This window comes from Sebastes fasciatus, chromosome 4 (genome assembly GCF_043250625.1).
Source record: "Sebastes fasciatus isolate fSebFas1 chromosome 4, fSebFas1.pri, whole genome shotgun sequence".
Classification (NCBI taxonomy): domain Eukaryota; kingdom Metazoa; phylum Chordata; class Actinopteri; order Perciformes; family Sebastidae; genus Sebastes; species Sebastes fasciatus.
The window spans coordinates 7,568,145-7,690,040 of NC_133798.1; the positions used below are offsets into that span (position 1 = coordinate 7,568,145).

Sequence of the window (121,896 nt, forward strand, 5' to 3'; positions counted from 1 at the left end):
AATGAGATGAACACATACCCTTCTTGTTCTTTAAAGAGTCCTCTGTCAAACTCAGGGAAGAAAACGTCACAGTCAAACTCCGCCATGACATCCGTCAGGTAAACCAAGTCACACCACGGGTGCTCCAGTGCATCCTGATCATAAACAAGAAGCAACAGAGAGTCTGGTCTCATTAACAGTATTAATAACTGGGCTTTTCTATGTGTCATTCAGCACAATATGGGACATAAATGAGCTTTTATTGTGGAAGAAAACATACTGACATATTAAAGGTACAGTGTGTAGCACAGACGCAGTTCGCGTCGGTTCAGGGGGCTTGCTGAACCTTCCTAGTGGCCGTAGCTAAAAATGCATGTAGGGATTTAAATATTATTTATATTTTTTGTAATAACACAGAACTAATAATGTATCGTAATGATGAATAATATTGACCTTGTTGTGTCTTCTTATTAACTTTTTGTTGTTTATTTTAAACAGACTACCGACAGAATACAGTAGAGCACAGAGGCCGTTTCCATGCTGCGAGGCTCGCGTCTGCCTGTCTATTCACACGAGGAGCGCAGAGACCCGCAGATCTCAGCGGGAGGTCAGTTGATAGGCGGTCCTTAATGTGGCCCAGGACACATTCGCATGCACACCACTAAAAGAATGGGGCCACATGTGGCCCAGACCACCTCCGAATGTAGTCGAATGTAGGATCTCAATGCGTCTCGAGTGCATTCACACCTGTACTTAGTGCTGTCCACTTGTGATCGGATCACCCAGGACGCATGTTAATGCCATGGCCTGAACAGGGCCTCTGTGGCTCACGTTACCGCAGTTTCACAATCGTGTCGGAGAACTACGGTGGCCTTCAGGTTACATAAAAACGCGAAAGGCTCTCTCTAAAGCCAGTGTTTGGTTTGTCCGTTCTGGGCTACTGTAGAAACATGGCGGACTCCGTGAAGAGGACCCACTCTCTATCTAGATATAAACGGTTCATTCTAAGCTAACGAAAACACGGTAATTCTTAGTTTCAGTAATTATACACTATGTATGAATATTACATTCCATTTCTGCTAATAGATCCCCTGAAATTGTTACACACTGGCCCTTTAAGAAGGAAAGCTGAACAAGACAACTTTGCATAATTGGGGCTTCACATGGCAATGAAAGTCTGAACAGTTTCCTGTTTATCAACCCTGCTTGTGTGAGATCAGGGTAAATCAAAACTTAATTACAGGTTGTCGCTCTGTCATTAGCTTGCATGCTATTTATAGTTTGTGCAGACAACGTGATCTCATAAACGCCATGAAAATAAAGTGTTTCATTATCCTGACTGAGTAGACCGGTTTGAAGTTGGATGGAGCTTGAAATGCTGGATGACTGGTTAAACGTGTGTGAGATGGGCCCACAGCTCATTTTCCCCCAACTGGTAAATCCAGCAGCGCTCTCTTCAATGAGATGCTCAGACTGGTTTACCTTGTAGACCTGCGTCCCACCAACAACCCAGATGGTCTCGATCAGGTCAGCGAGGGGGGGCTGTGCAGCCAGACGGGCAGCACTGTCTAAGTCTGGACACAAGAAGTGGGCGTGATCTGGAGCTGCGCTGTGAGAGGAGGAATGTCCATTAGATTGAGAAGGAGGAATGACAATGAAAAACCGAGGATTGATTTCTGGATAAGCCCAAATATCTGGCTCCCCCAGATACAAGTGATGATGCAGGTGTTTGTGTGAGAGAGCACTCACTCCATTGTGTTGCTCAGCACCGCATGCAGAGTATTGGCCACTGGGAAGTTTTTTTTGGGGTTGGAGAACCAGCACAGTTTGCCCCAGACCATCAAGTTCATCTTTCCTGAAATAGATGGAATAAAATGTTTGACACTCAACAACACATCTTGTTCCATTGCAGCCCATACCAGCGGGGGGAAACTATTGAGTAGCGGTGGGTACGGATAAAATCTGTCATGGTATATGTAATTTCATAAATTGATAATGATATCTATTGAGATATAGTGCATTTTGAATGATAAATTGTTTAACCCTCATCCCACCAACATATTTAACACACAAGGATGACCAACTGGGGTTCCCGCAGACCCCAGTTGGTAGCATGAAGGATAACCTAACATAACCAAATTGGAATGTCCCTTTATGGCTCTTAAATATTTAGCAAAGTAAGGATATGTACAAGTACCAAAACACAGGTGTGCTTTCAGCTCCAGCATTTAAAAGCCAGTCCTATATGAGGTGGTCATAATATGATGTAATATTGAAGTTGAGGAATACCTGGTCTCGACACCCTGGTGACGTGGTTCATAAAGTTCTGGAATTCACATCTGTAAGAGTCATATTTTCAAAATTAAATCAGGCAGAAAACAGTCATCTCATGAACCCTATGTACTGCTGCTTATAGTTTCCACAGAGAGCAAAGTGAATAAGATGTGTATATAGTCATGTATAACACATCAAAACACACAGCTCTTCTTTTCATTTTACTATATTGTAAAATATCCCCATGAAGCACCACTTTTATAACTACTGTCCTCTACTAGCAGTACCACTACTCTCCCCTCTACTAGTGCTGCTGTATTACAACTTAATATAACTTCACCATATAGCTGCTCTAGTAGGATACCTGATAACTTTTCAACTAGTGCTCCAGTTAATATTTTTTTTTTTTTAACAAAGCTGTGAAGCATGTACAATTTCTATTAATCTTTTAATATCAATAAGGTGTTTTTCTCATAATAAAGACTGAAATACATTTAAGTGTACTTAAGTGTACTATTTTGACACACTATTAAGATACACTTCAATATACTTAAGTACAACTTTTTTGAGTAATTGGTACCTTTTATATATACACTTCATTGTATTTCAATTACAGACGTAGGCAAAGTTGTTGGTAACGTTCCGTTAAAGAGAGAAAAACCCACAATGGTCACTGAAATAACTTGAAACTGACAAAAGTAATAATAAATAAAAATTCACTGAAAATTAACTAATGAAAATCAGATATTGTTTTTGAATTATGGTTCAGCAGAATCATTTAAAAAAACAAACTAATGAAACTGGCCTAGACAAAAATGATGGTAACATTAACTTAATATTTTGTTGCACAACCTTTTGAGGCAATCACTGCAATCAAGTGATTTCTGTAACTCTCAATGAGACTTCTGCACCTGTTGACAGGTATGTTGGCCCACTCCTCGTGCGCAAACTGCTCCAGCTGTCTCAGGTTTGAAGGGTGCCTTCTCCAGACTGCATGTTTCAGCTCCTTCCACAGATGTTCAATAGGATTTAGATCAGGGCTCATAGAAGGCCACTTCAGAATAGTCCAATGTTTTGTTCTTAGCCATTCTTGGGTGTTTTTAGATGTGTTTTGGGTCATTATCCTGTTTGAGGACCCATGACCTGCAACTGAGACCAAGCTTTCTGACACTGGGCAGCACATTTCGCTCCAGAATGCCTTGATAGTCTTGAGATTTCATTGCACCCTGCACAGATTCAAGACACCCTGTGCCAGATGCAACAAAGCAGCCCCATAACATAACCGAGCCTCCTCCATGTTTCACATTAGGTACAGTGTTCTTTTCTTTGGATGCTTCATTTTTGAGTCTGTGAACATAGAGCTGATGTGACTTGCCAAAAAGCTCCAGTTTTGTCTCATCTGTCCAAAGGACATTCTCCCAGAAGCTTTGTGGCTTGTCAATATGCATTTTGGAAAATTCCAGTCTCGCTTTTTTATGATTTGGTATCCTCCTGGGTCATCTTCCATTAAGTCCACTTTGGCTCAAACAGTGACGGATGGTGCGATCTGACACTGATGTACCTTGACCTTGGAGTTCACCTCTAATCTCTTTGGAAGTTGTTCTGGGCTCTTTGGTTACCATTCGTATTATCCGTCTCTTCAATATGTCATCAATTTCCCTCTTGCGGCCACGTCCAGGGAGGTTGGCTACAGTCCCATGGACCTTAAACTTCTGAATAATATGAGCAGCTGTAGTCACAGGAACATCAAGCTGCTTGGAGATGGTCTTATAGACTTTACCTTTAACATGAAGGTCTATAATGTTCTTTCTGATCTCCTGAGACAACTCTCTCCTTAGCTTTCTGTGGTCCATGTTCAGTGTGGTACACACCATGATACCAAACAGCACAGTGACTACTTTTCACCCTTTAAATAGGCAGACTGACTGATTACAAGTTTGAAGATACCTGTGATGCTAATTACAGGACACACCTTAGTTTAACATGTCCCTATGGTCACATTATTTTACATCTTTTCTAGGGGTACCATCATTTTTGTCCTGGCCAGTTTCATTAGTTTGTTTTTTAAAATGATTCTGTTGAACCACAATTCAAAAACAATATCTGATTTTCATTAGCTCATTTTCAGTGAATTTTTATTTATTATTACTTTTGTCAGTTTCAAGTTATTTCAGTGACCATTGTGGGTTTTTCTCTCTTTAACGGAACGTTACCAACAACTTTGCCTACGTCTGTATATTTTAAGTGAACTTGAAAGCCATTCCAAATTGTAATGAATTATATTTAAAATGTATTATCCGCATCTTGTAATTTAATTTAAATGTATTTTTTATATACTATAAGTAGTAGTAGTAGTAGTAATAGTAATACAGTTATCTTAGAGAACAGTTATCTGAAAGTGAATTAAAATATACTTTGAGTATGAAAATAATCCATTTATAAAAATACATTATTAGTAAAAAAAAAAAAAAAGATAAGTCCATCTTAATGGTGTGTCAAAATAGTACACTTAATTGTGTTTTAGTATGCACTAATGATTAGGGCTGTCTCGAATACAATTTTTTGGGCTTCGAAGCTTTGATGAGTAATATTCGAAGGTATTTGAAGCTGTCTGTCTGTCTCCATCTCCCCTGTTTCAGTGCCGCTGCCGCACTACTGTACACACATACACCTCTACACACAACAAACAGCAATATCTGTCTGAGAATAACTAATAATTTATGTTGAATATTAATTGTTGGATTATTCCTCAATCCATGGGCTATTTGGGGATTTATACATTATTATAACATACTTATATGTAAACAAACGAAGCATTCGAATACTGATTTGGAGGTCAGTAACCATGGCAACGGTCGAAGCTTCGAAGCATTCGGGTCAGCTAATGATATATATAATTAGTATACTAAGTATATTGATATTACTCTCGAAAATAGCACACTTTAGTACACTAATCACATGTGCACATGAAAGTATACTAAGTATACTTAAATTAAGTGAACTTCAGTGCACTTGATTTTTTTGACCTGGGGTCACAGACACAGTAGCGTATACCTGTAGCCGATAAGACATTGTTTACAGTCCCTAACTGAATGAAGCATTTAAGACACGTTATCACAAATAGTTTCTCTCTTACGGTAAATCCCAGGGCAATACCCCGTCCTTCCCGATGCCCATATCATTGCAGGCCGCTGCAATGAGGCAAATGGGCTTCTTCTGCACTTTGTCCCCGCTCGTTTCCATCGTGTAGTCCACTGGCTCCAGATCTGCAACACGGTATGACTGAGTCTGTGTGCGGGAACTATTTATTGAAGCTTGAACTCAACTATCACCGCCCACTGACCGGCAGCTGCTATTGGACACAGTGGAGCTTCAGTGCATCCTTAATGTGATTTCAAGCTTCCAACCTTCTTGTTGTCTATAGAAGCTTCCAACAGCACAAAGCCTGTCCCCACCCCGAGGCTAAACTGGCTGTGTGACCATACAGTAACGTGACTCCCTCACAAGGCAATCATACACATTGAAATTTGTTACACATCCTGCTTGCACAGAAAAATACATTTCTAGCACCACACACACACACACACACACACACACACACACACACAAGGAGTATTAAATCAGAGAAAGCCCTGCAAAAAGGGGGTCCCCCGTTTAATAAAACTTGATATGTCAATGACAAAGTCTTGATTATTAAAAGCTGGGTTTGTTAGGTAGGAAGTGCCTATTGGCGATTAAATAAATTAATAGAAAATAAGGTAAAGACAGATGGCTTTACTTAAGAGGATAACATTGAGCTATGAGGGGATGTAACAATTGGTATTTATATCTGCACCTTCTAGGAAAACTGGATAAAAGGTCAATAAGTATGGCAAAGGATGCAATATGCAGCACACTATCTCAAATTAACTGGCTCAAAGTTTACAGATAAGTGCCAATTAAGAGTAGTAGCACCTCCTGGACTTTCTCATGTTTTATTGTTTAACAGCTTTAATCACAGCGACTGATTTTATGCTTCTAGGATACTGGGCTACAGATAATGTCTGAGTGTAAACAAAGTTCTATAACTTGATAGCAAACTGAGCAAAAATATAAAAGGTAGTCTGCATGTGGATAGGTATGCATCACCGTCACACATCTTGGCAAGCTGCATGAGGGATTATAAGTACAAAGCTGTTTTCTAATTTTAAGCAAATTAATTAAAATACATAAGACGGATGATATGTTTACTGAATGTGTGTGTAAATTGGACAAAGGGTGCAGGTATTCATGACATTTAATGGAAACAAAAAGCATCACATGGCTAGTTGCCAACATATCTCATTCCCGCAGGCTTTACCGACTTTTTAAAATGCTACACACACACCTTCAGAAAGATGTGAAATAGAAATCTGTTGACATTATAGTGCAAATAAAAAAGATAAAAGTATACATAAATGTTTCTGTCATTTATTTCAATATATTTCAAATTTGGCCTTTTTTTATACAAAAATAATAGATTTACAATCACATGGGAGACGCACATGCATTATTCACAGTGGAACTTTTTAAGTTCCACGTTATTTACAAAAAGGAGTTGTGAAACCACAGAGGCAAATATACAAAAGTTTGAAAAAACAAATATTTACAAAATGTACAATGCAAGGCCTGTTTATTGTCAAACCTGACAATCTTGCTTCTAATATTCGTTACTACTATACATCAGGCCTTTGTGTCCTAAAACTTTGGGAAAAAAAACTATGTACATCCATGACATGAAGTGTGACTTAATATTCTTCATATGACATATTTGGGGGCTTGTTTTAGAGAAAAGATATACAACTGTGTGTTATCCAGAGGCCTGTACTACGAAGCGAGTTCAGCATACCGTAGGCGGTGCTTTTATACAAGTTGATCTCTTATCTCGAACATAACTTGCTCCGGAGCAGGTCAGTTGTTCAGCATCAATTACCACGGCGATCTACCCCGGTAAGAAGTGAACCACCGTCGTAGGACTGAAAACCCTGAAGGGTTAACCCTGAAGTTACCTCGCTAACCCCAAATCCTGCTTCGCAGTGCAGCTCTCAGATCATCTTATGTCAGAGTGGTTGAAGGATTTGTCTCAAGGTTGAGTTATAGGTTCCCATCACTCAGATGGAAATGAGATTTCAGATGTTGACCTTTTCACATAAAGATCAGCTCGCTATCTACGAGAACCGATGGCTAGATAAACAGAATTACACAGTTCCACTCAAATGACATCCTGGCCTGTGATCTCGGGTGTTGAAGGGGGGGGTGGTGATAACGATTAGTCCTTTCAACAGTTGTACAGAGACATACTGTAGTGGAAGACAATAGGCTGCGTCACAACACCCTGGCGTGAAGACTTCAGAGATCAATTGTCTCTGCCTTTTATACCCTGCTTTTCCAGGGTTTTCTCTCGTCAATGTTTTCATTGTCTCTGAATTCCTTCCTCGGTTCCTGAGATGTGCGATGTCTTATCTGGAGATCAAGACACATCATCTTATCTATGGTTTGTTAGTTCTGTGTGTCAGCTGAGAGCATATCAGGAGAGGATGCTATCCAGATGATCCAGACCGACTGAGGGACCCCATTGTCTTTTGCTTTTTGCAGTCTATTTGCTCGGCCTCCAGAATTTAGAGCTGCATTTGGGCGAAACTTCCTCGCGGCGCCGCTTCTGCGTGGAATGTCCTCTTTCTGCATAAAAACAATAACATACACAACATACGTCAAGAAGGGATCGTTTCAAACTCATTTGGTATCAACTTACGGTTTGTTTTATGAATTGGATATAAATACACTTGCGTCAATAAGTTAATTTTAAAGTTTAGCAACTTGGCTCAGGGAATTTGTATTGATTTTCAATATCTCTGGCTTGTTTTGGAAGAACAACAGTAGTTTAGTTATGTTCGGTAATTAGGCCCAATATTCAGCTACTAGTTCTCAGCGCCAGCAATCCTGCAAACCAGGGAAAGCAAATATTTGATATCACGCTGCCAGCTCGTGACTATTCATTTTAGTCACAAGTGTGATGACTTTGAGTAAATAACATGTTGCTATTTTAAAGAGGACCTATTATGCTTTTGTGCTTTTTCTCTTTCCTTTAATGTGTTATATAGTGTTTTTGTGCATGTAAAACATCTGCAAAGATATAAAGCCCAAAGTCCAGACCAAAAGGAGCTATTCTCCCCGACAGAAACACTGCTCCTGAACCGCCTGAAACATCTCGCTTGAAGTCCTGCCTTTTCTTCTGTAACGTGGTGATGTCACCAAGTAACACATTTGCATAATACCTGCCTAACGGCTAGTTCGGCACGCCCTCAAACTAAGCTAGTTAGAGTGGAGCTGGAGCGGAGTCCGAAGAGTTTGGTTCGGTTGACCAATCGCAACAGAGTGGGCCAGCTGACCAATTGGCTCTAACGGAGCGTTTCAGACAGCGGGTGAAATGAGGTGCTGCAGCACCGCCAGTATGAGAAAAGTAAAGCGTGTAAACATGTTCTAGTAGAAACCCAAAATATAAGTATGAACCTAAAACCTAACTAGCCTTAAAATAACCAATGACAATGTTAACCATTCAACCGACGTACCTGTTCGAGACATTCCCGCGTATGTGTTGAGGCCTTCAGAGGACCCTACTGGACCTTGACTGGTCCCTGTGTTGACTGCTACGACATTACTGCCATTTGCACCATTGTTGAGATTGGCAGGAACTGATGCCAGCATGCCTGAAAAGGAGAACAGAGCAATTTTAATTTACCAACAAGACAACACTTACTTGTGAAAAAACATAAAGAAACACTGGCTCTGGAAAGTGTTTCTGCATCATTGTGGTGTAGATCTGTGGCTTAGATCTCATAACACAGGTTTCATAAGAATGACTAAAGTCAGAAGTATAGAACCATTTCCTTTGAACATGCTTTATCTGTATAAATAAAGGTAGCATTCCAGAAATTAAAAAATACATTCAAATGATGGCATGAGAGTGCGGTGTGTTTGGGGTAATCAGTATTTGGGTCGTTTTCCTACCTAGTCCTCTGTAGCTGGAAAGCTGCTGGTAGATTTGCTTCATCCGCTCGATGTTGACGCGGCTGGCCTCAGCGTGGTTCACCATGGGCCTGGGGTAGTGGACTCCTATCATACACTTGGCTGTCCTCTGCACTTCCTCTGGGGCATTCCAAGGATCATAGATGTATTTGGCTGGAAAGCCTTTCAGTATGGGCAAATATCGCCTGTGAGCGGAGAAAGGAAAGAATGAAGACAGATGTGGAGGATGAATAAAGGCAAAGTACACTTATGTAGCACACTACAGAAATATCGGTTTTCTCTGAGACTGAGATGTTACAGATGTGCTATAGTAGATGTTCTGACTAACCGTATGTAGTCCCCGTTGGGGTCCGTGCGTCGCCCGAATCCCACGGGGCAGTAGCAGTGGAAAAACTGCTGGAAAAATGAACTGCAGGAAAGCCACATCCAGCTGCCAGCATTTACACTCCAGTCCGCGTCTATAAGCAGCTCTTCAAACACCTGAAAAACACAGACAGACAGTTGAGTTAATGCATGGTGGTAAATTTAATCAGAGAAAGAAACATTAATTTACTATAACTCTTCTTTTAATGACCTCAAACTATGGTGATAGATGGAAGGTTTGCACCTTATGCACCCTTTTTTCTCTGTTCTTACCTTCATGCCTTCCTCCCAGCTGACCCAGAGGTCTCCCCTGGTGAGGAAGCAGGCCACAGCATGCCTCGCCAAATGATGGATCCACCCCTCTTGCCTCAACTGAGTCATGATGGCGTCTATCCAGGGAAAGCCCGTCCGTCCCTCGGCCCACTTGGCCAGCGCCTCCGGGTTCCGATCCCAGGGGATCTGCACACAAACGGGGTTTCCCTCCATCTTGTCAAAGCAGGGGTTGTTGGTGGCCGTCGTATAGAAGAACTCCCTCCACAGCAGCTGGCCATACAAGGAGAGCGGCGGGGTGCTGTTCTTCTTGACCTGGTAAGATAGAGATGCAGAAAACTTAGACATTTAAAACCAATCTGAGTGAAAACAAAATGTGATAAAACATAAAATGGCTTATTCCAAAAATAAACCGTTTGTATTGTTTCTTGTCCTGTCTGTGGTCGTTCGTACCTTCATGTACAGGTCAGTGAGTTTGAAGTAGAAGAGTCGACAGGAGAGACATCCGAAGCGCAGGTAGGGGCTGAGGCCGGTGGGACTGGCCAGCAGGGAGTTGGCGTTCATACGTGGACGCTCAAAGTTTGCCACCCATGCCTGGAAAAAAGATGGTTAGTCAGCTTTTTAATAAAATAATCCCACTGTGATTGCTGAGAGAAAATCCCCTGAAACCCACGGTGTCATACTGTGGAGTAACAATGTCTTTTTACCTTTCTCTCCAGATGCCGCTCCAGCCTCATGAGGGCTTCTGTTTCTCCACCTGGCCATACTGCTGTGGTCAGGCCCTCTGTCTCAAAACCTGAAAAATATACAAGTATAGATTCAAAAACTGTTCAAAGTCTGTGTATATGCATACACCACCACCAGTGTATTCATGCGCACAACAAACTTAAAAAAAATAAAGAGAAAACTTACCAAGCTCTTCCAGGGAGGGCACCCCAAACTTGTCATCGTGGTCTTCGCTGATGGGTGTGGCACAGTTTTTGAGAACCTCGGATGTGATCGTCTCTGCGGGCAGCTCCACAGCATCCATACGGTTGATGAGGGCCTGGAAGCGCTTGTACGTGAGAGGAGACTGACCATCATTGAGTTCTATGATCCTTAAGGAGAGAAAAATGAAAAGGGTAATCAGCACAACTCTACACAAACACAGAGCAGGCAGTGACCACACAAGAGGTTCATTCCTATGGGACATTAGTTTCAACTAATACTGTATAGTCACTCACTTGTCCAGATCGTAGAGGGTGTGTGCAGTCCGCACCGTGACCTCTACCTTGGCCTCGCTGGCTAGTTTCTGGATGGCAGCATCACGTTCCTTGCCAAACGGCTCGGAGTCGTACTCATAAGATAGACGGTTAATCTGCCATTCCTGAGGAACAGTAATAGATATTGTTTTATTCTGTAAAGGAATACATGTAAAAGACGGACTGACAGAATGACAGAGATCACAATGTTTATGGTAAAAAAAAAAGTTAAATATCTTAGAAGTATTTCATTTCTAAGCATCGCAGGCCATTGCATAAGTTCACTACAGTATCAACATCTTTAAAAACTTTAAACTTAAACTTTACTACATTTTGTCATATACATACAGGTACATACACACAATTTGACCTCTGCATTTAAGCCATTCTAAGCATTTAGGAGCAGTTGCGGGGAGCAACTTGGGGTTTAGTGTCTACCATTATGTTAAAATTAATAAAAAGTTACAGTTTATTTCAGAACAAAGCTAAGTATAAGACTGCCTCTTCTACTCTGTTCCATCGCTCGTACCTTAAAAATCCGAGGGAAGACATCTGTAGGCTGGCCTCTGATGACAAACAAGCGGGAGTTGAGTTTGCGCAGGCTGGCATCCAAATCCTCTAAGCACTGCAACAGAAACCTGGAACCAAGCAGAGAGAGGGATCAATTTATTGATTATACACCAGAGACCACGGTTACACTAAATGCAATCATGAATCCACTGATCATAGGTGTAGCTGATCAGATGATCTTAAAAAGGACATCACCACTGCTGCACCAAGACGGTGTGTGTGTGTCACATGGGTAACATTTTAATGGAACAGCAATGGATGTGTGGACCCTCCTGACTGTACTGAAAGATTACGATGGTTGGAAACTAGGCAACTGTTACTTTAGTGAGAGTCGGCGCCTCAGTCTGTTGTTTAGCATGTGTGGCAGTTCAGATTCATTCAGCCATATATCTCTAAATATAGTGTTAGCGGTGCTGAGAAGCTATTACACTGTATTACACAAAGCAACAGAAATATAGTAAGCCCAACTCTCGAGAATAACCAAGTTTCCCATCACCAGCATTGCAGGATGCAACAATAGTTATTGTCACTATTATTTTGACAATGCACTATTTAGAGAAAGAATCACTTAGGCTATTCCTTTGAATCAAAACTTCAAATTAAACAACATAATCACAAGGTTTAACTGCTCCATCGTGTGGTATAAACAAAATACTACATATAGACTACAGAGCAAAAATCTCTCGTCAATGAAGGGAGTGCATGGAATCAAAGACTCATGTGTTTCAGTGTGAACAGGCAGCCCTCTTCTGGTGAAGTCTTTTTATGCAGTTGACCAAACACTGCACGTGCACAATGTTCCCAAGAGCAGTAGCAGAAGGACAACTACACAGCAGTGAAACCTGCAGTAGGCAGACTATTTTTGGCATCATTGGGCAAAAATTCCGTTCAAAATTCATATGAACGAGGGATTTGTTAAATAATCTGCCTTTTGACTTCATTTATTGGTTCCTAAACGCAAGTTTAGACTGAAAAACCAAAGGCCAGAACAACAACAATTGCTACTTTCCCCACAAAACTGTGAGGTTGATGTGCAGGCATCATGGATGACTTAATAATGTTGATAAATCTATAGAAATAGCTTGTAGAGTGGGGGGTCTGCGGAGTGTGTTTAAATGTAGGTCAGAATAGTGCATGATGTAACGACCATAACAACACTGACCCAATTTCGCAGCGCTTCATTCAAGGACTGAGCAGCAGAGTTAGTACGCGGGGAAAATGTGTCGTCGCCATGGTAAAGCACGCTCACTGCCTCATCTGAAGCCTTTAAACAACATCTTCTCTCAGGACATGAAGGTCAAAGTCATTTCTTTCCAAATGAAGAAGATTATGGACTGCAGTCCACTGAATTCATGAAGATACTTCAACGTACAGTGGTACAATATAAGGTCAATGGTATAATGCACCATCAGCAGAGGAGAGATTCAGGGAAAATGTCAAGACTACTTGTCAAAGTCACTCTCTCGCTCTTTAAATATTTATTTATATTAATTGTATTTGAGCAAAAGGAGTAGCTCCTTGTCTGCAGAAGGTTACTAAAGCTACTGAGTGGCTAACTGATACCATCATGCCAAAGGTTTGAATCCAGAGAGTCAGTAAAGGAGAGACAAATGAAGATGCCATGCTTATCAATCATGATCTCATGGATTCTCAACATGGAAACTAAACCTGCTGTGAACAACCAAATAGGATAATGGCAGGTGGGCGGTGCTTGGTATTTCCTCAAGAGGAATCTCACAATGTTCTAAAGCCTGAAAACAGAGCCATGAGGAGGTGCAGAAGTCTAGTTATCTCTCAGAACACTTGAATCACAATATGCTGAAAGGTTATGATGCAATTTTTAGCCCAATGATGCCAAAAACATTCTGCCTACTGCAGCTTTAATCAGGGTCCACTATAGAGTTGGTGTTCAGGTGCAGCAGGTATATGATACATAATCTATTAACCCCTCCACCCACCAATCACTCATCATCCTTACCTCCACCTGTTGATGCCCACATTGGAGGAGCCTGCGAACCAGGGGTCAAGGATGTAGACGCAGCGCAGCGTGTCCGCATCCCGGATAGAGTCCCTCAGAGACGGGTTGTCGTGCAGCCGCAGCCCCTTCCTGAACCAGTGGATGGTGTTGACCACCATGTCGACCGCCTTTCTTTATATATGTGTGGTTAGAAAGAGTGGAGGGGTTCCCAAAAAACACCAAAAAGACACCCTCTTACGTTGTTTTGGTAGCAAGATAGTCAAGATTCACATCCGTGGAGGAAATAGCTTTGAACCTGTTCAGTGGATCTGTAGAGTAGCTTTAAGGGTTTCTCCGACCTTAACCTTGCTCCATGAATAGTATAGATAGAGTATAAATAGAAACTATAACTTCACTAACACGTTAAACATTACAGTGGTGTCGTTGTAACGCTGGTAAATCCGTCTGACAAGCTAGACGTCCTCTGACATCTCCACGCATCTAGGACAACGCAGCGCGGATTGGTCAGACCCAGCTGTTATACAACTGTTCCTCTGTCACGTTTCACTAATGTGCTTTCCTTTTCCACTGCCCACCACGTCTTCTGCGGCTGTTTTTATATGTAAATCAACATATTTAGTAGTTTTCGCTCCATATTCTGTGTCAGGGTTCACTTTTGGAGAGCTTTAGTAAAGAAAAGCAGCTAAAAGTGTCTATAAAAGCACTTATTTTGAGGTTTTGTACTGTGTTATATGACTGACCCAGAAACCAGAAGTAAAGTACCCGGATGAGCACATGCCAGGTAAAATTACATAAAGGACAAAATTGTGTCAATAAAACAGTATGTACTATATGTAATCATATTGTTATTATTGTTTTAGTTATAATTACAGATAAAGAGGAAATCAACCCTAAATTATTATTGTTATTATGACTTTTTTTTCTTTTTTTTATTGTGTGATAAAGTGATTACAAAACAGGTGAAGACAAGTGCAGGGACATATAAAAAACAAACAAAAGATATTTTACAGAGAGACATTTATTATTATTATTATTATTATTATTATTATAAATTATATTGTGCTGTTGTAGCTGATCATTTTGAATAATGTCAACAAACAGAAAACAGTATCCCTGATAAAAATCAGCACCAACACCTTAAATTGATTATGTTACATAATACGTTTATTGTATTTGTCTATGGAAATGGGTAACTGACTTTGCATAATAATGTAATTGTTAGACATCATTTAAAAGAGTTTTATTTGAATATTGTGCTTATAGCTGTGAATGTCACATTGCATAAGACTAGTAGTACAATCAGGATAGGTGCTGCCATTGTGTCCCAGGGGTGTGTTGCTGTGTTATGATTTGTATCTAGACATCCTCATAAAAATATGTCTCTCTGCTTTTCAGCAGAGATTTGTGAAAATGAAGAAATGGGACAGTACACTATATGTGATTGATATTCTGCTTTGTTTGTTATAGCTGTTGCATAAGTTATTGCATTTTAGGTATAACTGAAATGGCTAAAAAGCAATGAATGTTTGATTTTGATTACACTCTGTGAAATTAATTCAAAATACCAATATTTTCTAAATACTTTTGTGAAAAATTAATTGTATAATTTTTGTTCCTTCTGTTTTATAACACAGAAATGACACTGTTAGAGGAAAGAGGAACGTGCTGTGCTGAAGTGAGAACATACTGTATCGCCCAGGAGCAGGATGCCAACAAGTATTAGGTTCACTGCAGACCCAGCAGGCCTGTGGAGCTATATATCTATTATAGTAAGTACCTGTAGAGGCTTTTAACTTACTCAGAGCATTGCACCTGACAATGTCTATTTATGTTCATCCGGAATAGACTAAAACAGATCGGCTTGGCTTGAAACAGTCTGTGCAGTGATTCAGAAACTGAGGTTTTACAGTAAAGCTTAATGTTAGGCAGTAAAGTCTGTACTGTAGCTTTCTAACCCAAACTAAGGTGTTATTTTCAGCTGTATCAGAAACTGCTTTAGTGGCCTATAGTATTACCGGACATTTCTGGGGTAAATTATAGTACATGTGTCTATAAACCTTTCTTGGAGCATATGGCTTTCCAGCATGGCAGTCAAAGTGTTTATCTCAGGTCATTATACTGTAGATTAAGATAGGAGGGGTGATGGATTGCAACACTGCAGCAGATGTACTGATTGTTTGTGGTGGATCTGCAAATTATTAGCAATATTGGCATTTTCCATTCCCTACTCTCTCCCAACTTCTCGACCTTTCCTGACCTCTTTACGAAAGCCAATTTAATCCATGGTTCTCACTCTCCTAATAGTTGAAGAGTTTTATTCATTTGTATTCATTCTGATAGCTCATGTCAGAGGACTTGGTCACACCCAGTTTCACCAGGAATAAGTACCTGAAATAGACAGTGTTAAGTTAGTTATGCAATTGCATGTAGCTTTGCAAGTGGACACTAGATGGCAGTCTTAACCAGGATTGGTTTAGGAAGGCTGTGGAATCCCCTTCATCACATTTTTAAATATTTCCCTTTTTTTTTCATTCATTTATTTTTTCCATTAATTTCTGTTTTCTCGTTTTCAAGAGCAATGTGATTTTAAAATTTGTTTGAAGGTTTTTATTTGCTTTGGTTAGAGCAGTCACAGCTTTTGCTATGACACAAAGAGTATGTGGCAGCTATAGCCTATACCAGGGGTCAGCAACCTGCGGCTCCGGAGCCACATGCGGCTCTTTAGCCCCTCTCCAGTGACTCCCTGTGGATTTTTAAAAAAATTAGTGGAAATGAATAACTGTTTTTTTGTTTACATTTTCAATTTTATTTATCATTGTTGTAGGTCTATGGTACGACGGTACGACGGAGTATTAGGACCACATTGAGGAAAAAAAATAAATCTGAGATTTCGAGAATAAAGTCATAATATTATGAGAATAAAGTCGTAATATTATAAAGTAGTAATTTTACGTGTTATTTTCTTTTTTTCTCGTAAACTTCTGACTTTTTTCTCGTAATATTATGACTTTATTCTCATATTACAACTTTTTTCTTGTAAACTTCTGACTTTTTTGGTGTAATAGTATGACTTCAATCCCATTATATTACAACTTTTTTTCTCGTAATATTATGACTTTATTCTTTAAATCTCATATCTTTTTTCCCTCAATGTGGCCCTAATACTCTGTAGTACATTTGTTCTTTGGCCCTCACTGCATTAGACTTATATACTATATACTTAGACTATAAGCTGTGTTACCTTCATCACAATGCTTAAATGTTTTGCGGCTCCAGATTATTATTATTTTTTTTTGTTGCCTAAAATGGCTCGTTTGATAGTAAAGGTTGCTGACCCCTGGTCTATACTGTTCAATATGTGTCCAGTCAATGTCCTAAGTTGATTGACGATAATTAGCACTATGATGTGTAAAATCATGTACATTTTAAGCTATTTAAATAGGAATTACTTAGCAGAATATGATGTAATGTGAAACAAGAGTCTACAGCCATACTAGCCGCTCAGTGCAGATCTACAGCGGCCTTTTGAGTTTATGTCAGCATGCTAACATGCTCAAGATGTTTAGCGGGTAGCCTATAGCCTAATGATTACCATCTTAGTTTAGGAATGTAGCTTGCTGACACAATTAGCACTAAACACAAAGTACAGCTGCGCCTGATGGGAAAGTCGTTAGTTTTGCAGGTATTTGGTCATAAAACCAAAATATTATGCAAATTGAAAATTTGCATGATGCTGGCGCTTGACTAGATGGTTAAGGGATCACCAGAGTGATTACAGTTCATTCAATGCTGTACCAAATTGTATGGCAATCCATCTAATAGTTTCGGAGATATTTCAGCCTGGACCAAAGTAGACAAACCAACATTACCATCCTGAGAGCCATGCTGACAGCGTGACTTAAAAGCAGGTCACTTGCTTTGTGCTTGGGATCCTGCGGGTTTTAACTAGAAAAAGGCTTTTGGTACAGAATCACCTTTTTTTTTCTTCTTTTTTTTTTAAATTACCTCATTCCGCTTTGTGCTCCCTCTGACATGCTGCTCTTTCTAAGTTAAGTTTGATTAAAGCAATTCCCTCGGCCAGAAAGGCTAATTTGCACCAAACGTATACATGAAACTGTGATATTAAATTATCCTCCAAGAATATAAAAGAGCTTCAAGGTGTTTTAGAACCCAATTTAGCTACTTTTCGTTTTACAATAATTGATTCTTTGGTGCCCAACATCATAGCCTTTTCTTTTCCTCAAAGGATAGAACTGTCATAGAGCAATCAATGAGGCTACGTAGATAAATCAACGTGATTATAACAAATCAATCCCTCCCTCCTCAACCTGGAGAAAGAGGGCAGTTAGGAAGCCCAGCCTCTCCCCTTTTCGCTGTTTTTCCCCCCCATTTAAATGATGAAACAAAAATATCCGAGTCCCCTTTCACCTCTATTGTCTGATGTATTTCTCACTTTCAATATTTTTATTTTCAACATAATAAAATGACACAATACAAAGGCCTAGAATTGATACAAGACATACCGAAAACCACAAAACAAAAACATACCCTATACACACACACAAAATAATAAAAATAATAATAAATAAAATGTGAGCATCAACAACTTGGTGAATTTAACAACTGCACATACTCATACTGTTATATTTGTTACCCCCATACTCATTACTCTTGACCATTCCTCTTCCAGGTATATTGCTAGTGGGAACCAGTTCCTTACAAACACATCAAGAGTACTTGTTAACACATGTGATAGACTCTCCAATGGCAAAAAAATACATATATTTTTCATACCATGCTACAATATCATGGGGGTAGCATACAACGCGACTCTAAGGATATACCTGTACCTACTGTACGTTCATAATTAGAGTCTAATCCTAGTACAAAATGATGTGGATTTAGAGGTATATCTATCCCAAATCTTAATCTTGCTTTGGACTGACAGACAAAAAGTTACAATTTTAGGGCACAACCACATAAGATGATTATATGTGCCACAGCTATTTTTAGGGTCATATTTAGATCGAATAGGTGTTGTTAAATGTAGTCTGTGAATAATCTTATATTGGGTCTCATAGGATTTATTAGAACATCTAATTTTCTTTGCATTCAATAAAATGTTTTGTCTGACGTATTTCTGACTTCTCTCATTCTGCTGCCTCCCGTGCTGTGCAGACCTTGCCATATTGCAGTAACATATGAGAACAGTATTCTGTTTACACCTTCCACATTCAGAGCAGAGAGACAACCTACTAAAACATTCAACATCTCCATAAGTTGGATTTGGAGAGACTTTTTCCTTTCTTCCACACATCCCACACTCTCTGCTTTATTGTCCTTTTCTTGCATGACCTTCAGAGTCTGAACAGCACGTCTCTTTATATGTAAACTTGGTAAAAAAAAGTTTGGAAATTTGTGTTTGGTGGCAAAAATTCCATAATAACCTTTCAGCATATTACAATTCAAGTGTTCTGAGAGAAAACTAGACTTCTGCACCTCCTCATGGCTCTGTTTTCAGGCTTTAAAAGATCTAGCCCGTGATAAGAGAGTTTGGCCAATCACAGGTCATTTCAGAGAGAGAGAGAGAGAGAGCGTTCCTATTGGCTGTTCATTCAATGGAGGCAGCTGTAAATCACTCGCGAACTCCAATGAAACGGTCAAACCAGGCAGCGCTGATGAAATATGAATCAATATTCTGTTACTGTAATGCCTATTTCTCGCCTCAAATGTTTTCAGAAACATCTTGTAGTGTACTGTTTAGCTGTAAAAATAGGCATTACAGTAACAAAATATTAATGAATGCATCGATCCGACTTTTTCAGTCCCGATAGCGATACCTGGGCTTTGGGTATCGGACGATACCGACTACCGATCTTATACCAGTGTTTAATTAATAAGCTGTATGCCTCACTGTGTGGAAGTGACTGACACCGGAGTTTTGGTCGGAGACGATAACGTTTCTCGCTGCGGAGCCCTGTCACTTCACAAGACACGGGAAACCTCTGTTGGTCTGGAGGAGCTGCAGCAGTTATTTCTGCACAAACGTCAGATATTCTGAGCTAAACTAACTCTTCTGCAGTGTGTATAGTGTGCGCGCATGCACGTAAGAGTGGAGCGAAAGAGCGAGAACGAGCGCGGTGTGTGAGTGAAGGCAGGCAGGCAGAGGAGCAGAGGAGCAGAGTACAGCAGAGACTCCGGCCCTGGAGACCAAAGCTATGGTCTCCCCCGCGTCCTCCGACCGCGGCCAACACTGTTCTGCAAGACGGACTTCACTAGATATAACTTTGCGGTGTTGGTGCTTCCGTGTAGTTTGTGTTGGAGTCTTGTCTGAACAGCGTAGTCACACGCGAGGGCGCATGGGACACCGACCCGGATTGATTTATACGTGTAAGAAGTTACAAACAGTCCCTTTAAACAGGAATTAAAATGACAGTGTATAATGTAAATTATATAGTATAAAATCATAGAACTGAATTGAATAGATCGGCCACATTGCCACCGATATCCGATCCAGCTATTTGAGTCAGTATCTGCCTGATATCCGATCCGGTATCGGTATCAGTGCATCCCCTTCAGAATATAGATCCATATTTGATCAGCGCTGCCTAGTTTGACTGTTTGATTGGAGTTTTCAAGTGATTGACAGCTGCTCAGAGAGGCAAGGCTCCAGCTCGACTCTGATTGGTTGTTTTCCTCTGGTCTGTGAAATCTTGCAGATGTCTTTAGGAGCACCGGAGGACACAGAGGCACATGATTTTTTTTTCAAATTACCTGTCTCACGCACTGCTGTCATGATTTAAAAAAAGTTATTTTTATAAAAATCCTATTTGCTCCAATTCTACCCACTGCAGCTTTACCTGTCAGAGACGTGAGCCTTTTTCCCTGACACATAAACTGAAGTTTGACTGCACAACACTAGGGTTCACTGTTGCTCCAGAGAGACATCCGACCTGCTGTCAAATGCAGAAGTCTCACTGCATCTCAGATGGAAAGCAGCCTCAGTGCCTCAGATCAATGAGCCATCTCAAATTCATGGTGTAAAATTACAATTATTTCCACCACCTAGACAATTTACTGTTCTACTGGTTCGGTCAGTATTACAGTACGACTGCAGTTATTTTCAGCAACTTAAACCAAAAACATTGCTGCTGTTTTTCTTTTAAATTGTACTTGCACATGTATCCATCGTGGCTTTCATTTAAGGTGGACTGGGGGTTCGTGCAGATTCAGAGCCCTTATATGAGTTTAGGGTGTAAAAAGCAAAATGGCCAGGTTAGACCCTGCCAGTGATCCCAGCGAATGACCTTGAGAGTAATTCAGATCTTTTCAATGAGTCCTTCTCCTCCAGGGGAACAGAGAAGGCTACATTATGCATGCAATCTATTATTAATGCTCTTGAGTCATGTTACGATCAGACATGGGCCCCTCAGAAAATATCTGAAACGCATGATCCTCTGGAGGACTTGCCACCCTAAACATTGAGATATTATATAAAAGCAGCTACTTCAACTGTATTTTATGTGATTTATTATTTATTGTAATTTGACTATACATTGTACTTTTACATGACAGGGTTTTTTCGCATTTATGCTATTCCAAAGTTTTGAGAAACTTCCCAAAAGTAAGTTATATGGACAATAAGCACAAGCATTGTGTTCACTGTTTTTTATCAATAGGCCTTATCATGGGCTGCATCAATGACTTTTTATTGATCCTCTAAAGCGATCCAATTAAAACTCTTTGCTGCTTCATCCCGAGAGTCCATTGGCTGACAGCCGGGTCTCCACGACCCCGCCTCCATCTGTCAGGCACTGCGCTGCTGAGTGTGTGTGTGTGTGTGTGTGTGACTGTGGATGCACTGTGGAGAGATACTACTCCTTAACTTTACACAGCAGCCTTGGATGGACTTTTCCTATAAGAAAAAATAATAACATCAGTCAGCAAGACGCAAGACAACATTTTCCCTCCACTTTCCCCCCAAGCCCCTCTCTTTTTACAGTATGAAGTGCAGTTATGGCACGGAGTAGCAAGTCAGCAGCGCGGACCCTGGAGGATTTGACGCTCGACTCGGGTTATGGTGGAGCCGCCGACTCCTTCAGGTCTTCCAGTGCGTCGCTGTGCTGCTCGGAGGCGCATGGGGGGACTCACTGGCATTTAACCGACTCGATGCACAGTCGACACAACAGCCTGGACACTGTCAACACGGTCCTGGTCGAAGAAGGAGACGCCGAGATCCTGGAGAGCACTGCCGGGCAGTGCGCTAAACTACCCGAGCTAGAGGATGTGCCGTGGAGCCTCGGGGAAGTGTTGAGCGCGCTGAGTAAGGACGAGGAGATGACTCTACCGAGCCCACCGCAGGACGTCCTGCACCGGCTCTCCGTGCTGCTCAGCCGGGTCCTGGTGAGGGTGGCCAAAGAGTCGCAGCGCCTGAGTTTGCGCTACGCCAAATGCACCAAATACGAGATCCAAAGTGCCATAAAGCTCGTCCTGTCGTGGAGCGTCTCCATGAGCTGCATGAAAGCGGCCCTGGGTGCCTTGTCGCTGTACAACATGTGCACGGAGGAGGACAAGTTCAGCCGCGGCAAGTCGGCGCGCTGCGGACTCCTCTTCAACGTGGGCAAGTTCTTCAGGTGGATGGTGGACGGCAGGGTGGCGGTAAGGATCCACGAGCATGCGGCGATCTACCTGGCCGCGTGCATGGAGAGCCTGTTCCGCGAGGTGTACGCGCGGGTGCTGCGCAGCGCGCTGCTGGAGAGGGATAACGGGATCCCCAAGTTCACCGTGGAGACCCTGGAGCAGGCCGTCAACACGGACGCGGAGATCTGGGGCTCTCTGCAGCTCTGGCAGCACCTGATCTGTGGGAAGAATGCAAGCGGTGAGTTGTGGATATACTGGAAGTCCATGCAACAGGGTCCTTCTCCACGTTTCTTCCTTATTGCCACACACTGATTTCAAATCCCCGTGCGTAATTTGTCACTTGTAGAGTTCCCCCTCTCATCTCACAGTATTTCCATCAAAAAGGCATCTTCATCCAAACATCCATATATTAATATAAGAAGGTGACACTGATCCAAACAAGTCTCACCTGCTGCACCACACCAGGATTTATACAAAGATATTGTTCAGATTTGAACAGGTCAAAGATAAGCACAGTTCATAGTATATTTGTGTAGGTATATAAAGCCTATTGAATACCCTTTTCCTGCCTTTTAGTAAGAGATGTCGTGAATGAAGAAATAGAGTGATTTAATATGACATTTGTGCTTTTCTCAATTAAGATCAAGCCAGATCTCTGGTATGAAAAGGTTATGCCACAATCTCTCAATCTCTGTCTTGTTGAGGAACTGTGAACTTTCACTCAAAGACATCTGTGAAAGAGCATTTCTGCAGCTGAAATAGTGCTTCCTATTCCGCAGAAGCTGCAGGCAGGTGCTGACTGACTGAGTAGATCAGGGTGGGATGGAGTGAGTGCGTCATTTGTCACTTGTAGAGTTTCCCCCTCTCATCTCACTTTAGATATTTACATCAAAAAGGCGTCTTCATCCAAAATATCCATATATAAATATAAGAAGGTATACAGGTGACACTGATCCAAACAAGTGTCACCTGCATCACACCAGGATTTATAGAAAGATATCGGTCAGATTCACTTGCTGCCAGATCTGATATGAAAAGGTTATATGCCACAATCTCTCAATCTCTGTCTTGTTGAGGAACTGTGAACTTTTACTCAAAGACATCAGTGAAAGAGCATTTCCGCAGCTGAAATAGTGCTTCCTATTCTGCAGAAGCTGCAGGCAGGTGCTTACTGACTGAGTAGATCAGGGTGGGATGGAGTGAGCGGTCCTCTTAAGGCCTCTTCTGTCTTCTGTGCTGTGTAACATTGCAGACGTTATTCTCTGATATCCTTCTTGTACTGTATGTGGCTGTTTTGTTGCACAAAAATGACGAAGCAGGGCCCGATATCCCCGGGGCTTAATGCCTCACTGTGAGAGCTTTTCAGTGAAAGGGGCTCTCCCTGTTAGTTTTTCCTACAATAATGCCCTGCAGAGGTGAGTTTTTATTCTTTTCACCCAGAGAGCAAGGAGGTCATTCATTCCTGCTGATTCCGGTTTACACAATACCTTGTTTCACATCAGCCTCGCAAGTGTTTAGAAATACTTATTGGCGTGTGCTTTGAAAGTAAGTGTAATTGTATTCAGACTTCACTGCCGCTCAAACAGCAATACATCACAAACCACTCTAACACATGGCTTGCCCCTGTTTTTGATGGATGTTGTAAAAGTGCTGCTCTGGCTCCTCTTGCAACAGGTTTACGTAATGAAAGGCCTTTGGGGACCTATGTGCTATCATGCATTATGCAGAGTGATGTGAATAAAACTGAGTTATAGAGTGAGGGAGAGAAAGAGAGACAGACAGGCACACAGAGAGAGAAACTTAGAGAGACTCTGTGACCGTATTGATGAATCACCAAACAGAAGCCTGGCATCGTGAGGAGAGCATTTTATTTCACTGTTTCTCTTTGTTTTAAAGGTACAGTGAAACATTTCTGTTAAAGCTTCAGTAGACAACAATTTTTTGGCATCATTGGGCAAAAATTCCATGATCACCTTCCAGCATATTGCAATTCAAGTGTTCTGAGAGCTAGACTTCTGCACCTCCTCGTGGCTCTGTTTTCAGGCTTTAAAAAAATTTAGTCTGTGACGGGAGACTTTGGCCAATCTTAGGTCATTTCAGGCAGGGCGTTTCTATTGGCTGTGCTCTGAATGGTGGGCGGTGCTTGGTATTTCTTCAACAGATCTCAACGTGGCTGCTGGGTCACAAACTTTCTCATTTTACAGCTAAACAGTACACTACAAGATGTTTCTGAAAACATTTTATGTGAGAAATAGGCATTACAGTAACAGAATATTGATTCATATTTGATCAGCGCTGCCTAGTTTGACCGTTTGGTCGGAGTTTGTGAGTGATTGACAGCTGCTCAGAGATGGCAAGGCTCCAGCTCAGCTCTGATTGGTTGTTTTCCTCCAGTCTGTGAAATCTTGCAGATGCTATTAGGAGCAGCGGAGGACACCAGAGGACATGGAGGCATATAGTGACCGTTTTATAAAAATAACTTTTTTTTAATAAAATTTGCTCCATTTCTACCCACTGCAGCTTTAAACATACATGTCAGCTTGTTTCCTCTTTCAAAATTGTAAGACTTCAGCTGCACAGTCTGAATCAGACTCACATAAATTTGCTTTCATCTGTAGTGGTGGCAACATAGTATCATCATATTAATGTGTAAACCTTGACACATAGTGCAGAAATGCCAGTCCAGTTCAAAGAGACTGCAATATAACGCCAGAGTTTACAGTATAGGCAGCACATACTGTACATTATTGAATGTCAATATTCTGTCACTCAGTGCACACTCAGGCCACTTGGCATGCAGCAAGGCTCCAGCCGTAGAAGAGGTGTGGTGAGTGTTCAGTGGTGCATTGGACCGGTGAATAGGATGAGATGCAAAAAAAAAAATTCTGGAGCATGTGGAATATTGATGTAATGCCCAAGGCTATAGAAAAGTGCTAGAGAGCATGAAGCCCATGGTGTTGTTCAGTATTGCGTAGTTCACAATGTAGTAATTACTAGCAATGAAATGAACTTGAAATCAGCTAAAATCGATATCTTTATCGTAAAGATACAAAATGACTATGATGTAATGTGAAGAGAGTTCTATAGAGCCATTTTACTCATTGTTTAGGTTTTCTGGCACACAACTTTATTACTTTGGTTCACTCTCACTGCTCTCTGACTATATACTATACTACTATATACTATACCCTACCTGCCCAACGTCAAACACTTAGTGACTAGCTGGTGAAGACATTATTTAGCAGCTAAACAGACAGAAATTTCCCTTAAAGGTCCAGTGTGTAGGATTTTGGGGGATCTATTGGCAGAAATGGAATATAATATTCACCATTATGTTTTCAATATAATCACCTGAAACTAAGAATCGTTGTGTTTTCGTTAGCTTAGAATGAGTCCTTCATATCTACATAGCGAGAGGGTCCTCTTCCACAGAGTCCGCCATGTTTCTACAGTAGCCCAGAACAGACATACTGCACACTGGCTCTAGAGAGAGCCTTTCGGGTTTTTACGTTACTTGAAGGCCACCGTAGTTCTCCGACATGCTTGTGAAACTGTGCAAAACAGTGGTTTTGATCGTCGCCGTCTGACTTCCGTTGCTCCTAAAGTAATGTTATTATGGTAAGGATGGCCTCTGAGCGAGGCGAATGGCGGTAACTATGGTTTGCACTTGTCGGCGGTTCACGTTACCGCAGTCTTGGAAAGGGAAGAGTGAGCGGAGGGGTACTCAGTCGGTTGCAATCTGCAACCACAACACAAGGTGCAACTAAATCCTACGCACTGGCCCTTTAAGGGGTTTGTGAAGACCAAAACAGAGCTGAATGGATGGAGAATATTGAACTTAATTCGTCAGGTGACCAGAAACACTCCAAGATGAATGCTTATATTGCTCCGTATCTGCTGGATGTGTAGGCAACTTTATGCTAATGCCTTAGCCATATCAACTTAAAAGGTAATATGTCCGAGTTGTGTTCACAGCTTGTTTCTACATATTTTAGTAACCCTCACCTATTCACTTCCCATGCTAAGGGATTATCAGATGTAACATTAAAGGGGTATGCAATGATAATCCTGTAACACAATTGGAATTGAGTGGGTGGGCTGGATTTACCATGCACGGCAGCTGGATTCTCGCCATATCACGAGATCACGTGAGAACCGTGGGATCACATATCATACGTAAATCCATCTTGTCAGGCTTCAAATAATGTCAGTGGAAGGACCAGTCAGTGTCCTGAGAGGAGCGCGTCACAGAGAGGCGACTGTTCGTTCAAAATATCAACGGCAGCTCCTAAAGAGGTTAGTGTAGATGCTGCAATAGCATTATTATATCAGGACTGGAAAATATTTTGTCATTGAAAGAAGGGCAAAGAACACAGAAGTTCTGTGTAACAAATCATCTTGCGCATCAGGTTATGGCTACAGATACACCGATCAGCCATAACATTATGACCACCTGCCTAATATTGAGTAGGTCCCCCTTTTGCCGCCAAAACAGCCCTGACCCGTCAAGGCATGGATTCCACTAGACCTCTGAAGCTATGCTGTGATATCTGGCACCAAGCCGTCCGCAGCAGATCCTTTAAGTCCTGTAAGTTGCGAGGTGGGGCCTCCGTGGATCGGTCCATTGTTTGTCCAGCACATCCCACAGATGCTCGATCAGATTGAGATCTGGAGAATTTGGAGGCCGAGTCAACACCTCGAACTCATTGCCATCCACATGATGTAAAAGAAAACGTGATTCATCAGACCAGGCCACCTTCTTCCATTGCTCCGTGGTCCTGTTCTGATGCTCATATGCCCATTGTAGGCGCTTTTGGCGGTGGACACAGGTCAGCATGGGCACCCTGACCGGTATAAGGCTACGCAACCCCGTACATAACAAACTGCGATGCACTGTGTGTTCTGACACCTTTCTATCGGAACCAACATTAACTTTTGCAGCAATTTGAGCTACAGTAGCTCTTCTATTAGATCGGACAACACGGGCCAGCCTTCGCTCCCCACGTGCATCAATAAGCCTTGGCCATGACCCTGTCGCCGTTTCACCGGCTTTCCTTCCTTGGACCACTTAACGTAGGTCCTAACCACTGCAGTGTGGGAACATCCCACAAGAGCTGCAGTTTTGGAGATGCTCTAACCCAGTCGTCTAGCCATCACAATATGTCCCTTGTCAAAGTCGCTCACATCCTTACGCTTGCCCATTTTTTCTGCAACCTCAAGGACAAACTTTTCCCTTGCTGCTCCATTGTAAGGAGATAATCAATGTTATTCAATTCACCTGTCAGTGGTCATAATGTTATGGCTGATCAGTGTATGTGTGCTGTCTGATATATTTCCCCCACCAACACTGTCCCCACTCCCCACTTAAGTTTGCCATATCAACTTAAAGGGTTAAATGTTATTGTGTCCACAGATTGTTTTTGCTGCAGTCCGGAGAGGCCAAAAAGTCAGTTATTGCAGGTTTAAGTCTGACAGATGGTGGACATGTGCGTCTGTTGGAGCATCAGAGGATGACTGGTTGAGTTAATATAGGAAGTCCCCTATAGTGGGAGATTTCCATCACATTTCTTATTGTGACACTGCAGGACCTCTAAATCTCAAGATACCCTCTATCTGCAGTGACAGATAAGGCCGAGGCACAGAGACATCATTCGTTGTCTTCCCAGTAAAACCAAACAGCCAGTCAATCCGAGGGTGGGTTGACCTTAACCGAGCCACTGCTTGCCAAATTGAACCTCCATATCGCTCCATCCATTCTCCCAGTCTCTTTCTGCCAAGTGGGAGCAATTGAGGTGATTTTTCCATATTATGCTAATGCTGGTGACCCAGCTTTGTCAGGAGGCCATTATGAATCTTTATTGCATCTCTTCTCTTCTACCAAAGCTGATTTCCTTTTTTGCGCTGTCACAAAGCCAATAATGTAGTTACTTTGTTAGGTGTATTCCTTTATGAACTTTTCAGCTTCCATCACGTACCTTAGTAATGAGCTGAATGATTTTGGGGCTTTCTCTCTTCTACAGAAGGTTAAAGCAATAATTTGACAATGGATAAGGCTTTCTTGCCACGGGTTAAATGAGAGATCGATACCACTTTCATATCTGTACATTAATTATAAAGCCACAACCAGCAGCCAGTTAGCTTAACTTAGGAAACAGGGGGAAACAACTAGCCTGGCTCTGTCCAAAAGTAACAAAATCCACCTACTCACAGAACAAAGTATAAAAACAACACTTTGTGGTGTTACAGAGGGTGATGTGCCTGATAATTTCTTGTAGAATCAGAGTACTGATTTCTGGCACAACCTGATCATTTCTTGGCCAGGAGCAGTAACTTACCCAGGTCTCCGCTTGCTGCCTGGCAACCGCACGGTGACGACAAGATTTCCGGAAGTTACTGCTTCTGGCCAAGAAATGGTCCGCTAATGCTAAGCTAAGCTAACGGGCTGCTGGCTGCAGCCATATATTTACCGTACAGACATGAGTGTGGTATCAATCTTCTCATCTAGCTGTCAGCAAGAACGCAAAAAAGTGTACTTCCCAAAATGTCACAAACTATTTCTTTAAACCCTCAAGAGTGATCAACAATAGAAAAGCAGTTCAGCACCAATAGTAGTAGTTTTAGGTACTGTAAGTACTGCATATACTATGTTATGTTAACATGCACGGATGTATTTTCTGGTAATTCATCAATTTATACGAACAAGAGGTAAAAAACTTGTTCTTGGTTGTTTCATGAAGTGATATATCAGGCCTTAACATAGTATCCATAGTTACCCTATGCTATATAATGTCCGTTATAAACCTACTGCTCCTCACATCTCATGCACATCTAGCATATGGCAGTCCTCACAAAGCCCAACACACACATACTCGCACACATACACATGCAGCAATGTGTCAGGGGCTCCTCTCACCATGTCTGAGTCAGTGTTATTTGCAGGTGGGTGTTGGGTTTCCCTTCTTCGGCTGTGGTATCCTGTCAGAACAGGAAACTGCACTATATGGTGGGATATTTCTTATGACTCCCACTAGACCCAGGAACACAGTGACTCTTTGATTTCCTTAACGACGTGTTCATGTCACAGAAAATGTCTGGTGGAACATGATAGCCAGTGTTCAAGGATATGTACCACCCTGAGGACAATTTTCTAATCACGCTTTAGGTGTGAGATGACTTTCAAGTCTGGGCAGAGCTGGTTTGGTTGAAATATTTAAGGAGATTTTCCCCCCCTACAGTCATTTAAAATAAGTGTAGGTAATGCACCTTGAGATTCCTGGCTCATTTTGTTTAATGGTGGTGGCTTTTATGCCTCCGCGCCGGTGACAGCCATGGCCGGAGGCATTATATTTTTAGGGTTGTCTGTCCGTCCGTCCGTCCATCGGTCCGTCCGACCGACCCATTCTCGTGAATGTGATATCTCAGGAAGGCATTGAGCGGATTTCTTCACATTTGGCACAAATGTCCGGTTGTATTTAAGGATGAACTGATTCGATTTTGGTAGTCAAAGATCAAGGTCAGTGTGACCTCCATAACTCAATAATTCATATGCTAAGATGGATCCACTGCCCTTTAGCTGCCAAATAAATGAATTAACCCAGGTTAAAAAAAAAAAAACACATGCAAAAACATGATTTTTACAATATACATTTTGTATTTACCTAATTTAAAATGTACTGCACTTCTACTGTATTATAGAATATTGTCTAGTAAGCTGGCAAAAGCTATAACTGATGTGGTACAACATATTTGATATTTTTTGACAGTATGCTTGCACCTGTCCCTTATCTAAACACCCAGTGACAGAGGCAAGGGTTTCTTTGTCGACTTACCATTTTGTATTGACATTCAACAATCATTCAGAGGGCAATTCGTCACAGAGCTGTCAGAGATACTTCTCTACCAATGGCAGCCACATTAGAAATTCAATGCAGCCACAACTTGCATCTTTGTGGAGCTGTTGCCAGTAGCATCTGAAATATGACCCTCTTGAGGGGTAATTTGAGGTAATTTGAACAACCGGGCATGCTGCTCTGTGGCATTGTTCTCACCTCACTTTCTTGCCTGAAAAGAAAACAATCCTTCCAGCACAAAGAACACACCTCTCTGAGTCTTGTCAAAAGACACTCTAATGTGGAAAATCCACAACTGAACACGCAAATTTGGGGATAGTGGGTATACGCAAACATAGTAATTTACAGCACTGTAGCACATCCTTTGGAAACCATTGGACCATTTATAGTGTGAAGTGTGTAAATGAGGTGGGATTTTCCTTTTAAAGCCGCATGTTCTAACAGCAGAATATGACCCTATCCTTAGCACACTCACTTTTGTAAGTTTCCCAGACACAAACAATGTGTGAAAACCAGAACGACTGAGGCACTTGTTGAGGGTATGATGTATGCTAAGAACATGACACTTAACTGTTCTACTGGTAAGCTTTGTGCTGTTTTAGTTCAGCGCTTCACGGGGGTGAGGGAGTGCAGGTCTCATTCCATTCACAGGTCTTTTGTTCCGTATCCAATAGTCGGCGTTGCAGTGCGAGGTCGGTGCCTGGTGCACACATGCTGCTGTGGGGAAGGCAGGCAGACAGGAATGACTGCGGTCTGCAGCGGTACCACTCTGTACCGGTGGAGACCAGTCCCCATTATGTCTGGGAGCGAGGTATAGGGAAACCCTTACACAGCAGCATACTCTCTCAGGCATACAAGGCAGCAACATACACAGACAGATTCATACACACACAGAGAGGGACACACAGTCACACAGGGCCCAGGAGCAGATCTGGTAGTAATTGAAAAGAGTTTTGGAAGGAAGTGAGGAATGCTGATGTGACATGGAGTCTGGTACAGCGAGGGAGAGCTCCAGCCAAGCTTACTTCAGTTGATTAAGAGGAGACAGGCGATAGAATACAGTTAATTCTGCGCCCAGCTGGCAGCGTCTGCGATAGATCGAGTGTCTTTTTTTTTCTCCTTCTTCTGTTAACATCCTTTTTTTTTTCTCATGCACAACTGAGGATGAATTGAAAGTTTCAGTTGCACAATGTCACTCATTGCTGTGTGTGTTGATACATGCAGCTGGTGGACCAAGTTCAGTATAAATCAGCCGCTGTTTGAATGTGACTGCAGCCGTTGTACACAATAAACAGACACACACACACACACACAAAAAAGAGTTAGTATCCTACCGTTCAGGATCCTTTTAGTGGTTATTGAATGCAGAGTGGGTGAAATTGTGCCATGTTTTTTTAACAGAACATTGCAATCTGTGCCAATGTAATCACTTTTTGTGGGTACCTCTTCAAGGTTAAATACCACAGCACCATTATGTGATGTCATTTTAGAAACTGCTGCAGCAGTCGCTGCAGCAAAGACTCATTTTGTAGACTTTTCTAATTTTCATGCTTGACCTTTTACACAGGAATGAGATTTACTTCGTTATAGCCCTGACAAACTGAAAGTGTGCTTTAAAATAACGCTTTAGATTCATATTTAATGAAAAAATATGTGAAAAAGTGTTTTTATACCGGGTTGACATTATCGAGGGAGCTTCAGTTGCTTTATTTCTGTCTTTGGGAGATGTTTGTTTCCGTCTGGACTAAATATTTTGGGATGACTGAGTTTTTCCAGTGCACAGGTAGCAAATTCTGTATTAGCTCTTACCAATGCTAGACCAAAATGATTTAATAATTACTCTGCACTGGGGAGCCAAATCCAATGAAGCCGTGGCTAAGAATGAATTGTTCATGATGTCGACTTTGGAAGAAAAGCAGAGGGAGAGAAGGAGGCACAGATGGCAAGGATCAAAACAGGAAAATCCATAAGAGAAGCTGTGGGTGACAGATGAGACCCAGACAAGCAATGCCTCCTTCTTATTATAGCAGGAAGAAGACTCTGGGCAAACAAGTACCAGCAAGTGGATTAGTTAGGTGAAGCATCAGTATCTACTGTACTGTTCTTTCGTAGTTCTGAATTCCTATTGTTGTGTAGAGGGAAATTATCCCGTTTAAATAACAGCCAGCCTGGCAGGAAATTATGAAGAAGATACGGGTAAACAAGCTTTTAACTTGTCTTCCCTCTTTGATGTGAGCTGTGCAAAATTCAAAGAAATTGTCTTGTCACCATCAGAAAAACTGATATGTCTGATAGAGGAAGCTGCATGTCAGGACGTGTGGTATTTACATAACACTAGGGATGCTCCTAACGACTAATTTCCCTGACGTTTAAATGGAAGTTTAAATTTGTACTAGTCGACTAGTCCAAAAGTAAGAAGACACTCAAAATTGATCACAATTTAATCTATAAGGTTAAACATTGTGTATAAGAGACATTTGAAATTGTTAATCACATCTTCTGTATAAGAGACATTTAAAATCCATTCAAGTTACATCGGATAAATGCGAACAGGTTTCCAGCATATGCACTGTACCGTCTCATGCCGGGGCCTGGACCATTCACAAGCAGCACAATGCTAATCCAGTTATGACTACATAATCTTACCTGTTGTTGTTTAATCACAGTAACACAAAGATGACAGTAAGAGGACCTGCCAGCAGCTACATCGCTGATAAGTTAATTCCTTCTGATAAAACCATCTGCAGTGACAGTTGGCCTCCTCTGGGTGTGTGTGTGTGATCGTCATCTGATAGTACTGTCATAGCCGGACATCATTTCCCCAAATTAACTAGCAGTCCAGCACCACACAGAGCCAAAGTCAGTCAGTCAGTGAATCAGTGTGGAGACAAGCTCTTATCTGCCCAGAGCACCAATTGAGACATATTTGAGAACAGCTTAGATGAGTTGTTTGAGATGGATAGAGACTTATTGAAGAGCTTCGTCTTTTAATTTTAGTTTAACTCGCTTCTGCTTCATCATCTCACACAATGTGGATCACTGTCAGAACTGAAAATAAGAAGTGGATTCAGTGGGAAAGAGTTAGATGAGAAGATTGATGCCCCTCTCCTTATATGAGAGTGGAATTGATCTTCTCATCTTACTCTCGACAAAAAAGAGAATACGCGTATTTCCCAAGATGACAAAACTATTCCTTTTAAAGATCCTCATATGTTGTCCCCGAGTTCTTGGCTTTCCTAAATCTTTGACAGAAGATTAGTCAAGGTGAAGAAAAGCCGCTCTGCTGTACAGTATATACCCTCTGAGCTGCCAATGTTCAACTCTCCTGCAGTCAAGCTAATCCACGGCTATAGTACAGTAAGCCGTGGGGCTGTGAACATGTCTGGGATTTCGGAGGTGATCGTGGGGAGCTGGGCTTCTATTATTTCAGTCATTCACGGACCACTTTATGCATGTTTCCTCTGCACTGACGAATACAGAGCCATCAGCTGTATAAACACTGAGCAGATAGTTCATGTGACAGAAATATACACACTCTGCTTCTGACATGCCAGCGTTCCCATGGAATAAAACGTATACTTTCACTGGAGGACATACAGCAATTATCCTTGGATATATACACTGGTTTGTGCTGATCGCTGCTGTCGTCTGTTGAGTCATTACTGAATCTTTTACTGCTAGACATTACATCAACCTGAATGTACCCACTTTCTCTCAGTATGCTTCATCTAGAGTATATGCAAATCAGTAATGGTTTTACCACATTTCCCAGAATGCCTTTCAGCAACCCCCTGGATGTGCCTGAACTAGTTATATTCATTTCTGGGTGGAGGGATCAGTAGTGAAGGTGATAATGACAGTTACCCCAAGTTTTTCTAGCTGAGACTCAAGAGTTGCACCCCTTTTCCAGGGCTGTAGTCAAGTCCAACTTAATCGAGTCCAAGTCAAGTCCAAGACCATGGCCAGTTGAGTCCGAGTCAAGTCCAAGACCATGGCCAGTTGAGTCCGAGTCGAGTCCAAGACCATGGCCAGTTGAGTCCGAGTCAAGTCCAAGACCATGGCCAGTCGAGACCGAGTCAAGAGCGAGTGCAGAGCAAATCGAGTCCTGTTCAAGTCCATAATAGGCAATAGTGTTTTTCCAATGCTAACATAGTGATAAATGAGTTAGGATGGACAGGAGTAATTGATCTATCCTCTAACATCAAACTAATCAATGCATAGAATTTAGGTTTGAGGACCATTACAGTGTTACGTTACATTCATAAACCTTTAAATATATTGGGTCTAAAAATACAGGAATCAGGCTATCAAATACTGAAGACATCACTTCAGGGTCCTTAATGCTAGCAACGTCCTTGACAATGGATTTCTTCATTTAGTTTTGAAATAACAACATAATATATACATAATAACATAAATATTATCTTCTACAAAGACTTATTTTTGAGACAACAAATGCAAAAATTGACAGTATATTCAGTCAGAAAGATTTGCTTGTGTTTTAGGTTGGACTTGTCATTGTAATTGTCTTTGAAGTAGTTTTGGCTCGGTTTGTCGGTTTGCTTGTGAATAATGAAACGACATGAAGGAAGTGCACGTACTGAGGCTTAGTAGCATTCTAGGAGGCATTAAACCTGCTGATGCATTACTGATTCTGTTCCAACGGACCGGTATCCCATTACCTCCCACGAGAGCTCCGAGCACTGACCTTCGGACTACGTGTGTGTTATTGCGTATATACTGTATGCATGTTGGAGAAAAGTGAATGGGCCATTCCGTTTTTCTATTTTCCACTGTGCCTCAATCAGAGCTCGTGACCTGAAGAATTAAGCCAGACGATTTTAATAAGACTATTTGTCTCTCCTCACTCCCTGCCTGTCTTTGCCCTTCTGACTCATTTCTGCTGCTCTTTCTCACTCTGTCTTGCTTCTTCGTTTTCCTTCCTAGCTGTGTCAACCCAGCTTTTTTATTCAGCGCAGATAAAATGAGCCCACATTCTGCCACAGCCTTGATGGAGAGTAAGTGCCGACTTGAGGTAACCTTGTCCCGTCCTACATGTCTGGCAGCGCTCTAATAGTTCTGTCAATCCAGACATGGAAGGCCCCGCCGGGGAGCCTCGGCCAAGCTCGCTCCGCAGACAGACACGTGTGTCAGTACCATGACAGATCTCCTCCAGATCGAACTACAATCTGTAACTGTAGTTTGTACTGCGAATGGGGCGGGGCGGTGTGTGGGCGATGTGAGAGAAAGTCGATGAGAAATGTACCAGACAACAAGACTTTGCTCGAGTATCAATCAAAGTGTTTACATTAGATCCACATATCCAGTGCCAAACAGCGTTTACTCAAACTCTGTAGCTGAACGTTTTCTCAACCCCTTCAATCCAACTGAGTGAGTTTGCTCAACCCCCAGCTGAACCAGCGGCATGTGGCACAGATTACCACAGGAGAAGGTATATGTCTATTTTGTCCATGACATTTTTTATTACTAACATATGTTGGTTCCTGCTTTACTCCCATTTCATTCTTAAAGTGGACCAGAGACTGGCAGAATAACAACCACACTGTGAAAAGACCAATGCAAGCAGCAACCGTAACATGTGCCCTGAAAAACATTTCACTGTATATTTTGTTATGGCAGCCATAGCAGGGTATGGTACCTTAAACCTAGAAGATAAATATTTCCTTGCAGTAATGTAATTTAGAGTAACGCATATGGTATTCATCACTCCTCTTACTATGCTATGGGGAAATTATCTTTATTTGGCACATATGCTCTGCTAAACTCACTTTGTCCCATTTTCAATATTAGGATTAAAGTCTTTATAGGGAGTTCAGTAACTAATGACACACATATGTAATGATTACAGATGAAGCAGATCTTTCCAAAATATTTCTGACAACGGAATTTAGAGAGAGGTTATAAGTAGAAAGAATGGTAAAAGTTAAAGACCCTTTTCAAAACCCTGTGGAATTTGTGACAAGTGGCACCACAGTTGCAGTTCAGGTTTATCTGTATAGGCTACCTCATTCTTATGAATTATTCAATATGATGTGTGGGTGTGGAGGATTGAGTTGTTTGAAATCAATCTATCTTATTTAGGGGTGTAACGATCCGTTTTTACAGCGATACCATACGTATCAATTTCCATGGTTCCGATACAATTCAAGGACGATATTTGGCTCATTTAGAGCGATACGATGCGATTCAATGACTTGAAATCAATACGGTAACTTTTTTTTGCCAAAAATTCAATCAGTGTGACTGTGAAATAAATATCTGATACCGGACGGTGCAGGTCAGGATTCCTCAAAGTCTTTCTTGTAAGGGAATCGGGGATAAATTAATTATGGATATAAACAAGTAAACAACGATTAATGGCAAATACATACACATTTTATTTTGAAAATTATAAAAAGTGCAACTTCAGGACCTGCTGTTTCAGTTCTCAAGATACGATAAGGCAGTGCAATATTTAACAAAAAATATAATAAGCCAACTTCTATTCAAGTTAAATGAACAGGGGTTTAACCTGCTGCTTCTGTTCTCATTTTCAAAGCAAAAGATAGAGCAATAATATTTAACAAAAAATGAAATGCTGCCAACTTCTCTTCAAGTCGAATGAACAGTGGTTTTAAGCACCTGCTTATGTTCTCACTTCCCATATAAATGGTAGAGCAATAATACAGTGATCAACCGCCTATATTGGTCAAAAAGCTTGGGACAGAATCATTCCTATACAAACGCTGTTCAATAATTTGCTTATAGTAATCAATTAGTCCGCTTACGGTGTTCATTTGGGGTCATTTTATACATGAAAACGTATGGAAAAATGTCTGTTTTGTTTTTTACTTTTTCCCGGGATAATTTGCCTAGCGGACTGTCTGCTTTCCGGCTGGATACGTGAGGCTGATGCTGCGTGCACATTGATAATGTAACGGGGAAAGGAAAGGAATTTTCTCTGAATGAAAAAAACGGAAGCGCACGGAGAAGGCGCCTGTGGGTGAAGCCGCCGTCGTCGTCAAGTGGATTGATAGCGCCTGGTCACGTAATGCCTCCAAAAATGAAACTCCGCCGACCGGCTCCCCTGCGCCGCAGCGTCAGCAGACCTCATGCAGACCGGTGCCCGTCTCCCTCCACGCTGCTACCGGGTCAAAGAGCAAGGAGTCCTGGCAAAGGGGCGCCGTTCGTCTGCATGCACGCTTGTGCTGCAGAGCCGGCCAAGCTGGCAAGCTGACGCATGTCGATAACAGAATCAACAGAATAATACTCCCAGGGGCTTTAAATATCTGTCGCAAATTTCATGGCAATCCATCATTTAAAGGGACTGTTTGTAACTTCTTACATGTATAAATCAATCCGGATCGGTGTCCCATGCACGCTTGCGTGTGGCTACACTGTTCAGACTCAGACTCCAACACAAACTACGCAGAAGCATCAAAACCGCAAAGTTCTATCTAGTGAAGCCCATCTTGCAAAACAGTGTTGGCCGCGGTCGGAAGACGCTGTCGGAAGACGCTGTCGGAAGACGCGGTCGGAAGACCGTAGCTGTGGTCTCCAGGGCCGGAGTCTCTGCGTGTTTGCGCGCTAGTAAATGTACAGTGGAGGTTGGTGCAGAAATAAATGCTGCAGCTCCTCCAGACCAACAGAGGTTTTACGTGTCTTGTGAAGTGACGGGCCTCCGCAGCGAGAAACGTTCTCGTCTCCGACCGGATGCCGGTATCTCCCCTGTTCCCTCCGGCCGCAGTCGGGAGGCTGAAGCAGGAAAAGCCAACACTAGGATCAGCAGTGATTCATGGAGAGACCTCCGTCTGGTCAGCTAACATTACTGCCAAGCAGGTGAAATATAGTGATATTGTGGTTTTAGCCGACGTGTGTCGCCTCACTGTTTTTAGCGATGCTCGTTCATGTCTATTTAGAGCGAGCACAAGCGCGACCCCCACGCTGACTTTCGTTGACTTAACGGCCACAGGTGTCGCTGTTAACTAGCATTTCTGATTCTTACAAACAGTCCCTTTAATTGTCAAGATATTTCACTCTGAACCTCAAATGACAACCTGTTGGTGGCGCAAGAGGAAAAGGCAGGGAATCACCAAATTCAGTAGGATTCATTGTTTGGGGACCAGGAATAATAGTAGTAGTAGTAGTAGTAGTAATTAATAGACCAATGTGATTGACCGAACCGACTGACAGACATTGCCATCCCTAGAGCCATGCTGCTAGCTTAGCTCTTTCAAAACATTAAGAAAGGCTTAAGAAAGACATTCAGCATGTTCTCAGGCAGAATGGATACACACAGTGCATTTTAGTGAGAAGCATTGAAAATTAAAAGGTATGTTTGTTTGCAGTGAATTCTCCACTTTAATAACCAAAGCTAATTTCTGGGAAAACACCCACACATCTGCCATAGTACAATAGTGATCAAAGGCCACTATAAATGACTCAGCCGTGTCATTATGCTCTGCCTTTTCTTTTTAATTCAGTCACTGTCTCTTTGGACAGACAGATGTTCAGAGCTCTCTGACTCACAGGGTGGAGAGGAGTCGAGTGGATGACACACTGCTGGTGGTGAGACAGGTGCGTCTGTCACTTTTATACTTGGCATGATGTTGCACCAGCTCGGTCACACGGCTCTGATCTACAAAGTCTCACTCACGGCTGGAAGCCTGTTGTGTAAAGGACAGAAGGAGCACTGGGAGGATGAGTTACAGGATGCTGAGAGGAAGGGCTGTTCACTTTCAGATAATCTCCAAAGCCACTGAAAAATACATGAAGCAAGGAATTCTCATGAATGAAATGCATGAATATTGTTTATTGAGGCACTGCTGTTTAGTTTCTCCCAAGAAAGAGAATAATACCTTTCTTGGTCTTGGTGATTTGGCACTGGTTTTCTCCTGGGAAAGATCCTGAGTCTAGATTAAAACATTTTTTACTAAATTCTCTCTCCCCCTGCTGGAGGAAGAAATGTATGATCTAAAAGACCAAATGCTCTGTGGTTAATATCTGACTCTGATTAAAAAGATCCGACCTGGATGCCTGGGGTGGAAAGAGATTCATACACCAGTTGCACCACTGGTTATTTCCTCTTTTCCCAATGTCCCAATATAATCATTAACCTTCCGTACCAAACACCACCAGAGAGCGGGGAAATGAAGCGCTACGACACACAATCTCACCTCTGAAAATGTCAAATTGAGGCTCATTCTTCAACCAGGATATAAATTATTGATCGTCTCGTGGGTGATGATGAGTGATTGCAAAACCGATTTCTGCTATTGTAACCTTTTGCACACCTGCAGAACTTACAATGTGAATGAAATGATAAATTCAACCTCTGCTGCACTCCCACAGAGACCTGCAGCGTATTTTGTATTCGAGCATGTGCGGTGTGCTGTGTGCAATCACATCATCATAGTTATTGAAAGAGAGAGAGACAGAGGTAGGGAGAGCAGAGAAGCAGATGTAGGCAGGATATGAAAACGAGGGGGGAAAAAAAAATATTGGACTGAGAGCTTGAAAACAAGAGACTGCACATGTTTCTGTGTAAGTGTGTGTGTGTGTGTGACAGATGTGAGAGTTGAGATCTGAAGTGGACTATTAGGGTTGCCTCTGCTGGCGAGGGACGCTGCATCCATCCAATTTGGTCTATTTGCTTTCCCGTCAGTGGCTCGAACCAAGTAGGCTAAGCGGCACCTACAAGCAGTGCTGCCACAGTGACTGTAGAGTCCAGCATTCTGAAAAGATGGATGACAGCAGCTCGGAAAGGGAGGCGGGAGACGCAGTAGTACACTGAACCACTGATGGGTGAGGTGTGTGTGTGTGTGTGGAGGGGGTGGGAAACAGGAGGGTTAGTCAAAAGAAGACTGCTGGAAATATCAGTCTGAGGTTTTTCTTAGCTCCTCGCTGTGATAAATGATACAGAGATGAGATTTTTAGCTTTGCAAACACATGTTAATGATGCAAAATCATGCATATGGTGCAAAGTACATTTACTCAAGTATTCTATTTAAGTACAATGTTGAGGTACTTGTACTTTACTGGAAAACTTCCATTTTATGCTACTTTATACTTCTACTACACAAAATACTACTGGAAAATATTGTACTTTTTATTGTATCCTTTTCCTCCACATTGATTTGGCAGCTATTACTAATTGATAGCGCTGTCAAAGTTAACGTGATAATAATAACGCATTTTATTTGAAAATAATAAAAAGGGCAACTGCAGGACCCGCTGATTCAGTTCTTAAGATACAAGGCAGTGCAATATTTAACAAAAACTATAATAAACCAACTTCTATTCAAGTTAAATGAACAGTGGATTAACCTGCTGCTTCTGTCCTTATTTTCAATATACTGTAAACGGTAGAGCAATAATACAGAGATCAACCGCTTATAGTGATCAAAATGCTTGGAACAGAATCATTCCTACGCTGTTAAATAGTCTGCTTATAGTTATCAAGTAGTCCATACAGTGTTCATTTGGGGTCATTTCATACATGAAAACATACGGGAAAACATTTTAAAACTATTTTAGACTAACATTAGTTGAATTTCTGTTTTGTTTTTTTACTTTACTCCTGTGATGATTTGCCTCGCGGACCGTCTGCTCTCCGGCTGGATACGTGGGGCTGATGCTGCGTGCACATTGATATGAAGGGGAAAGGAAAGTAATTTTCTCTGAATGAAAAACGACAGTGCACGGGGAAAACACCTGTGGGTGAAGTCGCCCTCGTCAAGTGGATTGATAGCACCTGAAGCTCTCCTCTACACCGCAGCGCCAGCAGCTCACGCAGACCGGTGTCCGCCTCCCTCCACGCCGCTACCGGTTGAGAGAGCGAGGAGTCCAGTGCGGCGTTCGTCTGCATGCACGCCATGGATGCCTGCTCGCACTGCAGAGGGCAGAGCTGGCGACCTGGCGCATGTCTGGAGAGTGAACCGGACATTTAACATTTCTTTCCTAATACAAGTGCTAAAAAACACTCTCATATAACGTTTGTCATCCTTAAATACAAGGTGCAAATCCTTAGTATCGATACAATCGATTTTTGCGTTTCAAATCGATTTTATAACTTACAACTTGCCGATGTAGTTGGATCGTAGGAATATAAACCGATACATCGATGTAGTAGATGAATCGTTACACCCCTATATTGTTACTTTTATTTCAGTGAAGGATCGGAGTACTTGTTCCTACACTGCCCCTTACACATGACCAGCAGTGTAGTGTGCACTGTGCTCCCCGCACCTTGGGGCGCAGAGCACAGTGCAGAGGAAAAATGTAGCGTTTACATCAGTTTACATCACAAACGAGCTCCAGGTAGAAGGAAAGAGCCAGGAACAAGCCTGAAAGATGTGAATTATGTATTTCAGTTCAATAATGTACAAAGGAAGGCGATGACATAAGAATGCAACGATGAAGACGGATTTGGTTTGTGTTTCAAACTTCATACAGTTCCAAATGTGACTTAATTTGTTGGTGATCTTTCAACGATAGCTGCTGGTGACATTACCTGAAGGCAACCTGTGATGGATGAAAATTCTCACCTTGATGTACCTGTAGTCAATCATAGTCTAATCAACCTACAGCACACTGCCTCTCTGCACTGTGCTCTTGGCAGCACAGCTCCTGCTGATCATATATTGAAGGATTTAGATCATCACTTAACAGAAATGAGAGAAACTTAATGGCCTTCGCAAAACTTTTCCTACTTTTCTTTGAGCACCAGTGTCGTCGTGCCTTTTCTACCCCGACTGTTGATGCCTTCTGACTGCAGCTCTCTGCCGGGGGATGTTTTAAGGCAGATTCTTCTGTAAAAAAAACGGGTTGGGGGCGTCGAGATAGAGACCCTGCCCTTTGCCCTCTCGAACCACTTCTGGCTGTTTGATAACAATAACAGAAGCAGCGAGAGAGGGCTCCTCCGGGCAGACGAGTGATGTTGACCCAAGTGTTACCCCCCGTGGGGGCAAAAAGATTATCACGTATAGACATCACAGTTTCAGCCGCTGCAGCTGAGGGGAGCTGAGGGGGGTGTTGAGTAACAGAGGGAGCCTCAGGAAATGACTAAATCCATACAGACAAAGATTCGACATTTCATCCAGAGCGTCGGAGGCAGTGCACTCTGCTCTTCCTCTCTGTCGCTCTTGTGCAGAGCAGACGATATAAAGCTAAAGCATTGATTTTCAGACTGATTTCAGCTTTAATGGATGAAATGATGAGGTCAGATTCAGCCTGATAAGAGGCTTGACTGCATTCCTTCTGTCACCTCTGGAAAGTTAAACAGAAGAGAAAGAAAGAGAGTAACACGGTATATTTACTTATGTAGACACTAGATATTTAAATCCTTTAAATACATGTCTTCTATCCTCTGTTGGGAGGTGGAATGTCTTCCTGTCTGTCATGTTGTTTGCTGCACCGAGGCTGGCTAATCCCTGCCTCACAATGAGTGATATGGGCGATAGCACGGCACGTTGTCCTCAAGAAACACATTCTCACTGCTGCTCTAAAGTCACAGTATATACTTAGACCCGCCAAGGAGATAGGGTGTTTGAAGATGCTGTGGGATTTGATTTCCTCCATGGACAAGGATTACTACTTGAGATTCAAAAAACAGATATATATAAGTCATTTGCATATTCATTCTGGCAGGATGAGAGCTGACCTGCCCCATCCAATCTATTTCCATCAAAAGGCGTATTGGATTTCTGATTTGAGGGATAACTAGAATTGCTTGTACCCAGATTTTTATTTAGGGCAGACATTGTGAAGGTTAAGACTGAATGTGTGGAGATTGATGCTTGACGGAGGGGGTCGCTTTATGTATAATCAAAGTTGGGGAACCATGAGCAGTGAAATTTGTGTGCGGAGATTTGAAACGTCGCCTCTTTGCGATGCAGTCGCGAGCAAATAAATCATGTCCGACTTATCGCACGTGGCACGCCTCTCAAGGCCTGATTGTCAGCAGGAGAAAAATGAGAACATAGCAAGGATGATTTTGATCTGCCCTGGGACCCGGGACGGATAAATCATTCAGTTATACCCTCAGCTGACAAAGTCACACTTTCAAGATTCTTTTTTTCTTCTTAGCAGAAATGTTGACATTTGAAAAGCAGCTCAAGTAAGTGGGATGTGATTAGCCTCATGATAAGTCCTCATATAGAGTAGCTGACGGTTTGAAATGTCTTAGGAACTTCAAAATATCTACTGTATGGAGTTAAAAGTCAATTAGTTCTGACTTTTTGATGAGGAAAACACCCATTTGCATATCTCAGCTTTTGCATTTATTAGAAGATGGGACCAGTTTACTGTAAGTTTTTGCATACGTTTACATTTACTGCACTGTAAACAAATCTAAAATGTTAATAGAATAAATAATATTCCTGAGTGAAGTTTATAAAGTCAGTATCAGTCCGTCCTCCTCTCCTCTGTCCTCCTCCCTCTGCTGATGTGATTCACTGCTGCAGGTAACGTTAGGGCTGGTAGAGAGAGAGGAGGGACTGCTTTGTCTCAGCCAGCTGATCAGTTTACAAGTAAGATACATGACAAACCAACCTAAACAGTTAGACTACACAGCCTACTGCCAGCTTTTGCTTTAGCTTGTGTAGTCGAGGGTTACGTTTAGGCCTGCACGATATGAGGAAAATCTGCGATGTGCGATAACATTGTTCAATATTGCGATGACGATATGACTTGCGATAAACAAATATCGAAGTGTGTTTATTAGCTATATATATGCATATATTTTAAATATAACTAGGTTAAATATTGTTTCTAGAGCAGCAACAGTAATGTTTACAGCAGCAAAGTTACCGTATAAACCCATTAATATCTCACTGGAAACAAATCTAAAATGTTAATAAAATAAATCATATTCCTGAGTGCAGCTTATAAAGACCAAAGAACACAGACATCAGTCAGTGTCAGTCCTTCCTCCTGTCCTCCTGTCCTCTGTCCTCTGCTGATGTGATTCACTGCTGCAGGTAACGTTAGGGCTGGTAGAGAGAGAGGAGGGGCTGCTTTGTCTCAGCCAGCTGATCAGTTTACAAGTAAGATATGTGATAAACTAACCTAAACAGTTGTTTTTTTTCCAACTTTTGTTTTAGCTTGTGTAGCCGAGGGTTACGCTGCTCCTATGCTTTATGAAGATAATAAATTAATAACACGGAGGCTCCGTAGTCTGCACCCTTGTCAGTAACAGCATCACCGCTTCATGCCTTCTGTTCCTCCCTTCACAATAAACTTCCCAGACACATACATTGCAACACTGCTTACTAGAGGGAACTTAAGTCATTCACAACTCAACAAAATAACTTACACTTACGCCGATTGAAACGTTGCTTTCCTACACGTTTAACCGTTTCTTCATGTTTATGCTTGTTGAACAGGTGTAACGATAACGTATCTTGGCTTTACACTTGCAAAGATTTATTGCCTTTACTTACAGTAACGAGCGTAGTTGTCGTCAACTCGACTTCACCTGGTTTCACTTCTCTGTCTCCACCGCGGCCTCTCTGATCAGCTGTTCACTGACTTCGCTGTGTGTGTTTATCTGTGTGGAGAGCTCCGACACAGAGCAGGGAGAGGCTGCAGCGTGATAATAAATACTACAGTCTTTATTCCCGTAGCCTGGTTAATAACGGGTTTCGGTAACCATCCCTAAATAAATGATTTTTCTTTATTCATCGCGTTTCAGACAGCCCTTTGCTATCTATTTTTATCGCGCATGTTCATATCGTGATGACGATGAAAATACGATTTATCGGTCAGCACAAGAATGAGACGGCTCTTTTCACCTCTTCTTGTCTCAGGAGAATAATCGCAGCTGTTTTGATATCTAGTAAGATGAATGTGAAGAGTGTCACCTTGTGTTTATTTGGCTTTCACTCCGTTTCAGAGAGAAAGCGGTGGACTCCTGCAAACTGTCAGCACAGAGTCAATTAATGAATCAAGTCATGGACGTTCGTCAGGCTCCACTGCCGTCTTTATATGTAATTTCATTCTCCCATGCACCGCGTGCATTAGAGGATGTGTATTTTTGCGTGCAATTCCTTGTATTTTCTCAGAGGCTGTATCATTTTTTGCGATTCAGAGTGACACTGCTTGTACAAATGAGAGGGATCACGTTGCAGTTTCTCTCAAATCACGTGATATTAATACATCATAAGCACAAATCTCTTCTAATGGAGGAATGACTCCAAATATATATTGAAGCTCTTTATTTTCTCTTGGATTCGCTCGGCACCACTGGCAGGGCCTCAGTGGAATGTAAGCATCATTAAGGAACCAGCAAGATACGCTTTACTTTGAAAATCCATCTCACTTTTTCCCCCTCTACACATGGAAAGTACATAATGTGGCTGGATCTCATGCTCGGCTTTGTTGAGCTTTCCTCATGCAACACCGGTGCATGTGCTGAGCTGGAGCTGCTCTGACAGAAATTATGAGGTGTCTTGTTCGAGTGTGGTCTAACACTTTGGTACACTGTATACCAAAACAGCTGGAGTTCTGTGGTGAAAATCAGTCAGTGCGTAAGGCAAATATTCAGCATTTAATATCTTGAAAATGGAGACTTTAAACAAAACAAACATGCACGAAGGCCACCTTTTAAACCCTGGCTGTGTGCTGGAAATGTTGGCTGCACTACGAGAGTTGCTTGTGGATTTACAAACTCATTGAATGTGTTTTTGATTTTGTAGTGGACGGCTTTACAGCCCATAATGATGGGTCTTTAACAGTGTATAACAGCTCATCTCTGGAGGCCCAAACCACCGTAGTGATATCACTGTGCATGCAGCTCAAGAGGAAAGGAGCTTCATGGCACCCTCGTTTTTACACAGGAGTGTCACATCAGATTATCTGCTCGGTGTTTATGAAATGAACTCCTCTTAATTAGTCATTTCTGTCCTTGCAAACGTAGCAACATGCACACTCAGCTGCTGCTCCTTCACAGTATCGGCGTTGGCTGCGGGGAACAGTGTTCATTTATAATCGTTAATTGCTCATCTCTGTCAGAACTTGCATGGATTTCGCATGTTCACATAGAGCTTTGATAATGAAAATTGCCCCATGACATCACACCACACAGCGTCTCGGCGGACCTATTTGGATGAGGCAGCGTACCGAACAGAGGGGACCCACATGCTTGGGTTGTGGTCGCGTTGGTTTTGGGGTTTTTAGGCCGATGGTGTAATGAAGGAAAGATGGCAGAGAGCCACATGAAGAAAGGCCAATTATGAGAACAACATTCCCAGATCCACGAGCAAGAAGCCCCCGAGCACACTTTGCTTGCGATGACAACATTCAATTTGCTGATGGCAGGCAAATGTAGTTTCAGACAAGGACTGAAAGAAGAATCAGCAAACTGTGGTCTTTTATTTCTTTGATTTTCGTGGGTCGCTGAGGCATGTAAACAATCTGGTACAAAACAAAAAAATATTGGAATGGTTTTCTTCTTTCTTCATTTAGCAAATCCATGTATTTACGTTTTTTTTTCCAAGAGTGAGCGTAGTCTCATGCCTGTGTATTAAAGTTGCTGGATAAAATTAAATAAATTATTCGTGACAGTTACTAATATACAGTATTTGACTTCAGAACATCTCTGACTACATACTGCTAAAAAGAAAACATTTTTACTTAATCAATTTAGATATTTTCCAAAGTAAATGTCCCTAGAAGTGCAACTTTGTCCTATGGTCTAGTGTTAAAAAAGTTAACAAAAATCGCAGTAAATCATAATATTGAATCGCAGTACTTCAAAACGGCACCCGAGTATCATGATAGTATTGAATCGGGAGATAGGTGTATCGTCCCAGCCCTACTACCAACACCTCTAAAGCTGTCTGATTTACACAATGTATCTTGCACATTTTATTTGTTCATAAACAAAGATTTAATCTTATTTTTTAATGTTGGAAAGATCTAGGCCAGCTACTTTCCCCCTGCTTCCAGTCTTTATGCTAAAATATGCTAACCCACGTCCTGAGTCCAGAACTATTCCTGTGAGTGATTAAACTGTTTGCATAGCTCGTACACTCTATGAAAATATAGGTAGACAATGAGAGAGGTTTTTAATCAGAGCTCAGGCACCAAACCCTGTGCTGACAACTGCAAACTGAATTTCCTCTCGTACCTGTTGTGTTCCGGTGGTGTCAGGTTCCCTGGGGGGAAGGAGATTAATATGTCATACTGTGTCTCTGATCCCTCACCCTGCGTGCACTCATTACACTCTCTGCTGTGCCGCCTTTGTCCACATCATCGGCCTGATCCAACTTTTCACTGAGCTCTGCTTGCACAAAATAGCACTGATGTAGGACTACAAAAAAAAGCTGCATCACTTTTTCCACTTGTATCATAAAATATGTGCTGTTAGCTGTTTCTTCAAACAAAAATTGTCATTCACACTGACGGTCTCCTCCTTGTTCGTGTCTCATGAGGGAGTAATTTGGCTGAAGCATCAGGGAGCAGTTTAGGATAAAAGAAGAAGCAGTGAAAAACACTTTGTTTGGTCGGAAATCCATTGTTAGACGAGGAGTTGGAGAAAAAAAGAGAGAGAGAGAGGATTTATGGGAGACGCATGCCTTTCCAGTACAGGAAGATCTATGCTTTCTGAGGCCGCTGCACACCATCCAGATGGCTAATGGCTCTCTGTGCCTCTCCTGCAATTGTGAACTGTCATCTCTTTAAACCAGTGATACAGCTGGAGGCCAGCCAAAACACTTCTGAATACATGAAAAAAGAAATCAATCCACGATCAATAGAGTCGAGCATCCAACCATTCAAATGGCTACAGAGCGGTGTTTGATCAGCATGCGTGACATCAATGAAGGAGTGTTCAGCTATGTGGGGATCTGCACAATGATGACAGCATGCGCCTCGCAAACATCTCAATAACATAAACACTGCACAATAAAATACTATCCAATATGACAACTAAGCAATCTATGACTGGCATAGGGCTGACTCAACACCTTGTTGACACAATTAGTCATCGCACATGATAACCTTCAAACAGGTGGTATTTATTGCAGGGCTATTTTATTGCATTGTCTTATATTGAAGAGGTTGTTTTTGTTTTTGGGTTGACTCTCTGTGGAGGCAACTCTGATTGCTTGTTGCAAGCGTCATCAAAGATATGAAATGTGGGAATAGAGAGGGCAAGAGAGATGAGGTATTCCTCATTCCTGTATTCAAATAATGTATTTCTGTCTGTTCTTAAATGTTTGAAAAATTACATAAATTGCAGGAATAGTTTGACATTTTGGGAAATACTTACTCACTTTCTTCCCCAGAGTTAGATGAGTAGATCAGTACTCATGCAGTGGTATCAATCTTCTCATCCGAGTCTCGGCGAAACAGCGAGTAGGCCTAAAATTGTTTCCCAAAATGGACTGAATTTCTTTACCATCCATTGAACTGAACTGTAATTACAATGTAAAACACATTTCCAAAAGAGATTCTCTAATTTGTTTTTTATATCTCCTTTCATGATTTTTTAAAAGAAACACATGAGTTGTGTCATGAGTCACAATAACGGAATTGCTTCACCAAATTTATGATTACATATCAAAATGTTAAATGATATTAGATATAAAGTGTATTGATTATTCACTGTAGAATACAATAATAATAGTGCCCAATCATATACCGTACATTAGGATTGCAGGCAAGTAGATGATGTTGTGCACTGTATGGCAAGGTGCTAGATTGCACTTGCATATATTAAAATAGAGTTAACTGTACATTGAATATACTGTGTATAGTCACTTGAGAGGTATAGGTATTAGGGCTGGGATGAAACATCTATCTCCCGATTCGATACTATCACGATACTCGGGAGCCGTTTCGACATGTATTGCGATTTTAAAGTATTGCGATTCTACAAGTATTGCGATTCGATATTATGATTTATTGTGATTTTTGCTAACTTATTTAACACTAGACCATGGGAAAAAGTTGAATCATACACGTTTGGGAACTTTTACTTTGGAAAATCTCTAAATTGATACAGTAAAAATGTTTGATTTGGTGTCTGTATGTAGTCAGAGATTTCCTGAAATCAAATATATCAGTCATTGTCAGGAATTATTTATTACATTTTTTTCAGCAACCCAAACATCAAATAATAAAGACTTTTCCCTCAGAAATGTGTGGTATGAGATGAGTGACGGCTGGGTTGACTGCACGTTACCGCGATACGATAATGTTTCCTGTCCGTGACAGAGTTAGCATGCAGCTTAAGCCGTGATGTCTAACTCTGCTTTTCCTGGCAATGCATGAAACCCAAAGTGTTTCCATACTTTACTGTATGTGTAGTGTTCACTTTGGATTTAAAATGTGTTCAAGTCGTATCCACGAGGAACCTCCGCTGTTTTTTCCTTTCTCGTTTCGGCTGGTGCGACCGGCTGCGGTTTGTTTTGGTTGACAGATACGGAACGGATATGACGTCATGTTACTCAGACTACAACAATAAAAGCGGTAACTTCCTTCTACCTCTGCTTAGACTTAAATGAAGCAAATATATTGATTCTGGCATTAAAAAATCAACTTCAAAATTGTAAAAAAATCGCAATAGATTATTTTCCCACCCCTTATATAGTAGTATCAAGCACAGAGAATATTTGTTTCCGATTGGGCAAATTTGTGCATTATCTTTAGATAACCAGGCGCTTTGACATAGCGGCCAGTAGCCGCCAACGTTGATACAGATTGTGACAACGATACATTTATCTGGCAGACGGTCATTTTATAATTGGGATTACCCATTTTCATATTATTGAATAACCACATGTTTTTGTGTATTTTCCCTCTCATTTTTAATTACTGCCAGCTCGGTTGGAACATAAACATTATATGATTATATTATATGAAAACTGCATGTATATATCAGTCATTTACAGTCACACCACATAGAATGCAAAAAAAGCTACTTCTTCACTTATTATGCAAATCACCCGTGATTATGATGATGAAGTATGACTTTTAACAGAGAAGGTGAAAGCTCCCACCTGTTTCCATCACTTGCTGCATCATCCTTCCCTGCATCATCCAGCCGAAGCCTGCAGGACATTTTCCCTTTTATGTTTGATTAAGGGCAAGGGCTGCTTTTTATGGCCTCAGATACCTGTAGGTCAGAAACCCTACACACCTACAAAGAGAGAGAGAGTCAGTGCACTACCCTTTGAACTAGTTAATTCTCCCCTCTGGTCGGTCGTTGCATTCCCCCTGCTCTGACAATGTTATTGCTTTTTGTGTTTACCGGTCTGTACACGGCGAATGCAGCCTGGCAGGTGTAATGGCCGGTATCAGATATCATTCTCCCTGCCGGGGGAGTTTAGACAAACCGCTCAATTAATTTGGCAGATGAAAAGTGGACGGTCAGAGAAAGGTCATCCCTATTCATTAGTCACAGTAGCTGTTAAATCTGCATTAGCATAATTCTGTTGTCTTTGGCATAACGGAGACGTTGACATTGTGGCTTCTGTAACGTTTGGATCAATTTCAAAATGATGCAAACTGAATTACTTTGTGTTCACCGTTTTCTTGCATAAAATGACAACTTTGTCCTCTGTTTTGGACGAGAGATGAGGACAGGAAGAAAAAGAGAAGGAGAGGGAGGGACAGTGAGAGGACTGCGCCCTGCAGTCCGCATGCTGTAGTCATTAGTTTGTGTGGTGGGGAGCTTTATTGCTTCCCACTCGTGTTAAGTCAATCCAACAATTTACTCTGCTGCCCTCGCTCCCTCTCCCCTCTTGACAGTTTCATGTACGACTGCTATGTCTATGGACGTTTTCTGGTCAATCAGTGCAATGTTCTGGATGGGTGAGCCAGCGGTCTGTCAACCCTCCGGCTGAGGCCGTACAGTTCCTCGAGGCAACATTAGGGTGGGTGGAGCTCTTCATCTTGGAGCCCTTAACTGGATGGCTGCAGGCCAGTGGCTAGGACAGCCTCCAGCTATTGATGTCATCGCGGCTTTTCTGGTATCAACACCCTCAGGATGTGTGCTCAGCCGTGGTTGTTTGTTTCTGTAGGACAACAGCAAGTCGCAATACCATCCGAGTACATTTCGAGGCTTCCTTTGTCCTTATTTTAGCCTCGTCTGGCCACCGGTCGCTAAACATAAGTGAAGCTAAATGGGAGACAAAAGCTAAATGAAGTGCAATGTGGCGGCGCTTTTTAAACACTGATTACAGGGGTCGACAACAAAGGCCTATTTTCGTGCTGTAAAAAGTTGCTGACCTGGAGCTGACGGGGGAACGATTGTGTTTCACATGCTCCTGCAGGCAGTTCTGTCCTGCTCTCGCAGCCTCGAGGCAGACACACTATCACATTTTCCACCAAAGGGCATCAGCTTCTGCGCTCCAACCTTCAGATTGTATTTTTGTCTCCTCTGCTTCTGGGCTCCCGCGTCACAAGGTCACCGCAAGAGACAGCAGAAGCCTTTTTGCAGCTGACTGATAGTCACATCTTGGCAGGTTTTATCTCCATAATATTTGATGACAGGGGAAGTGACTGTCAGTTGCCGGCCGTGTCATCTCCAGATCCTCTCGAGTCTATTGACCGTCCGTCACTGTCTCCCTGGTTTTATTGATTTTTCTCTTTTGAATTCCGCCCCCGACTCTTCCTTCATCCTCACTGTCTTTTTTTTTTTCATACTGTACTTCTGTCTCTTGGTCATCGTGGTCTCTCTTGTTTCCTCTGAAGGTAAATATGAGTCACTGTCAACAGTGAGCAGTTAATACGATGCCCTCGTTTCAAACACCTTTTGCCAAAAGGGACAAAAACAAAACTGTATTCTAAATTATTCTAATTATTCTGACCTGAATTTGTAAGTGCTGCACATTAACATTCAGCACATTGTCTGTTCACCAGTACACATACAGTAGACTAATGGGATGACTTTTGTTTTTATGTTTTTTATCCAAAGTAATAAGGGACTGCACGGAAATTATTGAGGTGGGGAAGGAAAGGAAAGACACAGACACGCTATTAATATTTTCATTGAAAAAATGAATATCTCAAAATAACATATTTATGGCAAACATAACAATACGTGGTGAATATTCCAGCCGTTCTATTTTTAGATAAAGAGATGCTAATTAAATGGTTATTATAGCAACAGAATGTGTGAAACAAGCATAGGCGGCAGCTCTGTGGCTTCTGATATATATAGGATATATAGGAATTAGATCAGATGATGATATTGCCAGATATGTATGATATCAGATGTCTGACTCTCCCTTAAAATCAATTATTATGCCAGAGTCTTGTTTCTTCCAGACAGCTGTTTCAAAGAGCACAATGTTAAATATCAAAATGTCTGCCTTGTCTCCTAAAAATTATGTTACCATACAACTAAACTGCATTTTCAATTATGTTGGAACGTATTTTGTCGCAGATTACGGTTGTCTTTGATGTATCACAAATATGTCTGTAAGTCCGCGGGCGGCCGCAGCAAGTGATGTAGTACAACCAGCGATGCACAGAGCAGGTGATGTACTATATCGAGCGACCGTTAATGAAAGTTACGTGGAATAATAATATATTAAAATGTATACCATCTTTTTATAAATGGAATCTGCTCTCCCCAGAAATTACCTCCTTACTACCTTCCCTTCAGCAAAATGAAAAAAAAAGCCTAACCCTCACCCGTCTCTGACCCCCTCTCCTCCTCTCTCCCTCTAATAATTTTGTCACAGTCCCTTACATTTTATGTATGTGAGGTAAACCCCTGACCCTGCCAAGACTATATGCCATGCTCGCCCAACCATAAAGAATATGACGGTATGTGGCTGTGAGTAAGCTGATACAAAAAGTGTAAACGCAGACAGTATGTAGCACAATATAATATCTAGCAGTGCTGGATATTTGAACCATAGAGTCACTTTCATCCAGTCAGAGTGAATTATTCACGACTGTAGTTTCACCAGGGCTACAGGAGAGAAAAACACACAGATCTGTTTTTTTTTTTTCTTTTGTTTGTGCACGTGCGCATGCTCACCACGCGCAACCCCTCACGGAGCGTGGCTGCCGTCTGGTGCAGAGGCGTCTTCTGCAGGGTCATATTACCTGTCATTCAGGAGGTTGCCATGTCTGATGAGATGATGAATGTACGCTTCAGTGGCAAACCTAAAACATAGTGTTATTTTTTGCTCATGGGGCCCAAGGTGTTTTCTTGCATGTGACAGATAAAGCAAAGAAAATCCCCTCATCTCCCTACCGTCTATGCTATGGTGACTCTATCAGTGATTTTCTTCTGTTTTGACCTATAGAGTAAATAAAGGGATCGCCAACACCACCCCCTCAGGGAGGATATGAATGGCTTGCCAGTCAGTCATTGGCAAAAAATAATTCTCTGGCAAATAAAAATTCCCCGCAGGGGCCGAGTGGCACCGGTGTGGCACAATCTGCTATTTTTCACTGACTTCCTTTCCTTTCTCAAGCTGACGGTAGCGCCCACATGAAGCTCGTCCTCATTCTCGATGCATTCAATAAACCGTCGGCCTGTAATTACTCCACTGACTTCTCCTTTATTCACAATACTCACTATATATATATATATATATATATATATAGGCCATTAAAACTACTGCTTTAAAGCTCAGACACTGGCACATTGTTCTCTTGTTAATTCAGGGTACAAATTACATTCTCATTTCATCTAAATTAACTTTATTGATCAATCGAGTCAGACAGCAGTCAGAAAGATGTAAGTCAGGCGTTCTTACACATCACCGCTGCCTTTGATTATGTTTTTGCCATTTCAGTCACACAGCTGGATGATTAACAGTGTAATTTTTCAGCAGTATTTTCTCATAATTTGTCTTGCAAAGATTTGTTTTCCTGTGTGTGAGTGTGTAGGTGTGTGTTTGTAGATAGTTTTCATCCTCATTTCACCAAAATCGAAAGTTAATTAAAAACAAAGTGGCTCAGAGTTTTAGGAGCTCAAGTTTTGCTTGTTTCTTCGCCTCGATTAGTTAAACAGAAAGCATTAATAGACCGTTTGTGAGACGCCATAAAGCATGTGTCCTAAACGGCTTTCGCGAATGATACGCAGTATAAACGAGTGGTATGAAACAGCGACTTCATTATGATCACTTTTACAGTTTCTTGATATTTCTACATGAATCATAATAGTTGGTTGATAGCATACATCCTCAATCAATCACCATTCATCATTACATACTGTATATAACTGCGGTTGTCTTGAAAGTGTACTGAAAATGTAGCCTTTTAATGTGCACGGAAATGCATTTTCACATGTTAAGTTTTAGCTTCAGAATTAAATATTGATGAGCAAGTATGACATTATTTAAATATGGCTCATGTTATCTATAATTTAAACAAACTTGAACATCATTTTTTGTCCCTGTCCAAGCATTTCTTGCAGGAAAAGGATTTGTCAAGTGAACATTTACAAAACATTTATTTGTTTTTTAATAGTCTCTTGTTTTTTGTAATCTTTTACACTTTATCAAGGAAAGAATATAAGGTGGCAGGGCAATTTCCACCAGCAATGCATTTTGTACAATCACCCTTAATTTTGGCGCTCCTTCTTGCCACTGTATGCTGTAAATCAATAGGTTTTCATTTGTTTTCTTTGTAATGGTGCCTGCCTGTTTGTCATCGCTACATGGCAGCATAATCAGTTTTTATTTTTTTTATAAGGAGTGGGTGGAGGGAAGAGGACGGAAAGAAAGAATCAATGAATGACTTAATTCTCACAAACAATAGCTCTTTATTTCAGCACCAAGGAGCTTCTTGTTTTGAATGAGCTGAGGTATTAATCACTGCACAAAAAGAAATTCATCCAGGCACTACATGATACTAATGGCTAGGTGATGATGTTGCTTTTACCAAAAGTGCAGGATGTAGTAACCCTTTCACTTGTGCCATAAATCATTGTTAGTGTTCATAAAATGCAGGGTTTGGATGTAAAAGAATAAAGGACTAATCCACGAAAGGACATTAGGATCCATCCAACAGGAAGCGCCATTTACCAGTTGCCTAGTTAACAAGTGGAGTCCTCCTGTTACAGATATTCAAGTATCCTTGAAAATGCGTCACTGAAGAGAAAATTGTTTTTAAAAAATTTACCATTATTGCTACATCCCACATTACCAGATAATCTCTAGAAAGGCTTTTATTTCAACACAAAAACCAATCAGTTTTCAGCATCAGATATTAGAGTGGAAAACATCCACTGAGATGTGATTAGACTCAGCAGCTGGAGGCCAGACCAATTAGGAAAATATGGCTTAGTTAAGTTTCCCTCATCACTTCAATCTTAAATGTATTTATAAACCAATTCCAGTAGATGGTGAAGTTTGATATTTACAGAACAGAGCTCATTCACATTTTAGGTTTCTCACTATAACAACCTGAAGAAAAAACCCCAAACTGCCCAGTAAGAGGCATCAGATTCAGGGAGGATTTGTGATTGATTTTTAGTGAGGAGGAGTGGGCTATGCCTTAATTTTGCTGTTGGTCAGGTTCTGATTTCTTCAAGTCTATCTTGATACAACAGTCACATGCCCATACATGATGTACAGTGAAAGAGTTACTGGTCACAGCAATCATTCCTTTCTTGTTTATCGGCTGAGAGATCCCCTCCTAGGAGGATTCCAATGTAGGAGAAGGGGGACAGGATGCTTGTCCTTGATGGAAATTTCACACTGAAAAAGACTAACTTTGTAACATACCGACTTGATTTGGCTAACTCGGACTGCTGAGGCCTCAGATTGACTTCAGTTGAACTTTAGAATACATTTTAGCACAGAACGAGGACCGTGGATTTTGACCTTCATTTAATACATTTGAGTTGCACTAGTCAGTGGTCTCTTCATGGCCAGTATCTAGAGGAGTAATTTATGTTTAAAGAAGCAGTTCAAATCTGGGAAAATACTCTTGTTTGTTGCATTTTCCAAAATAATACTGCTTTGATGTCAGCAGCCGGTTAGCTTAGCTTAACATACAGACTGGAAATGGGGAAACCGCTAGAGTGGTTCTGTCCACATGTAAGAAAATTCACCTAAAGTGAATGAGTAAACCTCTAAAGTTAATTAGCCTCTTGATTCGTACAAGAACTGCAGTGTTAAAAGTACATGTTGTGGGTGATGTGTCAAGACTATTTCTTGGCAGGACACAGTAACTTCCTGGAGTCTTATCGTCACCATGAGGTTGGCTGGCCAACAAAATAGTCCAGCACATAGCCCCCCCCCAAAAAAACACAACTTGTCGTTTTTACACTTCAAGAGATTAGAAGATTGATACTGTTAATGATAAAAAAAAATGTGTGATTAATTTGTGATGAATTGCGATTAACCATGGACAATCATGCAATTAATCGCATTTAAATATTTGAATCGATCGACAGCCCTATTTACTACATATTTTACTTGTAAACCGTACGTAAACCGGCATGCTCCTGTCAAACTAACACGTTTACTCTATAATCTCTTAAGTGAAGTTTCTCTAGTGGCGTTTCCCCCTCCAGCAACAACTGCTCAAAGGCTCCCGCTGCTGCCTCACACACCTCATCTGCTTTGACCTCCACTCAGGAGTTTTTAAGTCATCGACTAGTGCTGTTCAGGTTGACTTTGCAACAAACTGTTGCCATTCAGCATCCACTCTTGCTTTCAAGCCCTGCTGCTTCACCTCTGCTGCCAACTCGCTATACCTAAGCATTTTCCTTTCATACGCCTCATTTGCTGCGTCCTCCCATCACACTGAGCTCCTCAGAATACACAACCTGCTGTGCTGTCTGACCACAATACAGTCTGGTTTTAAGGTACGATTTTCTCCAGGACTAGCAGCTCTTTACACAGAGTCCCATTTCCCTGGGCATCTACCTGCCCTAAAAAATTCTCTGCCTCTTCTGCCGCTTTCATGACAAAAGTAATATCTTTCTTCCTGTGAGCTAACAAATTAATTTTTACCTATTTCCTCCCAGTTGTTGCTGCTCATGGTTATGCTGCCAGGTGCACTGGGACAGACAAAATATGTCTAAATGTAACTGCGCAAGAACGGGCAAAAACTTCGCCTACTATATCTTTTCACTGGGATTTTAGGGTCAGAGTGAGAGAGTAGCACATCATAGTTCAATTTGCCACTTAAATAGTTTAAGTATCTAATGTTATGTATGATGTGATAGATTCACAATATGGGCAAATGTGATTTTCAAATGAAAAACATTACATATGAACAATTTCACCTATAATTTCATGTGTGAAGCACATTTCATTTGATAAATGCTCATATTTTTCTCCTGAATAGGTGGAGAATTTAAAAAAAATAAAAAATATTTTGACTTTTGGGATACGCGTTGATACCTACCAACCATAACATGTTAATTAATGAGCTTTAGAGATACTGGTATGGCGGATTTTGTTCCCTTTAGACAGAGCCAGGCTAGCTGTTTTCCCTTTGTTTCCTTTGTGCTAAGCTAAGCTAACTGACTGGGTGTAGTTTCCAGTGGCCAATGTGAAGCCAATGCCATCTAATAGCCAGCAGGGGGCGACTCCTCTGGTTGCGAACGTAAGTCACTTCTCACTTGATTTATTACACGACTTTGTTGATCACCTGATTCTGATTGGTCAATCACGTCGTTCTATGGTCTGTTATTACTTTATAGCAGACCGTTGCTATGTATAACATACCGTTGCTATGTATAACATATCATTGCTATGGGTGCAATTCTGATGTCGGACTCTGGCGGACCATTTTTGTGTGAAATTCTTGATTTCTTAAAGGGACTATTTGTAACTTTTTAAGTGTATAAATGTAGCGGGTCGCCACACATGCGCGCTCGCATATGCGCGTTCGCGTGTGGCCGCTGCCTTTCCTCCTCTGCCTGCCTGCCTTCACTCAGAGAGCGCGCGCGTTCTCAGCTCGCTCCACCTCTAGACGTGAACGCGCGCTCACTCCTCACTGCAGAAGAGTTAGTTTAGCTCTGAGAATATCTAGTGAATGCACAGTGGACGTTTTTGCAGAAATAACTGTTGCAGCTCCTCCAGACCAACAGAGGTTTCCCGTGTCTTGTGAAGTGACGGAGCTCCTCGGTTAGTAACGTTATCGTCTCGTTACCGACCGGGTGCCGGTGTCTCCCTGCTCTCTCCGGCTGCGGGCGGAGAGAGCAGGGAGCAGCGTGTCGCTGCAGAGCCCCGCTGCCTCAGCCTGCGCTGAGGCAGTAAAAGCCAACACTAAGATCAGATCTAAATCATGTTCATGGAGAGACCTTCGTCTGGTCAGCTAACATTACTGCCAAGCAGCTGAAATATAGAGTGATATTGTGGTTTTAGCTGACGTGTGTCGCCTCACTGTTTTGAGCGATGCTCGTTCAGGTATATTTAGAGCAAGCAGGCGCGAGCTCGACGCTGACTTTCGTTGATTTCACGGCCACAGGTGTCGCTGTTAAGAAGCATTTCTGAAAGTTACAAATAGTCCCTTTAAGTAAGTAGCCGTGTAATAAGTGGTATAATGTGCAGCTTGCGGGTCATTGTTGTGAAATAAACCCCTTCAGGGCCCTGTCGGGATTTATTTCACAACAATGACCGGCTCGCTGTATTGATTATCTCAATCGCTAGTTTCAAGTCTTCTCCAATGATATTCATTTAGTAAATTAAGGTGCCGTTTAAGAGTAGAATAGACGACTACCTTGTGATTGACAGGTCGCTACCACGGCGTTTTCCGGTCTGGGAGTTGTCCGTGTTTTCGTCTTACAACTTTGACCCTTTCACATTGTGTTTTCAGTTCATGAAAGTTAGTTGTAACATTTTGGTCGCCTAAAAATAACTTATTTAGTGTTCGGTTGTGCTTAGCTCCACCATCTCGTGTCACTTCTGGTTGCAAGTAAACAACATGGCAACGGCCAAAATGAACTTGAGGATTCAAAACGGCAGTCCACAAACCAATCGGTGACGTCACGGTGACTACGTCCACTTCTTATATACAGTCTATGGTGGTTTAATATTTATGTTACTGAGAGTGGTATAGATCCTTTCATCCAACTCTCGGCAAGAAAGCAAATAAATGTATTTCTTAAATGTTTATACTATTCCTATAAAGAACCTGTATCAATGAGATACCTCCTTCACTTTTTGTGTGTTAATAGACAGGTTTGCTACCAGGACATGCAAACCAAATGGCTACCAAAAAGTTCTCCCATGATGCCCTCAAAGCAGGGACTCTAAACTTTTTGAGACTGCAGTGTGCTATTTGATTGCCAAGAGGCCCGTGTGCAGCACTCAATGTAATTTTTCTGTTTGTTTTCGAGGCAGCTCTATCACTGGATTTAGACACACTGCTGTTGAGGACACATTTTTCTCCCAGTCTTCTGTGTTTTGTTTCCACATCAATCACTTTGGGCTGGATGGGTCCCTGCTGAGGTTCAGGATGAGCCCCAAATAATGAAAAAAAAAAAAGAGAGAAAAAGAAGCTGTTGAAGAAATGTAGTGGCGCAGCAGTATGTAGGCAAACTCGTGAAGTCACGTTGGGTACAGTTACTAAAACCAAGATTGTTATCAGGTGTAATGGAGAGCTGACATGTATTCTGCCTCAAGCAGTACCTGTAACAGATGAAGAAATGGCCGAAACTAATGTAATTGTTACTCTACAGTCCTTACAGTTGGCCTAAATTTGTTACCCTGTTGTTTTAGTCTGGTTATTCACCTTCGAGGCCTGAATGCTAAGCAGAGACCTTTATAGCTCAGCCCTTCCTTTTATTTTATTATAGAAGACTCTACCTCGGAGAGTTTTATATCAGCTTCACTGTAGCCTTCAGATCACGCTGTCAGGTAATTTCAAGGCTTTGGTTCCAGTTCACTACTGTTGGTCGCTTTGTAGAAGTTGCCGTGACTCACGCTCAGAATGAAAGCCCTTTTTTAAATAGCTGATATGATTTGCTGCCATCCATCTATATGGTGGGAACATCTGGTTGATGGCCCCTGACGCATTCAAGGGCTGCATCACTGTCATTCATCCTTCACTTTGACATGGCTGGGGGAGTGAGAGGGCCTCAACGCACTGATAACATAAAGGTAGCTAATGTGACATGGCATGAAGTGATTCATATGGACTACCACCACACATTCAAATCATCTTACGTGAAAGGAGTCAAAGGACGATTAGCGACCTTGTGTGCAGACACGCAGGCTGATCTCTAGTAAGGCAGAAAACACATCCGTGCTTCTAGTGGCATGCTCACATGCTCCGAGGCACTTCATCTCTCTCCACGGCACGCTTTGCTGTCAAACATGCACACACAAGGGTCACTCATTGAGAGGGGTTATTGTTGGGGAAAATAAAAATAAAATATTGAAGACCACGAGAAGTGTAATGGCCGAGCAGAGGTTTAACTGTGATCTCGCCTCTGATTGGAACAGGCAGCTGAGTGGATTAGAAAACTCTACAAGGCAGATTTCAGTTTGAGGCGTAGGCCTTCTATTCATACTCAAACACATCAAGACCTTGGCTGTAATACCCCTGGCAGCCAAGTCAGCATTATATAATGCATATGAGAGTGGCTATTGTGAAAACAGAAGAGACTGCTCTTAATGGTTTAAGGGCACTAAGTGACGCAAACAGAGAAAATCAATTACAGAACTCATTACTTGCGAGCAAAGCAACAACAAGACGTAAATGAAGTATGGATAGCAGTTTGAGCAAAAATCACAAGCCTATTAATACTAGTGTGCAGACTTTTTTACTACAAGACTGTTGACAGCATGATATTAAACTATGACAGGCCTCTGGGTGTTGCTGCTCTCATTCTGCCAAACAAGACACAGGACTCATAAGCCTGGCACAAGACTTATAAGTCCATGAATTCTCATGTCATTTGCCCACTCTGTACAATTAATAGCCTAAAAGGAGTTTTAGTGCAATAGCAGTCAGCCAGTCATGCATTCAGTAATGTCGGCCATTGGCACCTTTGTGCTAATCTTTACTGAAACTCTCAGTATTTTACTTACTTAATGCCTCACTGACTTTGGATCCATAGAAGTTGGCTTCAAGTGGAGAAATGAGGCAATTAGAACATTTGGAAAACAAGTTTAACACTACACCCATTTTGGGATCATGGGTTGATGTCAGGGCTTCAAATTGACTTTTTCCTCAGTTGCTGTTTTTCAACTGTCCTGAATTCTACTGTTAACTGTCCCAGATTTAACAACCAATGTCCTAAATTGAAGATCTTTTTTCATTCTTCATAATAAATATAGTACTATTAGAAACTATTAGAAACTATTTGAGTTAACTCGCATCACTACATTGACTCCTTCTGGTCCACCATGGAAGTTCTGCTAGTTGTCAGTTTTCATTATTAATTTGGTCATTGGTTGAGTTACTGTTTTTTTGCTTATTTCTAACTGTTGGATCAATAAATACGTCACTGCAAACTGCAGTGCAAAAACCTGTTTCGCAGTGCGTGTAACTGGCATTGGATTCTATCCTTTATTATTTGTATGTCTGGATTGTAAAGCACATTGTAATGAGCACTTGTTTTGATAAGTGCTATATAGATAACCTTCATTATTATAATTATTATTCTTATCAACCACTCAAGATGTGTTTGTTAACAGATGAAACATTCAGAGCACAACATGAGATTAATATCCTACAATCTAGCGTTAAATATTACAATTACACAGAAAGTCTGGACTTTCTACAACACGTGGTGTTTGCTGTCAAAACTAAGAGCCAATCAGCTCTGTGATCAGGCGACAGCCAGGCGTTTCCCATAATGCCCTGGGTCTTGCAGTCAGTGGAGAGCAACTACGGCGCCTGGCTCTAAAAACTGCGGCCGACTCGATCTCGTGAGGTTATCGTTGCCCATGTGTGCATGACGTCAGAGCAAGTCGGGATCAAATCTAACCGGCATGCATTGCGCGGTGATCGATTCTGCGCAGGCCGGGCTCATCTCGAACAAGACTAATTACTCTTCAGCAGCTTTTACAACTTTCACACGACTCGTCTGTTTTCTCGTTTCACTAGCCCTTGGCTTCACTCTATAGGGTTTACATCCTGCTCCTCTACCTTACGCATAGGGCTGACCATGACGCAAAAACGTAATCATTTTATGTAATAAAGTTTCTACCGTCACAGAATTGTCCCAGACAGTGTGTCTTTGTGTCCCAAGTGCTATTTTTATTAACGTGACATCCTTAAATATGAGCGCCTGTTGATGTACTCCATGCATAGCCTTCATTCAGAGTTTCTCTAAAGTACCTTCAGAAGGATGAATGATACTGTTTAATAAGAGCACTTTCTGTTGATACTGTTTAGGTGTTAATGCATTTGGACACACTTCACAGAATCTCACGCTAACAGTCATGATTTTCAAATGTGCGGCCCTCTCAAAGACCGCTTCACTTCAAAGTCAGACGATCATTCTTCATGGAGAAACTCTCATATAGTACTGTAGAAAATTTGACTTCACTTTTTAAAAGGTCACTCTTTAAAAAAAACAAAAAACTAAGCTCTCTGGGGTTGGCTAATTTCCAGCTCTGCTTATGCAGCCAAGTGCATTAAGCTGCGCAGATGAAGTGCCACAGCCGACCAAGCAGAAAAAGAACTTGTGCCTGTCTGGACTGGGTGGGGTGCGGCCGGCCTGCGTTGGGTTTGGACTCCATTGTGCCCGGGGCGACCTGGGACTCGGCCACCATTAATTACCACTAATGAGTCGAGCATGAGTGACCTGATGTTGATGGACTGAACATCCCCTTCAGGGAGGGATATGGGATACAACGCCGTGATGGGACATGTGTGGGGAATGTTGGGTTTGTTGGTTAGAGGGGTGTAGCAGCACAGATTGCATTTTGATGAGGATGAATAATCACAGAGGGAAGAAGATGATAAACATGATGAAGAGAGAAGTGCCATTTTCCTGATTTATCGTGCTGGACGATTAAGTCGTTCAGAAGCATTTCCCATGAGATTTTTTTTCATTTTAACAAGCCATGAGTGTGAGGTCAGAAATCTCTGAAGCACTCCTTTTGAGTAGCGCACTATTTGTGTCTTTGAAAGACTTCAGTATGCGTGTTTTGCTGTTTTAAACTTTTAAGTGAACCCCACCTCAGGAACTGAGCAGAGTCGAACACTAAACTTGGCCGTTTCAACAATGACTCCCTTTTTGCATTTATATTCCTGGCGTCCAGTGACTCACAAATCTGCAGAGTGAAGCAGGAACAGAGGAAAAGAGGGATACTGTGAAGTGTTTGCATGTGCACACACCACAGATGTGTATGTCTGGGTGTGTGAGTGTGTGTGAGCGTGCGTGCACATTCCAGCTCCATGCCTGTGTGTTTGGATTTGGAGTAGCTGCTCCCTGCCAGCCAGCCGGCTTCCTCCGCCCTCCGTGCTTCTCACAGCAGAGCCAGTGTGCCTGGGCCAGAGGCTGGGAAAACATGTGTGGGAGAGCCCGGAGGAGCATGAGGGAGACCCGGCCTACCTGCTGCCTGCAGCCCACTGGAGCCAGTCGGTGCGGGGCAGGCACCCAAAATACGATACCTTCAATATTTGCTTTGGCTCGGTTTGTGTGCTCCGTTAAAAGGATGTACTGTTGGCATGGGCTGTGACATTTTGAACCTGCAATAACAATCCTGCTTTGGGAAACACATCCTTGTTTGTTGCATGCATCATGCACATTATTCTGCTAATTTCTGTTTGTGATGCATGAGGGGGCAGTCTTGTTTCTGTCTCATGCGGTTTATGGATTATAAATGTAAGAGGACTTAGGAATCGTGACTGATTTAGTGAGTGATATTGCAAATTGCTCAATTACAGCTTGGCCGATATTCACCCCTAATTATGAGAGCAATCGTTCATTCTCAAGATTCAACAAGGAGGACATTGTTTTTCTGTCAGACTTTCCGCTTTTTCCGTAATAAGCAATACAGCCGAGGCGACCGGGGCTCCTCCCCTGAGGTTTTGAGCATTGTTCAAAATTGAATGATCACATTTCCGATACAAGTGCTCTCACATTATCAAAGTGACAGGGATATTTGCTAACGTTCGCCCCGAACAGTGAGGGTCATCCCCCGGAGGAGGTGCTGGGGTAGGGGGAAGCAACAGGGAGCGGCACACAGCCCCAGGCCTCATCACTCTCTGCCAGCCATGGCCCACTTCCAGTCAGTGTCTGTGCTACAGGCGGCCACTTTGCAAAGTCAGAATGATAGATTGCGCTAGGTGAGTTAAACAATTACCGAGCAATTTGGAGCTCTATGCCTCATAAATTGCCGGTCTCCCATCCTGAAACATCTCGGGGAAGAGTAATGAATCAACATTCGGAAAGGAAAGTCAGACAAGCCGCTCAAGCTATTCTTTGATGTTAATAATAACAATGTTAGAGGAAAGAGTGTTGGTTTTTTTTACTGTCAAAGACTCACTTAAGTGCTGTTTTGCTTTGTCTACGGTTATGTTAAAAAAAAAATCATAAACATTTTATAAAATCATAAACCTGCACAGTTACGTACATGCATTCAACTGAAGTCACAAACACACACAACACCATGACATTGTTTTATTTTTTATCCTAATACGAACAGGAGCGCAGTAAGGAGAGCTTCATAGCTCCACACTGTGCAGGGTGTTATCATGCAGGTGACTGATAACTGACTCATCTGCCCACAAACCAGCATTTAGAAAGCAAATGAGGAACCAGAGAATAGGGCATGCGCTCGAAGTGACTCTATAGTGACGCACAAGACGCCGGGGGTCTGGCCTGTTTGCTGGGATGGCAGCAGTTATCAGATTATTTCCGCCGGTTTGCAGACATGAGACTCCTGGGAGGAGCAGGTGGAAAATGGAGGTACATTTTGTGTCTGGCAGTCAGGTGTTGATGCTGAATGGATAGTATGGAGACAGTAGCTTACATGTCCGAATGTGTGTGTGTACTATTTGAGATATAATAGAAAGGGTCATGGGAGGAAATAAAATAACGAATAGTTGAATGTAGTTGAGAAAGTGGCCTGTTTAAGTACTATTTTTAATGTAGGTCTGTGAGTGGTTACTGTGCACCACAGGAGCTCCTGGAATGAAACATAGATGGACCTAAAGCATGACCATATATTATTCTTACCATCAACAAAACCCCTAAAAAGACCAAAACCTCTTAATACTGGCTGTCTTCCCTACACTGTCTGTGGCTCTTAAGCCCATTTGGTCCAATTAAAGACGTAAATCTTAAAAAAGGGCAGGGCTCTAAACTAACTTTTTTTACCATCCTCCCGGAATACAACCTAAGCCGTCCCAAAATTAATACGGAACCGTCACGGATTTAAGATCTTTGTTTTTCTACATTATCATTAGTTAATCATTCAAAGTGACCTTTAACATAAATCGAACATCAAAAGTGGTTTATTTTTGTTCATAAATTTATAAATTATCCCAAACTTTTTTTTTATTTAAAGAAATCCTTTTTATTTTGAAATTTTTTAGAAATTTGCATGTTTGCTTTGATTTTGATGTGAACAATGCAGCTAAGTTAAATTTAAATATTTTTTATGTGTTAAAAGTAGCATTTGGTCAAAAAACAAGAATTTGCATAAGGCCCCCCAAAAAGCTAGAACCGGCCCTGCTGCTGCTCGTGCGTCCCAAAGTTGGATGAGCTGCTGGACAAGATGCACTTGTCATGGGGAGAGGAGCAGCATGTTGCCATGGACAACATGTGATAGAGAGACTTTGTGCCTGGCGCTGAAAAGTTACGAATATTTGAACTTTTATGCCCGTCTAAAAACCACTACAAAAGAGCGCATGGCAGGCAACGTGTTTCTAGAGATGCGTCGCTGTGTGATCGGGGCCTAACGAAGGAACATGTTACCCTGTGCAGCGATGTGGTTCACTGATGTGTTCTTAATACAACAATCGAGGTCTATGAGGTCTACAACACTTGTTAGAGGGATTATTTTATAGTTTGTTTTGGGCTTCTTGTGGGATTTCTTGAAAATAAGTTATCCTTTAACTGTGTCAGTATGAGAGCAAGACATTTTCAGCCTGTACTGTACATCCTCCTCCGAACAGGTCACGCTGTGGATTACAAATCCTGATGCCATCATTTGTCATCGCTCCTGCACATCCAGATGTTTTGCCCAGAATACTTTGATTCGTCCTCTCTTCCCCTCATTGCAAATAACTTGTTCACTGCATGCTTCCTCTTTTACTGTGAATCTTTTGCTTTTAAAAATGACATTTTCTCAAATGACACTTCGTCATTCAGTCAGGTATCAATGCGAAGACGAAGAGCGGGGAATGTAGCTGCTGCAGCAAGTTTTCTCACAACACGAGGCAATGCAGAATCTAAACAGAAATGCACAGTGCAGAGGCTTTCATTAAAACAGAAATTACTGTAAAAATTGTTGGTAAACACCATTAATAGTGCATGAGAGTTGTGGTTTGCATCTGTTTTGATACACACTACATACATACTGTACACTTCCTGGGGATACCTTAATCTCTCTCACACACACACACACACACACACACGTAAGAACAAACATTCAAACACACTGGACGCAGGCAGCGACTGTACCATTCCTGCCTTAAGGAATTTACAGTCTTATCTACTTTGCACTCTGCCTCATATTTACGGCGCTGAGTCTTCATGTCCGAGAGCGTCTTCTCTTAAAAGCTCCCAGTGTTTACAAGCAGCTCGATTCAATGTCACCCATTTAAAATGACCCAGAGGAAAATATCCCCCTGCAGGAAATCTCATTTAGTCATATCCTTTAATTACTCCAATGCCCTCAGTGATAAATGAGCAATTACTTCAGAACATTGTTGCATTTAGCAGGATTGCTGCGTCTTTGTCAAAAGTTCATAGGCTTTTCATATTTTTCACAGCGAATCCATCCTGGATTTTACTGTAATGCGACAAACCACACACTTTTTTCTCTCCCTCCGCATATCAGATTATAGGCGATAATTGCAAGGGAGAAAACACCGTAACGCTGCTTTTTAAGACTCTCCCAAAAGCTCACATAGAGAGGTAGTGCAGGGTGAGCAGAGAGATTACGGCTCAGTGACTTCAGATTTTTCCCTGCTGCTGTTGATTGCCAGTATTGTCTGGAAAGCATCCTGCGGGAAGCGTTCGACTCATGGATATTACACACAGACTTATTACCCTTGACAGAAGGAATGAGATGAAAAGAGAGAAATAATAGCGAAAGAGCTGCTACCTCGGGGTGGAATAACACACAGCCTGCAGGAAGGCTGCTTTCCCTCTGATTGGAGAAGATGGCGTAATTCTAGTCGTGCCCTTGTTGTGCGTCGGTCACCCGTCACAAGTCTGCCTTCTGTGTGTTTGAGTGTATGGTCTATTGTGTGTGTTGATGACTTGTATAGTATGTACTCGCATGTGTGTGTTTTTTGCTTGGCTTTTTTTTAGCTCTTAGTTCCTGCGTGTTGCTATTTCAAAGCTGCCTGCAATGATTCAGTGGCCACAGTCTCTACTCAGCTGACCTCTCATCTCTTTATTACCCATCACTCTATTATCTTTCCTTTCTTTAAGCACTAGCTAATTGATGCCGTCTAACGAGCTCTGCATCCGATTTTATTACTTGTGAGACAGAACGATCGTTATAATTAAAGGACCCAGCTGTGATTAAACTGTAAACAAATGCGCCTCCAATAATCAAACACAAGAATTGGATCCTGCTGGGACTCCCAAATTGAATGACAGATCTTTTTCATACAAACAGTATCTCTCATTGTAGCTTTAAAACTGAGCCTGCTACAACCTCCGAAAGATTGATTGCATTAATGCGTTAAATAAATTTCAATCAGGAGAGACTCGTATGAATTGAAAGGTGATTTATTACAAAGTGCATCAATTTATGAATAGTAACAGTCTTTGGCGATTCAGACCCAATGTGACATAATAAGAGGGAAGTGATGCCATAGTTGGATTTAAGATTATTGATACAGATCCGATGAATGAAGTGGAGCAGGATTGCTCTGATGTGATGAATCTGGAGGTGATGGGGTGGTGGAGGGTCTCATCAGATTGTGCTGATACTGACACTGAAAACGCTTAGGGGAGAACGGTTTTTAAACTTTTGACCGCAACAATGTGATTGGTTTAGGGAGATATGGCAAGATCTGATTGGTCACTGAAAAGAGAGACGCCCATAATCAGCTGACATATTAATAGCCCCAGAATGAATGAGAATGAATGAGATTGCACCCCTAGTCTTCCTGACTGAATTTACGCATAAGCTTCATTAGTGGCGTTAAAATTAATTTGCGTTAATGCGTTATCACGATAACTTTGACAGCCCTAGTGTGGACCAATGATGAGACTACAACGATCCTCAAATGAATAGCCTATATGAAACAAACATTAATGCCATATTTCCATGGTTTTTCCGCCATTTGAGGTTTGACTGGTGTTCTGTTAACTACATCATCTCGTTGCTCCCTCATATTTTGCAATCGTTCAGTAGCACAAAACTGCAGAATGAGAGCCACCAACTGTTTATCTGGAAGCACCCAACTACTATTATTTGCATAACCGTAGTGGTGGATGGAAGCGTGCATTCATTTGCATTTTCTTTTGCAGATTATCCGGAAATTTGATTAAAATTTGCACTAAATTTGGATGGACATATCTTAAACGGATTTTTGGACATGAACATATTTTTACCTATGGTGAAAGCGTCGGCAAACAGTTGCCTATTTGCACATCCAGCAGATACAGAGCAACATTAGGTGACACTTTTCGGGTCACCTGGTGAATTGAAGTCCAATATTTACTCTCCGTTTAGGTCTCCATCAACTCCTGAGGAAAATAACAGTCTCTGTAGCTGCTAAATGCTCCACTATGTCCTCCAGTTAGTCGCTAAGTGCGTCTGTTTGGTGATGAGCAAGTAGCATCTCGTTAATATAGAAATATTGATTAATGCAGCTTTAAGAATTAATGTCACAAATGAAATAGCCCGCTACTAAATTGTACTTCACTGGAAGAGAAGAGCTCTCTGATTAAAGTGCTGCCAACAGAGTCTCCTTATGAAAGGACTAAATCAGACTGTGAGCACATTTTGTCTGTTTGCTTCTTGATCTCTTGGTGTCTAATGGACACCTGCTTCAAGGAGTGTCAATGACGAGTCGTGACTTCAATCAAGAAAATCTAATCTAATACAAGATTGTACGCACCGTTACACATAACAACTGAAACAGCAACACAGCGGAGGGCAGCAGGGCGACAACATGATTAACTGGATTGTTTCAGCGTCCTCTGTCAGCAAGCAGAAGCCTTTAGTGAAGTGTCCTTGAACAAGATGTGGGACAGTGACTCCCCATCAGCTCCAAGACGCACTGTTGTGTATCTGACCTCTGACCTCTGCCTGGAGGAAGGGTGTCAATAAAGCACCAATACAGTATCACTTTCATTTTTTGCATGATTTAAAACAAGAACAGAAGAGGTTTTAAGCGCTTACAGTATGGCTGCACAGTTAATCAAAATTTTTATCGAAATCACAATATGGCCTACTACAATTTTAAAATCGCAGGATGAGGAGGAAATCGTAATGTTTATTAAAGGCGAAATGTGTGTCAAAATACCATTTTAAATTAAATATTGTTGTACTGCAGAGATGTCCTGGCCGGCACATCATATTCTACAGACTAAAGAAAACATCTTTTTTTTTTTACAGATTCTCACAAAACTCACACCTTAAATATTTTAATATGATTTCAATGAAAATGAGAATAATGATGTAAAAATGATCATACCCTCTTATATCGCAAATGATATTGAAATATCAGTCAAATTAATCGCTATTAGATATTTCCCCAAAATCGTGCAGCCCTAGCTTACAGCGGGCTCTTCTTACTGATGATCTGTACACAAAAAATAAACCCAACCCTACCGTCTGAATGTATTTCCTTTGGCGTATTACTCATACTTGTGTAAGAACACATCAGGAGGCTTGTGTGTTTCTTTCAGAGCGACACACGATGCAAGCTCGCAAGCTTTTTCAGCCCTCCATATTAGGGACAGCGAGATGATCTTCCACAGTCTGTATCCTAAATGTGGTTGCCCAGAAAAAAGGAAATATTCAGTTTGGATTCATGTGAACGCATTGTTCTCTCTCTGCAGAGCACATCCCAAATCAGCTACACATGCATTGCCTGGGATTAAGACTTTTTAATTACTAATAATTATCTGTGTGCTTTTGTGTGCACACACTTAGGTGTTGTATGCAGCACTGCACGCTATTAACTTGACTATGTAATAGCATTTGTTGTGTGTGCATGTGGTTCATGCAGTGTTCACCCTCTTCCAGTTTGCTAATTTAAACAGACATTTGCATGCATGTACATGCATTTTCTCACAGGACTCGTGGTTGTACAGTCCTCCTTTATATGGCTGGCACAAGGCTAACCCATTAAAGACTTGTGGCTACCTCAGACCATACTGTGGTCACCTGAGAGCCCAAACCGAGACCGTACCTCTGGAGGTTTACAGTCAATCCAGGCATAACAACGCTCCTTCAAAAAAAAATAGTTTCATATTCACACCTCTGTTTCTACGACTGCACACACGGTGAAGATTATACTGAATGAATAAAGCAGTCATTTTAGAGGAGAGGCATTCTAACACATCTTAACACACGTCACTACTCTGCTTCCCGCTTTCCATCTCGCTATGATCACTCGCTCGGTATACATATGGTAGCCATCTGTTCTGGCAGAACAGAGCCGGAGCCTAGAGTGGGGCAGCACTGTGATCCATGTACAGTAACAACATGATTAACCCTTCAGAGCCATAATGGTGCACTAAAATAGTCTTTGTATCATGCTTTATGGCATCTCTTTAACTGTGTTTGCATCATGCAGTCTGTATTTGTCTTCAAACACGACACAAGTCAGCAATTACATCTCATCCTTCCAAGTACTGCTTTAGTGTACCTGTTTGTACAGTACATTTGTGATTCGCCGGTATCTTATCTGTCTGTGAAGCCCAAAGCCAGTGTTCCTGCAGAGCTGCAGTGTGTTTAGGGAAGCGTACTTCTTCCGCGTGTCCCTCCAAAATAGATTTAAGTGCAGGGTAGGAGCCACATCGAGGTCAGCGTTCCTGTCCCACTGCTCTAGTCAACCCTGAGACGAGTCAGAGTGGATCATAACTACCGTAGTCTGCCCTCTGACAGACAGATCCAGAGACAAAAAATGAGTGAAAAAAAGAAAATACAGAATTTTGTAATGTTTTTTTATTCATGATTTCAGTGGTACAATAATATGCATGGAACAATCTTCAGACAAAGCAAAAAGGATAAAGTCAAAAACATGTTCCACTCACTGCCAGAAATTAGAGTAAAGCAATAGTTCCACATTTCGGGAAATGCACTGATTCGCGTTCCCAAAATGATTCCTTTAAATATCCAGCCAAAACACTTAATGTAGTAACCCAAATGCATTGTGACAGATTTGAAAGATTAAGTGCATCAACAAAAAATAACTAAGATGGAAGAAAGAAGTTTGTCTTTCTTGCATTTGTGGTAATATTTTGGCCAGAGTTTTGTTTTTTTCTGGCAGTGAATGTGGAATATGTGTTTGACCATGCACTGGATCTCTTCTGTGCGTCTGTCTATGACAGATAATGACTAACGCTGGGCATACACTGTACGATTTTCGCCCATTTCTGGACCGAATTTTGAGCCGCATGACTCATTTTAGAGTCGGAGCGAATTTCAGCTTCGTCGTTTGTCGTGCATTAAGTCCTCCCGACTGGCCGTCGGACAGTCGGATGAATTTCTTACATGCTGATTCCCAAATGTCAGTGCCTTATTTCTACTGTCTTTAAATAATCAGAGCGTAGCTATCAAGATTACAATGGGAAATAGATAGACCTATAGTAAAACGTAGCTAGCTTATCTCCAATTCTCTCTGCAAAATGGACAAGCCATACTGTCCACGTCTTCCTAGCCGCCCCTTTTACTTTTCAGCAGCAGGTTGGCACGGATGATCAAGGCAGCACGTTTCTGCATTGTTAGCATTGTGAACAAACTTTACCTGCCTTGGAGCTTTCAAACAAATCTTTATTGACAACTGTCAACAGCCAGAACGGTCCTCAGGAGCCGACGGGCCGTGTTTTTTTCTATTTTACATGTACAGTGTGAGCACATAAATCGTGAGTTTGGCTTTACGTTGCAAAGAATCTACTCGTACAGTAGGAGTAGGAAGTACACAACAACATTTCTGAAATCTTACGGTGTATGCCCAGCTTTAGTTGCATTCAGTGACATCTTAATGGGAAACTATGCACTCATTACTTCTTCTCCAGTGACAGTTTCATGCCTGGAGCATCAGTCAGCCTCCTCTTCCTCTCCTCAGCGACGCTGAATAGCTGCCATATGGCAAACAGCACTGGTCCATTTAAAGAGTGGCAGGTGCCTAATATAATCTCTCGCTACTATACATCCGAAAACAATAACCAACTGTTATATCATTATGATTATGGCCAGTTAACAACAGTCCTGTGCAGTTATACTGTAATTTGAAACATTATATTTCTAGGGAGATTTCTGGTGCAGTGACAATCACGAGGAAGATGGTGACAATCTTCACGCAGGCGCACACTAGGAGAGAGCAGCTACAGTCGGCGGCATGTAAGAGCTCCATCAGTTCCTCCCCGAGGGTAGACAGTGCCTTACATTAGGACGCAGAGAGCCAGTGAGTCACCTCGCCTCAGTCCATCCTGAGAGCATTCAGCACTTCACTGTCAGCTGGTACTGTAATTCCCCCGGACCAAGGTTAAGGAGCTGGACAGTTAAAGCTCAAGTGTAACAGTAAGGTGTTTTTATTCATGTCTTTCAGAGCAAGTATTCAGTCCTAGGTCTACTCATGCAGCCCTACAATACATGCTAGTTGTGATTGCTAGTGTGGCTGGAGCAACCTCCAACAGCCAATCAAATCAAGAGAAATATGATGACAGGGCCAGGATTGAAGTGAAAGACTGTTTTCATTCTCCTGAAAATGGTCGCGTCTGCAGAGCAATGTTCAGCCGAATCACACCTGGGGGCCTGTAGTTGCACATCAAAAGAGGTGGGTCATGAATCCTGCGGTCACGCTCTGAGTGGGCTATTTACTTTGGTATATAATTGTTTGAGAAGAAAGTGGGAGTGAGGAGAAGGTGCCAGGGTAGCCCTCCTGCTGCTTTAAATGGTTTTAAGATGGATTTCCTGGAGTTTGCACAACTGCTCGCCAAAGAGGGCACATTCTGAGCAATAAAAGCAATAAAAGGAGGTGTTTCAGAATAATCCCTGCAGAGGAGGTCCTGCAGAAGAGGAGAGAAAAAGTTCCTTTTCTTCATAATTGATCTTGTTGGCTTGTCTGGAGCTTTGGCTGAAAACGGTAGCTGTTTCGGACACCTGACACTGGTGCAGCAGATGGCGATGTCTCCTGCTCTTTGTTCCAGAGTCGTGCAGGTTGTCTGTGGCTCTCTGGCGTGACCTAAACAAAGATTGAGATGGGATGGTGCCAGCGCTGCAGCTGCTCTGTAGGTTTATTAGCTGAATAACTGTGACTTGTTACCAAGAAATCTGTTTCCAGATGTTTTTGCCACACAGTTTTTATTACTTGTGTAATGCAGGGTGAATAGTAAGGACAAACGTAGAGTATAATCAGAGGCATGCCTTTCAAAATCAGCACATTTGAAGAAATGTGGATTTAGTTACTAACTAACCACATTTTCTCTGTCTTGTACAAAAATTCTTGAAGTAGGGAGGGAGGCTAAAAATTATGTTTCACTTTTTAAAAAAGTCTCCAGCATTATTGTTATTTTCTTTGGACCCTTTCCTTGACTAAGAGAAAACAATGCAACACCCTGCCCATAATATCTCAAAGTAATATAGGCTAACACCATTCAATTGTTGGAATTACAAATGCTCCAATTTAAAAGCTGCTACTAACATAACACGCCCGAATCTCCTACAGAATTCAGGGCTCCAGAGTGCGACCATTTTGGTTGCATCTGTGACCAAAAATCTGTCAAGTGCGACTAAACATTATCATCGGCCGCACCGATGGGCCTGACATTTATCAGGCCTGTCGCTGTGTGTGTATGTGTGAAACCGCACTCTGTACTCCTCCCAGAGCGAAATCACAACCATAAAACATACGGGTAATTCCAAATGAAGAGTATATTGATTGTTTTTTCGTCAAGAAAAATGCTGCGGTGCCCGTTACACCTGTCTCTGGTCCTGAACGGCCCAGCCCAGAACGGCCGTCATCAGCGGGGGTAACCGCAAACCCAGCTGTCTCCCCAGTCCCCGCTAAAATGCGTAATCCTGATCAGAGGCACCGGATTAATTTCACCAGTGGGGAGGGCAAAATGTGTGACACTGTAGGCTACATTTAATAACACACAGGCAACTTTACAACTAATATTTTTCTCTACGCTACTCTTACTGTATACCAACATAATATGTATATAAACGTGGATTGCATTGCCTTTGCAATTTTTACACGGTAGTACTGTGAGCATCAAATCTTGGAGTGGCATTTTACACTTTTTTTCATCTACTCTCGTTCCTTGGACCCTCTACTTCCAGTGCCGTTCCGATCCAAGCTCTTTGGTGGAGAGGACCTCGTCTGACTCAAAAGACAGTTAATCATTTTTCATAATGTGTTAAGAAATTACCAAGGAGCATGGTAACTGACAACAAAGGTATCATTTCAAATGTCTTATTGTGGTGCCAACAGGTGCAGTGAAAGAAATTTGGGGTGCACCTAAATTTTGTTCTGGTGCAATCAATGTAAAAAGATAGTCTGGAGCCCCGGAATTATTGACAGTCGAGTTGTATTGTTGGTTATGTAGTCAGCAGGAAGAACAATGCGTGGAATGGAATAGCCACTATCTCTGGTTCTGCTGCATTGGTTTTTGTTTTTTTCCTGTCAATGGCGAGTCCTGCAATGTTTTAGTCGTACAATGGTAAATTGGCGGAGTACTCTTTTTAATATGTTAACGGAATATTCATGTTCACATGGCTACAAGAATAGCAAAATAGAAGTTGAATTATGTATTGTCAAAATTACAGCAAACATAACAAAATAATGCATCCTGTTTACTGAAAATGTTTTAACTAAGAGCTTATCACTCTCCCTTTATATGACACATTTTATCCATCTCCAACACTCATTTTCACAAAGTCCCTTGCGTGCTTTAACTACTGTCCCAATGAGGAAAAGTGAAATGAATTGCCCTAAAAGCAGCTGTCTGCTCCCACAAGATGAATGAGGAATGCCACCTTCGCCGCAGGCAGCATGTGCATTAAATTAGCAGCATATTATGAGAAAGGAGCCATTAAAGCCAAAGCTACTTTTTTTTTTCCACAGTGATTAAAGGGCTAAGTAGAGAGTCGCTGCTTTCAGCCATTTCATAAGTTGACACCCTGCAAACGATAAGAAGGGTGCAGCACGAAGCTGCAGAGGAATAAGAAACCGTCAGCGAAGCGAAATGGAGAGCAGTCTGCCTCGTCACCCTCAGAGTGAGGAAGACACGGAGGTGTGACTAATGAAAACGCATTTGGAATATTACACATTATTACCATTGGGAGAAGTCTCTGACAGGTGTAACTAGGAGGCATAATTACTACAGTGTTGTTTTCTCACTCTTCACACAAAAACACAATGATATGACAAATATATAAAGGGAAATAATGAGATATGAACATTTAAAGGGGTGAACTGTTTTTTTTTTTTATTCCCCTTTTGTCCTATAAAGAACAATCACAAGTGAGTTAACCTAATTGTGTTCATCGGTCAATGTCAATCAGTCCAATTGTCTCTTTTCAGAGTGTACTCTTCTGCTGTACCTTGACATTAATGTAATACCTCTCTCTCTCTCTCTCTCTCTCTCTCTCTCTCAGGTGTGCTCAGCCTACCTGAGGGTCTGACTCTTCTCAGGGACCAGCAGCAGCAGCAGCAGCAGCAGCGAGCAGGGAAGAGCGGAGAGGGAAACGCCTACAGTCAGTCTGAGCTGCGCTCCGTTGAACAGTGTTTACTGGCTACAAGAGTGGGCAGCATCTCTGAACTCAGTGAGTGTGTGTGGCAGAGCTCGAGCTTAAGGACGTCCCGTCGTCCCGGGGCCAAAACAAATATGATCTGGGAGGATGAAAATTAATTTTGGGACGAGAGTTGAAAGAAAAATACCTGTTATATTAGAATGATTTGTGAATGAGTTTTGTGTTGCGCACCATTATTATTAAACCTCATTGACAACTTAAACACAGACACGCACGCACACTGTCAGTGCCCGATCCATCCCGCCCGTACACACACACACACACACATACGTTGCAGCAGCAACGGAAAATGATTTCCAGGTTAATGAAGTAAACTTTCTAGTATTAATGTTACCTGTTAGCCAACGTTAGACTGTTTGATATTAACGGTGACCGTATAGTTGACGCTTGCTAGCGAGTCAGCAGCCAACGTTTGCATTTACAGTGAATGAGCTGACGATAATGTTACGCTAAATATACTATAAATATAATTTACTTGCTCCTCTTCATCCCCTTTAAGGGTAATAAGGTTGTAATGAGATCTCTCCATCACATGTTGTCCGTGGCAACATGCTGCTCCTCTCCCCATGACAGGAGAATCTTGTCCAGCAGCTCCTCCGGTTCTAGCTTTCGGGGGGCCCTATGCAAAATCTTGTTTTTTGACCAAATGCTATTTTTTGCAGGTAGAAAATATTTTAATTTAATATAGCTGCATTGTTAACATCAAAATCAAAACAAACATGCAAATTCTAAATAAAAAACCCCCATTAAATTACTTTTTAAAATATAAAAATCTTTTGGATAAATTATAAATTTATGGACAAAAATAAACCACTTTTGATGTTCGATTTATGTTAAAGCTGCAGTTGGTAGAAATGGAGCAAATATGATTAAAATAAGTTATTTTTATTCAACGGTCACTATATCCTGACAGCAGTACATGAGACAGGTAATCTGAAAAAAATCATGTTCCTCTTTGTCCTCCTGTGTCCTCCGGTACTCCTAACGGCATCTGCAAGATTTCACAGACCATTCATTTCGGGAAGGCTTAGTTTGTATTTCGGGATGGTTCCGGGAGGATGGTGAAAGAAGTTAGTTAAGAGCCCTGGTGTGTGGGTGTGATGGGAAAAGTCCATTATTATACACCATTATACACCATTATACCATTAACCCCTCCCCAAATACCCTCTGTAGTCAATGTGCCCTTGAGAAATGCAATTAACCGCTCGAGGGGAGCTGCTCTCTGGTCAGTGTCAGGTAATGATAATTTAGATACATGCTGTGCTTTTAGGAATACCCTTTCCTGTTTCAACATGACAATGCACTGTACCCAAACAGAGGTCCATAGAAAAACGGTTTTGAGTGTTTATTGTGGAGGATCTTGACTTGCCTGTACAAACTCATCCAGCACCTTTGGGATGAATTGGAGCACCAACTTCTAGCCAGGCCTTATCACCGAACACCAGTACCCGAACGCACTAATGGGCTTTTTCCCAGCAGACACTTGTCATAGTAAGAAAAAGCACAGGTGTTACTAATAACATTAACAATGGCTCTGTTATATTCAAATGTCCCAGTAAGTCATGACAGTGTGACAGTGAGTCAGCGTGCACAATGGCAGGACCCTAAAACTGAAACAGAAAATTGGAATTCAGCCATCATTAATTATTCACACCTGTGCTTTTCCTAATGTGGAATGTCAAAATGTATTGTGTGAAAAAGGTCTATACTGAATATTCTCCTGTGGCTGAATATGAACAAAAGCCCCACAGCCAGGTTCCGCAATCACGTGGAAAGCCTTCCCAGAAGACTGGAGGCTGTTATAGCAGCATATTAATGCCTATGGTTTGGAATTGAGATGTTCAAAAGACACATCAGGGCATGATGTTTGGGCCTCAAGCCAAGTCAGAAACTTCACTTATTCTGTCAAATATCCTATCCTCAACTTCGGCACAACATTTTGGAAGTTTTCATGGTTCCCAGATGATGCCTCCTACTACTTTGGTGATCCCCTGATATTTTCTCTAGCGCTAACATGAGGTTCAAATTTGTGGTTTTTTTTGTGAAATGCCTCAACAACTATTGGATGGATTTCCATGAAATTTGGTGCAGATATTTACGGTACCCAGACCAGAGGATAAATTCTAAGGATTTTAGTCATAACCCTAACCTTTACTTCAGGGCCACCAGCAGGCCAAAGTTTTTACTTATCCGGTAAAATATCTCAACATCTACTTGATGGATTAGGACAACATTGTGTACAGACATTCTTGGTTCCCATAGGATGAATCCTAATGACTTTGGCAATCTGATTTTTCCCTCTAGTGCCAACATGACATTTGTGGTTTTGAGTGAGATGTCTCAAAAACTATTGGATGGATTACCATGAAATTTGGAACACACATTCATGTCCCCCACAGGATGAATTTGAATAACGTTGGTGACTTCCCTGGCTCTTAATCTAGCCCCATCATCTGGTCTAAATTTCCATTTGTCCAATATTTTGGTTTATAATCAAATACATGCAAAACTAATAACAGTAACACATGTTAGCATGCGGACAATCAAAACCAGAGACCAGTTCAGAAAGGAGACGGTGCACAGAGAGTCAGTTTCCTGTATCTATGTCACATGGGTTTCACCAGTGCCCCGCCTCTTTAGGAGACTAGCAGCATACCCTCAGTCTATTAACTCCAATGGGAGAAATGAATGTGAACACAGATTATGACTGATTCTTTCGATTCTATTCACTAAAGTAAATATTGGACCCATTTTTAACAAGCTACATATCTTCCAAACATTCTTCTAACACTAAAATGGCATTTTTCAGACAGACAGATCCAGTGGAAATGAACTTTCTCTGTCTCAGCAACTCACTCTTGCGAGATCTGGCAACTAACATTCACTAATTCATTTTCGTAATGCTGATATTATTATATTATTTCGAAATATGTCTGTTAGCTGTGTAAATATCTAATGTTAGCAAAAGAAAATATAAATGCATTATGCAAATATAATTCAATCTGCTTTCATCCATCCACACAACGTTCACTTCCAAATGAGGTGGGTGTGTGTATACCATATCAAACCACTGGGGGGAGCTTGTAATGCGCCATCTTTGTTATAGAGTATTTGAGGCTTACCTAAGGAGGATAGCATGCTAACCTTTGCATTTAGCTCACAGTACCGCTGTGTACTGCCAGCACTGCTACAGTAGCATGGCTGTAGACTCTTTGTTTTTATAGGTCTTTAATGAATGGATGAATTAATTACGAGACATTTTGATTGCAGGTTTTATTGAAGGTTAGCAGCTCTGGTCTCCCTCACATTTGAGTCGGGTGACATTATTGGCTGATATGATAATGCGATGTCTAATAAGGCACAAATATTGTTCCGCTCTATCTGTAAATCACCGTATCAGAATCCTGCTGTGCGTGCATATGTGCATATTTAAATGAACGTGACTCAGTGCCCCTGTCAATGAGAGCAACTGTAATGAACCAGAGCTATTTATTTAGCTCGTAAGTTTGACAAGCTCTCCAAAAGTTAATTGAATGTCTGCCCACTCACAATGTACTCATTATTCAGAGAATAATGGGCATCTGAATGCTTTCTGAATACATTTATACAGTAGGAAGTCATTTACATACTGTAGGCTTTAGGAGTCAGTTTTATGTAATGATAATAGGTTTTCTGCATCATTTGAGAAATTACAGACGGATTATGTTTTACCCTCTTGTCCTCACGCACAAAAAAAGTTATAACACAACAATTTGACAAGTTCAGCACAAGGCCTTCATTAAAGTTTCCACCTCGTTTTCTGTTTTTGGAGGAAACTTTCTGACAAACTGTCATAAGGCCTCAACAAATCTGCAGTGGCAAGCTGCACTGCAAACCACTGAGAACACAACTTCATGTTTACTCTCTTGATATAATCATAGAATCAAGATGCTCATTAGAAGCGATGAACTGTTTTGTTTCATGGTTGCGTGCAACTCTGCAGCTCATTCCGGAAAACACATCCGAGTGCTGCAGTTTCCTCTGACAGCACAGATTATCTCCTGATGTGCGTGTGACAATTTTTTAGATATAAAAAAAAAAATCCTCAAGCCAAACAATGGGGAAAGGGTCGTCGAGTTTCTGTTGTCATGGCGTCGGGATGTCAAGTCAAGGCTGGAAAAATATTTTCTGTACATCTAGTGTAAACATTTATCATCAGAATAAACAGCGAGCCAATTCTCCTCACTGTATGCTTTCTCAGGAGCGAGGTGGGAGGAGCGGGGTGCGGCAAGCACTGAGGCAAATCGCCAGTCCTCTGTCCATGTTGTATTGATGAGGTCAAGCAAGGACTCGTTCTGTTATGTTGACACTGCAAACACACTCTCAGACAACAGAGCGGATAATAGCGGAGCTTAGCCAGTGGTAATGTTATCAGCTCTGGAGAGGAATTCTGTAAATAACTATAGGATTTGCAAACAGCTCAAGCCGAGAAAAAATTAATAATTGAGAAAAGTAGAAGAGCAATGATTGCGCTATCAGCCTGTCATATTGTGTATCTGAAAGAGAGCAAGATGGGAAAACAGAAAAAGAATAAAAGATGGGAAGGTTAGAGAGTTTGATTTTCTAAAATACATTTCATGGGATAAAATAGCGTCAGCTGCTCCGGCGCAGTCACATTTGCATCCTATGCAGGGACAGTCTTTTGCTCTGGCATTTAGACTCACTTTTAGAGGTTCGCCACTGATTTACCTCTTTGTATTTTCTCATTTTCTCTTCTGCCAAAATGCCAAATTAGCATATTTGAAATGACAGACCTGCAAATACTGCTATTATTGGGACTCTGTGTGTGTCATCATCACTTTGTCATGCCAGACACAAACTTGCTTCATATCTGTTCTACACAGCGTCGTTTCTGTAATCTACTGTTAGAGGCGCCGACGGGAAGAGCATACAAAATACAAAAAGACTTTCTCCATATGTAAATCTATACAGCTGGAAAATATCACAACCTCAACGTGATACAAGGTCAAATGGCGGTGACCTCTCTGCGTGTCCACCGGCAGCATCATGCACTAAACCTCCCTCCCTCCCGCTTGACATTTTGGGAAATATTCTCTTTCTTGCTGAGAGTTAGATGAGAAGATCAATATTAATCTCATGTCTGCATGCTAAATATAAAGCCACAGCCTGGAGATGGTTAGCTTAGCTTAGCATAAAGACAGGCAACAGAACAGCGAGCCTGGGTCTGTCCAAAGTTAACAAAATCTGTTACTTCATATACTCCGCACAGACATGAGAGTGGTATCAATCTTGTCATCTAATTCTTGGCAAGAAAGCAAATAAGCGCATTTAGGCAGAAGAAAACACTTCTTTTTCTTCCATAAAACAGTACGGAGGTCAGATTAAATCATTCTTAAATGTTTCAAGGTTGTCAAATCCCCCAAGATATTTTGGATCCATAACCTTTCAGAGGTTAGTATAAAACTCTCCCAACTTTTTTGCCGCAAGGTATTAATCTGAAATCATCTGCTGTGAATCTGGCAGCCTCACCAACCAGTGAACTGTGGGAGTTGTTAGATGATGCCAACAAATATTGCTCTGTATAGAAAACAAAAACGGAGTCCAATCACCAATGTGCTGTATTTCCATTACCATAGCTTCGCTCAACCGAGCAAAAACCTAGTGAGCCTTGGTAGACCGCGAGGAACAAAATGAAATTAGTTCTGGTTTTACTCTGTACAACTTTTAAAATGGCATTTCACATCAGTATGTTTGGTTTCACAGCTTTATCTCCACTAATGGACGCTTGCAGCCTTTTAACTTGATCACAAATTGTATTACCTGTAACTTTATTTGCCGGTATTAATAATTCATGTTTAGCCTTAACATTTTACGGTGGGTACTTTGTCATACAATATTAGTTATTAATGCTGATGAAAAAAACACTCTTGAACATCATTATTCATTATTACTGGACACAGAGCACATTTTTACCACAGCAAGGAAAAGGCTTTTGAAGCCGGTAAGAAATTGTGATCTTTCTATCTCTATTTGCCTCATCTGATACTTTTCATCTTTTGCTTTATTCTCAGCTCTAGTGTGATGGAATCGGGACCGTTTTCCTGCAAATGTTTCAGCCAAGAACTCATAGAAGATGCTCCTAATGACCATCAGTACTCTCAGTAATACCTTTCAAACATCATTTTCTTATGTGCTAGTAGTAAGAGCCCGGCCACATTTTTTATATACGTCTATATACGTCTCTACATTTGTCCGTACGTACCATTCTCGTGAATTTTGGTGGTCAAAGGTCAAAGTCACTTTAACCTGGTCTTGTATAGAAGGTAACCCCCAAGTTGCAAAAACGTGTGAAAACTCCTGCGAGACTCGCTGTCTGGCGAACTATCTAACCTTAGCCATTCAAGGTAAATCCCTAGCCTTAACTTTCTAGAGTTTTGCAACTTGGGGGTTACCTTCTAGACACGACCCTGTGACCTCAAGTGCATCCCATTCTTGTGAACGCGATTTCTGAGGAATGCCTGGAGGCAATTTATTCAAATTTGGCACAAGCGTCCGCTTGGACACTATGATGAACTGATTAGAATTTATTGGTCAAAGGTCAAGGTCAGTGTGACCTCATAAAACACATTTTTGGCCATAAGTCAAGAATTAATATGCTAATTATGACAATTTCACACAAATGTCTAACAGGATGAAATGATGAAGTGATGATATTTTGTACAGATATAGATGTAACTTGACTGCTTGGTGGAGTCATACAACCACGAGGCGGAAGAATTCTAGTTTATAGTATATTAGGGCTGTCAAAGTTAACACGATAACGTGTTAAAGCAAATTTGTTTTAACGCCACTAATTTCTTTATCTCATTAACGCAATCGATCTTTCGGCGGTTGAAGCGGGCGCAGTTTTAAAGCTAGAGTGAAGATATTGGTATCCTATGAAACCTAAGGAATCCATTTGTACCAACCATGTCATACTAGGTTGTCACAAAGGAGCTCCAAACTTGTGCTAAAGGTGAGGAAAAACTGGCATGGTCATTTTCAAAGGGGTCCCTTGACCTCTGACCTCAAGATATGTGAATGAAAATGGGTTCTATGGGTACCCACGAGTCTCCCCTTCACAGACATGCCCACTTTTTGATAATCACATGTAGTTTGGGGCAAGTCATAGTCAAGTCAGCACACTGACACACTGACAGCTGTTGTTGCCTGTTGGGCTGCAGTTTGCCATGTTATGATTTGAGCATATTTTTTATGCTAAATGCAGTACCTGTGAGGGTTTCTGGACAATATCTGTCATTGTTTTGTGTTGTTAATTTATTTCCAATAATAAATATATACATACATTTGCATAAAACAGCATATTTGTCCACTCCCATGTTGATAAGAGTATAAAATACTTGACAAATCTCCCTTTAAGGTACATTTTGAACAGATAAACAAATGTGCGATTAATTTGTGATTAATCGCGATTAGATATTTTAATCGATTGACAGCCCTGTATCTGTGCTGAAAATAGTGCTTACTTTGAATACCACATATTGGTATCTAATAAAAGCAGCAGAATCTTTCAAGAGATGGGACTTAATGCTTTTAGTGCTTCATGTTAAAATGTCTTTTGCTCTGTGATGGAGATTTTGATTTATAGGCTCAAAGGTGGGATCATGTCATTAAACCTTGAAGTTAATGAAATGAGCATAAAACATTGAAATTCAACAAAGTTACAAGGGTTTCACATGACAAAAGCAACATGCAATCAGTGAGGGGCAATACACAGAATAAATTAGCACAATTCTTCAGTGTCTAGATGAAGAATGAGGTGAAACCCACGTGAAACATAACAAGCATGTACATCACATCTCCCATCCTCCCTCTCCTGAGTATACATACCATACCTTACATACCATTCCTCCTCTAATAAAGACTCCAGAGACCTCTGACAGCAATAGAGCATCACGTGATGTTACTTTGTGAGCGCCGTCTTGTGCAAACTAACCTGCCCTGATTACTGCAGGGTCGCTGTGTTCTTCTTCCTATCACAGATTGTAATATACCACTCCTCTCTGTCCTTTATAATATGAAGTCATTCTGAAAGTTAAAGTAGAGACGGGTAATGATGAGGAAAGACCCTCTTAGTGAGAGTTACACTCATGGTACGACATTAAAAGGAACATTTTCTCAACAGTGTGTTATGTTCAAAGAGAGCAGTGGTTTTAGTTAATCTGTTGCCTCTCTCCCGTCATTCTCAGTGAGTCTTTTCTCCTTAACTGCACTAGATTCAGATGGAACAGCTCCATAAAGATAGTGTTTGTGCCCTCCTCATCATCTGATATGTAGTTGGCTAAAAGCTCTGGCTGCTTTTGAATGGACACAACTAATAGCGAAAAATGGCTTTGCATCTTGTTGATTCAGGATGGCCACAGGCGACCATTAAACGTAATCACGGCCGCATGGCAGCAAATAATTGAAACACAGAAACTGTGATGATGGCAGCAGTTGCACAACGCAGCCATTCGTCAACAACACCCAAAGGAAAAGCTGCTTACTGTGTATTTATTTACCTATAAAGGCTTGAATATAATTGCTCCGTCAGAAATGAGAGTTAATTTCGACATTTCCAAAGACTTTTTCTCTGTCACGATTAAACATTAAACAGCCTTCACAGTCTCTGGAGTAATGAGCAGTGTGGTTGTTATGTGGGTGCTGCAATGACGGTTACTGACCTTAAAGGTGCCAACTCTCATAAAATCCCTCATAAATCAAAGTGGTACCATTATCCGCTGGAGACTGGCACATTTGTGTGATTTTTTGCTTTTCTAAGGGGATTCTAAGGCTTTGAAAACAAAGAGAGAATAGCTCTGCTGCTTAAAGGTAATCACTGAGATACCTGAGGAGCAGGATCTGCTGTGTGTGTCCTCCACCTCTCCTCTTCTTGTTAGCATAAAGAATTAATTACCCAGCATGCAGTATTGATTAAGGGCTTGAATCTTATAATGAAAAAACTATTGACGTTTTAGCTTGCTGTACTTCTGTCCGTCCTCCCTCTTTTTTGGAACCAAAACAACGGATCCCCCACAGCTCCGTGCTGATACATGGTCCATGAAAACAACAAGGTAATCCCTTTTTCAGCAGATATTTCTGCGTGCACCTGCTGAAGGTAATCTCACTTTATGTGTTAAGCTGCTGCTACTTCGCTACTTTTGCACTCTCTCAGTGTTAGAAATAATCTTCCTCCTCAGCCCCGCCAGCCTCCTCTGAAATGTCACAGGCCAGCATAAATAAGACATGAGAACTGGCTGTCGCTGACCACCTCAGCTCCCTTTACCAAGCTTAAGAGGGAGCACTGTTACAAGTTTATCTGTATTCCCGTCGGCACAATTAAGAGAAAGACGCAGGAGGAGTAACAGATAGCGACAGACAGGAAGTTCGGGGCCTTAGCTTAAAGTTTGTACGAGAGTTAATCAATCCTGTTGATATTTTCTGCTCATTGCGTCAGTCCATGTCGTCTCTCTATCAGCACAGCTCCCACTGTTCCCACAGGACAGCTGAGAGATTGACTGTTTTATTGCATGAATGCTCTTCCCTCATTCAGGCGTCCTTTTCACACTCGCCTTGCACATTGTCAAGGCTAAATGGAATCTTGGCGGGTGCCAAATGGTGCAATTTTTATGCTAAACTAACCCCTTTGTCCACAGAAATGACTGTTTGTTTGTTCCCCGCTGCGTATTGTATAGACAACACACACTGTATAGTTCCTTTAGACCGGGAAACCAAGTGCCATTGTGCTCTATTACTTTTTCGCCTTGAATAGTATCAAATTGACCCGAACAATATGATACAGAGTGTTTTTTGTTTTTTTCAGATCGACCCCGCTTCAGAATTTCATTACATTTTCTCATAGTGCAGTGGGTCTAGACAGGAAGCAGAAAGTGAAATGGGATTTGAGTCCGTGCTGTAATAATACATGGTGGTCATACTCTGCCACTCAATAACTAAGGTGCCACAGTCGTGATGTTTTCTTGAAGTGGATGGTGGTCTTGACTGTCTGTCTGTCTGTCTGTCTGTCTGTCTGTCTGTCTGTCTGGCTGTGAGAGAAACATCAAATTCATCTCTCGATTTTTGATGAACTGAGCTTGCTGCACTTAAAGGCGGTCTGTTTTGTCCCTTAAGTATTAAAAAAAGGGGCTGAACATGCTTTTCCAAGAACTGTTTACTTTCTTTTAAACCTGCCTAGAGAATATTACAATTTTTATTAGCAGAGTCCTCTCAAGCTTTGATTTTTCAAGCCCAACTGGATGACCTTAAAGTACTGACAAATTATTCAGAGGAAATAGCTTGGAGTAGCTAATGTTTATCCATAAATATTCATTCTCCACACAGTGCAGTCCTGAGCATTGCTTATTCTCCTGCTCTCCCCCAGTGAGCAGCACAGAAAGGACTGGGATGAACCCTGTCTCTTTTTTTGACTGTGTTGCGGGGAAGCTCCCTATTTCCCCTGACAGAGTGAGCTCTAAAGGGGGCTGGAAGGAATGAAGATGATTCCCCGACGTCTTTATAAAGGCCGTGTGCTCAAAATATTCCTGTATTTTCACCCTCGTGCCTGCACATGAAGTCCTTTCTCATTACTCGTGTTCCTTTTGTGTTTCCCTGTATGGTATGTGTGCGTGTATAGGTGACCTGGTGTCCCGGGCCATGCACCACCTACAGCCGCTGTATATGAAGAACCACAACAATGGGACGCCCATCCACCAGAAGAGCAGTGTGATCCACTGGGCGCCTGAAGCGATCTACACGCTGTGTTACTTCATGCACTGCCCACAGATGGAGTGGGAGAACCCCAATGTTGAGCCCTCGAAGGTTACTTTACAAACAGAGAGGTGAGAAGCAAATATATAAATAAAATATAAAGAGGGGCTCCCAGTTCTTCAACACTGAACCTACCAAATGTGTTAATCCACGGCTGAAAATAGGGGTGTAAGAAAATATCGAAAATATTGAATATTGAATATTGAATATTGAATATTGCGATATTTTGTTTTGTGATACAGTATTGATTCTCAAAAACTATGTATTGATTTTTAATTAATAGTTTACATGCGAAAGATTAACTCAATACTTTATTTCATTTGCAAAAGATGCAACATCTCAGTGTATGAGCCCTCTTTAAGTTGTGCTATGATGCTGGATGTTACAGGGACTGTGATAAATGTAAATTGCATACAAACGTACATTTTTTTCCGTCAGATTTTATGCATATGGTGGTGTGTTTTTTATACTATGACAGTTTTCCTAAAATTTTATTTTTTTAAATCGCAATATATCACCTCGCTTACTGTAACGCTATATATCGCGATATATTGAATCGTAAACCCTGTATTGTGATGCGTAACGTATCGCCAGATTCTTGCCAATACACAGCCCTAGCTGAAAATAGTCCCCAACAAATGTACTACTTTCTGTTGTTTTTGGCAATGTTTTCTAAAAACCTGCAGTAGCCAGCTGTTTTAGGAAATTATGCAGAACATTTTTTGAGAATGAAACTATATTTGTGACCCTTTTTAAAATGTTGACTCCATTAAGAACAGATGAGCTTGGGGCTAAGAGCCATAGACAGGATAAGGAAGTGGAAAAGTGTTGAGCGTCTAATACATTGTTAGTTTTGGTAATTATAGAGTAATTATAGAATAACACCAGCCTTCACACACTTGGGTTTGACCCTTCGGACTCTGAGAATGAAGGAATGAAACCAACAATTAGACTGCACAAACAGAATGCTATCACAATAAATGGAGAAAAAATGCTCTTATCACATACAATTTCTACACATAGTGGCTTTAAAGCAGCTATACTCAATATTTGTATATTCAAAATAGATCACATGACTACTTGTATGTGAAAAGGCTTGTTTGTAATGATGAACCCACAAAGAATTATTTCCTGAATTTTCAGTTTTCCTCAGCTCTATTTTAGCATTGTTTTGGTTTCCTGGCCCTTTACTGTTTTAGTTCACTCTCACCGCTCTCATCAGCATTGTTTTCAGACAAAGCAGGCAGCTGTTTTTAACAAAAAAATCTTCAAAAAACACACTGTATACTAACTCCTGCTCAGCATTAAACAGACCGAGTTAGCGGCTAGCCGGCGAACACAGTAGAGCATTTAGCAACTAAAGAGCCAGATATTTTTCTCTGGAGCTGGTGGAGACCAAAAACAGAGCTAAAAGGAGAGTGAATATTGGACTTGCATTCATCAAATACTCCAAATGAATGTTAATGTTGCTCCGTATCTGCTGCCATACAGTATAAAAAGGTGATGAATATGTCAAACTTGTATTTGCAGCTTGACCACAAGTGGTAAAAAATATTTTATTGCAGCGTTAAGATTCAATTTAATTTGAAGATCTGGACTATAACAAACTTTATTAAAAAACTGGTGCCATTAAGAGCACTAATTATGGCTCCCGTCAACCTCCATCAGTAACTGAGAAGCTCAGAGCAGGTAACTGACAGAAATATATTTTCACAATAGAACAAGAAGTAAGCTAGAAAAAAAAATGTTACAGGAACACCTAATAAAGAGGCAATGTAGCTCAATGTACAGTATAGTTGTAGAAACTATTTTTTATTTGCTGTATTTGGTAGAGAAAGAAAGTTGTCAGTTGCAGTATCTAGATGTTTTCTTGCACTTCCCATCATATTTGAGCCGTGAAAAATGGCTTGTGTTCTTATACAGTGAGGTTTTTTTCTTTACACCAGAGCAAGGCAAAGTAATAGAATCATCTGGTATTGATTAAGCCGTCACACCCCTTCACCTCATTTTGTCCTGTGGGACAGATCCATTATTGCACCTTTTAATGTCCACTGCGGCAATGACAAAAGAACACCATGAGACCACGGTGAGAAAACCCCTTTTAGTTATCCACAATTTACACTCCTGCATCACCTCTATTGGTAATGCTCCTTCTGTAGAGAAATGCAGAGATCATTCTGCTGTAACTGTACACTTCTGCAGACTTTTAATATATTTCTAGCTCTCTGCACTCACTGCTGAAATGGCACACCAGATGTTTTCCTCTGGAAGGAAAGTACAGTTGAATTGTCAACTTATTGGCTACTTGAGTGAGTCCTCTGGGTGACCTGAGCAGCGGCAGGAAAGGGGCTGCTGAAGCCGGCGTGCTCAGTCAGTATTGATAATTACTGCCGCCACTGTTGGTGACTTATGCACGAATGACATAAGGCTTAGGCAATGTTTCCATGGTGTTAATTCCCCTGATCCTTCATCATGTAGTTTTTGGATACGTCATAGTTTCCCCACATGTCAGGTAAGCACAGAACAGTTCTCGCAATCTTTGCTGTTTCTACTCATGAAACGCTTTTTTCCGCTTATGAGTTTGAGCTTTTTTTTATTTTTTTACTCATCATATTCCATAAATGTCGAGCTGTTCAGTATTTCCTGCAGTTCGGTGGAAACCCCTGTCAGCATGCAGCAGAGGTGGGAAACAGTACTGACAGTTGAGCCTAGGCAGTGCTCCTCCGGGGCTCCGGCCTTTATCGCCTGCAGTGGAGCAACTTATCAGCTAATGTGAGTCCCAGGTGTCCCGCTCACGTCTGCTTTAGCTCCAATCACCATTTGTAACGGAAATCACATTAATGTATGTTTGTTTTTAGTCATATGTAAGCACATTGCCAGAGTCAAAGCCCTGAGATTGGAACCAGCAAGACCTTGAACTGCTTGTGAACTAATGTTTCCTCATGAGGGAATGCATTGCCATTATACGTTCCTTGCCTCTTGATTAGGTGTGGTGTGTGTGTGCTGCTTCTGCAAAGCCAATAACGTCACGTGTGCTGTAGGTCAGGCTCCTTTTGAAGTGAGTACAACAAAAGTGTTTGCATTTTGTAGCAGATCAAACGATTATTAAAAGATCATCGCATCAACTCGGAGTAGCATTGACGAGTGACTAATTAACGATGAGTGACAGATGTGGGCTGAGCATTTGTCAAGGACAGTCCAGGCATCAAGACATCCTTTGTAAAGTGACGTATTGGACAGTAAATCCCGGAGGATGAGACCGAGTTTCATCAAGTACAAACAGCATAGATATGTGACAGCTCATGCTAAACACATGAGCAGCTTATTTCTTGAGCAGCATTCAAACAAACTGTATCAAAGACGATTATGAAACCAAACTGATTGTTCTTTTTTATATGATTAAAACAATACGTACTATAAAAAAATAATGAAATTGTCAGATGAATCGTTTGGTTTAAACACGGATAACTAAGCGTTAAACTTTCTTTAATTATAAGTAGATATCAGCCTTCATAATGTGTTACACCAGCAGTCACAAGGCATCACTTGTCTCATCATAATGCTGAACATCATCATAATAACATGGTGCTTCCTGCAGACATAAAGTATAAAGAGTGTGGTTGTGTTTTGTATAATGTGTTTATGACAGCTCGTTGTTAATTGCTTAAAGCAGCAGTCGGTAGAAATGCAGCAAATATGATTTAAAAAAAAGTTATTTTTATAAAACGGTCACTATATCCTCCTGCAAGATTTCACAGACCGGAGGAAAACAACCAATCAGAGCCGAGCTGGAGCCTTGCCGTCTATGAACAGCTGTCAATCACTGGCAAACTCCGATCAAACGGTCAAACTAGGCAGCGCTGATCAAATATGAATCAATATTCTGTTACTGTTATGCCTATTTCTCTCCTCAAATGTTTTCAGAAAGATCTTGTAGTGTACTGTTTAGCTGTAAAATTAGAAAGTTTTCCGATACGGCAGCCATGTTGAGATCAGTTGAGGAAATTTCAAGCACCCACCAGCCGGAGCACACTTTCTCATTTTACAGCTAAACAGTACACTACAAGATGTTTCTGAAAACATTTGAGGTGAGAAATAGTCATTACAGTAACATAATATTGATTCATATTTGATCAGCGTTGCCGTTGAATGAACAGCCAATAGGAATACTCTCTCTCTCTGAAATGACCTGTGATAGGCCAAAGTGTAGAAAGTATGTATTTATATCCGTAACATGCTGTTAGTACAGTAAAATGTAACATCATGCATTCCATGTGGCTGCAGTAAACACGCTGACGCAGGATGAGTGGACGAGCGAGGCAGACAGAAAGAGGAGCTATTCCAAGAACGTGGGCTCTGTGGGTCCTGCAGGGTTCTTCTCACTTAAGAGATTTTCTCTCAATGAGACTGTGGTTGTGTTTTCTCTCTGCCACCACATTTCCACTTTTCTCTCTCAGGCTGTTCGCTGTTAGCTCTGGTGTCAGGATCAACTGTGTGATGGTCATTTCCTGCCTCTTGTCTGAGCTCTGCAGCGCAGGAGGTTTGCAAAATACCAATAAATCCTTAGTTTACTTTAAGCAGATAGCAAGCTGTCATAAATACTGTATGTTGGCATGCAATAGCCACACTCTCCACCCATTATGTTCACTGAGAGCACCCTGATGTTCATCATTATAATGTCGTGCAAAACAGATTAGAAGCAGAGCAATTACTTTCCCTGTAAAGTGTTATGATAATACATGTAATGCTTTATGATTGCTGTAACATCGCAATGCATTTAAAGGCATATAGAAATGCTAATACATCACGCATATGTTGCAATGCATGATATGGGTTTTTAATGCACATCATAGATATGGGCTACTTCAGTTTAACCAGCTGAGCCTTAACAGCATCGTCACAGTATTATATAATTTCTCCGTCAAGCTTAAGGTAGACAGTGAAGGGATTCAAGACATAGTTGATACAAATCTTCATAGTTGACACAAACTGTATAAAACAGAATTAGCATTTTTGATCTGGTCTGTAATCTATGATCACGCACAGTCTGGACTTTCTCACATCAAAGTGTCAGACTAGTTCTGGGTCTTTTGATTTCATCTTCTAGACAGAGTTCATCCTGTTCTCAAACTTTTCGCTTTAACTGGCAAGATCTCTAAAATAACATGCAAATTCTGTATTAGATGGATTTTCCTTTGCAAGTGCCTGGGCCACACTCAAGTATACCGAGTATGATTGAAGTTCAGCGTGGAGTCTCTGGTGGCCAGAACATGTGCCTCTATCTCCCCTTACAGGCCGTTCATGGTGCTGCCGCCTCTGATGGAGTGGGTGCGCGTGGCTGCGGTCCACACCGAACACAGACGCAGCTTCTCTGTGGACAGCGACGATGTTCGGCAGGCCGCCCGGCTGCTGCTGCCCGGAGTGGACTGCGAGCCCCGTCAGCTCCGGTACGGCTGTAAGCTGTGTGCTTTGCCCAGCAAAAAAAAAAAAAAAACAGCAGGCACATATCTGAACTCGCACACAAACTCACACATCAGTGATATGAGCATAGTGTTCAAAAATGAAACTCTTCAGGTGGAAAATATGGTGCCATTGCAAACAAGTCAAAACAGTAAGCTTGCGTTGTGAAGGACTTTTGTGTGCTTTGCCCTTCAGAACGGATGACTGCTTCTGCGCCTCGAGGAAACTGGATGCTGCCTCTACTGAAGCAAAGTTCCTGCAGGACCTGGGCTTCCGTATGCTCAGCTGTGGACGCACGGACCTGGTGAAGCAGGCTGTCAACCTGCTGGGGCCCGATGGTATCAACAGCATGAGTGAGCAGGTTAGAGACACAGTCAACATATTAAATAATGCATATGCAGGCACATTTACACTGACACACACACACAAACACACACACACGCTCATACACCGCCTGTGGAACAGAACATTTTGTTTGCGCGGCTCCTTCACCTTTAAGTGCAGACTTGTGAGCAGAGAGGCAGTCATGAATATTAAACCTTTTTCTGACATATTTTTTCCTGCAGCCTTCCTGCCAAGGTGCTCTGCATTATATCACGACTACCACCTCCAGTACAGTAAATCATCAGGGGAATACTGCAAGTGGAACTCGTGATTTTTTCCATGGGAGAATCAACATTTAGTTTTGGGCTGATCTAAGCAGAAACTTTCGAATACAGAGTTTGGTACTGTACTTTTTTTTGTCAGACAAGCTCTGCTGGCATCCCTGGTGGCCCAGAGGAGATGTTGATTCACACGGTATCCTTTAGAACGATCAATAGCAGAATATTACTCCCATCACGCTCAAGGTGCCAGGAGTGGAACCGTCAAGGATACAAGTTTATAGCAAAAGTTCAGCCTTGCTTTGAACTATTTGGGGGAAAAAAACAGGTTTAAAGAGGACCTATTATCTTCAAAAAACACTTTATTTTTCTCATACCAGCTGTGCTGCAGCACCGCTTTTCACCCTCTGATTGGTCAGCTGGCCCTCTCTGTGGTGATTGGTCAACCGAACCAAACTCTTCGGACTCCGCTCTGACTAGCTTTGTTTGAGGGCGTGCCAAACTAGCCGCTAGGCAGGTATTATACAAACGTGTTACTTGGTGACATCACCACGTTATGGAAGAAAAGGCAGGACTTCAATCATGGCGTTTCAGGTAGTTCAGGAGCAGTGTTTCTGTGGGGGAGAGTAACTCCCTTTGCAGACCTTTTACTTGCAAAAAACCTATATAACACACTAAAGGAAAGGGATAAAGCACAAAAGCATAATAGGTCCTCTTTAAGTTAAACTTATGTTGAAGTGGCACAATGTCACAATTTGGGATTTGATGATGCCATTTAGTGTTTTACCAAAATAAAGGACTGTATCTTTAACTTGTGAAACAATGTGATTGCTCTTGTTCTCTGTACCTATACTTGTGTAGGGGATGACCCCGCTGATGTACGCTTGTGTCCGTGGAGACGAGGCCATGGTGCAGATGCTGCTGGATGCCGGAGCTGATATTAACAGCGAGGTCAGTGCTGACGATGTTTTTACTGCTATTCTGGTTTCGACATTGGGTAGATATAAGTCAAATGAAAGAAGGATTATTGTTACCTAAAATTACACAGGGCAGAATGGAATACACATTGTATCAGATACATAGACATATTTTCAACTTTTTTAAAAATGAATCTACCTACTGTTTTTGAAATTTCATTTTTGTGGGAGATTAGTTTTGTATATATCAAGGAGAGACATAGCCTTACAACTTTTGTATTCTTCAATATGTCCAGTGTTATATATGTTAGTCCTAAGTGATTGTAAGTACTGTAAACTATGTGTGTGGTATTGAATTTGGAGAAAACCAATCATGTTGTCCCTCATCTCCCCTTCTTTGTCCTCTCCCATGTGTCATGGTGCTAAATGTATAAGAGCTGAAGATCATGAGGCATTGACTGCTCGGCCACATTAGAGGAAATGTAGCAGCATACAAACAGATTAAAAATAAAATATGCAATGAAACTCACTTGCACTTGTGTATTTAGAGCGTAAAACATGATGCAGGGAGTAATTTTTACTGCGTAAGGGAAAAAAGTGATAACGATCGGCTGACTTAAAGTGAACTGAATTACTCATAGAGTCTGCAGAGAACCAGGATGGCATCCTTTGACTCTGTGCAGACTTCAGAGAGGTGGTTCAGTTAAGGCCTCATGATCCTGGTCTTCGTTAGTCACCTCAGCGACAACATGTCCCATCAGCCATTGTGCCAGAGTTGATTTGCAGTCCACTGCGTTCATGACCCCTGGCCAAAGCACAAAGCACGCTGTTGACTGAAATAAAAAAAGACCTACTTTCAGATTATTTTTATGCATCTGGTTTTGAACCTGGTTAGAATTTGAGCAGTTAAAGACAAATGTTGTTTGGCTCTTTATTTCAACAGCTGGGCAACCTCCAAATGATTCATGTTCTTTAAATCCTTTCAACGTTAGAATCATTGACTACGTTTACATGCACATTAATATTCCTTTATTATTCCGAATATGACAATAGTCCGAATTTGATATGGGTCATGTAAACATATTCCATTTGGTTATTCTGAATTAGGCTTTATTCCGAATGGAGCATTTTCCGATTAAGACGTGGGATATGCCAATATTATTCAGGTTTGGGAGCATTCTTTGGACATGGATACAGCGCATTCGGAATATGCATCTCAATTGGAGTTTTTACAGCAGTTTGTGACACACGACACCACAACCTCTTGCATTTTTTACGTCCAGCTCTGTGCGTTATACACAAACCAACTAGCCAACAGTTTACAGAGATGCATGCCAAAAAGAAAAGCCCACATTTCTGGTCAGAAGGAGAAACACACCTACTTTTAAACATTATAAGAGACTTGGATATCAACAGGTTTTTGGATATGCTCAAATATCACAAAGCGGACCTTTCCAAGAAAGTGGTTGAAGGAATGAAAGAGGTGGGCTGTTTGCACACGGTTGAACAAGACCTCCACCGGTTACGTTTATAATTATAATAACAAAAGTATGCACGGCTGCATGTAAATGGGAATATTAGTGGAATATTAATTTTCATTAGCCATGTTGGTAGGAATATTGTCTTTTTCGGAATGAGGGCTAAAACCAGAACATTTTGTGCATTTAAACGTAGTCATTGGTAACCACCGTTACAGTAACAATGAATCAGGTACCAATAAAATACTTAACGGTTCCTAATGTTACTTAAATTTAGGTGGTACACAAGGCTATGAGAACAAGGGAGTAAACTGGGCATTTAGAGGAAAAGAGAAATAAATGATACTGTTTTTGTAAATACAGGGTATCTACAGGTTACAGTACTGAAAAACAAAACTTTTGTTTGGGAAAAATGGTGTTTGATATCCTGCAGAAACCTATAAAAGTAATTACGATATATTAGATTTCACAACAACAATATGCAACCAAAACAGTAGCAGTACCGTAAAGTAACAAAAGGGGCTTTTAATATCTCTCAAAGCTCAGATGGAGGGGTTATTGAAGAACATATAAGATCTGTGGGTTATGTTCCCAGAATGCAGACGGGGGTTCTCACCATTAACCTTGCACAGCAGCTGGGTTGTCGTGATGTCACGAGATCACCTGAGAATTGCTGGATCACGTATCACATGAAAATCCATCTCGTCAGGCTTCAAGTAATGCCTTTGTGTACAGGCAAGCCAGACCACGGACCAATCAGTGTCCTGTGAGAAGCTACTGTTCCTTCTTAACAACAATGGCGGCTCCTGAAGGGGTTAGCGCTGCAATAGCATTAGTTGTATCAGAACTGGAGAGTATTTCTTCATTGAAAGAAGAGCAAAGAATGGCACTGAAGGCTTTTCTCGATGGAAAAGAGGCTTTCACTCTTTACCCGACTGTTTTTTTTAAAGTGCCTGCCCTTTTCCAAACAGTTTCCAATGACAGCTTCTCAGATGGTTCTGTGTAACAAACCATCTGGCGGGTCAGGTTAACTCACCGTTGGGTACAGCAATGTAGTTTTAGGGTATCACGCTTGAAGGAGAGGGGTACATATCTTGGAATAATGAAGGACTTGTCAATCATTTATGGAGCACAACAACTTACTTATATGGGACTTGACAGGTTAAACGTTTGCCCAATGCATAAGCGATACCAGTATATATATTCTTAAAGAACCCAAAATACATGTTTTAGTTTCACTCATTAACAAACGTTACCGTGGAGTTCTGCAGAATATCAGTGTTGTTCAACCATTTTCCCCAAACTTGAGTTTTGTTTCCCAGTCATGTCATCTGCATGTCTCTCTCCTCAATATGTGCTTTTGTGCTTTGTCCATGTGTCTCATGTATGTACGCTTCCATTTGGCTCATGCTGTAGTTATTCATGACCAGAGAGAGGAGCCTTAGAGAGGTCGGGTCAGATCCCTGGCAGAGAAACCCAGTGGAAAGATCAGAGGGAAACCATTAGGACGAGGCCTAACTAGACGGATCAATCCATCGTGTTCATTAGAAGGCGAGCAAAGTGACAGGATGTCCTCTGCAGCCCCAGGGTTCCCAGTTAATTACTCTAGTTTCTCCTGTAGAGCTTCCTGCCCCGCCGCCCCCCTCCCCTCTCCTACCTGCAGCTGCTTGTCTTGTGGTCCGTAGGCCATGTAGTAGTTTTAATGGCTCCGTATCTCTCTCCCTCACCTTTCTCACTCCTACCTACCCAACCCACCTACCTGTGTCCCTTCCCCAGGTGCCAAACTCAGTGCACAAGCACCCCTCAGTCTTTCCCGAAACGCGGCAGGCGACGCCCCTCACTTTCGCCGTGTTACACGGACATGTGCCCGTGGTGCAGGTAGTGACGTCCTCTCTCTCTCACCTGTGATTCTCTCATCATGACCTCTCGTTGTGCTTCAGCTCATGGTTGGTCGTCATTGTCATTTTTGTCATCAAAGCTTCTTGGTGGTGATGATGATGATAATGGTTCTCCACTACGAGTTTTCTCCTGTCTCTCTTTTTTTCTTTTCTTTTTTTTCAATGCTGTTTGTGTGATGTACAAATTGATCTTTTTATCTTTAAAGAGGGCATTCATCCAGTCAATCTATAGGTCTGAACACTTTTGTTGAACATGGCCTTCCGTCAATTTCCACTTTTAAGCAAATGGATCTGACTGCATTTAGCGAGTGGAAAGTGGAAACACAGCAGTCTAATTGTTATCGAATTCATTTAACTAATTCAGTTTGTCCTCTAAATGATCCGTCCATTGGATTTTGAATCATTAAATTCTAATGGAAACTGTTTAAGCCATGTGACACCACAATTTTATCTCTGAGGACATCAGCTAAAAGAAAGAAAGAATGAAGTTAAGAAGATTCAATTCTGTGTGAAACCACAAAAGTTTATTGTTATTAAATATATAATCATTTCACACTCAATTTCCCAAGATATTAATGTCACATGGAAGTCATTTTTGATCGTATTAAAGTTATGAGATTCAGGAACTCTTTTAGATTATTCTCACCGTTACAAATATTGTTCCCCAGATAGATCTGCAGCATCATTTATCAATGATAAATGTCTTTTCAGTGTCTGAGCAGTGGTATATGTACTTCAAAGATGATGTATTAAATATAAAATAAGCAACAAATTGCTGTCAATATAACAAATCAATAAAACAGATTTATGAGAATATTTATAGATATTATCAAAAGTTGTTTCAGATATTACTGCTGCATTTGCATTTAAAAATATCAGCAAATATTAAAAGAATAATTTGACATTTTGGGAAATGGGCTTATTTATTTTCTTGTTGAGAGTTAGATGAAAAGATCAATGCCAATCTCATGTCTGTACGGTAAAAATGAAGCTAGAGCCAGGTGATGGTTAGCTTAGCTTACATGTAGCATAAATATCTATATCTTGTTTGTTCCAGTTGTAATCCAATTTCTTGCTCAGCTAACTAGCTGTGCTTTAAAAATAACGTGCAGATGTGAGAGTGGTATCGATCTAACTCTCAGCAAGAACGCATATAAGTGTATTTCCCAAAATTATTGAGCAATTTCTTTAAATGGAGGAAATATGAAAATGAAATAAATAACTGAGGAGCAACAGTTTAAAGGATTTGTGAAAGTGAAAGTTGGCTGCACAGTACAGGCAGTGTAAAAGTGAAATAATCACTATTCCCTATGCAGATTTGTTTTGCATGAAACAGTCACCAGATGAGAGAAGCTGAATTCTACCAGACTGACTTCAGATCATTCTCATTAGCAGAATGACTCTTCCTCTCCTCCTCACCCTCCCCTCTCTGTCTACCTCTCTCCTTCCCGTCGTGCCCCCCCCCCCCACCGTGTCCCCACCCGACCTCTGCAGCTGCTGCTGGATGCCAAAGCCAACGTGGAGGGGTCCCTGCAGGACGGGATGGAGAACTACACAGAGACCCCGCTGCAGCTGGCGGCTGCTGCAGGTACAGAGACACAGCGTGACTCCCATCCTCTGCCTCCTGTCCAACTCTATTGTAGCAAGCTGACAACACCAGCTGGCCATCTATAACCAGCTGATAACAACACCTGAGTGCCAGCGTGATCATAGGCTGAGTTATGACTTTAGAGGCATACTTATCCTGGGGGCTGGAAAAATAAAGACAAATGGAGGCATGCATGCAGAATGATGATTGAATGTTTACCTCGCTCTCATTTTTCTGCTTTAATCGTATTGTGTGTGTGTGTGTGTGTGTGTGTGTGTGTGTGTGTGTGTGTATATTTATAAGCTCTGCCAATTGTTTTTTTTCATGCACAGGTAACTTTGAGCTAGTGAGTTTGCTGCTGGAGCGGGGGGCCGACCCCATGGTGGGAACCATGTACCGCAATGGCATCTCCACTGCGCCACAGGGAGACATGAACTCTTACAGTCTGGCAGCAGCTCATGGACACAGGTGGGTAACACACACACACACACACACACACACACACACACACACACACACACACACACACACACACACACACATTCATGTTCAATCATGAGTAAACACAAGTAACACTCTGTTCATACTGTGTATTCAACATATAATCTTGTTTATGCTCAAACACGATCGCAACAGAGCATGTCCATGAAATTGACACCTCATCTGTTGAAATGGTTTGTGTCGTTAATGTTAAATACTGCATGACTAAACTCATTTTGTGTTTTCTTATGTTTCGTTGCTGTGCCTCTTCCATTTTTTTTTGTTAGAGATGGTACAATGTAGAGACTAACAACAGCAAAGACATCTTGAATGTATGAAAATAAAGACTTAATAAAACACAGTAGGGTCTCAATGTGCCACACATAACAGCGCTAAAACTACATTTCAACATTTACTTCCTCTATCTATAGTTTTTGGTAATGCTTTATTTGTTACAGGGCCTCAATTAAAGGAGCAGTGTGTAACATTTTGTGGGGATCTATTAGCAGAAATGGAATATAATCATAACGATGTTTTCATTATTGTGTTTTCGTTAACTTAGAATGAGCCCTTCATATTTAATTAGGGAGTGGGTCCTCTTCACGGAGTCCACCATGTTGCTCCGCCATGTTTTTACAGTAGCCCAGAACAGACAAAACAAACACGGGCTCTAGAGAGACACTTTTTGCGTTTTTACGTTACCTGAAGGCCACCGGCGTTCTCCGACACACTAGTGAAACTGTTACAACGGTTTTGCACTCGGCGGCTCACGTTACCGCAGTCTTGGAAAGGGAGGAGTGAGCGGAGAGGTACCAAGTTGGTTGCAATCTGCAACCACACCACTAGATGCCGCCAAATCCTACACACTGTACCTTTAATTTGTACAGATGTGGATATGAATGTTCAGCTGACCAGCTACTAAACGACTGTCTACATTATGCAAGCAATCAATTGTAATTAATTGAAAGTGTGTCAATTAATACGGTCAGTTTTCCCTATAATAAGTCACAAATTACACCTTGCAATGTATGAGGAATTTATCCTGAAATGCTGCTGACCTGTAAAACAGAGCGTTTCCTAATTTTTTGCTACATTTTATGAGATGCAAGCCAATAAATCAAATAATTGGAATGGCCTATCACAATGGCACTTACTCACTGACTCCCGTTTTCACAAAATGACACATACAGTATATTGAGGTGACAGGAGCATCAAGCTTTCCTAGTAAGATGTATCCAAAATGTGTCTCTGTAATTGCAACTTAGAAGTATAAGTTTAGCACAGATGATTCATGCCCCTATTATGTATAGGTGGGTTTAAATTGGAAGTTTTGGAGCAATGATAGCAATTCTTTGTAAGCTTTTCAAGGTAGATATGTCCCTATTTGCATAAAATGAGAAGCTTTTGCCCTAAGGATCTTTTGAGTTGTTTATATGCACTAAGCATTTGTTTATCTAGCCATACTTGTTAATTAAAACTGAGCTATATGCAGCAATAACACTCAAAGCTGTGAGACAGTTAATTACAGATTGCTGTGGCCTATCAGTAATGACCTCAGTGACAGACATATCACTTTTATTATAAGTGTGTGTATAATAATACAAATGCACCTTGTGGTGATATTGCCCTGGAGACTCGTACAATAAAAAGCAATTAAACAGAGTCCTATAATCTGTAAAGACGAATCAAATTACATTTCTCTTTTGTCTTTGTGCTTTTGTTTATCTAGAAATGTGTTTCGTAAGCTGCTGTCCCATACAGAGAAAGGGAAAGGGGACGTCTTATCCCTGGAAGAGATTCTGGCAGAGGGTACGGAACTGGAAGGTAGAAGTCCGTCTCAGATTGACCTGATCCGAACTGGGAAGGCCAAACTTAAAGCCCTGAGAGAAGCCATGTACCACAGCTCAGAACACGGGCACGTCGACATCACCATAGATATACGGAGCCTCGGTTAGTTTATATAAACACTCTCTAAAACATACACAAGCGTTTTCTACAGTGTCACATTCTGCATGCAACATTTATACCATCTTTGTGCACATTTGTGTGTGTGTTTGATATGTTTCATGTGTGTTTATCTCTACTTATTTCCCAGGGGTTCCATGGACTTTGCACACTTGGATGGAGTCTCTGCGCACATGTTTCCATCAGCACCGCCGACCTCTGATCCAGGGTCTTCTGAAAGAGTTCAGCTGCATCGAGGAAGAGGAGTACACCGAGGAGCTCATCACACACGGTCTGCCTCTCATGTTCCAGATCCTCAGAGCCAGCAAGGTACTGCACTGCACTTCATTCTGCTTCTATACTTTCAAATATCATCTCTGCTTTGTTTACTTATGATTGTCATTACGGAGTCAGGTCATCAGCCTCACAGAGACTGACAGAGCCCCAGAGGCCTACTCAATATCAGTTACCCAAAATGATAATGATTTATGACATGCCTCCTCGCTCCTCTCCTCTCTGTTGCTGTTCATTAGATCAGGGCCCCGTCTCATTACTTAGGCTCATGATCCCCTTGGTAGGCCATAAACAGCACATCATCCCGTCTGTCACCTCTGTTTGTTTTGTCTGCCCTGCCTTGGCGTAGCACTGCCCTGTCGGCGTGATGAGCTGTGCTGTCATCGCTGATGTGAGAGAAAAACACTGCAGTGTGCACTGTGCGCACACACATACACACACACACACACACACACACACACACTCTCTAACAAAACACACAATCAGACCTGCAGAGACTCGCATGCGTGTTGAATCCCATACCGACAGTATTTCTCTCTCTCTCTCTCTCTCACACACACACACACACACACACACACACACACACACACACACACACACACACACACACACACACACACACTCACTCACTCACTCACTCACACACTCATACACTCAGCCCATCCAATCCTTCAGTGGATTGCTGCAGTGTCGGTCCTTGTCTGATGTATGGTGGGGCCAGTGACCCTCATCTCTATGAGGTCCTCAGGGACCTCTGGCACGGTTTGCCGCAGCATGAGGTGCCTGAGACGTCGAGGTAGGGGCCGTTCATCTTTCATAGTTTACTGCCTAGGCCCACTGAAAGCTCCATTCAACAATTTAGTCAAATACAGTTGAGTATCCGTCTGTCTGGCTATCTATCTAGGCTACGTTCCAAATCAAATACTTTTTCTTTTTACTTTTAGTACATACTGCCCTTACAAAGTACGTGCTGGTGCATGCAGCGTGCATACAATCGGGACTAACGCTGCGTTCCATTTGAACTAGGAAGGGAGAATTTCTGCGTTCCCAGTCCGAAATTTACGACTGGACCCCTGAAGTTGGATTTCCGACTGGGAAAGTCGGACGACTCTGACCAACCCTGACCTAAAAATCCAAGATTGCTGCTCTACTGCTTCAACAGTTAAAAGTAGTAAATACTGTTTATTAGTTCTTCTGTCTTATTTGTGTCTCATTAAATCAGTTATACACACAGCACTGTCCAACTTCTATCTGTGGACATGTTGCTATACGGTGTTTATATGTGCAAAATACCAGCTTAATGTGTTGTTATCAACTGATGTTGCTAACAATGGCTAACCTGGCTGGAGCTAACCCCATTAAGTTTTCTGACTTGTTGTACTGCAACATGGTCAACTCGGGTGTGATGTCATTTCCAGCTCTGACCTCCAATTTCTGAGGTAAATGGAATGCAGCAATACTTGAACTTTGACCCTCTAACTCATATATCCGCAGCACAGAGGATTGTGGGTCAGAATAGCCAGAAAAGCACGCTGGCTTGCATACTACAAAATGCGACCGGATGAAGTAGGACATCCTGGTATTTTTGGCATACTGCATTTGACATACTATATAGTATGTATCGGGACATACTAAAACGTACAGCTAGTATACATCTATCTAGTATCTAGTGTATATCTAGTATCTATGTTTCTATCTAGTTCTATCTATCTAGTATCTATCTGGTATCCCTATATCAAGTATGTATCTAGTATCTATGTATCTATATATCTAGTTTTTATCTAATTCTATCTATCTATGTATCTATTTAGTATCTAGTATCTATCTCTTATCTATTTATCTAGTATCTATCTATCTAGTATATATCTAGTATCTAAATGTATATACAGTATCTAGTATATATCTAATTCTATCTATTTATTATCTATCTGTCTATCTGACTGTCTATCTAGTATCTATGTATCTATTTAGTATCTATATATCTATCTGTTTATCTAGTATCTATCTATCCGGTATATAACTAGTATCTATGTATCTATCTTTATCTATCTAATAACAATCTAGTATATGTCTAGTTCTATCTATCTAGTATCTTTCTATCTAGTATATACAGTATCTAGTTCTATATATCTAACCAACCTACCTATCTCTCTCTCTATCGCTTTGTCTCAATCTCATACTGTCACAAATTGTGTCTGGCGAGTGAATGTGGGGAAAAATGGCAGAAATTCCTATCTGTCCCTGGTGGAATAAGTGGCTGTTAATAGCTGTTTGTTGGCTTCATGCTTCAGTAAGAGCAACCAGCCTTATGGGGCTTGTAGTGTCGCGCCCTGCCGCCGCAGCTGAATGGCACTTATCCTCCCCCTTCCTCAGTTTTAGCACCTCACACAAGAGGAAAGTTAGGTGTAAGGGGAAGAAGATCTCACCCTCCTGTCTTTCTCTTTCACACGTCACACTCCTACAGTAGCTCAGCCTGTCGTGGTGTCCCCCCCATTACAGTAATCTCTGAGGAACTGAGAGTGTAAGAAACCAACCTGATATTCATCTGATCCCCTTTCAAAGGTGTGAGAGTAGCCACGAATATGTGGCTTTATTGGAACCACCGCTTGAATAAAGTGAACGGCGAGCGTGATATAAGGCTGCGGAAGTTAAACCTCTCTCACTGTGCTGATAATTGTGTTGGGGATGTTTTGTGTAGGACAGGTAGCACTAAAGTAAGTACTTGTGTTCTTGCGTAACATGAACTCCTGGATGTTTGGCTGAGCACTGCCCACCCAAGCAGCGCTCCTCACCCTCTGATGTTGTGTTACTCTGTCTGTGTTTTGTCAGAATGAGGTGATCAGCCAGCAGCTGTCAGCAATCTTCACCCAGTGCTACGGCCCTTACCCCATCCCCAAACTGGCCGAGATCAAGAGGAAGCAGTCGTCACGCCTGGGTGAGGGCCGGCCTTTTGAATTCTATTTTAGTCATTATGAAATTTATACTGTTTATGTAAAATACTGCATTAAGGCAGCACAAGAGCACTACATTGATGTATTTTTTCGTCGGCCGTTACCAGTAAATGCATAATGCGGGAAAATTGGAGGTGCACATACAGCCATCTAGTGTTCAGAGACTGGAATAGAAATTGTAACAAAGTCATGTTACTGTCAAAAGTAGCTGAAATGTGTCTAGAATGGCCAGTAAGGCTAAGTTGTACACCCCATGTGTTTTTTTGTTTTTTTATGATAATCAGAAAACCATCAAGTTTTTCTGGCCACGTGTCTTGCAGATCCTCACTTCCTGAACAATAAAGAGATGTCAGATGTGACCTTTTTGGTGGAGGGGAAGCCTTATTACGGCCACAAAGTCCTGCTCTTCACAGCTTCCAGCAGGTACACTCACTTCAACACCAACCTACAAATACCCAAGTACAATAAATATGTATGTACAGTCATTTTTCTGGCAGTATATGGTGACTATGAAGGCTCTGAATGTGTTACTGTACATTTTAATATGAAAAAGAAATGACTAAACAATTCACATGCTGTGTTGATATGCTGTTGTCAGCTGCACATTTCTTCCTACTGATCGATAAAGTCATTTTTTCCTGTCCCCGGGATCTTGACAGGAAGTCCATTTCAATCTCATGTCATGTTACATAGATGAGAACCCATCAGTCCTGTCATAAAGGGACTGAAGAGAAATGACACATCAATCAAATGTGTTGTTAACATTATGTCCTCAGAGAAAAACATAAAATAACTAATTAAAACTAACCATTGCTGTACAGTAGTTCCAGGGTTATTGTGCTCTCCTTTCATGCTATAAGCTACTTACATGTATTAAGATTTTTCCAAAGACTGTGTTACACTAGCTCTTATACTGTCGTTTCTCTTTTTCTTTCTCTCAAGGTTTAAATCTCTTTTAGCGAACAGACCTTGCGGTGAAAACACGTGCATTGAAATCAGCAATGTCAAATATCACATTTTTCAGGTAATGCAATTACTGTAAACGAGGGACACATCCGTACTCCTTCCTTCATAAATTCATACTGTGTTCATCCTGGTATGGAAGCTGTAATATGTGTTTTCTCTTGTCAGCTGGTGATGCAGTATCTCTACTGTGGAGGGGCAGATGCTCTGCACATCAGGAACACTGACATCATGGAGGTTAGGTCCTTACTACAGCTTTCACTGCAAACCTGCCAAATGTATTATGTTCTATAAAGCTCCCATTGAAAACTATGATGGCTTTTCAGGGCCATTGTAGGTTAAAAAAAATGAACGGAGCCGAGGGGAGGGGGGTAATATTCAGAGACAAAACTGTCATAAGTGTAATAAATTTACATGACAAAAACTTGGATATTCTCTGAGATTAAGTTGATAAATGTATGAGAAAAAACTCACAAATGTGCGAGATTATAAAGTCATACATAAAGGAGAAAAAGGTTGGAAAACTGAGTGAGGCAAAGGTCCTGAAAGATACATATACATGTTTTCTTTCATGTTCTTAATGTGTTCTTTTATGAACGTAAGTATTAATATTATAGAAGTTACAGGAAAGTAAAGACGAAGAAGTTCCATCTTTGAATACACAAAGGCATGTGTCTTTTATTTCAGCACAACAGTAAAAAGCAACCGTTTTGGTTAAAGAAGACGTCACTCTGAACACACTACACACTTTAACAGTTTTTTCTCATAAAGTTATCACTTCAATCTCAGAGAATATCCGCATTTTTTTATCGTAAATTTATGACTTTAATCTCGGAAATTCTGGATTTTCTCTCTGAATATGACCCCCCTCCCCCGGCTCCGTAATATTTATTTTTTTGTTGTAGAAAACTTTTATAAAACAATTTAGAATCTCAAGGTCACTTACGGATTTTTTTTTCAGCTTCTGTCTGCAGCCAAGTTCTTCCAGCTGGAGTCGCTGCAGAGGCACTGTGAGATCATCTGCACCAAGAACATTAACACTGAAACGTGTGTCGAGATCTACAATCACACCAAGGTGTAAAAATAGAACAGAATCAATACACCCACATTATTACTACTAATGGACAGCACAAAACAAGCTATGATACAAAGCATTTTAAAAAGAATAGTTTGGGTGTTTGGGTGTTTTGAAGTGGGGTTGCATGAGGTACTTATCCACAGTCAGTACAGTACAGTACCTTCAGTAGACCCAGCTTGGAAAAGCAGACAGGAGTTACTGCAGGGAACCAAATCAATGTACTGCTGTGGACGGGGCCGGCAGCAAAACATATTTTAGCCACCTAAAAGAAAGGCCCAGCTAAACAAAAATCAATATCGGTTTAAGTCTGCGCTATATTTACAATATTTTCACCGGTTTAACCTTGCTGTGAGGCAGCTATACACTTTATGTTTCTGATGGAGAACTGAAGCCGTTATCTATGCTCTCACCAAAGCCACCAGACTCCATTGAATAAAACACTAATTTTACCTCGTAGAACACAGAGCAGACAGCTACTGTGTGACTTTGATGAATCCGAACTAAGCAAAGTCACACAATAGCACAAACAAACTAACCGATCGAGGCAGCGGTATACCAGTAACCCCGGTGTGTTGCAAGGGAAAATTACAGTTTTTTTCAATGGAGTCTGGTGGCTTTGGCGAGAGCATAGTTGGATACAACGGCTTCAGTTCCCCGTTGCAAAGGGCTGTCTGACAGCAAAGTAAATATAGCGTACATTTAAACTGATATTGATTTTTTTAGTGGGCCTTTCTTTTAGGTATCTAAAATACGTTTTACTGCCGGCCCCGTCCACAGCACTACATCGCTTTGGTTATGTGCGTGAACTCTCTAAGCTGGGGGGCGTACCGACCGCCATCTGCTGTAGGTAATACACTGACTATGGATAAGTATCTCATACAACCCCACTTCAAATCACCTAAACTATCCCTTTAAGGGGTTTTGGATAGAAAATGTCCACTAAATGGAACTATTGTTTGCATACTAAATTTAGGCCAGAAATTTAATCTGTAATTTCTTGAAAATGTGTTGCAATTTTCAGTGCTAAACAATCATGTTTTTTTTCCCCACAGTTTCTTGGTGCTCCAGACTTGGCGTCGTATATAGAAGGCTACTTCCTAAAGAACATGTTAATCCTGATTGAGTTGGAGCCATACAAACAGCTGCTGTACGACACACCTCCAGATAGCCCCGGCGCTGACATCCTGCAGGACCTGGAGAAAACCCTGGCCATCCGCATCCAGTCCATCCACCTGTCCTCCTCCAAGGGATCCATTGTCTGATCTCCTGACCTCTCTGAACACAGGGACAGAGAATATATACCAGAGAGGTATCAGACATGACACTGTATTGAGACGAATGAGGAAAAATAAGACTCGTGGACTGTCCGGTTACGATCTTTGTCTCTGTGAAGCTCATCACTTGCTAATATGCTTCTTGTTATCTTACCACAGATGGTCTGTCTGCCTTGTTGATATGTCAACTATGAATTACAGTAACATACAGTGACTGTCATGAGATAGCTGTATTATGCCACAATTTGCCAGTAACACATCCCTGTAACAATGTCCCTCATTCAGCAAGACGTTCTCAGCTAAGTAGTACAGTCTGCGTGTTTCATGTTGAACTGAATGGATCAGGTTGGACTACGGAATCTCAGAGGAAGAGCTGCGACCAACTGCAACATTCAGAGCATCCGAATACACAAATGCGATGTGTTGAGACGATGAACAACCTCAGCGTAATGTGACAAGCCATCAGTGTATCCCTTCTGAGGAAGAACTGCTGCCTCGTGCTGTGATTATTTGCTTAAACATGTGGACCTGTACAGAGTAATTTCTATATTTGTCAGTCACTTTGCATTATCTGTGCTGATAACTCTTTAAAGCCAAACAAGACAAACAACTGACAAGTACCTGTAATGTGACTGATGCAAAAGAGGGACTTTCACCATGTGACTTTTGGGCAACTGGGTGGGAAAGAGGACTTTTCCTTCCTCCGCTATACGTGTAAATATTGTTCATAAAAAACAGAGCTATTGATAATGTAAGTTAATGTATATAGATATATATCCACGGATCTTTTTCTCATGTGTCTTACTGTTGGATATCGCTGTAAAAACAAGAAGCTCATCTTTTAAGTATCTGTGTTTAAATGTTGCATGTCAGAGGGATGGCTGTGTGTTTCATTTATTTTTCTGTTTGAACTGCTGGAAGATTGCGTTGAGGAGCTGCTTTCACACTTGTACGACTGAAAGTTGGGCGAGGATATTTTTGTCATCAGCATGGGTCACTAAATGTGTAACAGTCAAATGGTGTCGTCATTTTGTGTGCGAGAGGCTCCAGGCCTGTTTAGTCCTGAACTGGGAACATTAAGCTGTCAGCTGTCGTCACAGGGATTGTGAAACCACATGACTTGTATATGTGTGACTTGATATATCTTTCCTCTATAAAGATTAATATAAAGAATACTATGAATCCACTCATAGATTCTTCTGGTGCAGTCTCTGGCTCAAAAAACACCCGCAAGGGGACATCTATTATTCAGTTTGGTGTCAAATTTTGAAGGCTGTCCTGTCTTTTTTTTTTTGTTCTCCACAGCTAGACGGTTACAGCACCTCTTTTTACCCTCTGTCTGAAAGAAGACGTAACAAAGCTGCATCAGCCAGTGCACATATAGGCATATAATGTTAATCACTGCATGGTGCATTTTTTATGAGGAAAGTTAGCTTCAGGTAGGTAGCTGAAAAGGCTGGTGCTCAGTATTTTTAACTACTGTACCAGTGTTTTCAGGCAAGCTAGCTAGAAATGATGCATCCAGAAATTAAATGGGTGCTAAGACCAAAAAGGAAAATGAACAAAATTAAAAATGAAGAGCTTTTGAAAGGTAAATACAAGATAAAAACAAGCTTTATATTTCTTTTTACTCCATTTTAATTAAATCGCAAACAATATTTAATTATTGATATTAATTTGTGTTTATTGATATTTATTAACGTACTCTGGTGTATATTGTTGGCTTGTTAGAAAACGTGTTAATACATTTAAAGCTGCAGTTGTTAACTTTGAGTAAATATGATAATGTTATTTTTTATAAAATAGTCACTATATCCTGACAGTGATGCATGAGACAGGTAATCTATGAAAAAAATCATGTTCCTCTGCCTCCTCCTAGTGTTTTTTGTGTGGCATTTGAAGGATTTCAACGTGTCCGAAGAAAAACAACCAATCGGAGCAGAGGAGTCTCTACAGCAGCTGTCAATCACTGCTCATGAACATGACTGACAGCTGCCCACAGACTGCTCAGCTCTGATTGGTTGTTTTCCTGCGGGTATGTTGAATTCTTGCAAATGCCATTAGGACCACTAGGGGGACACAGAGGAACCTGATTTTTTTTTCACAATTATCTGTCTCATGTACTACTGTCAGGATATAGTGAACATTTTATAAAAATAACTTTTTATTATATTTGCTCAAAGTTACCAACTGCAGCTTTAATCCATTTGCTCAGAATGATGAAGTGCCCTTTACAGCCAATATGCCGTAGCCTATATTTAATTTGGATTGAAGCAGTTTGCAGATGTGCCGGAAAGTTCAAAGAAGTGGAGGTGCAGAGGGGATGTCACGATCAGAGAGAGAGAGAGAGAGAGAGAGAGACAGACAGACAGGTGTAAAGCAACTCAGAGGAGAAAAGACACCTATAAAGAGAAGAAGAAAGAGAATCAAAGCTGTGCAGAGAGAACAGACGTGGCCTTGTTCTCTAGCTGGTGCACTCTGCAAAAGAGAGTAAAAGCAAAGTGTCCCTCTGTACTGCTGTTGTCAATAAGATGCTGCACTTCTCATGCAGACATGCACTGAGTATCGATTTAAAATTACAGAGATTCATAGTGCTGTTAGATGATATTCATTTTTACAATAATTACTAATTTGTGCCCTGGGCTTTGTGCCAGCCTGCTACAGTGGAACCAAAGTGCCAAACATGAAACTGATAATCATTTTTGTTTATGTGACGTAAATGTCAGATGCAGCAGGATACTCAGGGATTGTTTGGCTCTATGATTATTATTTTTTTTTTATGAAATGATAAACTCTCCCAATCAAATTACTGGGAGTAAACAATCCTGTCCAGACAGGCTTTTTGTATTTTTTTGTTTTACATTCCCAGATATTGATTTGTGTTTCATCTAATCAGTGTGTTCCCCTTTAATGTCTCCAGGGAACTGTTGCAATATACTCTTCTCTCTTTGAGTGTGTATGGTATTTGCAGAGTGTGTGTGTGCTGGGCGGAGACATTAGCATGGCGAGGGACGGGGGTGACAGCAGTTGTTAAGGAGTCGCCATGGTTACCGCCGCCCAGGAACAATGTTGAGCTGAGAATGCTCCGCTGTGTTAAAGACTGAATGGAATCCTGAGGTGCACATACATGTACGAGTTTATACACACACACACAAACACAGTGTGTCGTCATCCAATGGGATTTACTCCTGAATGAGTCGTTAGGAGATTAAAGCAGAAATTATCCATCATCAGATTAGCTGTGTCAGACAGGAGGCCGTGTGATTAAGCTGTGGAAATGTCTCTGTTGCCTCTTTTTCTAAAGCACTGCTGGGCATCTTAATTTACTGGGCTGTGAACTGCAAGTAGAGCGCTAAGTAACAACAAGGGACCTCCACAGGGGGACACATTCAACTATACAAGCAAAAACCAACTTGTTTGACACTTTTACATGTGAATTTGTCTCTGTGGCCGCTTCGTTTTTCTTGCTATGAACTGGAATTTGCAAACATGCCTTTGTATGGCTGCCCTGCGCTCATTTGTGAGTGTCTATTGTTCAGTGTTGTGAGTGGGTTGATGTGCATGTGCAAAATGGGAGTGTAAGAAGGGTGTTTGCCCCACTAGCTCTGCCCCCAGCGCGAGCCCCTTCAGCCTCCCCTTGTTGTCATGCACAGGCGCTCTCCCTTTGGCACAGAGCAGGCTGGCAGCACAAGAGCCATGTGTTTTAGCTCCACGCTTTGAAGGGCTCAAAAAACTTTTTTTCAGAACTGTTTCTGAGAAAGGGGGGGAGAGAGAGAGAGAGAGAGAGAGAGAGAGAGAGACAGAGAGAGAGAAAAGAGGAGGAGAGTTGGGGTGAAAGTGAGTGTAAGTGTGAGCGAGAGAGATGGGGAGCAGAAGGAGCAGCAGACAAAAACAAGCTGTCCTCCATGTGCTGATCTGATCTCAGTCGTTGAAGGATACTTCATGTTGGACAATATTTCTGCAGGAGATTCGACAACAGGTGAGTGTTGAGGGAGCAGCATGTGAAAAAAGAGGAAGATGGAATAAGTGGTGTCTTCTTTGCTCAAAAGAGGGGTTGTTTTGGGGGATACTGCATGATTCCTAATGGCTAAATTTCTTTTAGTTTAATGCACTTTTTCCTGAATTCCCATGTTGGAGATCTGATTTCCATCTTCAGTTTGAAAATTAACTTATTGCCTCCTGTTGATGGGAGCAGCTGTGAAAAAATATGTTGTCATACTGTAGGCCCTGAACTCATGTATAGATTTTTTTTCCCATAGGCTGTAATCCTCACTCGGCACTTCCCATCCCATAATTGAGGAAGTTAGCCACCAGTTGTTTCAACGATGCAGTGCGACGAGCTCTCAGCCAGAGAGGAGTTCACCTACAGCCACGTGCCCACCCTGGAGAGGGCCAATGGGTCGCTGGGACGAAGGGGCGACAGGGGAACAGACAGAAGGCCGGACAGGGGGGAGCGGTACAGGCCCGAGCGGGACAGCTACACAGTGGACGTGAGGGCCAGTGACCTGCAGCTGGCCCAGCCGGAGCACCTAAAGCACCCCTGCTTCAGCTACAGGGCCTGGCTCTACAGTGTCCTCATAGGGGTGAGAAGAGAGATTGGTCAGGGAGAGCTACAAAGGAGGCACATCACAGGGTGTATCTATTTAGTCCATGACACACAAATTTTAAAGGTTGGGGTGATCTTTTTTTTTTTTGATGAGAGAGTATCCCAATCTAGAAATTTTGAGCGGGATGGCGACATGAAATCTTGTTTTGTGCTTCCACATTTAGGTGAGGAAAAACATACAACAATATCTGCAAACTCTAATCGATTGTATTAGAAAAGGACACAGATAACAAAACCCAAACTTTATAATAGTGGATATGGATGGATGTGATGGGGTTGCTCCCTGTCAGAATTTCAAATGTCAGCAGTTTGTCTGTGTGTATTGTGTTATAGCTGGTTAAACCTGCAGTAGGCAGAATGTTTTTTGCATCATTGGGCACAAATTCCATAATAACCTTTCAGCATATTGTAATTTAAGTGTTCTGAGAGAAAACTAGACTTCTGCACCTCCTCATGGCTCTGTTTTCAGGCTTTAAAAAGACTTTGGCCAATCACAGGTCATTTCAGAGAGAGCGTTCCTATTGGCTGTTCATTCAACGGAGGCAGATGTCAATCACTCACGAACTCCAATCAAACGGTCAAACTAGGCAGCACTAATCAAATATGAATCAATATACTGTTACTATAATGCCTATTTCTTGCCTCAAATGTTTTCAGAAACATTTTGTCGTGTACTGTTTAGCTGTAAAATGAGACAGTGTGCTCAAGCTGGTGGGCGATGCTTGGTATTTCCTCAACTGATCTCAACATGGTCACAAACTTTCTCATTTTACACACAGAGGCACATGATTTTTTCAGATTACCTGTCTCATGCACTACTGTCAGGATATAGCGACCGTTTTATAAAAACAGCTATTTTTAATCATATTTACTCCATTTCTACCCACTGCAGCTCTAACTTGGCACTTCAGATTTATGTATTGCTAAATATGCATGCGTTTGTGTGTGTCTGAGAGAGAATGTCAGTATTCTTGTGCAGCCTTACCTGTTGAACACATTTACGAGTGTCTGTATTTGTATATGCATGCATACCTGTGTGTGTGTCTTCAGGGCAGTCTGCTCGTCACATCTGGTTTCTCTCTGTACCTGGGAAATGTGTTTCCTGTTGCCATGGACTACCTGCGCTGTGCTGCAGGCTCCGTAAGTGACCGGCATGCAAGTGCAATCGCAGTCACGATGTTTGTATCCACGATTTGTTCTTATTTTGTTAGTACCCATTGATTTTTGGGATTCACCAATGTTTTCTTATTTTTGCTCTTCTAAGAGAATATTTTACGAGTGGTCGAGAATAGGGATGCACGATATAGATACCGGATCGGATATCGGGCCGATACTGACCCAAATAGCTGGATTAGGTATTGGTGACAATGGGGCCGATCTATTAAATTCAGTTCTATGTTCATATACTATATAAACATTATATACTGTAATTTCAATTCCTGCTTAAATTTTGACCAATTTGTTGCTGCATTAAAAAGGTTTACACCTGAATTATAAGATAAGAAAAACACATCTAGTTTCCACAGTCCACAAATTGTTTAAACGCAAGAAAACACGTTTTAAATTTCAGTACCATTAAAAAAAACACATGAATGTCATATAATCTAATTCAGATGTTTTAGAGTAATTATAAAGATCACAGAGCTGATTGGCTCTTAGTTTTGACAGCAAACACCACGCGTTGTAGAAAGTCACAACTTTCTGCGTAATTGTAATATTTAACGCTAGATTGTAGGATATTAGTCTCACGTTGTGCAATGAAGGTTTCATCTGTTAACAAACACATCTTGTGTGGTTGATGATGATAATAATAATAATAATAATAATAATAATAATAAAGGTTATTTATATAGCACTTATTAAAATGACTGCTCATTACAAAGTGCTTTACAAGGCGGACATAAAAATAATAAAAGATAGAATTCAATGCCAGATACACGCACATTTACACATATATTTACAAACAAATATAGATAAATCCCAACGTGGTCTGCAGGTCAAATCTAACAGAATGTCACTTTTCCTGTGACTTCCTGTAAATTCTTCGAAGGCTGCTGGAAACGGCTGGAAACTGTCCGACTTGACCGCAGCTTTTAGTCACCGCCCCGTGCTGCTGCCGCCTGATCACGTCTACTTTCCAGTCGAGGCACAGTTCATCTCGAACGAGCCAAACGTTTGTTGCACCTGGAGTTGACTTCTCTTAATTTTTCTCTTAAAAGCAAATTAAGAGAAAATATAAGAGAAATTCAAGAGAATGTTGCTGCATGAGGCTCAATATATAAATAACACATCATTTTCAGACGGCATCCATCTGCCAAGTAGAACAATTCAGCAGCTCATTTGTTGCTGTTCTCCAACACACAGGGCCTCCCTGCAGCGATCGCCAGTTTTGCCATCGCCAAGAACAGACATGTTGCAGTGAGTAAACAATGAACACACCATAATTATGTTTTAATTGATTTTTAATTAAGGCAATTGAGGCTTGAAACTAACAAAGGTCTTGTGCTTTCTTGTTGTTTTTTTCTCGTCAAGGTGTCAGATTTCCAGGTGGTCTACGTGTCGACATTTGCAGTGACGACCACCTGCCTGGTTTGGTTTGGATGTAAACTGGTCCTGAACCCTTCTGCTGTCAATGTAAATGCATCCTAGTAATATAACGGAAACTACCAGCGCTTTGGTTACACATATGCATTTCAAGTCATTCTTCAAAATAAAGCAATTCTCTCTATTTCCTTTCTTCAATCTTCCGTCTACTGTCTGTCTGCTCTCAGATCAACTTCAACCTCATCCTGATGATTGTGCTGGAGGTGTTGATGGCCAGTACCGTCATCCTGTCAGCCCGCTCTGCAGAGGACTGCTGCTGCCACAGGAAGGTGTGTGTGTGTGTGTGTGTGTGTGAGTGAGTGATTGATGGCGTTTGCTCCCCCAGCTGATGTGCCTCCCCTCTTGCTCTCCCTATAGCTTTCACTCCTCCATCCTAACTCCTCTCAACCTTCGTCCAACTTTTAGCCGGCGACATACGACAGATCTGTGGCTCTAAGGCCCGCAGTGTTCCCCACTCGACTCCTCAAAGCCTACTCTGTGAGTAGTTTTGTTGCATATGATATTTCTTTCTGATCAATGCTTATCATTCACTGAAGAATGTCTCTAATAGGTGATCGAAGTAATCGTGGGGATTTCTGCTGTATTCGGAGGAATTATTGCGCTCAACATGGACGCTTTGCTGCCTGGGCCCTACTTGTCTGTCACTTTTTTCTGGATCCTTGTTGCTGTAAGTTTTTCTTACCAAAACTTACTTTTCATTATGACAGAGATTGCTGCTCAGAATGATAACTAACAGGGCCGTCCCTCACTGGCCATATCACGTAACTTTGTGTCTCGCCTGTAATCCTTTGCAGTGTTTTCCGAGTGCTATTGCCAGTCATGTCGTGTCAGAATACCCCAACAAATGTCTGGTGAGTACAAGACAATACTCTAGTTCTTGGTCTTGACAATGTTTAGTACACTAACAAAAACAGCTATTCTGAGAGTCTCAAATGATATCTTGATGCTTGGTGATACAGGAGAATGCTCTGTTGTTGGATCTCAGTGTAGCGTTTGACACAGTTGACCACAGTATCCTAATCGACAGCGTGGGTGCCGGAAGGAGGGGGGCCAAGGGGCCCTGTCCCACTTTCACTTTAAGGTCATTAATCACTGTATCCCCGCAAATTCCCCTTTATTGCAACACTTGCATGTCAAGACTGGAGGTTGTCAGAAGTGTTTTTACTCTACAGATACACTCTCGTTTTAATCTGGTCAGCAGCTGTATGCACGGCTCCCTCTCAGCTGTGTCTCACATAACCGCAACCTGAACTGAAGCGTTTATTTACGCTTCAAGTCTATTTTTGTGACAATATGTGCGTAAACGCGAGGTTAATGCCCAATAAAAAAGCACTGAATAATATATGTATCCATATTTTGCAATTGGCGGAGCAGAGTGTGCTGTGGGTCTCTATCCAATTATAATCAACCATTGTGTAGCTTGATTCTAATGAAATCAAAATGATCTGACATCCAGCCAGCTACAGTTTCATAATGAACCCAAAATATTAACCCGTCGCCCGGACCTTGCTGCTGGAGTTCTCTCTGTGCAGAGCACCCTCTCTCCCTGTGGGGAGGGACGGGATTCCCGGGACAACTGCCAACCAGGGCGGACTGTCCTCAGTGAAAGGGGTCTGCAGTGATGCACCCCGTCTCTTTTACCATGCTTAATCTGTGTGACTTTTTTCATCGGCATTCATAACCATACAACCTTTATGATTAAATTGTTTACTAGAGCACCAAGTTCTTCAGAGATCTAGCCTCTTAAATTTGCTCTCAAAGTGCTCCAGATTGATGCATTTAACTTTAATATGTTCTAAATTTTCTATGCATTTTAATCTGAAACTCTGTATTGTGGTGTGCCTCAAGGTTCTGTACTGGATCTCTCCTGTTTGCCTTGCATATGCTTCCCCTTCACTTAAAGGTATCTCCTATCACTGCTAGGATGATATTCAATTCTACATCTACATCTTGCAAAATTGTCAGATGTAATAGTGAAGTTCAATCAATATTTGTAAACATGAGCTCTTCTCTCTCAAAGCCAGAAACCAGAGGAGTAAGTCTCAAACTGATGTCATAGGGTATAAAGTCTGGAGCTGCTCTATAGACAATGAATGGGGGACTGATTTTGTGGACCCACAGAATGATTATTTTCTTTTTTATAGCAAAATGAGCTTATTCTATTGTATTGTTCTCAGTTATGAAACAGAAAATGTTCCCATAAACATTCCCGTGGGTGTTCTCAGTGTCATCTAGAACATCTCTCCCATTCATTGTCTATTTAGCAGCTCCACACTTTATAGTTTGAGTTTTAGAGCTCTAGTTTTGGGATTTTGGAGAAAGTTGTTCATGTTTACTAATATTTTCTTAGACCATAGAAATAACATGTATGAATTTTGAAAATTGGCGTAGTTTCCCTATTAGTGTTTGATTCATTCTTGTTTTTTCTGATAGATGTAGCAAAAGTCAGGCCTATTGTGTCTCAATCTGAGATGGAGCCGTCCCGATTATTGTAACTTCCTCCTCACCTGCCTCAGCAAAGCATCCCTGGATTGTACAAGTGGTCCAAAATGTTTCTGATCTTGGTTTCTCTTCATTGGCTTCCCATCAAACTCAGAATTCATTTCAATGTTCTTGTGATCATTTATAAAACTTTGCGTGGTCAGGCCCCTGCCTACTACTGCCTGATCTAGTAGGTCTCTAAGGTCCTCTGATCAGGGTTTGTTGGCTGTTCGTCACTCCAGGCTTCACATTAAAGGAGATTTAGCTTTTGAGGTTGTGGCGCGTGAACTTGGGAACACACTCCCTTTGAACTTAAGATCTGTGGACACTTTTTAAAAGCAACGCAAGACCCACCTGTTAAGACTTACCTTTGTGTCATTTTTATACCTCTGCGCCAGCGACGGCTACGGCCGGAGGCATGATGTTTTCAGAATATCCGTCCGTACGTGAGAACATATATCTGTACGTCCGTGCAGTCCATTCTCGTGAACGCGATATCTCAGGAACGCCTTGAGTGAATTTTATCAAGCGTCCACTTGGACTCAAGGATGAACTCATTAGACTTTGGTGGTCAAAGGTCAAAGATCACTGTGACCTCACATCCGTCCCATTCTTGTGATATCTCAGGTACGCCCTGAGAGAAATTCTTCAAATGCCAAACTTCTACTTGGACTTAATGATAAACTGATTCGATTTTGGAGGTCAAGGGTCAAAGATCACTGTGACCTCACAAAACACATTTTTGGCCATAATTCAAGAATGCACATGCTAACTATGACAATTTCCCACAAATGTTTAACAGGATAAAATGATGAAGTGATGACATTTTGGACAGATATGGATGTAAACTGCAACTTGACTGTTTGGCGGAGGCTACCGCAACGCAGTAATTGTAGTTGAATTAATTTCTATTTTATATTTATTTCTATTTTACGGTGTTCTTATTTTTCTGTATTTCTGTTTTGTTTCTTTTTATTTTGAAGCACTTAGTAATGTTAAATAAAGTGACTTCCCCACTGTATCTTATGGAAGTTTAATTAGGATGGGAAGGATTATGTTTATCATTAATAGCTACATTTCTCAGTTATACAGACTATAGATCTATTTCCTTTTTTTTATCTCTTCTTGGTGTCTCTCAGGTGGAAGTGCTGATTGCCATCAGCAGCGTGACATCTCCCCTGCTCTTCTCGGCCTCCGGCTTCCTCTCCTGCAGCGTGATCAGCTTTATTGAAATTTTCCTGTACGATGTGCCTACGGCCAAGGTGAGCTTAATGACGTGAGAATCCACCAGTGCATAGTAAGCATCATCTATCCAGCCTTGAGCTCTTTTTGCACACAAATACAGGAATGGATTTTAAAGAAACTTTGAGATTGAGTCATTGAGAAATCCCATTGAGAATCATCTAATGTAATATTTATGTGTGTGTGCGTGCATGCGTGGTCCAGCAATCCTATGACATCCTGCTGCTGATCTTGATGGTGCTGCTGCTGGTGCAGGCAGTTCTGACTTCAGCCACTGTGGTGCACTGTGCCTCCTATAAGAGCCAGCTCCGCATGGGGGCTCCAGAGTACGACGAGAGCATGCACGCCTCGACCCATTACTATGAGGTAAGACGGGTAAAAGCAGGAGTTGTGGATACACAAATGGACAAATCTGTCTTTTTCCCTCCTTGTCTGTCTCTCCACCTCCAACAAGAGACATTTGTGAATATGAAAAATTATCCATTTAATTCTCTACCAGCTATATCTCACGTAAACTGCATTTAAATATGATGACATAAAAATATATGAGCTAGAAACATATAAAAAAAACACATTGTGCTGCTCATCCTTCACACACCATTTATCTTAATGATTTTGTCACCTTTCCCCTTCCAACGTTTCATGTCCCTCTCCTTCTCCCTCTTCCTGTTTCGCTCCCTCAGCAGCACGCAGCCAATGGAACGCTGCAGGATTTTGACAAAGACAGAGCCTGGAAGGCCGTCGTGGTCCAAATGGCCCAATGAACAGTCCTTCAATACACAGAGAAGTGTGATGAGAGGTGGGAAAAGGAGGAATAACACAAACCCTGTAAGCTGTAAGCGCAAGAGTACAATCCTAAAGATGTATTCAGAGATGGAGAGAGAGAGACATGGAGGAAAAGGGAGAAGGGAATGAAGAACAAAAGATAGAGAAAGAAATCAGAGAGAGAGAAGTTTGAAGGAATGCAAGAATAATTTTGTTTTGTTTGTTTTTTATTAAGATATCTGCATAGGTGTTTTGAGCATTTTGCTTTGTCTGATTTCTGTTTGTTAGTTTTTTATAATTGTTGCCTGCTCACTGTAGGGAGCATTATTTCACCTGGAAATCGAACCATTCTCTGTAGTTTAATAAGTATTTTTACATTGACACCAGGTGCAATGAACAATCAAGTGAGTTAAAGGAACAGTATGTAGCAGAAATGGAATATAATATTCATGACTGTGTTTTCATTAGTGTATAATCACCTGAAACTAAGAATTGTTGTGTTTTCGTTAGTTTAGAATGAGTCCTTCATATCTACATAGGGAGCGGGTCATCTACATGGAGTCCACCATGTTTCTACAGTAGCCCAGAATGGACAAACCAAACACTGACTCTAGAGTGAGCCTTTCCTGTTTTTACGTTACCTGAAGGCCGCCTCTGAGCGAGGTCAATTTTGCTGATTTTGCAATCGGCAGTTCACGTTATTATAGTTTTGGAAAGGGAGGAATGAGCGGAGGGGTACTCAGTTGGTTACAATCTGCAACCTCACCACTAGATGCCACCAAATCCTACACACTGTACTTTTAATGTTTAGTAGGTATATAACTGTTTGCTACACTCGGGCCTAAACACAAAGTTTGAGGATGCTGCTTTGTCAGCATTATTTTCGAGGTTGTCTTGTAGGAAGAAAAGAACGTCAGTCTGTATAAAAATCAACAAATGAAACATGATTAAATCAGTGGCAGACTTTAGTCTCTGCAGATTTTCTTTCCTAACAGTGAACACTGACTTACCCTAGCACTCTGTAAGTTATATTTTGTTCTGTAGTAGTTGACCTCTTTGTGTCTACTTGCGTACAGCGGTGTGGTAGTGGTTGCAACAGCTTATTATAAGAGAACTGAACCACCTGGATATTGGAGATTAACTGATGTAAGACATTTTAACTGAAAATCTGTTTCATTTAGGAAAATAAAACGTTTGTCATAATGTTTTATGGTTGCTCTTTTTGTTGTTTAATGTTGCTCACTTGATCGATCTGCTATAGATCTGCTACAATCTGATATAGTATAAATGGCAAGATGACAGGCAACAAATACATGCTTTCTTGTTTGAAAATGAGAACTGTGTTTTAATTATTGTTGTACTCCTGTTTGCTACTATGCTAATTTACTTAATTTCCTTCCTCTGTTAAATGACTCCCATCCCTCTCTGTGTTAGACACTCCTCATGATATATTCTCATTAACAAAGAGTAATTTCCCTCCTTTACATATAAGATTATGCCTCAAAGCGCCTAGATCATTGAGCTAACATGGCATTCACTGGAAATATTATACGCATATATAGGCCTATAGGCTTTATTTGCATGTAGAAACACATTTTTAGCCATTTTTATTTTGCCAACATTTTAAACATACACGTAGTGGCCACTTTATTAGGTACACCTGTACAATACAACTTTTCCTCTACTTTTAAGAAGCCTATAACGTTGACTTTTTGTTGACACTGTCCATCCAGGTGTTAATTTAATTATATGTATATGGTGTTGAACTGGATTGCAATTATATTCAGCTGTGTTTCTAATATTCTGCCACCCTCATATATGAAAAGAAAGGGGAAAAAAAGAAACACTTCTCAATATAATGAAGTCCAGTTCGGGCTGTCAACGTTAACGCGATAATAACGCAAAAGCTGTAAAATGAGAAAGTTTGCTCCGGCTGGTGGGCGGTGCTTGGTATTTCCTCAACTGTTCTCAACATGGCTGCCGGGTCACAAACTTTCTCATTTTCCAGCTAAACAGTACACTACAAGATGATTCTGAAAACATTTGAGGTGAGAAATAGTCATTACAGCAACAGAATATTGATTCATATTTGATCAGTGCTGCAGCTGTGATTGACAGCTGCTCAGAGATGACTGGTTGTTTTCCTCCGGTCTGTGAAATCTTGCAGATGCCATTATAGGAGCACTATGGAGGACACTGGAGGAACATGATTGTTTTCAGATTACCTGTCTCATGCACTACTG

General features: G+C 41.4%; 4 protein-coding genes across 6 annotated transcripts in view; 2 read left to right on the forward strand and 2 right to left on the reverse strand.

The window, feature by feature from the left end:
- LOC141765637 (dihydrofolate reductase-like) overlaps window positions 1–5,576 on the reverse strand; it is a 6,635-nt gene extending 1,059 nt beyond the window's left edge. Inside the window, exons 1-5 of the mRNA XM_074631754.1 lie at window positions 5,390–5,576; window positions 2,269–2,318; window positions 1,729–1,834; window positions 1,462–1,588; window positions 19–134 (exon numbers count right to left, since the gene is read on the reverse strand). Of these exons, the coding sequence (XP_074487855.1) occupies window positions 19–134; window positions 1,462–1,588; window positions 1,729–1,834; window positions 2,269–2,318; window positions 5,390–5,496 (506 nt within the window). The 5' untranslated portion in view covers window positions 5,497–5,576. The remainder of the gene's footprint in view (window positions 1–18; window positions 135–1,461; window positions 1,589–1,728; window positions 1,835–2,268; window positions 2,319–5,389) is intronic.
- Window positions 5,577–6,688: 1,112 nt separating this feature from the next.
- cry1b (cryptochrome circadian regulator 1b) lies at window positions 6,689–14,201 on the reverse strand. Its single transcript, XM_074631750.1, has 11 exons — window positions 13,720–14,201; window positions 11,701–11,809; window positions 11,154–11,296; window positions 10,843–11,027; window positions 10,638–10,726; window positions 10,384–10,524; window positions 9,934–10,245; window positions 9,626–9,777; window positions 9,280–9,482; window positions 8,841–8,978; window positions 6,689–7,950 (listed from the first exon to the last, which is right to left on the reverse strand). Exons 1-11 carry the CDS (start codon window positions 13,875–13,877, stop codon window positions 7,868–7,870), a joined length of 1,713 nt encoding a protein of 570 aa, XP_074487851.1. The 5' UTR covers window positions 13,878–14,201; the 3' UTR covers window positions 6,689–7,867.
- Window positions 14,202–21,355: 7,154 nt separating this feature from the next.
- On the forward strand, window positions 21,356–108,972 carry btbd11b (BTB (POZ) domain containing 11b). Of its 2 annotated transcripts, XM_074631755.1 has the most exons (17): window positions 21,357–22,597; window positions 76,067–76,234; window positions 86,895–87,099; window positions 92,323–92,475; window positions 92,684–92,849; window positions 93,952–94,041; window positions 97,262–97,363; window positions 98,878–98,971; window positions 99,304–99,439; window positions 101,181–101,401; window positions 101,547–101,725; window positions 104,519–104,624; window positions 104,961–105,063; window positions 105,583–105,664; window positions 105,772–105,840; window positions 106,565–106,678; window positions 107,734–108,972. In XM_074631755.1, exons 1-17 carry the CDS (start codon window positions 21,736–21,738, stop codon window positions 107,941–107,943), a joined length of 3,060 nt encoding a protein of 1,019 aa, XP_074487856.1. In that variant the 5' UTR covers window positions 21,357–21,735; the 3' UTR covers window positions 107,944–108,972. The 2 variants fall into 2 exon arrangements, with proteins under 2 accessions (XP_074487857.1, XP_074487856.1); XM_074631756.1 differs by lacking the exon at window positions 97,262–97,363 and having other exon boundaries at window positions 21,356–22,597.
- Window positions 108,973–111,732: 2,760 nt separating this feature from the next.
- On the forward strand, window positions 111,733–120,959 carry mlc1 (modulator of VRAC current 1). 2 transcript variants are annotated; one of them, XM_074631760.1, is made up of 12 exons: window positions 111,733–111,934; window positions 112,215–112,538; window positions 113,612–113,701; window positions 114,926–114,979; window positions 115,094–115,195; window positions 115,333–115,434; window positions 115,571–115,642; window positions 115,716–115,832; window positions 115,960–116,016; window positions 118,786–118,908; window positions 119,093–119,254; window positions 119,572–120,959. In XM_074631760.1, exons 2-12 carry the CDS (start codon window positions 112,281–112,283, stop codon window positions 119,650–119,652), a joined length of 1,218 nt encoding a protein of 405 aa, XP_074487861.1. In that variant the 5' UTR covers window positions 111,733–111,934; window positions 112,215–112,280; the 3' UTR covers window positions 119,653–120,959. The 2 variants fall into 2 exon arrangements, with proteins under 2 accessions (XP_074487861.1, XP_074487862.1); XM_074631761.1 differs by having other exon boundaries at window positions 119,575–120,959.
- The last annotated feature ends 937 nt before the right edge of the window (window positions 120,960–121,896 follow it).

What these genes read in the sequence shown, in the direction of transcription:
- cry1b (XM_074631750.1), bottom strand. Translation starts at nt 13,877, where the DNA reads ATGGTGGTCAACACCATCCACTGGTTCAGGAAGGGGCTGCGGCTGCAC. An exon ending in GCCCTCCCTGGAAGAGCTTG is followed by an intron (nt 10,727 to 10,842) that starts GTAAGTTTTCTC and finishes TATATTTTTCAG; the next exon opens with GTTTTGAGACAGAGGGCCTG. An exon ending in GCTGGGAGGAAGGCATGAAG is followed by an intron (nt 9,778 to 9,933) that starts GTAAGAACAGAG and finishes TGTGTTTTTCAG; the next exon opens with GTGTTTGAAGAGCTGCTTAT.
- btbd11b (XM_074631755.1), top strand. Translation starts at nt 21,736, where the DNA reads ATGGCACGGAGTAGCAAGTCAGCAGCGCGGACCCTGGAGGATTTGACG. An exon ending in GCAGCTGGCGGCTGCTGCAG is followed by an intron (nt 98,972 to 99,303) that starts GTACAGAGACAC and finishes TTTCATGCACAG; the next exon opens with GTAACTTTGAGCTAGTGAGT. An exon ending in CATAGATATACGGAGCCTCG is followed by an intron (nt 101,402 to 101,546) that starts GTTAGTTTATAT and finishes CTTATTTCCCAG; the next exon opens with GGGTTCCATGGACTTTGCAC.
- mlc1 (XM_074631760.1), top strand. Translation starts at nt 112,281, where the DNA reads ATGCAGTGCGACGAGCTCTCAGCCAGAGAGGAGTTCACCTACAGCCAC. An exon ending in TCTACAGTGTCCTCATAGGG is followed by an intron (nt 112,539 to 113,611) that starts GTGAGAAGAGAG and finishes GTGTGTCTTCAG; the next exon opens with GGCAGTCTGCTCGTCACATC. An exon ending in GACTCCTCAAAGCCTACTCT is followed by an intron (nt 115,643 to 115,715) that starts GTGAGTAGTTTT and finishes TGTCTCTAATAG; the next exon opens with GTGATCGAAGTAATCGTGGG.